The sequence below is a fragment of the Hetaerina americana genome, unplaced genomic scaffold (genome assembly GCF_022747635.1).
Source record: "Hetaerina americana unplaced genomic scaffold, ioHetAmer1.1.p SCAF_83, whole genome shotgun sequence".
NCBI lineage: Eukaryota > Metazoa > Arthropoda > Insecta > Odonata > Calopterygidae > Hetaerina > Hetaerina americana.
In genome coordinates, this window is record NW_027287461.1 from 83,557 (window position 1) to 227,735 (window position 144,179).

Below are 144,179 nucleotides of genomic sequence, written 5' to 3' on the forward strand. Positions count from 1 at the left end.
AACACTTATTTCGGCCATTTCCAACAATGCATCGTTTTGCTTATACTCTCCTTTGTCCAATTTTATTGATATAGCATGTCATTAGAATGAATTTAGGGCGCTGCGACGTGGCAGAATTCACTTGTATTTTGTTTGCTAAGTGCTCGGAGATTTTCCACACTTATATTGTAATACTTGATCAGTTTACACGTTTTCACAAAATTATCAAAAATATTGTTTACCTGTTCTTTAGTATAAAGAAGGTACTTGGTAGGAAAACTGAATTTTTAGAACGGTCAGGTGTTTTTTACTTGGCAAAAATTATCAAAAACAAACTGCTGAATGAAATTTTCCGGCATAAAGGACACATGAATGTACCTGTTGCCCATTGCCCATAGCCCACTTCTTCCTCCATGAATTTATCATGAGGGCTTTCGTTTTGCCTGATATCTTATCCACATGGAGTGCCCTAGCCCTTCATATTTCTCTCTTATCTCCTCCCTCTCCGGATTCTCTAATTTTTATCGGCTAAATAACTTGAACCCATTTGAGTGTTCACATTTTAATTTTGATAACGATTACAATAAATGTGCGTGGAAAATTACAATTTTTTTTCAACCAACTAGTAACCTATCATTAAATGAAGTTGCTAGTGGTAAAAGATACCATTATTCCTTGTGAATTGCGTTGAACTTATGCTGTAGTGATGGCATTAATCAATGTAACTACCATAATTGCCGCAGCAGTAACCTTAGGGGAGTTTACACCTTTGGTTTTACGCGAAGGTAATAATTTACCGCGTAAAAAATCACTCTCCTTGACCGGGATTCGAACCCGCATATCTCGATTTACCAATTCGACCGAGTGTGGTAGTCCGTCAAGCGAAAAATTTAGGGAAGCGGATTTTAATCCCGATCAAGATGTACGATTTTGGCCCTATGAAAATATCTATTTCGTAATTTTATGAAAAAAACCTCTCGATGAATCAAGTTAAAAAGTAATACAATGTTCGGAAAGCAATGAAGAATACAGTATATTTATTTAACACTGTTCCGGTCAATAGCAGAGCATGGATAATCCGGTTTTGAGCACAAATTTAAGTTTTTTTTTCCGAAACTCGATAATATCATCCGGGAAAACGTGGAAAGATTAATTTTATGTTTATAGGTGACGCTATAATTGCTACTTAGTCAAATGAGTTTACATTCAGTTATAGAGTCATAATTTACGCTTTTCTTTTATCATGCAAATTAAACTCGGGAGAAGATATTTCCTTAATACGAGGGCCATGACAACATGACATAATACAAATTTTGTGGAATAGAAGGTCCCGGAATCCCCGTCAATGCGAATGATCATTTTCAATACTGAATTTTCTAGCCTTGTGTACGGGTGACTAAAAGTAACTGCTACAGTAACTGTTGCGGAATTTCCCGTAGTTTCTTCGAAATTCCCTGAGGGGGAATTGTGTACTTTTGAGCTTCTGCTATAACCTCTCGGATTGTGCGCACGACAACGATTAATTCGAGACATAAGTACGGGTGGTAATTCGTATTTCTTCAGCACACCTTGTTCCTTTAAAAGTTCTTAGAAATTCACGATACAAGAAGAAACTTTGGTTGCTAAAGCACTCGGCCGTAAATCGAGGGATCCAGGTTTGAATTTCACCATTTGGCGAATAATTTCCCCTCTGCAATATTTGTCAAATTCACGTAAAAACTATGCATGCATGGATAAAGGCAAACCAGACAGAGATGCTGCTAATCCAATGAGCAGCCCTCTGGGGAAGAGTACAGTTCCAGATGAAATTCTTGGTACAAGTAAATTTCTCATGCACAGAATTACTTATTACTTGTGCGTACGTACTCGCATGTACATGTTAATTTCTTTCAGTGAGTAAAACGGGACTACTTCTAGGTTCACTGCGACTTTTCTAACCATATTATGAGAAATAATGCATGCATTACGAGGGTGGTCCCAGAAGTACCCCACCCAACAAAGAAAAAACAAACATTTTTGGAAAAAATATATTTATTTTTCAACATAATCTCCTTTCAGCTCTATTCACTTTTTCCAGCGATGTTAAATAAGTTCGATACCCTTTTTATAATAAGAACTGTCATGCTCCTCAAAATAGCCATTAACTGCCGACATCACTCCTTCACGGTTGGAAAATATTTGACCACCGAGCCATTTTTTTCAAGTTTGTGAACAGAAAATAATCTGAGGGAGCTAAATCTGGCGAATAGGGTGCATGAGGTAGCAATTCAAACTTTGATTCAAGAATTTTGGCAATTGTAATAACGGATTTGTCAGTTGGTGCATTGTCTTGATGAAACAACACTTTCTACTTAGCCAAATGCGGCCACTTTTGCTTGATTTCTTCGCTCAAACATTGCAATAAGTTCGCATAATATTCGCCATTCGCCGCTGATAGTTTTTCCTTTTTCAAGGTAGTCAATGAAAATGATCCCACGCGCATCCCAAAAAACCGACGCCATGACCTTGTCTGCAGATGAAACGGTCTTCGCCTTCTTTGGAGGCGGTTCTCCCTTTAGAATCCATTGTTTTGATGTTCTTTTGTCTCGGTGTGAAATGATCGACCCATGTTTCATCCATGATTATGAAATGGCGCAAAAATTCTGCTTTGTTGTTATTAAAATCTGCTAAACACTCAATTGAAACATTTTCACGACACTGATTTTGCTCGAGTGAGAGCAAACGCAGCACCCATCTTGCGCACAGCTTTCTTATGCCTAAATTTTCAGTTAGTATGCGATGTACCGCAATCTTTGAAATGCCTACTATGTCTGCTAGCTCGCGCACTTTCAGTCGACAATCATCCAGTACCACTTTGTGGATTTTCTTAACCGTTTCTGGAGTCGTCACCTAATTTGGTCGACTAATGCGATGCTCGTCTTGACAGCTCGTGCGGCCTCGTTTAAACTCTGCTGCCCAACATTTTACTGTTGAAAACGAAGGAGCAGACTCACCCAGAGTGGAATCCAGTTCAGCCTTTATATTGGTTGGGCTGAGGCCTTTCAAATAAAAGTATTGTATCTCATAGCGATGACCAATTTTCTCCATTTTCACAAATTCACTGAAAGCGTTCACAATTGATGGCTGTCAAACAAATACTAAACAACATAGCGTCTTCAAACTTGAAAAATATATTTTACTGATTGCATTCTTTCTAATCCAGTGATATCTTTCAAACAACTACCGTCATCTCTAGGTCGGGCCGGGTACAAATGGGACCATTCTCGTACAGTAGATTTCATGATATCTTTGTCTATTCTCAACTTATTCTAAAGACCGAATGTAATATGTGAAATTCGGTGCGATGGCATGCTATGTAAATATCATGACAAAGAGACTGACTGAATTGGAAAATAAACTTCGGTAGAAAGACGTTAGGTGCCAATACGTTGAGCTGAAAATTTGATTTTTCGAGTTATACTTAATTTAACTCGTTTATTCATTTTTCTGTCAATTTTTTAACGCACAAAGTTTGTGTACTATACAAGATTAACGTAAAAATTGACATGCTAAAAGTTAAACATTTTTCATTAAAATAACTTTAGGTTGGTTGGTACCCATACGAGACAAAAAGGTATGACTTCTGTCTTCCAGGAAATTTCCTGTGTTTAGGAAAATGTCAACTGTTCAATACCTCCATAAAGATTCATTTTATACTTGATAAACCGACTTATTTTTCACAATGATTTCGCTGAAGTGGAAATATTTTTGTTAAATAACTTGAGGATTACCTGTAATGATTATTTTTCTTGAACCTAGTGGAATAAACTTTATTATGATTTAACTTTTAAATAGGTAAAAAAATGTATTACATTTTATAACGTAACTGAGCTGACGAATATAATTTCCTTCCTCATATCTGACGAAAGCATGCAATTGTTGAAGGACGGGATGGAAATTTGTAGTGAATTATAATGTTGCAATGGTAGAATATCACGAAAAATTTTTTAAACATCACTGTGTCCCACCATAATTTAATCTCGCATTGCGATAAGCAATAATAGAAAATTTTAAGTTATTTAAATTTAAGAGGCTAGAAGATGGATGGTATATGCCTAGCTTAATTCAGCATCGGAGGCCTTCTCGTCATTCATTATCTATTGAGCTACACAATTTGGAAGTTTTCGCAAAAATTTGTTGTATATAGCATATTTTGCCAGTAATATTCAAACGATAATCGCTCTAGTACTTAGGAAATTTGAACGGTGTGGGGAAATAAGACTGCTGCGCTAGTCGGGGCCCGTGGGATGAGTGGTAAATTATGGTTAAGTAGGATTAGGGAGCGATTTTCAAGCGAATCCCTTTGGCGTTATTTGGGTCAGCCTCTCTGAACGAAATGCGTCAGTGGGTCAGCGCCAAACGTTCCGCGTGTAGGGCGAAGTTGTACAACTGAAAAACTCTCCAAAAGGCTCTCCTTAATATGGTTGGTAACGCTGCGGTGAAAGACACATCCTCCGTGTTTCGAACGCGAACCCTCGGTTTTGGGATCCAGTACGTTAGTGTCAGTTCGATAGCAGATGATTAAAAAAATATTTCCGTTCATTACGTTAAAGCCTTGAGAGAGCAAATGCTGAAACCCGCCTGCGCAGCGCCCTGCTGCATCCGTGATCGATAAACGCCTTCTGCCTGGGCGTCGTCTTCAATGGAATCTACTGCTATTTACCGTCAAGTTGTTTCATGGTTATCCCTGCACCGCGGCGAATGCCGCAGCGACTTCCAACGAGCTATGCGCTTTAACGTATGCATGAGTAAATTACTTACCATCGCCCCTGCTCTCCAGAGCATTGGAGATCAGCGCCAACACACCTATCTGGAGCCCATGTTATAAGTATCGTGGGATGCTGTTGCAAGGCCTTAGTTATCCTGTTTCACTGCGCGAGGTGCTTCATCCTTAATAATGGTTGTTATGGATTTGGGTTCATATCTAGTGTATCCGGATCAAATATAGGCACTCGACAATTTTTTCAGTAAAATATTTGGCTCTCCAAAACTTGAATTTGTTCACCAGTTAGTTTATGACTGCTTATTTCGTGGAACAGTTAAAAAATAATAACTGAGGAGGAAATTATAATGGAGCTTAAATTTTCACTTCCACTCGCATATACGCGTGTTAAAAAAATTAATGCAACTCATTATAATCGCATATGTATTACACACCACGGTACATATATAACCCAAAGATTAGCTTTGATATGCAGAAGTGAGTATGTAGAGCTGATCTGGTACAAGCCCACGACGCATGAAATTCACACATTCAGGCAAAATGGTTGGAGGGGGGGGTTGGAGTAATTACTGTAACTGGTGGGGGATGAGGGGAACTGTTTGCTTCGGGTGGCAATTTTAGTGTACGGGTACGAAAATGTAATTACTTTGCAGAATGTTGTTATTAATTATTTAATTTAATAAAATAACGGGGTGCCTCAAGTTTTTTTATTCTTAATTGCTTCGATTATTACGTATTGCGTTTTACTTTTGTGCGCAAAGTTTAAAAAACATTAGGGCCATTCCAGGGGGCTCTCGAGTTTTTGCAATGTAACACTGGCGAATTAATATACCTAATGTCAAAGATTGAAAATTGCAGCACTGTGGAATTCGGAAGTGGTTCTGCGGCCCATTTTGTCCAAGAACAAAGTAATATAATAACTCTAAAAGCCTAATATGCTCGTTAAATACATGGTACAACTTTTTTTGAGGCAAATTATAATTTGATGATTAAAACAGAAGAAAAACGCGAAGAGGGACGGCGAAATATGAGTTTGATCAACTTTTGTCGATCATGCGTGGTAACCTCTACGTTCGAAATCACTAAAGTTTCAATCTAAACAAATTAATCTATAATAATTGTGCCAGTCCTTGAATTATAATTAAATAACGATTCCTTCAAGAGATATTAATGCGTTAGTAAAAACTGTTATCACATCCCTCGGGTTATTAATTCTTATCGTGAGACTTCACACGCTCGTAAAAAAATATTTTTTTATTAGGGGGTTATAAATTGCATAAAAGTGTTCTAAGCAAAGTTGTTCTGTACCTACCGCATCACACCAGCAATGGTAACTTTCTAGTGAGGCTGGGAGAATACTATATGGGCATTTGACTGTCGCTGATGCATCACTAAATACTTGACGACAGACAAGGACAGTGTGCCAATTGCAGTGAGTAGAAAATCTCATATCCTGGATTTTATACATGACTGACAAAATTATCATTTTCTTAGGGACTCGAATCCGGGGCTTTCCCATCAGTAACCCAGTCTCTACATCTTGAGCTAAATTTTCGTCGCCTCGTAGAATTTGTAACTCAAAGGTCCTATATTCAATCGCTATTGGGAATGATACTCGGAAAATTTCAGATTTTGAATGCGCCAAAGGAGAAGGATACTTCGTCATTTTCATTTATGTACCTATACCTCACTGGCTGAAGCTATTTGGGAGTCCTGCTAACCAATGTGTGTCAAGCCGACCCAAGATTACCTAATACTTACTTAGTGTGTCTTGATCGTAGGTGCTGGGCGCACGTTCACTAAGAGAAATGAAAAGAGGATTTGAGAACCTTGCCGTTGACGTTAGCAATTGTTCGATCTGTTATCTTCTTTTTACGCCATTATTTGGTCAAGGTTGTTAAGCTAAATGTACGGTCCTTGAACTCATATATTCGCTTTTCTCTTGGGAAAAGTAGATGTATTAGCGAGCGAGGTAGATGCATATCGGCGGTATGGATCATTATTCAACCAGTGCAGTGTAACCCTCTGACACGAATTGCGAACTAACGTGACGTCTTGAAGCGAGGTCGACGCATGTAGGTGTAAAAAAGTAGTGTTACTATTTTTTTGGATAAAACTCAAGGATTCGAGTGCTTTTTTAGCATGATTTGTAATTGTACGTACTCACTTAAAAACCCTACAGATGATGTGTCTGTTGATTGTGTTAACCTACTTCCTTTTCTCCTAGGAATTAGAAATTGAAATATAAAAGACCTCATGAGTAAACAATTGAGAATATCATTGATGCAGTGCAGCGATACGGTTGCATTTTGGTTGCGTGCAGCTGCAGGTCTATCGGGAAGTTTATGCTATTAACTAAAATAACTGAACTGACATTTGTCACCTGCCCTGACAAATTCCTACAACGGATGCGTCAGTATTTCATAATTTCAGTCACAGTGAAAGACATTTGATACACAACCACTTTATACGCTATCCCGTCAAATTGTAAGACCGATCGTTTCCCAGGTTTTTGGACTAAAGAAAAAAAGGCGAATGAAACACCTTGAGACGCACCGCTAACCGCTTATGAAGCTCATTTTTTCCATCCAAAAGCCATTCTCAATCTTCTCTTTAGCGGATCGTGCGCGCCACGTGGTGGATAGTGAATTTGGAATATAGCTTCCATCATACTATACTGTCGTACCAGCCTGCTTCCGAAACCAAGCGTTGTATTCAGAGGGGCGCATGGAACACCTGGGTCCCGTTTCTCAAAGCTACAAGTCAGTTTAAGAGTCCTTATAATTTGCACCCAGGACGTCTGATGATGTTAATAAATAGGGCAGCACTTTTTACTTGTGTGCAGTACACAGTTTGGGAATTGGAAAGTTATGCATTGCATCAGAAGGTTGTATTCTACGCAAGAGATACAACATTTCTGAGGTTTTCGGGAAAGAAGAAAGTGAAGTTAAATGTTAAAATAGATTAGCGTAAGCTACAGCAAGTTGAGCATTTTAATTATCTTGGAAGTGTTTTGGATCGAGATGGTCAACTGTTAGGGATATATAGTATAAAAAAGAAATGCGTCACTCAAAGGAGAAATATAAAGAAAACACGTGAGATACAGAGGATTCGATTGACGATGGAGTCCTGAAGACTTTGATATTGGTGGGGATGTAAGGCAAGCAAGTTAGGGGTACGAAAAAGATAGCCATGTTGAGTGCAATGAAGGGAGGTCTAGTGTCACATTGTGTATTATACATATTCATCAAAAACCTACCTTAAACGGTAATCACCAAATATATTTATAGAAATAATACATTTAATAAAGTCTTAATAATAGATTTAGGAAAGCTTGCCCAGGAATTTGAAATAGACTTTTTACCTTGGAAAACTTCGATTTGGTCTTTATTTCGAAAAGCCGAGTACATATTGGTGTGTGAGTTTTTTTCGGGCGAGAGCGTACGGCTTAAACCTTTTTAAATCAAGTTTACGATGATGAAGAGGAGAAATTGCACGTATATCAAAGCTATCAATCGTGCCTTAGATTGGTGTTTAAGTCGGGACGAACCCATTATTCTTAGCATCTGAGGAAGAAAATTTGGAATTTAAAATGACCTCAACGGGAATGCCTATGTGTAGGAAGTCAAAAGTTTTTGTCTTTAAATGCATGTTACATTTTAGTAGATGGGTGCTGATATCGAAATACGGGAGCTGTTAAATGAAGAGTTGAATGAATTATGTTCGCAAATATTTTGGGAAAAAATCAAATTTTATGTTATATCTTTAGCTTAATGTGTATTGCATGCGGCACAAATATCATAGATTTGACTTGAGTTTTGCGTCAGCTGTAACCTTTGCAAGTTGAAACATCTTCAGTTCGCGTACTCGGTGAATGCATATTTCATACTACAACAATGGCGGAAACGCAAAGAGTAATACGCTGCATTGAAATTTTTATTTCTGCCGAATAAATAGTCATCTGAGTCCTTTATAACACTACAGAAAACTTATGGAGAGCTTTCATATATCACAGCTGGAAGATGGTTTAATCAATCAATTTCAAAGGAAGGTGAACCGAGTTCCTCCAGTAACCGTTCTTACAGAAGTAAGCGTCTACTCCGCTGCTGCCATTGTGAGAGAAGATCGTCAATTAACGTTAAAAGCACTATCAGGAATATTGCCAATTTCATTTGATACCGCCTAGTACCGTTTGGTTTAACTATATATTTCCCTTAACTTCTCATTGTGGTTTCTTCATCCAATACTCGTATACAAGTGTACTTTCGGTTTACAGAGCTTGTGACATTGACCATTTCCTGTTTTACTTTCTTTTTGATTTCCGTACCATTCGCTTCGAATATTAATGACTTGCGTACAGAATTGAATCGAAATCGTCTATTTCCCATAACTATACTCTGTGGTTTCGTCATTAGACTTTCGATTTAAAGGTCTTGTGGCACAGGACAAATTCCCCTACCACTTGCTTCGAATAGTGACTCGTACATAGAATTGCATCGGAATCTTATGAGAATCACGCGAGTAACTGTACAATCTAAACAAATACAAATAGCGACTCGTAAATAGAATTGTATCGTAATATTATGAGAATCACGCGAGTCATATTAAGGATTTAGCAAGAATACAATTTTCTCCTTAAAGATGAACGCGTCCGATACCAGTACCAATCGGGACGGAAGAGCATGTAGGCATATTGTCACCGACGAAACAGCACTGAAGCGAGAAATGGTAGTGAAAAGGTAACACCACCACGCGAATATAAATGGGATTCGGAATAATGGCGCTGCGAAAATTCCAACTCCCGAGTAGGAAGAGAATATTCATTGAATTCACAGCTCCAAAGATTAAAATTGTTACCAAGTAGCTACTTCAACGGTCCGTCCACGTCGTTTATTTGATGTTTTCCGAGGCCTATCATATGAGTTGACATTTCAACTTGAATATAATTCGTCTGAAATTTTTTCTCGGGTAAAACGTTATTCATTAACTTGGCCCGTATGACGCGGCTTAGCATCATTCCCTTCGCGTCAGCATTAGATTCGTGGGGTTCGCATTTACCCAGTGTGTCTCGTGATACATGCGACCATGTGAATTTCCTTCTAGGTTTTTCAACGTTCATTCCTGTGCATGACAGTTGCTAAGCTAGTCACGTGGCACTCCCTTACATTTTTCGATTGAAATATTAAATCATTTTACCATGGAATGACTCACTTCAACCAATTGGGGAATTTGAATGGAGTGAAGCACATGAAATGTCTCATCAAAAGTTTTTGGTGGATTTTCGACGTAAGACGACAATAATGGTGATTTATCTCCGTGAAAAACATAGAATAAAATCGTCATTCAGACATTACTATGAGTGAGTTCACACAGTATCGTAACGAAGACAAATTCTAATAAAAGAAATATCGTAAATTCTATAATGTTGGTATTCCGATGAATATTTTCGTAATGAGACAGAATCAAAAGGAAGTGGTTGGATTTTTTAGTATGTGAATTTGAATTTCAAAATAATTGCTTTCATCTTGAATAGTAAATCAATTTTTATCCAGGTCAAAAATAAACTTCGCGGTTCTACGTAGCGGTTCGTAAGTCACTAAGTTTTTGCTGATGTTTTCGTAGTTGGACTTTCACATCTCATGTGAGATTGTGGAATAACAATTACGCATCTTTGACTAAACGATGCGTAATTCTGATGACAAGGACTATTCAGGGACTCCAAATATCGAGGCTCGACAATGGCGAAATTTGGACGTCATTGCCTCGATGAAACCTCAATTGCCGTTAACAGGAACTGGGAGTTATCGAGGTGGTGACGTCAGTTCTCGGTTCTATCCAAGAGTGGCAGTTTCGAGACCTTTCTGGATAACCCTCAAATTTTGCGGGCAATTACACGTACCATTTTGAGTTTATAATCAAATTCATGCATGGAATATCAAGATTGTTGGCTGAAAAAAAACTCGGAAAGATGTATTGCGAGGAAAAAAAGCCAGCGATTCGTCATAAGGAAGTTAAAAAAAATATTCAAATTTCAAAAGCTTGGGAAATAAATCAAGTGTTGCTCAAGAGAAGTTTATTAACACCTTAAATATTTTTTTAATTTTCATAGTTATTTGTATTTTGTGCGACTGTGACCGTTCATTTTGCTCTCCGGACCTTTTTGGCGAACCATTGACCGCCGGATCCTGATAAGCCACTTCTGGCATGTCCCCATAGTCCCCAAGAGGGGGATCGCCAGAGTTCACAGCGCCCATGCCCGAGTAGGGACAAAAATATGCGATTTTTCGGTCTGCAGGTGAGCACGCTAACCACCTAACTAATTCAAATCGGCAAAATTTTTCAAAAATAGTATTTATATTGCTCACAAGGTCGCAGGTCTTTGATTTGGACCACCCTGAATCAACGCGCTTTTTTCTGATTAGTCTCTGGAAGACTTGAAGGAATACATCAGGAAAACCCTGTAACCATCGAGGACAAAATACAATGCGGTTTTGATGAACTGCGTTGTGCTGAAGTTGATCTAAGGATGGGAGGAACACTGAATAAATCGCTATTTTCATAATTTCTAGGAAAATATGTGAGTTTTTACATGCTGGCAATCAGTGGTAGGCAATGATAAAAAAAGCTTCCCGTTGATATTCAGACGATAGTCTTTTTGTGACTGACTGACCTTGGGCATTTCCGTTGGTATACTATATGGTGCTCCCTTATAATCTCGTGCACTGATGTATCTCGCCTCCTGCGGTTCCTCGAAAAGCTGGCCGATCGGTAGCACTGTCACATTAACTACTTCACTACCATGTGTTATGGACCAAACTTAGTCATCTCGATCAGCATGCGATTCAAGAACATGTACGTAAGATGTCCCTGCATAATTCTCCAGGATTACGATGATCTACCTCAAACCTGCTGGACGAAGTGCTGTAAGTTACACCAAAGGGGGAATTTTTTTTCTTGTCAGTACATGTATCAACCGCAAGGTATAGCGGGTTGCCAAAACAGAACGCGACGAGTGCCACTTTCGTTTTTCGTCGAATCGGCTTCCTGTTTGCTCATACCCACTTCGTTTCAGCAATAAACTTATTTTGAATCGGAAGTTTACTTTTGGTATCAGTAGGTTTTTGCACGGAAATGGAAGCTGGTTTCAGTTTTATATCCAGCTTATTAGTTGAATATGGCGAACTTTTAACACATAACTTGGAATTGAAGAAATCATATTTTTAATTAATAAATAATACTTATTCATTAATCATTTTTCTGCCTTTTTGAGCATAAAAATGCATGCAATGTATTGTTAACATGATTGATAATGGAGCGAAGTGATTTAAGGCCGAAATCAAAAGAGTCATCACCACTTCCGGCTACTTCCCTTTTCACTATCGCGCTATGATCTTTCATTAATCTTGTTTTCTCCACGCAGGGATCAACAGCACCTTTTGGAGAGAAATGACCGTGGCCATCGTCAATTGACCACTGTTGACGATCGTGAGTTATTGCGTGACACACTAATTTTCTGACATTTGATATGCACTCCGTGTGTGTGCCTGGTCTTGTACTTGATCACCGATATATTTCATTCAATGCAGAGATTGGCAGGTAATATGATAGTTTGGAGAGCCGCTGCAAACCAGTATGCGGATCGAGAGCCCACGATGATGACGATGATATTATTTTTTCTCTGCGGATGTGCCGTCGACTGTCACCTCCTTCATTTGCGTGTGAATAGCCCTGCGGTAGCGTGACGAAGAGAATCTTGAATTCTGCCAAATCGCGTGTTTCTTTTCGCTTGGGTGGGATTCTGGCCAAGTGAGCACGAAAAATGAGTCTTCACCGAAGGACATTTCAGATGAAGAGCGGTCTGAACTCCGGCCGTTATCGCAGTCTGTTATTGCCATTCGAAGTAGGTACTGACTTTCAAAACTGTCGTTCAATTTATATCGGGACTGATTGAACATTTTTTTTCATAAAAACTCACATCTATTTTTTTGACTACTCTAAGGAACAATGACTTATCTTCATCGACGAAAAATGTTTCAAACGACCGCACCATGAAATTGTTTCCTTCATCAGCTCTAGTCTTACCAATTTTTTGTTGGAAGGGAGTTTCTGGAACGATCTCTCTCGCGTGTGTGTGTGCAAATGATCAGGTATAAAACACCTCAGGTATCGCACACTCACGTATAGCATATCTGAGATGAGAGCGCTTACGGGTAATACCGTTCGTGTGATGTCAAAATCGAAACGAAATATGTTTTTCCCATCAATTCTCCTTAAATGCGGAAAAAGTCTTATTTATGATTTTAAGCAGGTCCAAAGTACAGATAATATGTAGCTGAAAATCAACAAAAATTACGATGTTCATAATCATAGGCGCTAATTTTTAAAAATTCTGCTACAGCATGCTCAGTGGCCTGCAGCTAAGGTAGTGCGTACGAAGCGTTCTTAATTCACGAGGGCGCGTAGTTCAAAATGCAACTCGTTGTACGGCCTTCACAATATATAGTATGTAACGAGTCAGAAAACATTGGGAGGTAACTTACGGACGATTCCTCAAGGCATTTGTTGCTTACGAATTTGTTTTGAAAATTTGTTCGGAAAACTTAAACGGCATGTTCGAGCGTGAGACCTTAAACACTCTATCTGCCGGGATGCGGAAAGATGGAGGGAAGTCGGTGACTCCTCCCATGTCTCCTTTTCACCTCCGAAGAATGAAAAATGCACGGCAGGGGATGTCCCCGGATGAGGATAAGGCGTTAATTCACCCAGAAGGCCGCCTCCCACAATCGTGTGGCGCCCAGGCGATGTGATTCCAAGGCGTTACTAGGGGTCGTAAAATGCGGACCGCGGAGAAGATACGGCAATCAGGTCGGGTAGTAATAACACCATTATTTCCTCATGATGGTCAGCCACCTGCAGACGTAGAGATCTTTATGGACACAAAATGCGAGATACGTACTAAACTTGAGGAAAGAAGTACTAAGCAGTCATAAAAAAGATTTCGCGACGTCATTTACTCATTGAGATGTGTTATCTGAGCTAGGGGAACATTTTCACTGTAGATTATGTTATAACTTAAGAGCGATTTCTTTCCTTAACGACTAAATAATTCACCGGTAAATGTAAATAGTTGTGCGTAATTGTTTCCATGGTATAAATGAATAATATTTTTTACAATATTGCAGGCCTAATTAACCATTTTTTATGCATTATTTTAGACATACATAAGTACTGCGGTATACACCGTGGTGGATATCCTTCTGTTGAAGGAATGAATAGTTTGTCTAGTTCTTCATTTTATCTTTTCGCTACGTTCATTTACTGAATTATATTCTACGACCTTACGGAGTACCCTGTAATTTTGCTTCAAAAATATTTCTCCGCTGTAATTTTAATATGCGGTCATTTTCAACAATTAAAATTAACATAATATAATTACGGATGGATATTATCACAACCACTAACAGTGTCATACATTTTGCTTTAATGTTGCTTTGCCAATGCTTCTGGGGATCCATCTATCCCTAGGACCCTTAAAAAACTTCGCTTGTCATTAAGCTCCATCAACACAAAGACAACTGATAATATTGTGTCGGTATTTTCTACATGAGAGCAGGAGCGGATGCAGAAAATCTCAAATAGGATAAGGAGGGGCATTTCAACGCATGAAATAAAATTTACGTTTTCCCTCCTAATAAACCTGAAAATCACGTTAAATTAAAAAATAATCGCACCAATTTAAAGAATTGCATCGTTCTCAGCAGAAGATAATTTTACTATCAGGGAATGGCAGGCATTAAAAATAAGTGTTGGGTAATGTATAATATTAACTTTGAATTTTATTTAATTATAATATTTCCCAAAGGGAGGAGGGAATGGGCCACATAGTGCACACCCCCTACCTTCGATCGCCCCATGCATGACTCACGCTTTATCAAGTTCAGAGTGGTATATGCAAAGCCCACTTGTTCCTAGGGTTGAGCAATGTGGTGCTGAATGGAAAAAGGCACCTCAAGATAAGATGGTTTTTACCATCTTTAATGCGAGAATGAGTAGGATAACGGATATCGCTTCTTTCGCTTCCCTCACTCCATCTCCACTTCGCTCCATCTCCCTGTCGACCTTCCGCGACGTGCGGGGGGAAGGGGGGGGAAGGAGGGAGAGGGTGTGGAGGACTTATCGAAAAGGCGCGAGCACGCGACTCCCGTCGCCCCCGCGGCCTTTAACACTCGCCGGCAGCGAGCCATGAACCGAGGCTCACGGCGTTTCGGGCGAAAGGTACTCGACGGGCTTCGGATTTCGTTGAGTAATGCCGCCGGCGTGCGTAGTCCCAAGGTTATAGGCTTTTTCTTCGACCCTAAAGGGTTCGACAGTAGAAGCGCACAATGTGACGCAAGCGCTAGAGGTGTTTTTTCACAATTTCTTTGGATCGCCTACGTATGGAGAGCGAGCGTCACAAAGACGGCCGGGAAGGGAGGAGAGAATCTCAATTGGCTTGCCGTGTGTGTGTGGCGACACCAGTTACTGCTTTGTCTTTGACTCGAAATAAAAGTCACCAAAGGTGCCGCGAAATCAACGTCCGAGTTGAAACTGTCGTGGGTGTGAATGACAGTGGATGCGGTTGTCGATGGCGGTTATTGTGGGCGGTCCGCAACTGCCGATGTCACGGTCAACATTTACGATGGGTGGGAAGGATTGTGTGGTGTGGGTTACCTTTTTTTAAAGAGTTTGAGGGAGGGTAAATATCCACCGAGAATGGCGGCCCTTTAGAAACACTTTAAGGAAAATTGCCAACTGGTCTCAACGTACAATCCGACGGCGACTGCACCTGACGTGGGTTCTCCACACGTTTTACTTATGGTTGGGCTCATTTCGAAACACCTCGGTATTTTCGAATTTCGAGTACGGGTTTTCGGACTAAGAAATCTTGGGGCAAGCGCGTCTATTTTCAAGCCAAAGGTCTGCGAACACAAAAAAGGAATGTGAACAAAAAAAGGGACTGCGTTGGAAATTTTTCATCTTCATAAGTAGAGTACACGCAATTGTTCAGGGTATTAAATGCAAGAAAATAAGAAGATTTATTACTTAATTCTCGGGAATATCTTGTTCTTTCCATCTCTTTGATGTCGAAGTAGGGGACCAGGATTTTTATGCCAAAATTGCCGAAGATGCGAAAATTTTTTCTTTTGTGCTAGAAGCGAATTCTCACATTATACCCGTCAGGGAAGCTAATAAGTAAAGGAAGAAATGCAAAAACGTTTAGAATCAAGAACCAAATTAGATGAAAGGGCGACTTTATTTTATTCACTATTTTTTCATCGTAACTGATTGTGATCTGCTACTTCTGAATTCGGCTGTGTGTATATGTTTCTCCCAATTAAATGGATACACAATTAATATTGAGCATAGGCGTAGAAACGTATGTATGTATTAAATAATTGGATACTACAGACTGATCTGTTTTTATACATATGTACATGCTGATCCACCACTTCAGGCCTAACACGGTTGGTTTAGCTCGAGTCCTGTCTGACGGCTTTGCGCTGGCGTTCATCTTAAAGAGTAAGAGTAAGTGAATAGCACGTTGGAACCAGCCAAATCCAACGAAAAGTGGGACGTGAAATTGTTAAAGATAATTTACATTCCATAGCTAGATTTGCAAATGATGCTGTTCAGATTTTGACATTCCGGAACCACTGCAATTGTGAATGTGAAATGGGGGGAGGGTCTTTTAAAAATCTGCTGCCTGTTATGGCTGTCAAGTTTCACCTGCTGGTTTTGGGGTGGGCGTGGGGGGGGGGAAGATGTTCTTATTTTTGTACCTGGCTCCAGCCACACTATTGTGTGGAGAACAGCTCGGTAAGAAATACGACACTCTTCACTTTGGGACATTGAACTAAGTCGTCGCCTGTTGGCGCTGTTCGTTAAGTGCCTGCCAACGCTGACGCTGGGTTTCTCTCCATTCAACTTCCCTTGGTCTCTGATATTTTAACAAAGGGTCGTATTCATACTGCGCCCTTATGGAATCAAGCCTGTTAATCTTAAAGTACTCGGTAATGGAACATAAATCTGCATGGAATCCACGGCAGTCCATCTTGCGTCTCTCAGTCATTTGTGTAATGTTCTGTGAAGATATTGCTGTAGTTTGAATTCCTACCCTATGTAAAATGAGTGCTTGGAGCGAAATTTCCCTCCTGTGTGCTCAACGAGAGGTGAATTCATCTATAAGTGCAAAGAATACTGTCTCTCATAGGTAGTGGCATTATTAAAAACCACGGGAAATTATTTTTAACGTTCTTAGAAACAGGAAATATGTATAAAAAAGTATATAAGACTTGAAGATTCAAAAACTTGTGATTATAACCTTTCACGTGTTTGATATGGTTAATTACAGTTTTTCTTTTAATCAATTATACTAAATATTGCTCTATTTTGTTGTGCAATCATTTTTTTCTCCCGTCTCGTTAGTTTACCTTCAAAAAGGTTATGATGATGTATCAGTAGAATGGGTTTCACTTCGTAATGGCTTATTGCACGATGTATGACCTTTTGTTCGGATCCAAAGGTTACTTTTATTGCTGCCATCGCATGGGATACTACACGCTCTGGTTAAGTATGATTCAACTGTCATATCGTAGAGTTTCCTAAACTTATAAAGTATTAGTCATATTCACTATTCAGCATTATCTTTGAATGCTGAGTTGACAATGTTTCTTTGTGCTCGTAGGGAAAAATATTGCATGTCACAAATACGATAAATTTATTAGCCTCAAAAGATTATGATCGCGAATTTGCAGAATCTTATTATGCATTTTGACCCCAATCAAATAAATCCTGTGTCCATTTTTTCTGGCTGCGAGCAGTGGATCTCAAGAACCGAAAGAAACGGAAAAATACAGCCGTGGAATTATTATTTGGCAGTCTTAACACTTTAGTTCCGAAATCTTGATCCTCTCAATGAAATATTTCAAACTATGAACAAATGAATTTTTGAAAAATCGCATTACGAAAATGAATCTAATGCGATGTTTATGCTAAATAGTAATTACAAACAGAATGGCATTATAAAATCATAGCTTCCACTTTTCTCTTGAAGACCTCGCTCCAAGATGATTCAGTCACAGAATGCTCTGCATGCATTAAAATATTACCACTATGTCAGCAAGTCACTGAAAAAGTGTGCGATCCACAATTTTCATAGGCATTACCTCCACAGTTGGATATATGGGAATATCAATTAATCACGGATAAAAGGTAATAGATGTGTGATGGCTAGCCTCCTTGAAAAGCAATTCATATTATGCGTAATTGAATCACGAGACCCATTTTCATCCCATCCCGTGCAGGAATATATTGCGTCAATATGACCTGGTTTGCATTTATTTCTTGGAAATTTTTCAATAGCCAATCAGGTATATTTTTAACGCTAAACAATAGCTTATATTTGTTTATTTCTTCCATAGCCTAAGGATGTAGTTAACTGACTTTGTCGATAGCAACTAATCACTCTTGGCAAGTCATAAAAAAGCTTCGCTGTTGAGCTATCTCGCCTTATTAAAGAACTGAATTAGGCTCTTTAACAGTTTTACTTATTTTATGAGATTAATTATTGGATATTATTTGCTATGAATTTCAGTAGGATGGACACAAAGCCGACCTTCTTAAGGAATGTCCCCCTCATATCATTTCATTCCATTATTGTTGCTAAAAATCTTCTGCCCAAGGCGATCGATGAATTTTGAATTTCCATGACCCATGAATCAAGGCCCTGGGTTCCCGTTATATGCACCAGCGTGATAAATTTTACGCGCTTACTGCGAAGACAAGTCAAAGGTTCACTGATAATCACGTCTCCTCCAATTCCTGTTCACTGTCTCAGCGCAAGCGGAGCGTGTTCCGCAGGCTCCTCGATGAATCTCGCAGTACGCACACCACCCTTAATGTCGTCTTTGTCAAAGGCGATTCGTTTTCGTGATTTGGAATAGCTGTCCTATGAAAATGCTACTCCAAGAATGCAAGGTGGATCGAAACTCGGCGTCAGCATTAGCCTAATATCGAAGTAAAGCATTAACCAAAGTAATGTCGCCCGAATTACGTCATCGTGCAACCATTGTCAGTAATTAATTAAATCGATTTATTTCGTTCAAGGATCTATAATGCCATTGCGACTTTTTTTACCGATATTTGGCAGTTTGGGGTAGAGTAACGTAGTGCCAGAGCATTCAGCTACTAAACCAGGGGCCTGGGTTCGATTACCGGTGTCTAAAGACATTCCCAGCTTTACCCTAGTCGTGTGACTTTTCGGGTACCAGATCTTTGGTATCAGATACCAGGGGCAGCTATCAGCCTTAAAACCAACCATTGAGTTTATTACTGTGAGGTTGGTCGCGGTTATCGGCAATTTTTTGCAATAATTTTCAAAATTTCAGAATAACATGCGCTTTTTATATGAAATATTCCGAAAATATGCTCGAAATTTCGTAACAAAGAATATTTGACATTTTGCGGAAAAACACGTGGAAGCACTGTACATTATTCAAGATATTTTTTATTTAAAAGTTTAATTAATTATTAAATTAAGAAAAAAGTATTATCAAGCCTTATAAAGAAATGGTGCGCTGGAAACATTGATGACAACTTGTAAATTTTCGTCTTTGTGAATCAAGGATGCAAATTGCGTTATATTAATATACCTTTTGGCCTAAATAATATTGCATTCTTGAAGGACAGAATTTTCCAAAAAAATACAAAAATATTTATTTTCTTTCGATTATATAAAGAAATAGTGTGGTATTCAATGAGTTTGTTGGGAAAATCTACTAACAAATGTTTATTAGAGTGGAATGGCGCTCACAAAAATCGTTTATAGAGAGGGCTGTACTAAGCATAGGTAAGATAACACAGCATTTATTTTGTCCTAATGGGTATATTCTCTACAAAATCGAAATTCCTCGCTCGCATTGAATTCAATGAATAACTAACTGATCGCAGCACTTTTCCACTTGATAAATTTATCAAGTGGAAAAGTGCTACGATCAGTTATTCATTATGTACGACTTTCACCACATTACGCCTGAAGCTACTCAATTTGTTCGCATTGAATTCAATATAAGATGAAGATAAAATTATATCTCAACGAAGGCAAAGGGAATTCACGGTTAATGACCCCACCAACTCTGCACTGTGGTGACTGTATGAACTGCGACCTATACACGGTGCGGGCTAATTTTGAAAAATAACCGGATGGATGGTTAATTAATTATTTATGAGTATAATAAATGATAAACCTGCTCTATTGTAGAAAATCGTCATTATTTATCATTTAGAAGATTTCAAAATATCACTAAAATCTTATTTATTTACATGTGACAGGATATAGTGATGATAGCGAAGAAAGATCGATTTTACTCAATTTACGTGTATTTTCATGAGGCCAATTTGTTTTTACACCAAAATCGAATAGTATGAGCAGACTTATTGAATTCCAGCTTTTCATAGTCGTTTTTCGTAGAAGCGCTGAAATGCATCGAATTACCTCATCACAACATTAACATATTAAATATTTTATGGTCGAAATTATAGATGAGGTTGCTACATAAATCGATGCGTCTATTAATTCGAATTCAAAAATTTACTTTGGTTTGTGACAAGTCACCGCGATTTATGTAGGATGAAGCTCGAGAGATCTAGACAAGAATTTTTTTCGGGCGCATTTGTTAATCGACGGAGGTCAACGGGGGGTGGACGGGAGGCATTGGAGACGCCCTTTCCACGAAATAGTCCCCGCGCAAATATTCCGATGCGCTACTGGGCCTTAATGCGAGAGGGGCGAGGAAGGTAGGCAGGGAGAGAGGAGAGTAGAGTGACGGAGAGATAGAGGAACGGAGAGAGAGAGAGAGAGGGAGGGAGGGGTAGAGCGAGGTCACACGAGTGTTTAAGCCCCTCGATTCGCTGAATTGCATCGGCTGACAATATGGCGCAGCCCTTCCCCTCTCCATCGTACTCCTCCTGAAAGGGGAAAAGACAAAAAAAAAGCAATGAAGAAAAGAAACACCAGAGCTCAGCCTCGTGGAAGGTGTTACATAAGAGATCGTCATGTTCAAGTCTGTGGGTGCAAATAAAGCTTTCTTCCTCCAAGAAACGTGGGAAAGGGGGTAGACAGACGAAATGTGTGCATTCCAAAAAGTTGCTCACTCGTTCCCTACCCTATTCAAACGATCACGGAACTTCACGTGTGGCAGTTTGAACGTCACGAAAATGACGTGGCACGGAATCACATTAATTACATACATGTATATCTCTCTTATCGGCTGGTGTCTTAATATACCACGACTCATGTCCTTGAGGAGTCTTGCGGGTTTTTAAGATGTAGATGAAACTTAATCATGTTTCCGCCGCATGGGTCTCGCACCCATCAACTTCCTTCCGTTTTAGTTTTGCAGGCGTCGCTCACGACGTGAGATCCTCCGAGCATGTTTTTTCACCGCGGACGGGTACTAATCGTTTCGTTTTATTTATGTTTTTTCGAGGAGCGATTTCCTGTATTTTCTCGCTCAGCAGTCGCATTACTTGGATAATTTCCATTCGGCGAAACGTCAAATTTAGTTGGGTATATGGCCCATTTGATGCCACCCGTTCTATATAACTTAATAGGATAGGAGACGGTCAGCTAACGTCATCTCCATCATTAGGGATAGTTATTTGAATAGTTAGGGGTAGTATTTTCAGGGAATATGTAAAGAATGGGTGGAGAAAACCCGATTTCCGGGGTGGCTTACTCTTAACCAAAGGCGGGCGCCAAGAGCCCTACAATTTTAAATTTTATTCGACGGACTGCTCCACTTGGAAGTGCTCGTAACATGGCACCCCAAGGAGGGACCTCGGGGTAGGAAGTCGGTACAGAAATCAACTTACCGACCCGATATCCTGTCGTTTTTTCATCACCTTGAGCCCATCTTATTAGTGGCGCGCCGGAATTTCCATCGTGTTTTTTATCCCATTCCTGAACGAGCACATTCGGCGTCAGCACTACGTCATAATTTTCGGGAGTGGGAATCGTTTCGAAACGGTTGGCGTTCGCCGCCAAATTTTCTAATATTTTTACCTCTCCTTCTCCCCATCCCTCTCTCTCTTCGTGGTACGTCGATTACCTTTGATAATTGCTTGAGGGAACTGATGCGTCCCGGACAACTATTGTCTTCACTTTCACTACCGTTGCAGAACGTGAAAATTAGTCCCTATCCACCAAAATTTGATTCGATATCTCACTTATGTGAGAGTAATGACGACAGGGGAGGTGGCCCAAGTCATATTATGTCATGGTGTGTGTGTGCGGGTGCAATATTTTATTGAAGTGAAAATGGGCAAGGAGCGGTTTCTCAAAGGTCATTAAAAACGTCAGCCACAAATTTTCCATCGGCACCTTGCGACTAATGGCTACCTACTCGTATACAAGAACAGAACCTTCTGTGTAAAGTACGTGTATAAAAATCAGCCCCTTTACTTGTTTCAGGGAATTTGATTTTTGGAAAATATTTACGTAATTGCTTTTAGAGACCTAATTTGGCCTATGACTTTGAGAATCGCAGAAAAAGGCGTGATTCTTTTTTTAAGGAGGACAAGTGGTGAAGTTTAGGCTCACGACCAGCAACGCTACATTATCAGAGTACAGAAAATTGGGTACATTGACATATTCTGCTCCTACATCGCGAATTACATTACATCCTTTAATCCGTTAGGTTTCGCTAAAGTTTGCATCCAAGTAAAAAATTTCATAAAACGAGTGGTATGCAACTCCCCCCCCTTTAAATTTCGCTTGACGTAGGTTACGCCGGTAGATTTATGTTTTCAAAATTTTACAGCTCTCTCAGCCTAGTTTTTACTTGTATCAACTTCCCTGGAATCAACTTTCTATTTCAAATTCATTTTGTACCCTTAAATACTTATGACGCTATAATATAAATCCTCTAAATGATCATTACAACGGTAATTAATTCTGAATTCATCCCGGAAAAATTACCATTCTTTTTTCCTTGTTCACGCATTTATTCCTTTGCTCTATAATTGCTTTGTCCTTTATACCCAATTCCGAAATTGTTGTATATTTTCTTCAAGCCATTTTGCATTATTTTCTGCTAATGCCATTCGTAATTTTTCCTTACTTTTTCATTGCAATTTTATATGTATTGTTTTTCTCTTTAAGAAGATCATTTTCTATTCTTAGAGCTTGTTCACCTTAAACTGCATTCATCCATTTATTAGCCTCTTTCTTTACACTTACGGAATCTTTCACTTCTTCATTCCACCAAGCATAAACTCAATATTCTCTCCCAACCACACTTTTTCTGCGTAAACTTTCAGCATAATAATTCAGCAATATTACCATTTGAAATTTCCGAAAGAATCGTTCACACTTCCGTTTTTCACGTATTCATTTAATTCCACTTATAATTCATATTCGGTTACCAGGATTCAGCAGTCATTTATACCGAATTTTAGAATTTATGTGAGAAGGAGTTGTGTGTCAGAACACTTATTCTACTTCCTGTAGGTGAAAAGCTGGCAAATGAATGCCAGCTCTCCAGGTAGCCCCTTCAAAATCGTTGATATCTCGTTTAGAATTGTGTAGGAAGGCCTGGGATATTTTTAGACTTTGATTTCTCTTGTGATTTTACTGGAGAAACTCCACCAAACTGAACAGTATAGTGTCGCAACCATATGGAGAGAGTGTTGCACGTGGCCAGGGGACTGCAAAACAGGACAGTGGAATTGGTGCATTGACTTCTGGCTCCGCTTCCTCTATTTTCGTACAATTATTTTTACTTGTACTAGTGTACCAGCTCAGGGTAGGTTTTTGATGTACCCTGTAACTACAAACTACTGCATTCATGAGCCCTAACTAACATGCCACAAAATATCCTTAAAAGTCATACTATTGCAAATATTACAATAACTCATCATTTAAATCTGCAGACTTTCTAAGCTCCTTTAATTTTGTTCAAAATGCCTTTTATTTTCCTCCTTTTTTGCTTTCCAAGTATTCCTTCTTTCCCTACCTGCTTTAGCATCCCATTGTCTCTTAGTATCCCCTGCATCCACTTGTCTTGCCTTCTTCGAAGTTCTCTTAACAGAACCTCCAATACCACGCCTATAGAACTTCATCATTCCCTTTCCGTCCATTTCATTTTCTCTATTCTTCTGCTCAAAATACCTTTTGTACTGATCGACTTCTTGAAAACGGAGTCTGAGTGATTACTTACATAAACGTAAAATATGTTAGGAAATGATTAATTAAGGAAACACGATCAATCTCTATTAAAAATATTTACGTTCTTAGGAATATATATATATATATATATATATATATATATATATATATATATATATATATATATATATATATATACCATAATATATCTCTTTTTGAGCGAATAACCTGACAAAAAATAATGCTGTCAAATGAAAATATACAATATACTATTGAAAAAGACAGTATTTTTGATAAATCTATGAAGAATCTGTCCTCTGTAAAGGAATAGCCCCAGTCAGATCCTCTTTAATGGGTGCCCTCAAACCTAACCCTGGAATCTAAGAGCGGAGTGCAACCTTTCAACTCTACCTCGGTTTCGAGGTAAATTACTAACCACGAAGACAATATGTCTGACAATTTAAGGGCATAAAGGAATGGATTCTCGTCGTCTTTGATTAATGAATTATTAAGTGTATACTGAGACAAGATTATAATAGATCTGTGAAAAAGTTTTTTTTTGAATCTATGACAGTCTGTAAATTTATATTGACTTCAATTCTAACTACATCCCAAATCGTTCAAACAGAGAGTCTGCTGCCCTTCTGCAAAGGCCAGTAACCCTTCTTACCGTATTTTCAATTACTTCTCATCGTCAACCATTCCTTAAGAACATGACGATAATTATGTTTTCAATGAGCATTAATGAGGATAATAGGATCAATAGTTGCGAGAACGAACACAAACATATTCCCGACCCAGTAGCTCCCCAAAACAATACTCAGCAGCCAATCGTCAACGTCACTAAAACCTCCGCTCGACGACAATTACCTCTATAAAATGCATGCGAGGGAAGAAAAAACGGGTTCCTTTCAAGCGAAATGGCACTGAACCCCGACCAACCAGATAGTTGAGGTCTCATAACGACTATGGACGTTTTACCTTTGGAAAAATGTCAGCCTCACCGTCGGAAATGGTGAAAATGGAATGCATGTGAATACAACCGCTCTTTCAAGTCGCATTCAACTGGAACCACATCCCGTGGGAGCAAGTTCCCTCCATAGCCGGTACGATTTCTTACCGAACACCCAACATGCCTTCGGTATTAAGCGAGTCGATCGACCATCTCAGGGTTGACATGCACAGAAACCAATGGATAATAGATTCTTTTCTTCCGATTCGAAAGAAAAATTTGGCCAACAGCACCATAATTCATTTAAGGACTCACTGCAAGATGAAGGGACCAATTGAAAGCTTTCATAAGTCTGCTGAATTATGTTAGTTAAATAAAGATTCCCCAGAAAAGAGTCAAATGGACAGGAAATTGAACCGTGGACCCTTCGCTTATCGCGTCATTATAGTGCAGGGTTCAACAAATGTATTTTCAAAGTGAAATTTGGCGGCCAACATACAAGTACGTAGTCCTTGTATCGTGTCAATCAGTTTACTTCGGTTATATAAGCATCGTTGTGCTATATATTCACTCATTTCATCATTGTCGTTTAGCACTTCCTAGGCTGTAATAAGAAACTTAGTGAACCGTGGTATTAATACTCTGCCCTAACTCTTGAGTATCCATTCATCAAGGGTCAAGGTTCATATCCCGGACCGAGTGACGTATTTTTAAGAGCGATTCGCTGTGAGAACCTTGTCGTAGTTCTTGTTGGAGGGAAACATTCGACGGCGACACTTCATCGAGTAATTGCCGACTCTCTTTTTCACGCCCTTGACTGGAGACTCTCGGTAAGGCACCGTCTCAAAGGATCGCCATATAAGATCAAAAGCAGCGTGCGATCCGTGGCTAGGCTAACTAAGAAAGCGCGTGGCGATAAATCACGTAAACACTACCGGGGGAAGAGGAGGGAGGGAAGTCTCCGGCCTTTCTTCTTCTTCCTCTAGTCTTTCTCGGCGGCTTTGCAGGTGCTTGCAGGTGTGGATGTAGGGCGTGCGACGCCTCAGGCTTATTCATGTGCAAAGCCGCACGATTCGTTAAGATCATTCGCGCACACGAAAGTGGAACCGCGCGGCTACCACGGTGGCCATGCCGCATGGTGGGCTCAAAATCCTTCGAAACAATCCGTGTTCGCAACTCCATTATTACCAGGGCAAATGCCTCAAATTCTAGTGCTCGGGTCCTCCTCCTCAGGTAATAATTTTGCGGCCTTCTTCTATAGTGTGCTCCAAGTCACATAATTATTAGTGCAATTATTGCAGTGTCAGATTGCACTTGGAGTGAAAATGCGCTAATCAAAGCGATCTCGAAGATATAGAGGTTCCGATGCGCTATAACAGTTCATCATTGTCTACATATACAGAACAGAACCCCCTGCCAGACACCTTTTTGGTGGCTTGCAGGGTATTGATGTAGATGTAGATGTAGAACACTCCGCAAGCTGTCCCAAGGGCGTGTGGCGGGGGGTGTTAGGGCACCAGCCACACATGAAGCAATAATAACATCCAAATGCTGAATCATTGTGATTCTTACAGCGTGGCCCTTCCGTTGTGTTTCGTTGTCATCTCAAATTTATATTTTCAATTTTGCAAACTTAAACATTTCCACGACTAAATTTTTATTAACGCCAAGATTTTCGTCGATGTTGTGTCATTTACAAGTACAGTGGGGGGAATGCCCTTGGCAATTGCAGATGCTATGTTAGAAATTCAAATATAGTGTCAGCAGATAAAAGTGTCATGAAGAGCAAACGATTGATTTTATTTGTAGAATGACGCTAGTGATCCACCGCGACTTCTGATACGGTTACTCATCTTTTAAGTGTTTGAACACGACGGTAGACATTCGCCCTCGGCTCTTTCCATGGTCGCTTTGGTTCCCAGGATTCATCAAGGTTCACGAAAATCATCCGTGGAAATTGCCCGAGGTCAAGGAGAATGGGATGTATCGCGGAATTTGAAACCGCTCAGATATAATCAGCCATGCGTGACGCATCCAGGCACCGCGTGCCATCCATTTCCTCTTCCGGTCCTTATGACAGCCAGGCCGTTAACCCAATAAACGCATCTTGCGATGATATCCACATTTAACCTGAGTACATTAGGAGTCGCAATAGTCATTCTCATTTTTAATTTTGGAGAGGAGTGATTGAATTATCACGTGATACCAATCCGGGGATTGAATTAATATAACTAAGGTATGTGTATGCCGCGACAATTACTTAAACGGAGTCATCCGCCAGATCTGGATTTTAATTCGAGGATTGGTTCCTAGCTCTTCGTACTATTCTGTTTCCTCCCAATCTCTAAATTTCCTTTTAAGTCCTCGTATCTAAATGTTCTATCAACCTGCTTCTCGTAGCTCATCCTTGACCTTCCCCATTAATTACCAGCCCTTCTTCATTTTTTATCCTATCTTACCCATTCTGTTTTCATTGTTCTTCCGTAGCCCCACATTGCCATCGCCTCCAATCTTCTTTCCTCTCCTGCTCCTACCTTCCAAGTCTTACATCCGCAGAAGAGTAATAATAATAATAATTAGGCCCGTTCGAGCACGATCGGGCATTTATTGTTTCAATTTGTTCTTTGGGGTGCCTTATGTTTAAACCCCCAATACAATTTCGTAAATTTTACAAAATACAAAATATGAGTTACATGCCATTCCTTTCCGTTACTCTCCCCGTTCTTACTTTATCTTTTGTTAATAAATATTTCCAATATTTTCCTAATCGGTTCCTCATGTAGGTATTGCCCAATTTGTTGGACGTTGTGCAAATACCCAAGGATAGCTTCCAGTTCGCGTCTTTCCTCGGCATAAATTGGGCAATAAAGGACTCTATGTATTGCTGTGTCCTCCTCCATCATGCATTCACACGTCCCCTCCTTTTTTTTCCCTATTTTCTTGAGGTATGATCTAAACTCCCCGTGGCCCGTTAAAATTTGCGTAATACCGTTGTAAGTTTTAAAGTTGATCTTCATTCTTTCCTTCACGCTAGGTAAAAATTGTCTGGTTGTTTTACCCTTTTCTAATGTTTCCCATTCCCGTTCCCACATATCCAGGAAATACGCTCTTATAAAATTCCTGTTCCTGCTCCATTTCTCAGTTGGAGACAAAGCTACATCTCCCAGAGTAGCCTCTTCCATCTGTTTCATCCGTACCTTGATTCTTCTTTCCTCTATTGAGAACGTTATCGGCTGTATCCCAGTTATTATTTGTAGAGCTTCATTACAGACCGTATTGTAGCTCCCGGATATTGCAATTAGGCAAGATCTTTGGGCCTCTTCCAGTTTTCTCCGGATTCTGCTGTAATTGAGTCTCTCTCCCCACACCTCACTGCCGTATGCCAATATTGGGATGGTGACTCCGTTGTATATAGTTCTTAAGCTATTAGTGGTGATGCCAAATCGGTTTCTGCACAGCCTTCTTAAGCAGTTAAATATTTTCTTGACCTTGCCTGCTGCGTAATTTGCGTGCTCTTGGAATGTTAGTCTCTCGTCGAATTCAATGCCCAGGTATCTGAATGTGGAGGATCTTTTGATGTTTTGACCATAGATTTTTATAGTTGGGTTTCGTGACAATTTTTTCCCGAATACGACGTATTTGTCTTATTCACAAGAGTAGACTCGATTTTCCAGTTTTTATGTTTGTATGTCTATGCTGGTATAATATAGTATGAGTCATTTTTTATGATAGAAATCCTTCTTCGCCATTCCATTCTGTTTACTATATCCTTCTTGCTTCGTCCATAACTAGTCCTGTTTAAATAGCAAAACTCATCCACGTGTTCTACCGTGTTTTTCCCTAGTTTATACTAAGATATTATCTTCTCTTCTTTATTGCACCGCACGGATTGCTTTTGTAATTTACCCACCAAAAAGCAAGAACTTTCCAATCACTTAAACTTAATAATTTTCCCCATCATCGGATTGAAGGACACCTGCCGTGGGTAAATGTGGCGGCGAGTGAAACCTTTATCTGAAAATTTTCTTGTTTTGTGCCAATTTTTAAAAACATGGCCGAGATGATTTAGATTGTAGCTCGCGACCAATTCTGAGATTTACACGAAAAAAAATTATTTGAACACAAAAAACGCCGCGTTTTTATTGTAATTATCTCTTGATTTAATGTAAATATTAATATATACGTTGACATAAACTAAAATAAATTTTATTATTTTTGGCTTATCGGACCTGTCTTGGATTGTAAAAATACGACGGATACGATTTTGGTTCAGAACCCCTATTCGATCATTGATCCCGCTTTGGTATGCATTGAATGGTGTTAACAGCGTGAAACCAAAGCAACAGTCTCGGCGGCAGCCAATACGTTCGGTTGTGGGATCGATGACTAGTGTGTTTTTCTCTAACTAATGCCTGGGAGTGCTTGAGTTCCTTCCCGAAATTCGTTTAATAAATACCTAATCAAATTATCACGCATTTAATTTAAGGATACCACATCCACAGTTGAAGTAAAGTACAATGGCTATTAACAATCATGTTTGCTGTCTATACACTTAAAAAAAGTCAAATGCCTATACAGTAATGAAGGATCTCAGGTTTTCCCGGCGTATGGTATTCAAGAAGTTCTCTCGAGTTTCCCACCGGGTCAGGTTGCAGTACACCGACGTTTCGATGGCTGACTCTGCCATCGTCTTCAGGGTGAAGTCTTCTTCACGAAGTCGACTTCACCCTGAAGACGATGGTAGAGACGCCATCGAAACGTCGGTGCAACCTGACCCGGTGGGAAAGCCGAAAGTACTTCTTGAATGTCTATACAGTGACTATAAGCATCCAGTAGCAAGGACTTTCTTAGTCGGTCATTGCGACACCTTTCCCGATTACGAACAGTTCTTTATTTTCCCTCATAAATCCATTAAAACTGATCACGAACATTTATAGGACAAAAAAACTCCGGGACCGAAATGATCAGGGCACAAGAGCACACACAGACCTGTTGAGAGAGTCGCCGTTGAGGTTTTTAGAAACTCGCTCTTCGCAAAAAGCTTCCACATGCAGGTCTAGAAAGGTCTGAATATTGCCTCTCCACCCATTCTTTCTCCCGTCCCATACCTCCCCCCTCCCCTTTCAAGGTTGTCCACCGTCCTTCATATATTTTCTCTAACACCACTTTGCCGCCGACGCCTAATACTTCCAGGAATTTGGAAATTTCGGGCACCAGGCATTCGGCGCCGTGCATTAGTCTCAGGTAGTGGAATTTGCTGTCACCGCTCATCCCTTTCGGCTCGCCCAACTCTGTTTTTTTTCATTTCTCCTAAGAAGACCCCGCTGATCGTGTTAGGTTAATTCAATACGTCGTAGTTAAGACGCATCACGTACATTAAAAAAATAGCAATGGAGGACGAAAGGAAACTAATTGAAATAAAAAGCACCGGAGTTGAGTGAGGTCCCCGTGATAAATATATAAAGAAGATATTCACTTCAATTTCAACGTCGATAGATCACGGGAACACCGTTAAAGTGAAATTTGGGAACATTGATTTTAGTAGAAATTTGATTCAGTGACGGAAAATTTGCCCAACTGAATTGAATATGCGCGCGAATTGCCATTACTCGAGATATATTCGTTCGCTGAATATTGTTCATTTTTAATTTAAGATCCTTCCACCTACGGTCCGAAGGAAATGCAAATAATTATTATGCGTGCGAGAATACCCTCTTGGTGTTAGAAATGGGATGTAGAAACGACTAGGTTTTTTTCTGAAATGATTAAACTTTGGTGTTCATGACAACTTTTTAGGCATGTATCACTGAATAACAAATATTCATTCAGCCTCTGATTTTGACTGAGAGTTTGAATAGGTAATTTTCTATCCTGAAGCTCCCCGGACGCAAATTAGCATAAATATCACTGTGAAAATGCAAACTATTTCCATGAAAGTGACAGGCTGTTTTTTATTAAATGCGTCTTAATATTAAATAAGCGAGTACTTGAAAAGTGTGTCTAAAGGTAAATCTGTAATGTTTTTTTATAGAATGTAAATGAATTGATTCTGAAGCCCAATTTTTTAATACTGTTTCTGGGAAATTTTAAAAGTTTTAGTTTAAAATTCTTCCTCTAAAAAGAAATTTTTTAACTCAAAATTGTCCATTAATGTTGCCAAATACTCTTTCAAACGAATGGTCTAAGGGATTTGAAATATGCTAAAGGTTCCGAAAAGGAAATTATTATTCAAAGAAAAATTTCATTTAAGTTCTACATTTTATAATATTTAAACATTGATTTTCTTTTAAGTTTTTCGAGTATTTATTTTAGTCATATGTATATGAGAATAAACCATTGGTCGGGTAAAATTTATATTTTCTATTTTGTATAATATTTTACAATATATATACCTACAATAAATCATTGTGTTTAATTCAATATGAATACAACCGGGAAATTCATTTATTATCATGATATTATTTTTAATTATCAGTTTGTAACACGGAATTTCTTACTGTTGTAATGCGTGAGAAAAATGTTACGCGTGATGGATGTGAAATATTGTTTTACATAAGAGAAATAGTTAGTGTTTACATGGTATTTTGCATAGTACGCTAGGAATCACAATATCTGTATTTATAAAGGTATAAGTTTGTAGAAACCGTGGAATATAATAATTTAGTAGGCAGAGCATTGGCATACTTACCAGAGGGGCCAGGGTTCGATTTCCCCTTTTCCGCTTCACCCAAGCTGTGTGATTTTTCGGGTGCCAGATCTTCGAGGGTAACCATAGGCGGCACAGGGAAAGAAACTCTATCCCTTACCCTGATGTGTGTATGTCACACTCCATTGAGCTTATTATTAGGTCAGCTCTACCCTCACCTATATAAAAACGACCGAAAGGGTTGATAACCGTGGATTTTTTGTAAAAACATTGAACATGGTCAAAGGCATTACGAAATTACCCGTAGAAGTCAAACATTCACAATTTCGTCATCGCATTTAATTTCATGCACGTTCCCATGCGAATAATCGAGAAACAATATCATGACCGCAAAGTATCATTTCATTTCCTTCGAATGGCGAGGGAATTGAAAGGACTGCATCCCCCAAACCAGTCTCCTGACTGGACTTACTTATCTTCCACGCCTGAGTACACACAGCCATTCCGTATCCGGCTCTGGAAGCCCACTACCCTTCTCTTTCAACCCTTCCATCCCTCCGTCCTCAGTTGCTCCCCCACCACCCCACAAGAAACCTCCGTTAGCGCGCGGTACCATGGAGAGTGACCAAAGAGCACGTGACCCGCTTCAACCCTCCCAATCTTAATCTGTCATCACTTCATCTATGCACGGCGATTAATAACTCAAGTCAGACAACCAGGTTCGATCTACTGCCCCTTGGGATATTTTTGATCGATATTTTCCTAGTTATTTTTTTTTAAAGGAATCGGACGACACAAGGCCTTCAGAATTCATTGCTGAATTTCCTGCGCACTTCACGGAGGAGAAAAACGAGTTTCTGTGGGTGAAGAGTTCTCCATGAGTTGAGTGTATATTTTTTGTCTCGCGTTCGTTTGAAAGAAAGAACTGACGGGCTTAGGAAAATTTAGGTTAAGGGGCTTTGCTGAAATTCGAAACGGGAGACTTGGAAGTGCGGGGAACAAAAATGCGTCTCAACAACCTTTCACTTTTCACTGTGATTTTTTTTCTGAACGCAAAGTATGCTCTCGGGTTTTGTTGAACAATTTCTTCATCTTTAAGATTATAAGTTAGCACTCCTCCGTAACTCCTCATTTATATTGGGAAACGACGATAAACATCTTATTATGGAATATATGAAAGGCATTGTTGGCGTTTCAATTCACCACTATTTAGCGTTGCGTGGACACAGAGGACCTAATCCTTCAAGAGCATACCAATATCCCTCTCGTAATAGAGCGAAAGATTTTTAAAATTTTGTGTTCTTGAGGGATATATGTAATTGTCATATTCAACAGTAGTTTTCCCATAACAAACATAACATTTTCAGGCTTAACTTTGTGGAATTCCTTCGTGATGTGGGTAGAGAAAGAAACTTTGCACTTCGCCATAAAGATTTATTACTTCACACGACCATGGTTTCGACCTGCCTATCATCGTCACCATCAGGTGATGATGATGCGCAGCATCGATACGATGGTCGTGTGAAGTGATAAATCTTTATGTGGAATTGCGAAGTTCCTTTCTCCGCCCTCATCAGTAGTTTTCCCCAATATTTACAACGTCAACCCTCAGGCATAATCACCTAATTAGATCGGCGTTTAGAGTTTGTTATATCTTCATTTTTTGCCAACTTTCTCCTCTATTTATTTATCTATTTAGTGAGAGACACTGTTCGTGCTGAGTAAATTTTGCTAGTGCGTGTTCAAGGGTAGATGTTTTTGCTAACAATAGTCCACCTGTAAAGGTAGATTTTTATAAACATTTACATCAATGCATTGCTGATCTTGTAAGCTCCACCTAAACAATTGACACCCTAAAACCGACAATTGCTATAAATCACTTTTGAATTCCACACATTTTCACCCCCTTAATTCCATCCATCATACCCAATATTTTCCTCCCACCTTCTCACTGTATTATATTCATCACTTCTTCCTTTGTTTTCCTTAAAGTTTTATTGTAACCATTGTTCCCCACACCGACTCGTCATAAGCTTTAATCAGCCTGCGCTTACCATTTTTCCTCGTCAACCAAGTTTTCGGGATCATGCAAAACTTATTTGCCTCATATATTTCATTTAAATCATTATTACTTAAGGCTCCTGTAAATAACTACCCACTCTTTGTAAAAATGTCTTATTTTAATCCAATTACTACTTTACTCATCTAGCCTAAATGACCTTTTATATTTATTTTTTTACGAGAGAAAATAACAATAGGAAATATGTCTGTATATTTATAATAATTTTTCGTATATTCCCTCTTTGAGCCAGACAGATTTCAGCAGTTTTTCGTACGGATCTTATCTTTCTTCCTAGACTACACTTAGTAAAACAAACCAGGGAGCTCGCAGTTTAATTTTTTATTCAAAGGGAGTTTTAGTATTCTTGGAGTGCTCTTAACGCATATTCGGATACTTCAGTATCCATATTGGCACAAAACACTTCAAGCCGCTGCAAAGAGGTGCAACAGAGGGTGTTTGGACACCAGATATTTATATGTAAATAACTTACTCATGGTGATGCAGTATTCTAGGGATAGAGCGTTGGACTACTGACCAACAAAGGACCTGGGTTGGGTTTCCGGGCACGCCTCTCGGGCATTCTTTGCTCAACCCAAGCTGTGTGATTTTTCGTGATCTTCCTGGGACAATATAGACAGCAGGGGAAAGGAACTGGCCCCAATACCCTAGTGTGTGACTTTCACACGCCGTCGGTATTAATATTGGGAGAACTCTACCATCACCTAGCAAACGACGTTTGGGCTGATTACAGTGTTTTATGGTTTTTTAACTAATATACATATATATATATATATATATATATATATATTACTCTTTGCAAACAGTTTTTGATTGATATTTGAGTACAGTTTTCAATTTTGATTTTTGAATAGAATAGCTAGACGTGCGGCCAAGGGTGTCAAAGAAGCTTGAGTTAAATCTTTACTTATTTAAACCAGAGTTTGGCATAATGCATACGTAGGCATCACGGGATTCGCAGCCCATGGTGGGAGATGCGGCGCGGAGAATACGGACTGCCTTCTGAATGGGTGGAGATGCATGTGGATGATCAACACAGCATTCGCATGGTCTCAGTCCGCACCGGTCAATGTGAAATGTTGTTTTTCGCAATAATCATGCCACAACCCCATCCGTAACTGAAATCCATAACACTAAATGATATTCTTTTTCAGACTCTTATTGGGGATATTAAAGTCGACACAAGGCAAATTATGTCGAGCTATACTTTTTAAAATCGAAATGAAATTGACTCAATTAGCTCTGTGCCGTCTTTATGCGCAAACGTTTTAAATCAGTCGTGCCAGGTTTTCTGCGGATATCCGCGTTTTTAGGCTCCATAGGCGTGCATAAATACATGCGTGCATGGACGCGCCTTTGCGATTCCTCATGTTCGATTTATTTCGCCCAGGGGGACAAGCGGGCAGTAAATGTTTGAGGGCGTGGGACTCGGGCAAGACTCGGATCACAGTCCGCCAACCCTCGGCCGCTCGACGACCCACCCCTTCCTTCGGTCGCCCCCTTGCGTCCTCCACACACACACGCCCTCCCCGTTCCTCCCTAGGCGGAGACTTCGCCTCCTCCGTCTCCTCCCTTAAAGACTCTCTCTCCCTCCCCCCCCCGCCTCACATCTCCCGCTCCCCCCACGTGCCCTTATCCTCCCTCTCCGGACGGAGGGAGAGGGAGGGAGAAGGAGAGATAGAGAGGTCTCGCGGGGTCCGGAGTGATCGCGGCGGCGGGAGAGAAAGATAGTCGACGGAGCGACGCGACCGGGGTGCGTTGTGTTGTTTTGTGCCCGTGAGCAGGGGCTCTTTCGCGGAGAGAGGGATACTTGGCAGTTTCACCGGGAACAGGAAGACGGGTTGAGGGCGGGAAGTGCTCGTTGCCCATCGGCCAGTGGAAGAGAGGAAAGAAGAGTCTCGCGCAAGGCAAAAAGGCGGAGGAGAGGACGGAGAGTGAGTGAGAGGTCAGTGTGACTGTCGCCTCCGGAGACGTTTCCGTCTCGCTGGATCGCCGCCAGGAGACGTTCGTCCAGTCTCGCCCTCGCGTCTTCTCCCGTCCGGTCCGCCCCCTCCCGCGGGGGATACGCCCGCTCTCCCCCGGAAGGCCTCACCGGTCCCGTGCGCGAGTGGGTGTCGTCCCGTTTACCGCGGGGCGAGAGGTGTTTAGCGTGCGCGCGCGATGGATCGCGCCGACGGCTGTTCTCGCCACGTTGTTGACGGGAAGCAAATGAAGGGAATATCTATCGTGCATGTTACTCTCGTGTAAGAATTTTGCGAGCCAAATTTTTCTCGCGCATACAACACTGAGCACTATCGGTCATCATCTCGGGGGTGACTCGATAACAAATCTTCCTCAATAATATCGGCGGGGATTCGAATTTTTTGTCGGAGATTTAGGTGGCAAATTCATTGGAAGAGGGGCGTGTTGATTAGGAATGTGTATATTGATACTTTTGTATGTAATATTGGAATACCCCAGCCAATAATCATCACCTCCACTTGACATATGAGTATGTAGTCGGCGTCACGAGGCCACATACGCTAGTTGTATTTTTTTCAGTGCTACTGACACAATTCATCTTTTCATGGAGTATATAATTTCTTTTTGCGATAGTTTCGCGACCCAGAGGAATTCATTTTTTGACTCTACTGCATTGATGACACGGTAGTAAAAAGAAACGTGAAGTGATGACTTCTGAAAAAAAATTGAATGGCAGTGTGCTTATTAATGTTTTTAAATTTTGCATTCGTTTATTAATAGTAGAATGCGATATTTCTTTTGCAAAACCTGATATTTCTTCAAGGTGCTCTTCTCTGCATCCTTTGAAAAATACGACCGTGGTTCTACTCTAATAATTATATTTTTCAAGTATCTTTCATTTTAGTCCACATTTAAGGCGCGGGGTTGAATTAAATAATTTTAAAAACAAAGCATCCTTTAATGAGTATCATATAGTGTGAGAAAAAACCATCTCACGTTCGAGGTCCATCAAAAAATGATTTTAGGCTCCGGAAAATTTCATTTCGGTCGCAGTAGTTGCCGGAGAGATCAAGAATGGGTGAAGTCGAGCGCGAAACTTCATGAGCAAACAAGATAATGGAAACGCGATTTGATCTGGGGAATCCCTCCCCAGTCTCCCTGCGATTCCGGTAAATAAACGTGGCGACCGCGTGGCTTCGAGGCGCCGTTCCTCCTCTCCCTGTTTGGAGGAATTCTATTAGCGGATGCGGATTAAATTCATTTGTTTCGTGTGGAAAAAGGGGTAGGATTCGGTTGTCGAGACGACGGAAGACTAAGTCGCCTCGTCTCCGCGGCGAGGGCCCAGAAATCGGCTCCCGTTGTGGTTTTACTGTCTCCATGCGCCCACACTCTGCGCGCATTTTCTAACCCAGTCACGCCCCTCACAATACCCCTAACTGTTTCAAATGTGCGCACCCGTCTAATGTCCACGGAATCTTCCTCGCCCCCTCTTCCCCACACTAACCATCCTCTTATAATTCACACGTATCTTATCGGGCAGCGCCTTGAGACATCCAATTAGCGCAAATAATACGTCTTTGGTATTAAAATAGGGCAAATGAATAATGGTAATGTAATTTTGCTCCTGAGAATCATAAATATTCAATCTCCGAGAAAGGTCTCCGATGATTTTTTTGCGTGGCAAGTACCAGGCCCTCATTTGGATGGCCTCAAGAATATCAATTTAAGAATTAAAGAAAGGAAAATTGGAAACAAAAAGAAATAGTTGAATTAAGAATAATTCCCCGTACTTCTCCGAAAAATAAGAGCTTCTCCAATTATAAAAATTTCCTCTTCGTATCTTGGTGCTTCTAAGGCAAAGATGTAATTCCATCATGCTCATTCATCCAACCTCAATGGAATGAATCCGAACACAATTGAAAATTTGGTAAAATTTTGAATTTCAAAAATGATAGTTTTCAATGTCCAAAATTTTTCTCTCGCAGTTCGATATTTCTCATTAATGAGAAATCCTTCCTTGTTGGTATATTACATCTTGTTGGTATGCTAAATCTTTTCCAGAAACTTATTTCATTGCTTTGTCTTCATGCTCGTGGAACACGTGAGTGTATTATTTTTTTTTGAATTTGCATGTATTTTTCCACGTCATGATTCCTCGGCCCACAGTTATTCGACCACCACCGGCTTTAATGGGGCGGGGCTCGCTCATTATTTTCGCTCAATTTTGAGTAAAACTTCCGATTTGTGCGAAACCACGCGGAACCACTGCGCGATCATGAAGCGCCCAGTAGCCGTTTAACTCGCAACAAACGCGCAACTTCCGCAGTCTAAGCACGTTGAGTCTAGTTCAGCAACCCTTCCCGCGTTGAGTCAAACTCGAGAGCCCTCGCTTGACTCGTGGCCATGTCCCCTCCGAGATGTCTCATTCATAAAATAGTATATTCGATTCCTTCCTTCCGCTCCCTCCGTCTCCCTTTTCCTATATCCCTTATCATTGGTTTTTTTTCTCCTAGTGTTTTACTCTTTGACCCTATTTAGTGGTCCCAACTCTTTTATTTCCCTCTCTTTAAGGGCTCGCTCTAAAAAGTCCAGGCCAACCTCTTGAAGTATTGCCTCCGCCGTCCCCGCCCAAACATTACTCGTTATGTTGTTTGTTTACAATATTCTAAGCATAGAGTTCACGAGTTCAAAAACTTTAAAGCACATCTAAAATTTTATTCGTCGTGATTTCTTTTGTCGAAAATGATTAAAATTAACAGAGCTAATTCGGCAAAAATGATCGACAGAATTCATAAACGGAATTAATTGGGCTCAATTATTGTTGAATTGTTTAATCATTAAAGCAATAGATTCCATTCAAGTCAAATTGATTTAATAATCGTAGGTTACAGTCTACATTGTTTTCACTGCCATTGTTTGTGAATGAAATATGCATGATTAACCAGTTTCTTTTAACTCAAATGCTGAAGTATTTGGAAAGAAAAAAGAAATCATTATCTTAAGATACATGATGTAATCGTAAACGTTCACACGTTTCGTGATACTTATGACCAAATGGGTTTTGAGTACGATCATGCTGTTGCGTTAACAGATGTTTAAATCTTGTCAATCCCAGCTGTGACGTTTGTGCGTTAACCTAAGTGTTTTTATGAGTAAAATAAGTTTGATTTCATTGACCTTTTTAAGACAGCATCAAATGGTTATCAAAGATTCTTTTTCCTGGTAATGTTGAATATGATATATCTTATTACATATTTAATGCTTATGTGTTTAGTTTGATTACTATTATATATATATATATATATATATATGTATATAAATATATATATATATATATATATATATATATATATATATATATATATATATATATATATATATATATATAATGCTCTGTGTTCGTCTTTTATAAATGTTCCTATCTTTTTCCTTATATCTACATCCATGTGAATGATTATTCGTTCGCCATCTCGCGGGTTTTTGTGTTAGAATGTGTGTGTGTGTACATATATAATGCGAGTGAAATAGTAGGTCGAGTTAAATAAAATTGTTAAGCGTCACGCAACTAGAAATAGATAGAACGCAAATATGAAATAAAATCTTAATGTTTTACCCGTCTCATTGAAGTTTGAGTAAGACCACTCAAAGGAAATCCCCAGTATGTAAACTATTACCTTGTGATTGCGTAATAAGGGGCGGTTGCAATAATGCTCACTTTTATCATACATTCGTGGTCGTGTTAACTCTTTGGTAATTATTGTTGCACAAGTGGCAACACTCAATTCCTCCAGTGCCTACACTTCCGCTCACCTCGTCTAACATACCCTCCTCCCAAGGATTCGAAAGAGAGTTGAAGGCCCTCAACTTGCCTAGTCTTGGGAGCTCAAATAGGAGTTGCAGAGACGTGACTGGAGTATGTAATCGATGTGTGGAAAACAGGGATGTTGAGTTTATAGGTGTAGAGTTAATATAAAAAGTAATCAGATATCGTGATTACTTCTTTTTCATCACGGGGACTCAGAGATCAGGTGATGATGACGTTGAGCGTCGAAACCCGCGTAATGTCTAAATAAAATATTAATGGGATTAGTAGTGTAACGCTTATTTTCTTCTTGTGGAGGAATAATTCAGGGGTTGTAAAGACACAGTTTGCGTAATTACTTTGAACATAAATCACTGTGAACAACTTCATCCGGCAGATTATTACTTTAAGACTTAAAATAATATATATACCTGTATATATATATATATATATATATATATATATATATATATATATATATATATATATATATATATATATATATATTATTGTTTGAAACAATTACGTGATAGATTTTATATTAGCGGAATTAAATTTTATTTTCTGTAAAATATAACTATAGTAACATATTATTTAAATACTTTATAATTTCCTTTCGAAATTAATTACTTCATTGTACTGAAAATATGTTTGTGAATTGATTAGAGAATTTCAAAAGTAATATAATCATTAATCAGGAGCTTTATATTTTACATCATTTATCTTTACAGCCCTGGTTGTAAAGAGAGTATATAGTTTTTGTTAATTTTTTTAATTGAAAATGCTCATCAAATTACATATATAGTTCACTCAAACAGAAATTTAACACTTGATTGTTTTAATGAGTGTAATTAAGATAACCCACTTAGGCATGTACTATCTTTCCATAAAACTATTTTTGGACAAGGTTATTAAAGGTCTTGTATATTTTCTTATAACTCGCTTGGTTTTCACAGTCTCAAAAAATTAATTCAAGGTGTTTAAATACAAAAAAAACATTATATCATCTTATTTTATTGTGTTGATAACTATCATTATGTTTACAGCAGCTTGAATCATTCATGGTGACAAACTGTTTCCTTGAGAATGCGTTGCGAACTAGACACAGCAAACACTTTTGACTTTATCACTCTGACTTCAGAAGCCTTAGGGCGCATCAATCGTGTAGCTCAAGGTCAACAATGAATCAAATTGCCGGAGAGTCCGACCGGCACTGCATATATTTCCCCGGCCTAGTATTATTACGAGTACAAAGCGAGGTGAAGCAGAAATACACATTCATTATCCTCAGTGGCGCCCACGAAATAATCATTTGAATATATTGGACTGGGACATATTGTTAAGCGAGGCTTGCGGGCAAAGCTTTCGCATCCTGACTGACGTAGTATTCTTTTTAAGTTGTAATCTGGCACCGAGAGTATAATTCAAGCTGATTGAGTGTTCCAGTGCAAGATTGATATACTTAAAGGAACAAGATGATAGTCAACAAAACATTTGCACCCGAAGAACATTTTCGCGTAAAAATTAACTGTATGATCACATGCTCAGTTATTCCTAACTCATAAATAGCTCTTAATTACTCAATACTATTCATATTTCTAACTCCATATTACGGACAACTCAATCCTATTTCCTTAAATATCACTGGAGTCTACCCTTTGGATTCTAACTTCCATTATTTGTGATTGTGAACATTATGAATTAAACCATTCACTCTTTTTCCAATACCCATACTTATTTGGTACTATATCTATTGTACCAACTTGTAGCGTGAGTTTGTGTCTATTCAAAAGCTACATTCGACGATAGACTACCAAGTAATAATAATAATACTAATGATATTTGTGTTGTACTCTGCGTTTCTTTCTTTCGCAGATTTGAGAAAGCGTTTGACTAGGTGATTTGAGTTGAATTAATGAATACATTACAGAAGACAGGAGGAGATTGAAGAGATGGCCGAATTATCCATAACTTGTACATGAGTCAAACTGATCCGGTGCGTGTGGGAGATGGAGAGTCCGGATGGACAGTTTTAGGAAGAAATGAAAGTCAATGATATCCATTATCATTTTTGATTTTCAACTTTATTGTAGAGGAAACGATAAAAATTGCATGGGAGGAACTGAAGATTGGAATGAAACAAAAAAGAGGAATTCGTGGTATCAGTTTGGTTTTCTGATGGACAATCTTTAATTTGTCCGCAAGCCAAGTGGTTGTGGTCAACGCTGAGCTAATTCAAAGGTTGATAAGAGGGAAGAAGCTAGAGCAAGTGGAACAATTTATATATCTTGGGAGAGATTTTGACCAAGATGGTAACAGTAGTAATGATACAAGAAAAATAATGCGTTACGCAAGAAGCTTTCACGAGGAGGGGAAAGATGATGGGCGTTAAGTAAGAAACGAACAATGAAAACTTTGGCATGGGATGTGGTTTTTTTACGGCTCGGAAACTTGGTCACTGAAGAAAGATGATAGGCGTATATTTGGAGACTACGGAGATGGAGAAGGATGAAAAGGTAAAATGTATGGATAGGAAATCAAAGGAAGAAGAACTACGTGGAAGAGGAGAGATCATTTTTATATTAAATCCAAAGAAGGCAGGAAATGTGAATACAGAGCATTTTGTTTTGAGATTAAATAATGAAGACTGTGATAAAGGGGAGGACGGTAGTCAAGCGATGCAGATATGCTGGGTGGAATGAAGGGAGATAAAATGTATGCGGAATTGAAGAACGGAGGATGTCTGGTTGTGTAGTTAGGTGGAGCTAAGAAATGTACCGTCGCTCAGTCTGTGTTAATCTAAAAATCTACCTTAAATACGGTTGACTGCCAAATAATAATGTTATGCTAACTTTTCTTTAACGACTGTTGACCTAATTCACCGCACCACATGACCTGCTGTGTTCTGTAGAGAAGCAAGTAGAGGTACAGAAGCATACTTGAAAGCAAGCACTTCTGAAGCTGGCGAATCTCATTTCTCTGCCCCCATTCCCTGTCTTTCCTGTTGAACCGCACTCCTCCTGACGTGTGCAGGCTAGAGTAGCCAGCTGTACCGGAAATCACGAGACAGTCACGGATTACGAACGAAATTCCCCGATGACCCGGATAACATCTGCGGGATATCTACATGTCCTGATTCCTTATCTCCGTTGAGAAAGGCACCGAAATTAGGTACCTTTTTTAATTAAATTAAATTTCTATCGTGAATACTATTTGAAAATTTTTCTCAAAGTGTTCAAAAATATTAAGGACAGCTTTGTTATTTTTTTAGAGAAAATATGCGTACTTTTTAATTTAGAAATCGCCGGAAGGGATATTATTATTATTTTAATACATAGGGTACAGCGAACACGTTTGGATCATTTTTCCGATTGCCTTTTCATGTGTGCGTATACAAGTATATGCACGTGTGTACATAATTGCGAGTATTTCATTTGGATATTGTGGGAACTAAGTGCGAGGAAATATTTACTATTTGGAGCAAAGCGTGATTTCATATTTAATTTTTTTACTAAGACTTGAACTGCTGATTATATTTTTTCTTAATCCATGCATAGAGTAATATTTTTACCGACTGTTCTTTTTGTTTTATCTATTGTCTAGACTTTTCTTCATAGTGAGTTGAAAAATAAAATTATGTGTTTATATTTTTTTGTAAAAAAATGGAGCATAATTCTTCGCGTAGAGTTTACAACTGCAATTCAGAGAACTCTCCCTTAGATCCAGACGTTCAAGATGAGGCCGGAAATTTTTAAGTTTCCCTGACTTCACAGGTTTTAAAAAGATTAAGTCTTAAAAATTATTGATGTCGTAAAACTATCATATTGGAAAATGAGACGTTAAAAGATTAGATAACATCCATCAAAGTTTTTAAGTTTGATAAACACGTTGGTACAATTTTTATCAGATGAAATGGGACCATAGTAATAATGGATTGGAGTTGGGATAGGTTGCGAATAGCATTTTCGTATATAATGCAATTTTCTACGATCTTTCTTAATCTAAAGTTTCTTTGAACACTCAAATTCTGAGATTTTCCAGCACCTAAAGCCCAAATATTATCCCGTCTGATATATCACTTTCGGAAAATCTGTCTATAAAACAATCCTTAAATCACGTCGATAAATGTGCGTGAAGAATTTCGCCAAACTTTTTATATAAAATAAAAATAAAACATGAATCCTATTATTAAATTTTTAAGTATACATAAAAAATAAACCATTTAACTCTAATTTAAATTCTTGACGACAGGCGTTATCTTCATTTTCGAACTGGCTGCTTAATATTAATTGGTTTGTAATCATGCCAATTGAATAGCATTCCTATCTGGGAAATATTCTCTCAAGCGTTTGGTAAGTTGGAAAAGATCCTGCAAGACAAAGTTAGAGAAACTTAATTTACACTTATAAAAGCATAACTGCAGGAGCAGATCTTCCCTTTCCACAAAATTATTCAGAAAATAGAATTTCACTCGCCATAGGACTTAGTACGAGATGAATTCTGCTCTCACCTAGAATACCTGTTTCGAGCTGAAAACGTTTGTACCGGCGGTAATTGATATTTTTTGTAACAACCTCTCATGAAATTGAGTCCTGGTTGGGAAGATTTTTCCGTGAAAAGTTGAACTTAGACATTGCATTTTTTGTGATCACGGTTCGTGCGGAAGAAAACAATTTTTTATATATTACGCTTCAAAAGCGTATAAATTTTATTTTCCTGGGTGATATAGTCCATCGGGAGAGTATGAGGTCTTCGTAATTCCTTCGCAGTCATTAGCAAACTCGGGGCCCTTCAATACATGTCTGATATCCATTCACTGATTCCTTCTTTGACTGAAGGGCCTCCCAAAATAGGGTCACCAACCATCTACGCATAATACTTCTGCAATTGCATAATAATCAGTGTACTTTTTCCCAAATAATATTAATTACTTCGAACTTCAGCAAATATCTTAATTGGCACATTTTTCGGTGTTACCCAAGTAAGCTTCTTTCCGAATATAAGGAATAGTATCAGGGGTTACTTAGTGGAAAATGTATAGTTTCATTACACTGAATTAAAATTAGTAGATAGTCGAGAAAACTGAGTACCTAGACCTTCGACCACCGGAGGCTCCCGGGTGGTAGGTAGTCCATATGTGTGTCACCACATCCAAAAATCGAAGCGGTGCGACTTGAAATCTTGGGAAATCGTTGGTAGCAGTTCAGGGGGAGACGCCCGGGCCCTTTACCCTGAATGTGTGAATTTCACACGCTGAACACCTTATCAAGAACGATCTGAGCTCCACTCCCTCACCTATAAAAAGCATCCTCCGGATCGATCGGTATGGTTGAATAAATGGATGGTCTCTAGGAATCCCCGTCCGTTAGGGTCGGAAAATAGGTGATAAAGGGGGTTGAGTAGGCGAGGGCTTCTGATGAATAAGGGACGCTGGCGGGAGGGGAGACGACGTTGGCAGGGAGTGAGGGAAGAGGGAGGGTCAACGAGCTAGAGGGAACGGAGTGCATTTCACGTGTGCATCTTGTTAGTTAGTAGCGTATGGGGCGCGGGAGGACAGCTGGAGGAGTGGGAAGTAATGCGCGTGATTGATGTTATCAAGATGAGAAAATGATGTCGGCGACGACACGGGTGCCATGGGGGAGCGCGCGCTTAAACGAGCGCGTCGGAGTGGTTGAAGGAGGGGGGAGGGGGAGTCAAATGCGTCACCAAGGGCGGGATTTAAAGGGCCAGTGAAAGTGAGGGGACGGCGGGAGAATAAATTATCTCCGATGACCTTGGGAGGAATCTGCGAAAAATAAAATAATGCGGGCGAGGACAAAGCGTCGATTGTTTTTTTTTCCTCGATCCGCGGGGAAAAAAATGCGAGCCCAGCCCCAGATTGGTTGTGGGCGAACCGAAGATTAGGGAGTAGCGAGATGCAGTGAATGGGGTGGGGTCTTTCGTCATCATGCTTTTTGTCTCCCGAATATTGGCGTCTTTTGGGTGGACCCCTTGTGGCCGAACCGGTTATTCTGCTCGATAACGTGCTCTTCGACTCACCCGAATGTTCCTGGTAATGATCGCATGGATTATATATTTTTACACATGAAGGATTTTTCCTTTGTTCTGAGATTACGTTGCTACATGACCTCAGCCGTCGTAACACCTCAACAAAGAGAATATAATGGCTCACTACTTCGCTCACTATTCAGGCTCTCGAGAACATAAAATGCATACCTACTAGGTGAAATTGAGTAAAATTAGGAAAATGTAGGATAATTTGCAATTTCAAGTTGGAAATTTAGAACGGTTGCATGAATGATGGTCGGTTCATTCTCAAATTACCGTATATTATATGATAAAGTATGTAGTATATAGTAATATGAGTATGATAAAAGACTTTAGCTTAGTCATAGAGTAAATCGTAGCGAGGAATGACGGAGTAAATTAATGACGTAAATTTAAATTGGGTGTCAATTTAACGATATTTAGTACTAAGAGAAAATATTATATGATTTTTTTATGATGTAAGACTTGTAGCAATCATGCTTTCGTAGCATTTTCCGAATAAATTACGCAAAAATATCATTGCTATTCCTCCTATGGATGTTTGTCGGTTAACCTGGGTCTTATCAGAAAAACGAAGCACTACCCATTTGTACTAAATTGTAGCATAGGAAAACATTAAAGTTTTCGACTAAAAAACCAGCGGAAGTGGAATTTATGGTTTGTAAATCCTGAAACCAACAAAAGGTTTTTCAGATCTCATTTTGACCACTATTTTATTAGAATTGATAGTAATTTAGCATAGTTTGAAGAGTAAAAAACCCCTTACTGGAGTTAAATTGCTATTACTGAAGTGATTAATGACCGTAAATAACTGTGAGGTATACTTATCAGGGAGATAAGAAACCAAACAGGAGGGATTTTGTTTCCATAGTCGCTTGGCTTGAATTACATTGTATTAAATGCTTTTTAAAGAAAATAAATCATATATTATATAAGTAGTATGGCTTAAGTTTTTATACCTCGATACTCTAAGTATATGTATATATTTAGCTAAGATTGGCTCTACAGATAAAAAGCTGAGGATTTCAGAGATTAATTCATGGATAAGTAGTTCTCGAAATCTACAGGTAGAATATCTCAATCCATCGCATAGGCAGGAACTAAAACTATCCAGTTCTTAATGTTGTTTCAGGCAAGATATTCGTTGGCTTATGTCAAAATGACGATGAGAATATTGCGAAAAATTGCTCAATATTTCGCACGGCGGCTCTTTTGCGGAAGCCAACCCTCATGGCATTTTTCCGCTGTCCTGCGCTCATGCAGGTGGAAGAATTTGCTCAATGCTCATTCGCATTGCTTTCGAGATTTCTTGGATAAAAAATCGAATAAGCTCATAAACCAGCTTATTTCTGTCAAGGAAGACCTACGTAGGGCAATCTTTCATTTTCCTGCGATATTTTTATGTCCTCTTCCTCATTATATCCCATTTGAACGTCATTATTTCAATGCCATTTGAACTCCGCATCTCATTTTAGATTTTCTTTCAAATAGCCCAGCAAAATTCTTTATGTGACATCTGAACAAGGAGAAGACACATACCACTTGGTTTAAAATTAATCAATTATATAAATAAAACTGATGCTCATTTAAGACCCCGTAGAAATGTTCACTACTCAATTCCCATCTCTTTTTTTTTTACTGTTACGAGGCATTAATTTCAAAAGTAAAACTTTCAGAACATTTCCATATTTCAATAAAAGTCTTTCACAAAGTGACTGTATGCAGTGGTATATTTCGGCTGCAGCGTTCGTGATGTAACAAGGCGACGTTGAGGTGCTTGGTAATAGAATTAGTATACCTGTAATGAGTATTTCGGATGGGAATTTTCTTTTAAATATCTGTACGATGAGGATATGCCATAATATACCGCGTAAGAATCTTTTATGGATCGTATTTTTACACAGTCAGGAGTGTTTAGGTTAGTTTTTGTCATCAGAAATACTTCCCAAAAGTCTCGTCAATATGTGGGTGCCAGGTTCATGGCAGAAAAAGTCACGGACATGTTCTTCTTAATAACCGAAATAACACCTCGGACTTTCTCCCACTACTTGGGGAAACGACTTCCCAAACTTTTCAGGTCTATTTTGCACTTACGTTAATATTCTGTTCTTGCAGAAATATAATAGATCATCCGGAATATTAGAAGGCGTGGGCGAAAATTTCATTTCTCATCCACGTTTATATCGTAAATTTAGAAGGAATTTCACGTAAGGCTAAATGAATTCGAGAAACGCGTTCTTTGAATGGAATTTATTGTGGAAAGTTGGTGATCATAACATCTATTCCTATACGCATGAAGCGTTGTTACCTTATTAATTCCTAATTACGTGAAATATAACCTTAATTTAAGCCCTCCCTTGGGATGATTATACGGACTGGAAAATGGAGATATTTAATGGCCAACATCTGCCGCTCGATTTCCTTACTGTGACATTTAAATAATTTCGACTCCTGATTCCACGTCTGTCTATTGGAACCGATTGGGGTAACAGCCCACTCGAAATCGAAATTTACGTGCATCATACCAGTTTCTATACGAAATTACTTTCAGCGAAGGTTAAATCCGATACCATAACTGTCATCCTGGAAGACATTAGAGTGAATTCGATTATTTCGACCGCATCACTCGGCTAAGACTTATTTTACAAATTACTGTTAGCCTTAATTTAAGCGCTGAAATAACGCAAGCGATAAATTCAAGTAGATGCAGTCAGATATTTTATTCGATTGAAATAAATTATTAAAGGGCCATCTTCTGTTTATTTTGGGCATTTATACGAGAAAAAAATTATATTTCAATAACGATATTTTCTTGATCTAAATGCAGAGTTCGTTGAATCGATAAAAATCCTTAAATCCCATAACAGTTTATCCACATTTCCATTCCCCAATTAGATGACTGAGGGTCTACTAAGTTTCATGGGTGACCAAATTGGTTTGGTATCAATTAGTGGTTGAGGTTAAGTACCTATTATAACTGTCGGAGAATGCACAAGAGGTGCATCGCCCGGAATCTGTTCGCCATATTTAAATTCAAATACCATGGTGGTTATTGTTCCGGGTGCACTATTTGCATCAGAAAAAAAGTACGGTTTGCGGTTGGAAATTACTAAAGGAAATGAAATAATCTGAGGAAAGGCGGAAAAATGAAAAGGAAAACGTTGGTGCTCAAAATTGAATGCGGTTATTCATTATTGTGACTTTTTTTAATGCTTTAGTAGAAGCCACATACGATAAAATCGTTGTCCATCTTCCCTTAGCGAATTCAGTTACCTATGATGGCTAAAGACTGGTACCTGTTTTGCGATGCTAAAATGCATTCCAGTCAAGAATGTTTTGATGAAACTGGTCATAAATCTCGTTTTTTCATTCTATTAAAGACGGGAATTTCTTCGGAGAAGGGTTGGAAAAAATAATTCGCTCCCTCTCTAATATTCGCCCCTCGTTGCTCTCTCTCCCTTCCTCCTCTCTTTTATGCGCACCCTTTTATATCGTCCACTTTTGGTGTAGGCAAAGGCTAAAAAAATCTGGTTTTAATTTATCTCGGGAGGTTTACGTACTCCATAAATTCCTTCATACTTTCCCGCACTTGTATACTCCTTTCGCCGCTTCACGTTCACGTAGCTTTCTTCTTCCTACCTTCCGTCATCGAAAATGCGCCAAATACGTCACGTGCTTCGTTAAGATTAGAAGAAATCGATAGCGCAAAATAATGCGTTCATTGCATAAAGAGTTCAGCTACGATAAGGAAGAGAGAAGCGTACTCATGGATTGGGAAAGAGATATCCCGAGGGGTGGTGAAACCCACTAGCAGGTGGGAGAGCAAAGGTGGCGTATGGGGGCAAGGATGAATAGGAAGCCGAGAGAGTGGAGATGATGATATAGTCCTCTGCATTTACGCAGAAACCTATTTTTTTACTGCTTCCAAGGTTCATGTGACTTGCTTATGATTCTCACATACGTGTAAGAGCGCGGCACGTGCGTGAGTCTGCCCTGGAATTTAAACTTGGTCGACTCAAATAACATAATGATTTCACGCATTCCGAGGAGTTCTGAAGCAGGAATTCATCCCATAAGCGGCCGCAACTTCGACGAGCCAGCAGGGAATATGATTTGGGATGACTTTGGCGAACGGATTCGTCATATTTCTGCTACGAAATTATGTTCGCCCCCTGATGTAAGCCCGAGAGAGTTGTGATTATTGTAACGATACGACCTAAATCTATTTCTTTGTGTGTGTATAGTGAATGTCACAGGGATATTACCATTGCCTGAGGAAAATGACCGCTCGGGGGTTGCGCGAACAAGTTCTTGTCAGGCGGTGATAAAAGTGATATATTGGCATGTCTATTGCCTGAATAGGTTTCGCGGAAGCATAACCATTCCAATTGAGGAGAAGATTTGCTGACCGGTTTCCATGGCATCGGTCGGAATGATTGTTTCGGTGGATGAGTTTATTTACGCGCTCTATATATAAAATATTTGTGTAAATGCCTTCCCTTCCTTGGATTTTCACGTCGGAGCAAATAAGATTTCACGTTTCCGTGGTATTCAATGCCGCAATTTGTCAGAACTCGAGGTTATTATTTCCACAATGATTTATTAGTCCTGATTTAAAGTCTTTGAGACCATAAAAGACTTTATGAAAACATCGAGGAAGTTCTCAATTTCCGGTGAGCCTCATATGATGAAGATTACGTTGCGGTGACCTCTTCAATCGACATGCCATAAAACTCAAGAAGTAAGTTTGAGGAAAATATAAAATATATAGAATCGTAAACACTGTCAAGAAAACATGACATTACTTGAATAAACTGCGTTCACTGTCAGTGGGGAAAGAATTAAATTCTGATGGACGGCCGATTGGTTGACTGTTATACCTCAGTGTCTCTCCATTACACTTAATCTTCCATAAAAATTTCTGGTGCAGTAAGCTTATTTGCTTTCTCCAGCGAAACGAATCAACGAAGAAGTGTCTTGGAACGCTAATTTAGGATAACCTATACCTAGGTAGTGCATTCAATATTTCCTTTGTCACGAACCTGACGTCATTTTCTTAAGTTTTCCTTAAAGTGACGACTTGGCCTGGATGTCGATGAAAGTCAAGGACACCATTTTAGAAAAAAACATGACGCTAATGGGAATGGAATAAATTTCACTTAATGGGGAAAAGAAACAGAATAATGGCTAAACCACGAGATCTCCCTCATCTAAGCTGTCGCTTCAAATTACGTGCGTGGCAGTTGCTATAATTGCCTCGGTTGACCATGGATAGTGTTGTGTCCTACCCGAAAACCTCTCCCTTCATCTTCGTTGATGCTTCGTCGAGCAGCGGAAGACAACGTCAGCAGCGAAATTGTAACGAACTCGCTTAATAGGGGCTAATTTTCCACAAGGGAACTGCTGGGCCCTTTTTATTCTCTTGTTGCACGGAAGTATTATCGCGCAATTCTCTCACGGTGTCCCAAAAGAACCGTAGTGTGCAGCTCCCTCTTCGCTTAAACATAATGTAAAACAGACTAAAACTCTAAACGTGATTTAACTCATGAAAAAACACCTTTTTTGTCTTTTGAATTTTGTTTTCATAAATATGGGGGAATGTATTCGTTTAAACCTGCTGAAGCTTAAAAGTAGTTCTGTATCGTCAGAGCTATTGTCTTCATATTTTTTAATCTATCGAAATGTTTTCCATTTTTATTGCCACATGAAAATTTCATAACAAAATATTCATTGGTTTACTCGTTGAACTGACGTTCCTGTCTGGGATATGAATATCTCATAGTACAAATTCCAAAGAAACTGCGGGAGATACCGCAACAGTAACTTTTTAACGGAGTCATCCGCTAATGTGCATTTCAATGCAACAATTTCAGAGTGTAAAAATCATTCGCCTTGACTGGGATTCGAACCCAGATCCCTCAATATCCGGTCGATCTCATAGTACCTTGAAGTGCCCACTCAGTAATGATAAATTGCAATCCATAGTAAAAAAATTGCTCACTCAAATAGAAACATAGAATGTGAAACTATGGTCTTATATAAATGTAATAACCCTTTCATTGTCATGACCAAACAGAGAGTTTAGCTTCATTCATTAAACAAGTTATCGAAATATATGGCAGTACAGGAACGCGGTGGCTCATTAGTTATTTCAATGTGCTTGAATGCTGAAGTGCCGTGTTAAAAATAAAAAAATAAAAACAGGAAATGGAAATTAGAGTAATAACGCCTCGGGTAGCCGAGGTATGTGCTACCTCAGTGTCAACTTAAAGGTCGCGGTTTCTACTCCAGAGCGGCGCGTGCATATGGTGAACGAAGAACGCCACGCGGTGAGCTAGCTTCGCGGCGGCAGTTGTGGGTTTTGAAAGAATCAAAATACGAAGGCCAATCATGGAATACTTGTTTTATTCTTATTAATAATAGCTTTAAACATATGCCGGAATTTCTAGACTTAGAACTATACCCTGATGACTCAGACTACCCTGATGAATGGTAGATTAGTGGTACATCACTATTCCACCATTGAGTGGTTATGTACCATTTGGTATCTCAATGGTGGTTTGCTGACACACCAACACTCTCCTATTATCCTCAACAGTCGCTACCCCTACCCGTCTGCCATTCTTCCCCGCAGCTCCCTTCCTAACCCTGCGTTGTAGCCGGAGTCCGTCTTGAGCGGGTCAGGGGAGCAGTTAAACTAGCCAGAATCCATTGATTCGTTAACGTACTATCCGATACCTTTCCAGTTAAATTGAACCAGCCGTTGATCAAATTTGTAAAATAAACTCTTATCGCGATAAACAGCTCCTAGGATTTTAATGTTACATATTGACCATAAAATGCGTATTTCGAATGACGATATTTCTTAATTATCTAGGGAATAGACTTTGAAAGTTTTTCTTTTTCAATTTATTTAAGAGTTATTAACTGATTAGATGATTTATTCGCCGTTCTCAGTCGAGTGATAAAAAAATGAATACAAAAAAGTGCTTCTCTGGAAAATAATTTCAATGGCAGCATGCGTCCTCGTGAACATGGTATTTGGGTCAGTCGCATTTTTTTATCCATTTTTATCAGCCATCCCCCTTTCCGTTAAGTGCTGCGAAAAAGGTCGCACCATAAGATTTCGGCGCCATGCAAATGAATAAAATTGGCGCTAATTTTTGTGAGATCTTGGTGAGCGATTACTCCAAGATGCTTCAAAAAAAACAAAATTTTTATTTTACCGTCCCGCTCTCATGTACGTGCGTAGTATCCATGTAGTCAAAATATTCAGTGTTATGGAAACTAAGGGTTTTAAAATTTTTGGGCGTCACTTGTTGAAAATATTTGACTTATTTTAAGATAAAAGGATCGCACAAGACCAAATATACACTTAATTTAGTAAAGCGACCGTTGCTTCAACACATTATCAAGATAATTATCTTGATCATGATAAACTGTGCTGAAAACATGCTCAGTGTATTAAGTTTAGTGAGAAAATTTACGTGTTATTTCTTTAAAATGATGGAAAATGTAAATGTAACTTTTCCTAACTATTATTATGCTCATAACGTTCAATTATTTTAAATCCTGAACTATATATATATATATATATATATATATATATATATATATATATATATATATATATATATGTATATATATCATACACACACATATTTAGGAACGATGGACATTATCATCCTTATTCTTAAAACATTATTTCAGTGTAGGATATTTTCATCAAATCGAGGAATGCTGTGACATGCCAGTGGGACATGCAATGCTAGTATTTCCTGAAGATTTCTCCAATGAGTAAGATCTTGCATCTCAGCCTTAGGGGTGTATTATCACCTCCGTCCCATCTTTATGGTGAAAGGCATTCCTGATCCGTCATAAAACTCGCATAGACTCAAATAAGAGTACCCACCCAAGGCGTAGAAAACACAGATTAATGGAAAGGGAGTGTATAAGAAAGACTTCGAATTAGGAAGGTGTTGTACCTACGTTAATGTGGCCAACATGAACCTCCCATTCTCCTTGCACCGCCCTTATAATCGAATTTCATTTTTTTCAGGTGCATCATGTTGTGCAAACGTAAACGTGCTGCTTATGCAATTATAAAGCCCTTACCATTAGCATAAGTTTCCTAATAGTATTGTTATATAACGATTATTACTATTTTATAATAATATTGTTATTATCCAAATATTTTTCCATTGAACATTAATGAAGTGGATCGGGATAGTGCGGTAGTTAATGTACTACCTCGAGGGCCCGGGTTAGAATCGAAATAGTTAAAGAGGTGGCTGGATTTTTCAGTAGTATCTCGATTCCTACTTGGCTTGTATGTGGGGAGCTCTTTCAGTGATGCCGTCCGTCGAATGGGACGTTAAACTGTGTGTTTTGGCGCCTTTCGTTAGTAGGAGGCTGTTTCCCACACTGGGTTTCCCTCTGGGCTTCCACTATTGCCTGAAGCATCCTATCCCAATCAGATTACCCACCTATCCTTTCTGGCGCAAATGACCGCTGCTGTCGGTCTCCTCACCTAATTTTTGCTACTATTTGAACATTACTGAAATGGGCAAATTGAGTAGCTTCAGGCGTGATGTGGTGGAAGTCGAACATAATGAATAACTGATCGTAGCACTTTTCCACTTGATAAAATTTTATTTTAAGACCCGGTTTCGATGTATTACACCTGATGATGATGTAATACATCGAAAACCGGTTGTAAAATAAAATTTTATCTAGTGGAAAAGTGCTACGATCAGTTATTCATTATTACCGAAATGATTCAGCTTTCTTTCCTTAAGTCAGTTTGCATTTCCAATGGAAAGATCGCTTCAGTGCAATACGATCCGTGGGGATCGAGTTCATTGCAGAGTTTTTCAGAAGTCTTCCGACCACTAATTAAGGTGCCGAGTGGAGATCACTGTAAGTGGAGCCCGTCGGATGCGGCTTTCGTAAACCCCCTCCACCCTTCTTCCATTCTCTGAACATCCTAACTACCAAATCCTGCACAAATTACCTCCCGATGTTGGTCGCCTCCCCGTATTAACTGCTAACACTACTAATACGATTCGTCACGGAGAACGAGCCTTTAATGCTCACGTGGTATTCTATTAAATGCCACGAAGGCGCAAAGCGAAATTAACGGTTAAAACGTTTGGCCCGGTGCTTAGCATTGTCTCCGGCTAACTATAGGACTGCAGGTTTGAATGTCTCTTCAGGTTGGAGCGTAGTACCTCGCGTGGGGCAAATTATGCGGATATGCCGCCGTGATTCGACGCTGTCAGTTGAGGGATTGAAAGCTAGGAAGCTAAGACCCGAGAAAATTGCTTTCAGAGAATGCGTCTCGCCGTGCGATTTGATCCCGCGTAGCGAAAAGGATCGTGGACGTCGGGCGTTGTGAAGCTCTCCGGCTTTCCAGCCCATCCCTGCCGGCGCTTTCCGCGCCCATTCAGCCTCCTTTATTGCAACATCATCATCATTAGCTCCCAATCTATAAATTGGTAACCGCAGGTTTCCATTCTCCCCTGCCCGATGCTAATCCTTTTAATCCTTTTGCCCTCCCCTTTCTCATAGACAATGGAAAATAAGTGGCGAGAGCCAGAAAGGCCTCCCTCGGGGCCAGGGCCCTCGAGAGAGAGAGAGAGACATGGGTCACCCTAATGTCCTCCCCCTTGCGTCATTTACTGTCAGTAAATGCGCCTAAGTACGAGGGTCACTAATCCACAAAAAATACCAGAACTTTCAAGATTCCAAAAGTTCCTAAACACATATTTGCGGATGTTCCATGAGGTGGTCGAATCTTCCAGACAGAGCTCATATCAAGCGCGTCATTGTCTTCCGGTCTCCGGAGATTTTCTTCCCAAAGGCAGACGAGATAGGCTGACTGATAAAACGTAAACAGACAGGTTTGGGGGACACGTGGTGGGCCCTCGGATACTTACGGGTCAAGCGACTGAGCTTGGTGGGTGGCGGGCATTCTCGCCGTTAACCGCTCTCGGTTCTTATCTGTATCTACTTGTTTGCCGTTTGATAAGTATGGAATTACTAGGGGTGCTAACTAAAATTTAGGTGGTCAGTGAGACGTGATTTTTATCCAACTCCATTAACTGACTAAATATTAAACACAACGCAAGGGATGTATTTTTGTGATGTACACTTGATGGCCAGCTATAAAAGAGTTGCATCTATATGCTGCGAACATCGATGTAACTTTGTATATGGCAACATTAATTACCGAGTGTTTAAGTATTTACATTAGTTGGCATTATTGTGAGTACTGTAAGTATAAATTATAAAGATGCCCACTTTATTAACGGATAAATTAGGGCCTTGAGGTCCTTTCGTAAACAAAAATTTATAATACGAAGCAATAATGACCGAAGGGCGAATAGAATCTTCGGAAGGCGAGCACACTGCCCGCAAGGCTAACCCAGTCGAAAAGTCAATTTATTTCCCAAATTATCTTGAAAATCGGAGCGCAATTCAAGAATTTAAAAATAAAAATTTACTGAGACGAATCGAAACCGATTACCTCTCTGTACAAAAGAACTACCGTCACAAGGATTACAACTCCAAAACCCTGGAATCACACTTGCCATTGAGAATTTAATAAAAACACCGTAAAATGTCACCAAATTTTGGATGCTTACCAAGGCATTGGGATTAGAAATTCGTGGCATCGATTCAACTCCCGGCTTTGCGGTTTGACGGCATTTAATGATAGGTCGCTTTACACCTATCTTTTTAATCCTCCTCTACTCCCGCCTCACGTCGACAGGGTATTTGGTTTGGTAGCCTGGCGGGCAGAGCGTTCGACTAGTGAATTGGGCGTACAAGTTTCAAACCCAAATAATCTCCATGGACAACTCCCAGATTTACCCAACATGCGTCGTTTTCTGGATGCAAGAACTTGATGCAAAACAGCAAGAGGCATCGGGAAGTCCCCCATCCCTCTTCCACACTCTCGCTTGCCCTGGATATCAACGTTCGTGGGGATATATGTAGGTACCGGGAGAACTTTCCCCATTGCCAATCGAACCGGTCCTCCGGTTTATTGCCCTGTTGGTGGATAAATAGTTGCAGTTCGCAATAACCTCTCCAAATTCCGATCCACTAGGAATATTAATTCCACATAGAATCCGGGCTAGGATGTTAGGATTTAAAACCAGGCATAAGAAATCAAAATTTAAATATACTTTACACTTTTAGGCTTCACTTCGGGAAATGTTTGATGTCCATATTACATGAGTTGGTAATTTTAGTGGAAACTTACAAACTCATGTAATATGAACGTCAAAATTTAGGTGTTTCTCAAATTTTAGTAGTTGCGTTATATGTGTAAAATAATTCAAATAATCTAGATCATGACAGCTACAGCTACTGGCATACTACATACATCTAAGTAGGGGCTAACGTACTGGCTTCCCACCCATAGGGCCCTAGTTCAAATCCCGGCGGTGTTGAATATTTTTTAGAGGGATCTCGATCCCTACTTGAGGTGCTTTGTGGAGGGCACTTTGAGTGAGTACGTCGTCCATCGGATGGGACGTTAAGCTGCGGACCCTTTGGCGCCTTTCGTAAAGAGTAGGCTAATGCCGACGCCGGGTTTCTCTCCAACCTTCATCCTTTCCTGTCCATCCCCTATGGCGCAAATGACCTCAGTTGTCGGTCACCTCCCTTAAATACTACTACTACTAATTTAGCTTTTCTATCTTTCTCTCTCTCTATGCATGTATATATTTATTCTCTATGCAAATGTAAGATGTATATAGCATAAGGCAGACGCTGTTAGTAAAAATGGCAATAAAACCGATCAATCATGACGAAATGATGAAAGAAGACACTGCTTTTCCACATAGATTTTTTAAATAACGGCCTAGGTTTCGTTACAGCGTAATATCTTCAACCTGAAGATGATCCGCTGTAACGAAACCTAGCTCGTAATAAATAAATTCTCTGTGGAAAAACAAAATGTCTTATTTCATAATGAAGGATTTCCATCATGTTACGCCTAAAACTGTGCCGACTACTATGATATTTGACATAAAAGTTAACTTTATGTCGTAGTAGTTGGATGGTGGACTTGAAATTTCACTGGGGCCTCGTCATCAATATAACGGGACCATAAGCCTCTATCCCACAAGACCAAAATCGCAGCTGAATTTCTGCACGTGAATCGTAGTCGATGCAGCGGGGCATCGCACAGCCCTGGTCGCCTGGGAAAGGCGGTGGGTAGTGAGAGGACCGGGAGAAACGTGAGTAGTGGCGGAGCTGGAGCCGAGGAGGGTGGGAGATGTGCCGGGTGCGATAAGGCGACTCACCGAAGGGCTTGCAGTGGCGGGGAGGTACGAGTAAGGTCTAGTAAGACCGACCGGCGCGGTGCCTACAAGCCTGTGCGTCACGCGGCTGACTCACCACCATGGTGAAGGAGGGTAATGTATTTTTTTTAATTGCCCTCCGATCACGATATTTATTTATGTAGCACATTCCGATTCAGGTGCGAGTTTGTTCCTCAACCACCCGTCTCCGTGCTCCTTTCTCCTCTGGGGCCGCCCACCAAGCGGTCGCCGATCGAAAATGAAAGTATGCCCGTCCCAAACCTGGACACGAGAGAAGAATGGTCCGATAATTTTTTTCCTTCCAGTAGTTGCTATTGCCTTTAAGATTTGATTGTGGAGAAGAGTGGTAAAAATAAAATCGGCGGAAGGGAAAAGAGACAATGAAGATCTAGGAATACTAAGTAAGGTAGGGAAGACGGCTGTCGGGAGAAATTCGAACGTGGGACGAGTGAATGCAGGAAGTACTGAAATGCAATGGGAAAAAAAGGCATTTTGGATTGCATTAAGGGAGATAGAAAGTGTGCAGTGGTAAATAATAAGTTAATGTAATATGCAGTATGATGCCTTGGTGTCTTTTGCCATGTTAGCTAGTGCGTTAGAGTACCGTTGTGCAAAATCCTAGGTTCCATCAAAAAAACTACCCAAAGCCGGTAGACTAATAACAAAAGTAGCTATCAGGAGAAGGGACCTTCAGCAAAATATAATTGGTGGGTAATTTGGTAGACATAGGATTTTCAGGGAATGGGGGAAGGGTGGAGAGAAACCCGGTCCGCTTAATTTACTAAGATATTACAATTAGATCTGCACCAGGTGGCAACGATTCCCACCGCACATAAATTCTATATCTTTAGTGTACTTGAGTTGACCTAATTGGTGAATTAGACTACTACTGTCTATTCAATATAGCCTACTCTAAACGGAAGCCACGGGGCGTTGCAATACAGTGATATGGCGCTAGGATACTGACAAGAGGGTCCGGGTTCGATTCTGAGTGACGCCTCTTGGTATGATAAACCTCGCCCAAATTACAATTACTCGAGTACCAGTTGTTTCTGGGAAACACCAGGCTGTACAGGGAAATGTACGAATTTCACTCGCCGTTGGGCTGGTTAGATATTAGTTGAGGTCTACCCTCACCGTATTAAACAAACATTCGGGTTGATAAGTATGGGAATAAAAAAGGCGCCTCCAATGTTCCCACAGTTTAACATTCTAGCCGCCGGACAAAATACTTCCCTAGAAGTGCACTTCACACAGCTCCGAAGTAGGGATCGAGACGCTACTGAAGAAAAGGTTGAGTAGAACTCGGGTTCTCGGGGCGGGAAGCAAGTACATTAGTCACTGTACCTTCCCAATCCCTCATAATTTTTTCTTTTTATCTCTACATCAAATTGAACACATTCCTTGGACATCTCTAGCGCGACGCCGCGTGACCGCAAAGTTTCCAAAAGAGACGGATGGAGGGAAATGGGAGATGTGAAGGGAGTCTTAGACCGCAAAACTGGGAAGTGATGAGTCAATCCGCGGAGGTATTTTAATTTGCTTCCCTTTTCTCGCATCAATGGTCGGACGGATACCAAGACGGCTGATTCATGACGGCATTTCTTTGATTTTTTCCTGTAAAATTTTCTATGTTGAGTTGCGCGATCAAGAACTGTATCGAAGGGGCGCACACGAATAGTGTGAGTTTCATCTGGAATTACAACAAAATCTTACAAATTACAAACGTAGACATGGACGTACCATTATTAACTGTTTAAAAGATTATGCTGAAAGTAAGATACTTGAAGTGATACAGAATTATTCCGTTTTGAAAAATACAAAAAAATGATTTTCCAAGAAGAAATATTGACATTTCAAAACGGTTAGTAGAAATATTCGATAAAAACCGTTCTGTCCCCGAAAAGTTGGATTTTCCAATAATTCGATTTGTTCTATTTCCAATATTTTGGGCCGAATGGCAACTGGAAGGTAATAAGCTACCACAAAAAAATCATTCTACCTTTATTTCACGAGGATAACATGTAATGAAGTAATTGATTCCAATGGCGTTGTACGGTTTATATTTCATATAGGTATATATACTTTACTATTAGTATATATTGTAACAATATATGGCGAGATTTATTCCACATAATGTTGGGTAAACGATCAATGAATTATTATTTTAAGAATAACAAGAAATAAGTCAACTTAGTTTTGTCGAGCCTGGGAATACTGTTAGAGAGGCATAGAACACTAGATTTTGACTCCAAGAAAATTATTGCCTCTCCGAATCATTTGATAGATTGGGCCAACAGATAAAATAATATGGATGATCACCGTCACTGATAATTTTGAGTCCTCGCTCTTCCCTCGCAAAGCATAAAATCATTACAAAATCGAACGCAAGCACAGGAATATTTTACTATTAAAAAATTAAGCTTAATGATTTAGCCGAAAACACCTACATTGCATGATGTGGATAGGCATATAAGTGTACGTTTATATGTGTATAAGAGCAAATATATGATCATATTCATGTATAAGCTCATATTTACGAATGAATAGCCGGTGTCTTAAAACCTCCCGTCACACGCCCTTGCGGAGGCCTGCGGGGAATTGAGTAGGTATAGATGACTCTATTAAAAATCACGCATTTATTAACTCGAAGGTTGGTTTGATAGGTGAGGTTAGAGCTCATCTCTTACTGCGGATGAAATTCTCACATGAGAGTAGGTGGAACAGTTCCTTTCCTTGTGCCACCTGCAGTTTCACCAGAAAGACACAGGCAGCAGGACAGCTGCCGCAAAGCAGAGGGAGTCCCAATTCACCCGTGTTTAAGCGTGGTCCCTTCGGTGAGTGGCCAAACACTCTACCCACTAGGCCATCACAACCCGAACTATTCAAAAAACCATATTAATGGAGTGTTTAAAATTCGAATATTCTGAAGCTCAACTGTTAATGTATCAAGGGATGCCGAATATAAAATATTTACTCCCTATTACACTTTTCCGCATTTTAAATTACGTTTTTTTTAATTCAGTTACTTCTTTAACAAACAGATTCCTACGCTGAGGAAAATGTTTTATTATAATAATTACATATCGACAAATTTCGTCAAACTTTTGGCTCATATTGAAATTCTTGATATTTTTCCTAACCGAGTTAAGTGGGAGCAGTTTGACATAAAAACAATCATGATGGTAAGATCAATTTAATGGAACAAATCAACATTTTTGGCCTACATTATAGATATCCTTGGGAGCTGACACGTACAAGGCTTATCAGTCGAAAGTGACTTGTTTTGTTTTACAACGGTGATTTCCTAATATTACGATGGGAATAAATGAAATAGAAATCAGAGTAAATGAGAATCTCGTTCGTATTTTCGTTTTGACGTGAATTATACCCATAGTAATGTCCATATGAAGATAATGTTGTAAATATATTTCTTACTCTATAACTTCCTTTCTCAAGTAAAACGAAGACGGATGATTTGAAAATTATAATATCTTAGAACTGCACAGTGCAAAAGCCACTCACTACGACTAGGATTCAACATTGAATGGCTTAAATTTCGGACTAATTTTTTAGCCAATTAAGCTAACGAAGCTCCCGCTTCTAATGCTAATTTCCTACGACTTTTGAGTAACAATACATTCTGATACGTACACCTACCATACTTTTAATACACGGGGTAAATGTTTTCTTAATTAGTATGCAACAACAGTCAAAAGGATAAAGAAAACATTTAAACACAAAAGGTGGCTGCCTTAAGTGAGAAACTTAAAACCAGAAGGGTCCCATCAAAACTACAATTTTACGTATGAGGACAAAATCTGGCCTATCGTTTTCATTGACTATGACTTAAAATAATTTTCAAATTTACACAAAAATCGACGCCCGATAGATCCTAAAGTCTTTGGTATTTATATCTATGAAATAAGTTTAACAGTAATCTAATTAAAATTTCACACCTAACAACACCTTCGATTTGGAGAATTCCCATGGCCAGTCGGGAATACATGCTCCTCTTCGGTGAAATCAATCGACTCGTTAATCGATGCACTCATGGCAAGAGTATGCATTAGTTCGATAGAATACACTAATCGCTATTGAATTCTGAATAGTACATTTTAGTCTTTTTCATATTTTTCACAAATCCTGCAAAGTATTTGACAACTCAGCCACCGCTTTGAAGAAAATAATCAAACTCATAAAAATATCGGATCGTTTCGCTGTTTTCTTTCTCAGATAAATAATACATTAAGTGTTTAGTAAGGTCTACCTGAACAGTTTAATACATTTTGTCAAAGTCTTAGTTTTTATATTGAATATTATGAATATACCTCTCATTTGAACAAAAAATCAATGCTATAAACAGGTCCAATTGTTTCCGCCGAACCGTATATGTTGTGGTACAAGTCCTAGGGCTTGACCCTCTACTTCGCCTCGTATCCAATATAGATGATCTCTTTCATATCTGCCGTGACTAGAGTACCTATAGTTCCACCGAAACAATCAGGTTTTCCGGGCGATAACGACGATTGTCATTTCGGGTGGCTCAAATGTTGATATTTCCAAGTTACAACTTTCAGCCTAAGGCCCTGGAAGTTCTTATTTCCCAAAATAATATTTGAACAAAGGGCAGCAAGAAGCCTCCATAGTTTGCGGACGAATATCTATTATTCGTCATCATTATCTCTTCCGTTTCCTGATATTATACTCTCTGAGATAGGGTCTGGCAATATGGTTATTATGTAAATTTAGATACTCTGAAAACTATAAGGTGTATATTTTATAAAGGTCGATTTTGAACGGTTCCTACCAACTATTGCACGTCTCTGTGTCGTTCGAGATCTTCATAGCAAGACATGAAGAGCAATTACTTTACATTATTCCCCTTATCAGCTATTCATGTATTGTATGCCTTACCAGACCGCCCAAAATGTCTGTTGATATCCTCACTTCGCTAACTTTTTCCCTCCATTAAGCACTTATATAATTATTACTTTTTTCAAAGAAATTGCGGGATATGCCGCAACAGTAACTTCTTGAGAGAGTCATCCGTTAATATGCATTTCAATGGAAGAATTTCAGAGAGTAAATATCATTGGCCTTGACTGGGATGATCCCGGTCAAGGTGAATGAATTTTACTCTCTGAAAATGTTGCAATTACATGATTGTGTACTCTTTTCTTCGCATTACTCCAGACTACCTTCTCCTCCCGAAAGATATTCAATATTTTTTGTCTTTGTCTCTTTCCTTCTTGCAAGTGTTTTCTCCATCCATCCTCATTCTGAGATCTAACAAGACGGTTGACGAGGCCGTTGTTCTGAAGTGTACGACGATACATTCAATGGTAAAAACGTAATTAATTATTTTTCTTTAATCTTTCCTTTGGGCGTCATTTATCAGTTATTGCCTTTGAACTCGTATTTTTCTGGGAAAATTCTTACCCTGATGGCATTACTGTCTTACAAATCTGAAAAAACGCTGCAAATGCCATAAATATTTTTGATGTGCTCTGGCAGATGACGGCTTACCACAATCAATAATTTATCGAGCGGCATATCGGCGAAAAATAGAAACTTTTCAATGTATCGACTTATTTTTTACGTATATCGACGTCGTCATAACCTGGTACGAAGAGAAAACTACTACAGTTCTGAATTTTCACATGGTTGTCGGTTATATTTGCAAAAGTTGGTTTCGCTGCCATCGAAGTTACTTAAAATTCTAGTTTTAAGTACTCTGTAAAGGGGACAGAAAAATACTCTTTCAGCTCCATATCGTAATTTTGTCTGTGAGTCTATGAATTCGGATGATGCGACGGGGTTCCGAAATGCCTTTTTCTTATCCAGAACGGTCGAATTATTCGGATTAGTCTGGTTTTTGTGGCGGACTCGCGCCTAGGGAGCCCTTCAATCACCCTGAGAGAGTCAGAAGAGCTTCGTAGCGATAGATCTGCTCTCCCCGCCTCAGTTTTCGGGAATGGTAACGGTATCCGATTCGCTCGATTTGCATAACGACATTTCGGCATATCTGTACTAAAAACTACCCCAAAAAAATTATGAGAGCCTCTGATTAAATACGCGGCAGGCTAACTGACAAAAATCGAAAATATGTGGAGATGAAATAATAACTTTAGTCTCTTCATAAAGAAATTGTTCAACTTCGTAAAAGATATAATTTCTACGTAATTGTAGAAGAGTATAATCGAACAACACGTGAACTAAACCAGGGGCACGTGAATAATTCGTGATAACACGACATTCTGTTTTTCAAAAATAATTTCGATAATATGGCACTTGATAAGCATACACCGATTAGGTGAATAATAGATAGATAGACACGAGTAGATATTCGTCTTTATTTTGCGGCGAGATTGAGACTATGGAGTCTCTTCTACCAACTAACCCCTCGTCACACATTTGCAATATATAACTTAAAGATTAATTACACGAATTGTATTTAAATATTAATGAAATTAATACTTACGAGGTATGTCCAAAAAGTATTGCGAATTTTGAATTCCCGCGGGTTATGTATATTTGATTTTTTTGTGGCGATATGTATGGTACGTATGTCTCTCCCTCATGCCTAAACGTTCGGCCATTTTGAATGTTCAGTCAATTTTTTACAGCTGTTTGGCTGGGACGTGTTTTGGCTTGTCTTCGATTTTTGCCTGTTCCAAAAACTGGATCAAAAATCTGTATCATGTTGAAAAACGAAATTAAGTGCGCGGACACATTCCGAATATTGACTGTGGCATATGGAGGAGCTACTTTGGACCGAAGCAACGTTCATCGGTGGTACAAAATGTTCTCAGAGGGCCGAGAAGATGTGAACGACGGAGGGCGTGGCGGACGCCCGAGCACAACAACCGACCAATGATTTGGGCATAACACGGGTCGCGAAATTCGTGCCAAAATTGCTCAATTTCGACCAAAAACAGCAACGCATTATTATTGCTAATGACTCTGTCCGCGACAACCCAAATTTGGTCCGCAGGGTCATAACTGGTGAAGAATCATGAATTTATGGTCATGACTTGTAAACTAAAGCTCAATCATCCCAAAGAAAGCTGCAGTACGAGCCAAGACCGAAAAAAGAGCGCCAAGTTCGGTCAAATGTGAAAGTTTTGCTTACAGTTTTCTTCGATTGCAGGGGCGTGGTGCATCGTAAGTTCTTGCCACAGGGTTTAACGGTGAATAATAAATATTACCTGCAAGTTATGCGCAATTTACGCGAAGCAATCCGCCACAAACGCCCGGCTTTGTGGAAGAACAAAAATTGGCTTTTGCACCATGATAACGCCCCTGCTCACACATCGTTACTTGTGCGCGAATATTTGGCCAAAAACAACAAACCAATGATGCCGCAGCCACTGTATTCCCCAGACCTGGCCCCCAGTGATTTTTTCTTGTTCCTGAAAGTGAAGAGGCCCATGAAAGGATGACGCTACGCTACGATTGACGAGATAAATACTGCATCGGAGGAGAAGCTGAACAAGGTGACAAAAAATGGTTTTTTGAAGTGCTTCGAGGATTGGAAAAAACGTTGGCACAAGTGTATAATATCTAATAGGGATTACTTTGAAAAGGACAAAATAGATATTCATAGATAAATAAGTAATTTTTGAAAAAAACACAAAAGTGATATTTTTGAACAGACCTCGTATAATATCTTATGACTAATACACAGTAACACAACACATTCGTGGCTTAGTTAATCATTAACTATAACACAAAATATACAACATTCAAACATAAAATATATATAAATACTATACATAGACGTGTCAATTCAGATAATAAAATAGAGAATTAAAGCAAAAAATTGCTGGATATGAAGTAAATTATATGGAACAAAAAAATTAAAACTGCAAAAGTACAATTGAAAGAAATTATTGACCAATAAAAATAGTCTATCATATTATCAATCATTTAGTCAGTCAGTCATCATTTAATGACAGCTTCAGAACAATTTGCACGGGTACTCTAAAACGATTAAAAATTGATAGTAATTTGTGGGTTTCCCAGAAGCAAACTTTGAATGACAATATTCATTTAAATTTTGAAAAATACAAACGGCCTCCCTATCACCACCATTTCATTTGAGTTATCTAGAGTATCTCTGAATCTGCATGAGTTGCGGACGATGAAATTTTCCCCCAAGAGAAGTTCAGAGATAGGTAGCGACGCTTGTCTTATGACACGCAAGTGACCTAAGAAGAATAACATTTGTTAACGGAGGGAATGGTGTGGTTGATAATTTGATTGATGCCGATGGGATATAAATAAACTCAAGGCAATTGGATGCCAGATTTAGTTATCGTTGTGACAGAGGGTTTCGGCTAAATCAATGAGACGATTGAACAGTCCGGCTGTGCCGGCTATCCTAATTCCTTTATTTCGTGCGTATATGATTTCTATTGATGTTTCCGTTTGCTTGTGTCGCCATAGAAAGGCGTCACAGCGTATATCCCCACAGAGGTCCTCCATCATCTTGGCTATTTGCACATATCCATTGGCACTAACGTACTTTTAGCAATTGAGGAAAAATGAATTTCAATCCAAATTTTTTATCCACTGACCGAGTTCAGTATCTAGATATTCACGTTGCCCTGCTCAACTGACTAAAACAATTACCGTATTTACTCCATTTCGCATTCATCCTGCTTCACTGGTTCTCAGCAGCCACAAGAACAGCTCAACGGCCAATATAAATTTATTTCACGGCGTTGGTCGTATATTTTATTAGAAACTGTAGGTAACTTCTAATTTCAGGTCTGGTTAAGCTCGGGATTGATTCGAGCCACCTCAAAAATAGTGCACATTTCTAAAAGCCGAATCTTAGTCCCTAGATCTTTGGTGTCATTTTGTTTATTTTTGGATGTCAATGATTATCCTCATGCTCATAGAATGACGTTAAATTATAAATTTCTTTTAATTGGGGTTAGACTGGACTAAACCACCGGGTATAGACAGGAAACACATTCCCAAAACAGGAATCAAAACCTAAACCTGGGATTAGAATTAGTTACTTGGGGAGGCGACCGATAACTGAGGTTAATTGCACCGTTAGGGATACGTGGGTAATTCGGCAGGAGTAGAATGCTTCAGGGAATGGAGAAAGGGTAGAGATAAACCCGGCGTCGGCATTAACCTACTCTAAACGAATGGCGCCAATGGGTCCAACACTTGAATGCTGAAGTTTGTGGAGGACGGATTTGAGACTCTCCCGTCGACAAATCCAAGCGCGAATAAAAGATGTTCTATAGTGTATTGTTGAACCTAGCACCTAAATTAATTGATTTGTCCATTAATATTGCAAACCATAAAACTTCGTTTAAGCACATTATCTGAGGCTCCCAGTCGCGGCAGTTAATATTTTTCATTGGTGTAAGAAAAATGTACCCATTTTTCCATAATAAACGTTGCTAATTATACTAAAGAAGTAAGAGTTCAAATTATGCTCCCAAAACTAATTATCTTTATCCTTTTTTACGCGCAAAAGTTTAAATCACTTGACCGCAACTCAATTTTTAAATAATTCAGAAGTTATTTCCTAATTCCCATTTATGAGCCCATATGTTACATGAGCCATGGGATAACTTTGATTAAAATACATCAGTGACTTCATTTATGTTGAATCATGACGTTTAGAGGCTGGCTTTCATTTTTAAAATAATAATATTTAGAGAATAAATACTTGGCATCGGGACAAGACCGTCGAAACCCTGGATGTGACTCTGAAATGCAGAGCCGTCAAATATTCACATAAGGGCGATCAGTTATCTACATTTTTTCTCCCTCTTTCAGTAAAGCGTCTAGAAATCAATAGTGGTCTCATATTCAGGTAGGTCACGGCCTAAAAAAAAGAGAGAATAATGGAACGAAGAGGTGCGAAATTTACCGATAAAACTACCGTTAACCTTGTTTCTTTTTCACTTGCTGTAATGAGGTGGCCAAATATCCTCCAAGACGGAAACGCTCAAGTTCATTGTAGTCTTGTCAATAGTCGGAATTGTTCTTTAATCGTTTCCGCTTATTGACGTGGCCTCATTGCATGATTTGCAGGCCATTGTGCTATCATTGTTGCTCTCATGATGCCCCCACATGAGTCCCAGCTGTGAGATCTCTGCCATGGTGTCTGCCAACACATCAGCAAAGCCACTGTCTGGACTCGTCCCCTGTGAGTCATACAAGTACGCAGAAAATAATCCAAAGTTTACAGAGGATTAGAACTAGACAAATTATGAGTTGATAAATCCTACGCAAGATATAGATTCCTACTCCGTTTTTTGTTTAGAACATATTTTCTCGTTGAATCGAATTAATACGGACCGTTCCAAATATGATAAGATTAATTTCCAATACGTAAATTATTTCAGTTTTTTGCTAAACGTGGCATTCCTACACCGCAAATCCGGAAAACTTAATATTGAGTGTTGCTATTACCTGAATAATAGACCTACGCTGCCACAGGGAGAATCGTTTGAATAATGATTTGAAAAATGAGGAAATTGTAAAAATGAAATTTGACCTTTTTCGCATATTCGCGCTGGAAATGCAATGGGTGATGATTATGCGAGAAAGTACCATATTTTAGTAAAGGAGCATTCGTTGCATTCTAATCAACAAACCTCAAGTAATTGTTAAGGGTAATATAGATGAAAGCCTATGAGACCTGAATCAAAGTTAAAGTATAATTTACGTATCGGCATTTCATCCGTTCATTCAAAATTAATGTTAAGTAATGTTTTTCTTATTGACATTTTATTTCACGCTGTGTGTTTGGCCATTAAAAACTTAAGCAGCTTGCTAATTGCAAGTATCATTTAGCGTTGTTATTATCAATAAACCTGTCGACTCATTTGTTCACTGATTAACAAAATATCGTTGGTACTTTTACTCTAGCTAAGAACATAAAATATTCATGGAAGAATTGTATTCTTCCTTTTGCTATGGAAAACATCGACATGGCCCGGGTTCGAAACCATTAGCGATTATTTTTGCGAAACGTAATGCATAAAGCGAAATTTTCCCATGGCCAGTTTCCTCTCTCGAAAAATCTTTATCTGTTAAAAAATTGATGCCATCCTGAAATGAATTTATGGAATTTTGCTGTATATTTAGTATGTAATTATCAGTGTCGCCGTTTACGAATACACCCTTGCTAAAGCGATGCTTGCTTTTCATAGTTCTACCTCGTTTTAATCAAGTGATATTAACATCTAATTAATGATGGCTTCACTTCATATTTCACTCTACATTCCCTGCACAAAGTTGTCTTTTTCGGTACAGAGATACACATTTAATTATCAATACGAATTCCCGAATTCGCATCGATCCCTATGACTCTTACTTATGATTTGATTCATTACCAGTCTTGAGCATGGATTTCATACATTAATATTAAATAAGTACCGACATGGTGTTTTAACTTGCAGTAATCGCTTGCTAATGCAAGAATAATGTTTGCACTCGTGTTACGTAATCTACATGTACCACGCGAGATCTTTTTAAGTTTTCAATAGAAAAATATACCTGTATTTTCATAGAATGAAATATCAAGTACCCAATACAGGCAGAAAATTTGCAAATACGTCTGGTTTTCAAGGTTGGCCAAAAATTAATCTTTATTCATTATAATATTTCACCCTGGATGCCATTCAAAGGCCATAATATATATTCGTTCAGTTTCATCATTCATCTGTGTTAAGAACAATTGATTTGATATCTTCATAAGGCCAGCGAGATAGTGAAAGGCCTTTATTACGATTTTCACTGTTGTATCAAATAATACCTTTGGCGTAACCTTTTTGTATATTAACCTTGTACTTTAATTACGTCTGATCGCAACGTTGAGAGATAATAAATAGATAAAATTTCTCAAGACTTGAAAATAAATGAGTGGCAAAGTACACTCACATGTTTAGGCAACCCTGGGAATTGATCATTGACGCTTGGGTAATGTGCGACATATTGCGAAAGATGTTTTCCAAATAATCTTCCTGCTAAATCTTGGTTTAGAAATCATTCATTTTCAAGTTTTATGTCGGGAAATATCTTTCCTCGGCAATTCCGGAGCATTCAATAATGTAGCAAAGAAAGCAAAGGCTAATGTAGTGTAGATGCTATTTTACAGACAAGGAGAGGGGTTTTGTATACAGTTGGCCGTGAATCATCTGTGGAGCCAAGGTTTACGCATGGTTCTTCTTAACAGCCAAACAGAAAATGAAAACTTAACTTCCGCATGGTATACACTCACATGACGATTTACGTCCGTGGGTATAGTCGAATTTTAAGGTTAACGGAATTGAAAGTATAAATCTTCAAAGTATAACTCTAATATATAATCTCGAACAATACAAAATAGTAAACTATAAAATTTCCGGATGTTCATTATGCTATGATTTATCAATTAGATTCCAATATAGAATATGAGGTACTTCCGCCGTCAAAGTATTTGGAGATTACACCAAAGGTAATGGCACTGTATTGGTGTTTATTCGATCTATTGGATGAATATTTTTTATCCAAACAAACAGTGGCATTGCGATGGGAAGACAGTTGTCATCTACAACTAAATTTACAAGGAACCCTGTAAGCTAACACTGGGGTTAGGGGAAAGGATGGTTTAACACCAGACATGCAACATGAAAATTAAGTTTTTCTTTATTTTTTTGCGACAGTGTATTTGTAATAATTCAAATAATGAATATGATGAAAAATACAGGTACATGCACTACGGCATCTATTGAGACCCATTGGAGAGGAGCTGTTAGTAGTAATAAGGACAATAACTAAGGCTGGATGAAAGAACGACAACATGCTAGACTACTTAGAATGAAAGAAGAAAAATACTTTTCTCCTCTAGCGCGGTCGGATAAAGTTATGCCAGAAAGAGAACATGTTGATTATACCCAGATCTACCGTTTATGGATACATTTTGAACGGCTTAATGAAAACTTGGGGCTAGGACACAAGTCATATATTATTATTATTCTACCGGGTTAGGTCAAATTTTGAAGAGCACAGACTATTCAACGGTACAACGATGTATTTCCCTGCCCCTTCGAACAAAACAACCTAGAATTCGATGGGAAGAGAGCCCCTCTTCGATTCCGCACACTTCCTTCCTCCCTTCATTCCGTCCAACTTTCTGGCCTGGCTACTGTTCATTCGTAGTAGTTTTTAGGGGAGGCGACCGACAGGTCACATCATTTGCGCCATTAGGGATGGATGGGGAAGGAGGAATGGTGGAGAGAAACCCGGCGTCGGCAATAGCCTACTCTTAACGAAAGGTGCCAAGGGGTCAGCAGTTGAACGTCCCGGCTGACGGACGGCGTACCCAAAGTGATCTCTGCAAAGCAATTCAAGTAGGGATGGGGATATCACTGAATAATATCTACCGTCCCCAGGATTCGAACCCAGAGTATGTTAGCCACCGCACCATCCTGATCCCCCTCCTTATTCGTTTGCCTAAGGTTCTACCCTCCAGTAATTCCGTTCTCTCCACCACCAAGCCTAGTACATCCTCTCTTGTTTTAATTTTTGAATATTTCACTTTTTCCATTCTTCTCCTCACCCACAAAGCCTCTAATGTATACCAATCACCTTGCTTCAACAACTATGTTTCCGCGCCGCACCAAACCATGTGCCATGATAAAAGATTTATCGAGTCTTTTCCCTTTCCTCAACATTCCCGCCATCAATTTCACCCTCATTGTCAAAGCTTCTTACCTAATGTAATTCTTCTCATGTCAATATTTCTTTCCCCATTGTGGTCCAAAACCTGTCTAAATAGATAAACTGTTCCACCTGCTCTAGTTTATGAATATCTGTATTCATATTTAAGTTAGCTTTTCTATCTTTCTCTCTCTCTATGCATGTATATATTTATTCTCTATGCATATGTATACATGAAAACGTTAATTTCCGATCACAATGCTTCATTTTCTGCTTCCTTAACCTTTACCGTTTTCTCTTCCCAAATCATCTTCCTAGATGTAAACATATCATTAATAGACAAAACTCCTTTATATATATATATATATATATATATATATATATATATATATATATAACCGACCAACAAACAGCAATGCACTATAATAGTTGCCACCCGTATCACACCAAATGCTTCATTCATTATCCCTTTCCATGCGAGGGCTCAATCTGCAATCATGCTGACTTCCTGGATAAATTCCTCTCAAACCTACACAATTCCCTCCTCCAACGAGGTTATCCAGAATCCCTCCTTAACAAAAGAATCCGATGGCATGCCTAAACTTCTTCCAAACCTTCCTCCACTGTAGACCACATACATTGTACTACATACTTCCATGGCATAGATTCCCTGAGATCCATATAATATCTTTACCTTATCCTCTAGAACCGCACTTCAACCACCAACCTTTTTCCCAAATGTCCCTCCGTTACTTTCAAACGCCCCAACAACTTATTAGATCTCCTCAAATCAACCAAGCCACTCATTGCATCCCCATCTCAAAAATCTTCAAACTCAGGTCATCCTCATTTCCCTGAGCGATTAGTTTTTGACCCTTGGATGGATATGTTCCGTATTCGAAAAATGTCAATGTTTTCTTATCTTCTTTATCAGACTTCCGGTCATCAATTTATTCCTATACTACTTACACACTGCTTTTGCTAACGCAATCCCACTCCTGTCAGCAAATCATACTGTTTTAGAAGGGTTTGAGCGTTTCGTTGACCTCTAGAACTGAACTGACAGGAGCAATGATTGCTCTCGGAAGGGTCACCCGTGCCAGATAGATCGAAGCATAGAATCCAAACGAAAAATCGTCCACGACGCGTCTCTCCCTCTGTGAAGCGGACCACAAAGGCTTCTGACCGCAGTGAGTTTACTGTTCAAATTGGAATCACGTTAAAAATGCTTTGAGGGAAACCACCAGGATGTCAGTCAGTCAGTGAAAACAATTAATGGTAATTATATAAGAAAACGAGTAATTACTCCAGTAATTATTTGCTCATTGGCATTAGTGCAACGTTATATAGTTTACGTGTTGCTAGAGACGTTAATAAAAGTACTTAAACCGAATATGGTATGATAACTTTGTGTAGTTTTTTTATTATTCAGAGTAATTAATAATTCAAATCAAATGCTGTATGACCGTATGAGACTCATCAGAAATGGAGTCTAATTTGGAGTTAGATTGGATTCGGCCGCAATCGCTGTATTCGATAGACGAGAGATTTTATAGCACATTAAATATTGCACATTTATTCTAAAACAAAGACCAGAAATTCCTCCAATCACGGAAAAAATCTGAACACTTCTAAATCGTAAGATTTCGTCACCGTTGAAATTTATAATTAATAAATTGTAAGACTCATTGAATTAAAAAGTGATACCTACAGATTACAACACTGTTGAATACAAAATGTACCATTGTAAGAAGAGTTATGTGATAAATGGTTCAGATTTCTTCAGTTTACCATTTCACCATCACATGAAACATTGATAGCCACCATAAAAAAAACTATAAACACAGTAATCAACCCGAAGGTCGGTTTGGTGGGTGATGGTAGAGTTCACCCAGTACTAAGCCCGACGGTGTATGAAATTCACACATCAGGGTAGGGGGGCCAGTTTCTTTCCCTGTGCCGGTTACGGTTTCCCAGAAAGACCTGTTACCCGAAAAATCACATAGCTTGGGTGGAGCTTTATGTGCCCAGAGTGGCTTGCCTGGAAAACGAACCCGGGCCCTCCGGTCAGTAGTCCAACGCTCTACCCCCTGGATTTACCGCGACCCACTCATTGCCCATTGATAGCCACATGGATGGTTAAACATGACAACTAAGGTTCGCGAAAGATTAAGTGGACATTCTTTATAACTCTTCGGGAAATGAATTTTCCCAATTCATTTAAAGATCCGTCAGTGTTTCAGTTTATATTTAGAAAACGATACGTTTTTTTTATGCTATGTTTGCATGAGTGTTGGATGAAGGGATTTTTGCATGAATGTGTGCGCTGCTGTGGGTGTAATTTTCCGTGTTGTTGTTTTGCATGTGGTATTGTTCCTTTTTACGGTTGATGACCAAACACCCCCCGCCACACGCCCTTGAGGCGGCTTTCGGGGTATTATGTAGATGTAGAGATGTTATTTGCTGGCCATTTTTGCGCGACATTTGAATCAATTCCCCGCAGGAATCCCTTCCAGCAGCGCCCGAGTGTGGAAACGTGCCATTCATTTTTTCCCCAGCATATCCCGATGCAGAGGTGCCTCCACCACTTATTTGCAATGTACATACACGTGTAAACGTTGGTGCGAGTAATAAATCCTCCAGAGTGATATATACCTAGAATCATTTCACGACCTAAGCTTCCACGTTATCAGCAATCTTAGATTATTTGCAGACGACACAGCGATTAACAGAGAAATTACACCGGCAGATAACGTGATACTCTCTAACAATTTAGGGAATATATCGGAGTGGTGTAAAGAATACGGTTTTAAATCGAATATCAGAAACTATAAGACACTAAATGTTTAGAAAAATGGAAAAAATAAACAAGAGGTAAATTATAAATTCGATGGAATCGAGTTTAGCATTTCGGAACAGGTAAAATACTCGGGTGTTACACCGGCATCAAACCATGGTCTGCACACATTAAAGGAATATGCAGTCGGTCAGCCATTTTTAGCAGTCAGCTTAGGCGGTTTTCAGGAAAATGTAATAAAAAGAAAGAGAGATGTGCTACTTTGTATTCATTGGCCACATTTGAAATACGCGGTAAGTATCAGTGATTAATGGGAAAAAACGTTAATTAGAGAATGAGATAAGGTTCAGAGAAAATCCACTAGCTTTGTTAAAATTTACTACAAGAATGGAATAAGCGTCACGGGTATTCTGGTTGATTTAGGCTTGGAGCCTCTTGATCCTCGAAGAGAGTAGGCAAGGCTTGAACTTTAGGAGAGGTACAGGAAACATGAGCTTTCTTGAGACATACGAGGGAATCATTATGGCATCAAATTATATCGGTAGAATCGACCATCGGGATAATATAGGGGAGATAGGCACCATCACAGACACATTAAAATTCTCATTATTTCCTCTCACGACACGTAATCATTACAAAATCGAGCTAAAGTGCTAAAAAATTTAAATTAATTTCAATACTAGAATATAATGAATTCTTCAAATGCAACAGTTATATACAGGAGCATGTATGTGCCCGAGCGTTTTTACGGGAGCTGTATTCTAATGAATGCATACATTAATAATTCTGCGTCTACGGCTGGTGCCTTTACACCTCCCACCAAACGCCCTTGCGACGACTTACGAGGTATTTCGTATATGTAGATGAATCTTAGCTGAATCTTGGATTACAAAAGCGATAATACCAATCGCTAAGTACTCTCAACGTCTATCCCATAGGAATAAGGTCGAATCTCACCTCGACCATCGCTCTCATCCATTAGCCGTGACCGTCGAACCTTATTTCGTCAAGTCTTATATGCTGAAAAATTGCGTTATTTCAGGTGTGATATGGTGGAATTAATTCAGGTCTCCTACAGTTGAAGCAGTACGTTGAAATCGGTCGCGTGATGAATCAATATCTAGTGGAAAAGTTTTGTCATTTGTTCATCATGATATTTGTTGCGTTGAAATTTTTACAAGCCAAAGAAATAACTTTAACAGGATTCTTGGTTAGACGCTTCATGTCTCTCTTCCACTCGCCTCTTCTCGTCTGACCTTCTCTGGGATAGGGATCACTTGGAAGTGATTCCCAACGAGTTATAGATTATTGGCAGGCTGCCTCCTATAGAATTTAGCGACACAAAATTCTCGTGCATTTCAGCATGTGGCTGCTTATCAGCTTTTTCCCCGAAAACAATGCATATCTGTTTTATTGCGCTTTATACTGCTATAGATTTTCACGCCACGTGAATTCATTCCGCGTTAAAACCCATTCAACCCGTGCAACCGCGTGTGGTTTAAATTGCTCGATTTTATGATTTACCCAAACGATGACCTTTGAATTGTCGAAACCCAGACGGTGTTTAAGTGATAATACCGAGTGTCGTCTCCCAGATGTTAATTTGGAGCAAAATTGTAGAGCAAAAAATACTGCAAAATGTAACTCTGCGATGTTTTCGAAAGGCTAGTATGTGTACTATCGACACGCGAGTCAACTCGCTGGAAGGCCAACCCCGACGGTAATAAACCCATTCACCACCTAGGCAATCGAGTCGCTCTCTGTTCGATCCCCTAGCCTCTAGCTCTCCGTCACACGCCAAACTCGGACGTGATTTCGAACAAATGGATGCGTTTCCCGTGCGTGGATGCAAACGACCGATGGCTCGACGGAATCGTGTCAAGGCTCGGGGGAGATCTCTCCCTCCGCGCCGCCTCCGCCGAGTCCCGGCAATAGGGAGAGGGAGAATTCCCCCCGTTCTGCGGGCGGGAATGGGGGGTAGAGGGAAGGAAGAAAGGAAGAAGGAGACCCCGGAGTGGGGGGACAACAGGACCAGGTGGGAGCGCGGCGGGAGCAGAGGGAGGGCGCAGAGGGTCGCGGTGCGGCTGTCCTAGATAAATGGAGAATCATTAGGTCGTGAGGGGGATGGGAGAGGGCACAGATGCAGAGGGTGGGGGCGGGTGGGATGGAACCATTGCCGAGGGGGAGGACGCTCATGCATACGCGGGGCGCGATGAGGGTGGTGGGAGGAGAGAAGGGGGTTGTTGTTCGGGTCCGTGAGAGGGGGAGTGGTGGTGTGGCGGGGACGCAGGGTAGGGACTCGGGGAACGACTGCGAGGAACCCTGTGGGGGTGATGGGGTCGGGTGGGGGGGATGAACGGGAGGGTTTGGAGGTGTGGTGGTGGCGGGGGAGGCTGGAAAAGGAGGACCGTCAATACATTGGCAATGCACGTGGCGTATCGCGAGTGGCGGCGGAGGCGGTTGCGATTCGCTGATTGTTTGCGTCTCGCCATTTGAAAGGGTCAAATGTTTGGCCATCACGGGATGTCGTCCTTCAGCTTGCCGCTCCGCCTCCCACCATCGCCCGCCGCCTGATGTCTGTGCCGTATCGGGGGAAACGGGAAGAGGAGGCTGCCGCGGTGGCGGCGGAATCTTCATTTTGGGGTTGAATGCAAGCGTTTGATGAATCAACGAGAACCGTCGCTATAAGAACATCGTCGCCTTATGTCGCCTCTAAACACGGAGCGAATTCAGATACTTCATTAGGGAGAGTTCACCTCATAGAGTTGGGGTTCGGAGAGTCCCCGAAGACGGTTAAGGAATTTTCTTAGAATTCTGAAGCACCTCTGCACGGAACGAACACCTCTTACCCTGCAATTTTATCTCTTTTGAATTCCTCAGACTTTTCTTCTCCTTCATCCTTCCCCAGAGTCCTTTGCCTTATCTCCCGTGTGCCTATTATACTTACCTCCCCTTACGCCGCAACATTCGATATTCCACTGCCGTTGTCTCCGTTCCCTCTTTAGCCTTTTCATGTTTTACCTTTATCTCCGTCTCTTCCTGCCTCCACTTCTCATCTCATCACATTTTCCTCTCTTTCCTACATCATCACTCCTTTCACTGGTTAGGCCTCATTTAAAGTATGCTTCTAGTATATGGGATCCTCACGAAGTCGGATTGATTGCCGAATCGCAGCGTAGAGGTGTTAGATTTGCAAAACGTTGCTATGATAAACTTTGTAGCGTATCGAAAATATTGGAGCAGCTAGGCCAGAAATCACTCACGGAGCGAAGGTTAAATTACAATTTAAATCCCTTGCATAAATTAGAAGGAGGTCTATTTAGCAGTGATGTTGAAAATGTATTATTATTATCCCCATCGTACTACGGTAGGTGAGATGATTATGCCAGTAAAATTAGAGATATTAAGTGTAGAACAGATAGATTTAAGTTGTCATTTTTTCCACGAACAATAAGGGATCGTAATAACATCGTTCGACTGGGGTATGGTCATATTTGGGTTATAATTACTCGAGTGTGCATTCACCCCGTCACACATCCTAGCGGTGGATTGCAGGGTACTAAAATATATCACTGGATGATAATCATTCTCTTAGCGATTCGATCAACGGATAAATATCAGTAAATGGACAGACTATATCCAAATATGATGTTTAGTGATGAGAAATTGATACCTATTTAAAAGTACATTTAAATAATAACCGTGTACCTACATAGCCTCCGTGGTGACCGATTTCTAATAATGTAGGACTTGTGAACCAGCACTGCAGTGCAGAAAGCAACAATTGAAAGAATATTTATCATAAAAATGACTGCGTCAACACTCAATCAAATATGAGTGCATAATATTTATATGGAATGTGCCAAAAACATGTCTGTTTTTATATTTAAAAGTGGTAATGTAAATTAATACTCTAGAGTATAAACATTTTTAATTTCAAAATTTTTCTCAAGGCAAGGAACATTAGAAGCCCTTTGAACAGGAGAAGACGAAATAAGTTGTTATGTGGCATAGGTGGAAGACGTCTGCAAATGAAATCAATTAGTGAAAGAGAGAAAGTTTCCTGAAATAACTTAATACCAAGTGCTTTACTTGGCAATGCCTCCCCGGCAGAGGGCAATATGAAGAGCTGTTCATGTCATTTAAGACCCACAGGTTTTTGTCAAAAATAGATATACAAAAAATAAATGTTTGGTGGCCTCTGCGTATGTTGAATTCCGAATTAATTTCAAGAAGAGCTCAGTAAAAATTAGAAGTCTCTCCAATTTAAAATTTCAAATGAAATGAAATAAGGACAATTTGCACTTTTCCACAGTTTATTTAACGTACGACGCGTTTCAACTCACAGAGTCATCATCAGGTACAAGACAAACTAAATAGTAAGGAGACCTTATTTATATGTACAGAAGATGTGGTTGGGGAGGGAGAGTCGTGTAGGGGAGAGGAGGAGGGGGGGGGGAGGAGAGGCGGAGAGGTTATTAAGAGCGAAAAATGGGGGGTTAATGACAGGAAAAACCGCGAAGTGGGGGACAAGGGGCTGGAGTATCGGGAGCGGGTTGTTGTATAGCAGGGGGTTAAAGGCTTAAGGACATAGGGAAGGAATTATCAGTAGGAGATAGTGGGGGGGGGGGAAGATGGGTTAAACAGGTCACTTTCTGGGAAGCAGGTCTCCTTACTATTTAGTTTGTCTTGTACCTGATGATGACTCTGTGAGTTGAAACGCGTCGTACGTTAAATAAACTGTGGAAAAGTGCAAATTGTCCTTATTTCATTATGATGAACTTCCACGACCTCAAGCCTGAATCTGTTGAACTTAAAATTTCAAAATTAACATAAATGATCAAAATCATGAAAAATCTCGACTATTTTACTGATATATACTTTTAAAAATATGATATTAAACTTTATATTTTCAACAATTCATCCAAAATATCCACTCTCGGCACCTGAACAATTGTCGAGCTGGTAAAAGTTAAAATACTGGAAAATTCCGTCAATTCGCTGACTTAATATAAATGGGATGAATTTTAATGTCTCTGATTTATATTTCTATACTCTTATTCCTCTGCTGATGATCAGTTTTCCTCTCACAGCGATGTTAATTTTGGAGGCTCGCGAAACACTGGATTCTCCATGGCTAATTTAACATTTCCCACCTTCACCATTCATCTTTGATCACTTGCCTTTTTTGGTTGCCAGTCCGTTATTCTGTGCCACGTTAATTACCTTATTGGCTCGTTCTTCCCTTTCCCCGTCATTCATAATTTTCCGTACGTATTTTTCTCTTGTAGTAGTCGCAGCCCTTCGAATAAACAATTGCACTTAACTTTGAGACCGCGGCCGTGGGAACTATCTGCCGAGGTGGGTAAGATTCATTTGTTGTTTCCCATTCCAAATATATTAAAATTTAATTATTATTATATTTACAGTTTTTTTATTGTTATTATTTCCCTCTCCCTTAAAAGAGCCGACATGTAAATATTAGAAGGTAGTCCTTTCCATCCGTGCCTATCGTTATTTAATTCCTCAAGGGAACTTAAGTTAGATTTTTGAATTATATAACTAAAATCTGACGAAGTTCCCCTTCTCTTTATTACTTTCCAGCATTTTCCTTTCTATAGCATCTTTCAAAATAGAATTCTCTTCTCTTCTTATTATTTATCAGAACAGCCTTCTCGTCCTATCTAGTTTGCATTCCGTCTTCACGACAGCACAAGAACTTCTTTCTTTTCGGCATTTTTTAAACTACCTTCTACCTCATTCGTCGCTCCATCCGTCCTTCCATTTCCTTTCGAGAATCATCCATCATCACATATACGTATAAATGCTCCAAATATTTACGGTCTCACCACCTCATAGCTCATCTTCTGTACCTTAAAACGCATACCTTCGTACATTTTATAGGCGTCTTCCTTAACTCAGTTTTCATTTTATTTACTGGAATAGTCATCTTCTTATTGAAAACACCCTGTGCGATGGCTATGATAACTCATTTTAGCACACGGAATTTCCTTTACATATTAATATTTACGGCGGTATTCCCTCAAATTACAGTACTTATTTCCTGTTCTACAATATTTTAACCCTGTAGTCATGCCATTGTTGTTCAACACGGACCTGAATTTATGTTCCAATGAACCTGAATATTGAAACTTAAGTCTGAGCCATTAATCAGTATCACAATTCTTTGAAAACAAATACTTCTCTTCGTGCTTTAAACATGAACTTCTTGCGGAACTAGTTTTATACTTGAGTTCTGGCAGAAACTTAGGTTTCTACAAGCGCAATTAGGGAGATAAGACAGGAATAATAAATATAAATTTCTAAAAATCAACATTTTAAATTTATTGTTTTGCCACCGTTCTTCTCACTCCAAAGTAGGAAATTCATTTAAATTAAAATCAGACATCTGTGGCCAAATATCTAACTCGACAGAGATCATTAAAATCCAAGATTTCTGCTCTTTTATTAGGGTTTTTATTTGTCGAAGGTATCAGATTCAGAGTACTATTGAAAGCAACGAATGAGGCTTGACTCAAAATATTCCATCACGATTTTTGCTCTCGTAGGCATAGCGGTTGGGAATATTTTATTCTCTCCATGCCTTATTGATATTTGGTACCTTCTGTGGTTCGTGACCGAAGGCAATAATACATTTTGACTGAATTCGAAATATATCGAAAGGGACTGACAAATTCCATCCACTTCAAATTCTTCACGAGTAAAGGGCAAACATCCCCCATGTTTAGCGTGGAAGATACACCCCTCACTTTTGATGGTTAATAGTCCAGTAATTGAAATGGGCCGTAATAAATAGTCCCTTGGACAAAGACGCGAGAAATTCATGTATTTCTTTCGTGTCTTCTCTAAGCCTTTCGCAGGTGAACTCAAACGCTGGCGAAATCGAATAAATCTCAATTAATTTTTATTGTCATTTCTCCACCAGCTTCATGTGATCTGTAACCTTAAGAATCCGCCGAAATAGAATCTCCAAGTCGCACATTTCGTTGAGAAATGATTCGTTTTCAGTTGGAAATCGCTTCTTTAAATTTTATTACAAATTTTCACACGATTTTGATCGCGAGGAATTCCTAACTGGTTCCATGTCTGATCATGAGTCGTTGAGAGTTAAGATTGTTGGTTAAAGATGTGGATTATCAATCCTGAACTATTTACAGCAAAATAGTGCATAAATGTTAACAATGATGCTTTGTTAAAGGAGTGTTCTCTCTTTGAATCCTTCCTGGTGAACTTAATAACTAATCAAAATGCGTCGATTGACATCTAGTAACAATTTGTCCAATAAGTATTACTATTCCATCTTTTCCGATCCATTTTTGGGAATCACTTATTCTTAGTTATCATTCGATATCTATTTCTGTTGCTGTTTTGCTTTGTGTGCAATAAGTTTATTATTATTTACTCACCCAGTTCCAAATCGGGTTAATGATTCTAATTGATTTCAACTTCATAATTTCGAGAAATGCCGTGCATGTCATGGTACGCGATCACACGCAATGGTGTGACTCGTTACATCATTTCGTGAGCATTGATTTTGAAAACATTACGTATTAAGTTGGCTAAGGTAAAATCGGAAAAATAATAGTATGCCAGAAGCGCTGCTGGATGGACCGTGTTCAAATTCAGGTCAAGTCTATAAATTTCTTCAATTCCAATATACATACGTTCCCGTATTAATTTCTTTCTGTCATCCCTAAACTTCCTCCAAGAGGAATTTATTAGTCTTCTCTTGAATTTTAAGACTCCGGTCACAGTCTGCGGCCGACTGTGATTGATTACTTGAATAATCCAGTGTAAAAAAAAATCTCGAGTAATTTATCGACAAGGTCTCTGCTCTTTGAGCTCAATAAAGTCTTCACATCGAGAGCTTAATGCACAGAAATCCAAAGATTAATGCATAGCAACAGTACCCGTTCAAGGAAGTTGCGCTCAGGGGAAACTATTTTCATATTAGAAGGTCATTTGCACGAGGCGTTTAGGGTTGACGAAGATGAAAAAAGGTATGAGAAACCTTATGTCAAAAGTATTTAAATAACGTTTATCCCCAATCATCCCTTCAGAGAAGTTTATGGCATCGGCGCAGTATAAGTAATGGGAATATAATGAAAAGTAAGCCTGGAAACAGGTACGTGAAAAATGCGATTTTACGGGGTCATACGATTTTAATGGGTCATATACACCAAATACGAGTATACATACATCTGCTATAAGGGTCCTTTGAGGGATGATCACCAGCTTAAATGTTAGTTTTGCAGTTAAAATTCAAAGTGCGAGAAGGAGTCCCTATTAATACAAAGGATAGGGCTGTTAAATTCAGGCAAATGAAACTTTTGTTCAAAAGTAAATGTATAAAAAAATACAATTGAAAATGGAAATCCTAGTACACAGAAGTAGTGGTATCTGCCAAGAGTAACATTATTCAATGTAACCCCCTTCAGCTACGATGACCGCTTCCAATCTTGTCCTAAAGCGATCGCACGCACTCTTTAAAACAGCGCTGTCCATATTCGCGAATGCTAGTTGTGGGTAGAGATGCGACATTAGGGCGCCTCGTCTTATTGGTAACTCTTTTGACTACGCTGTAAACATAATAGTCGAGGGGGTTCAAGTCCGGGCTATTCGGGGGCCAGAACTCCTTTGACCAGAATATGCCAATGTTATCTGAGACCCAGTGTAGGACTAAATGCCTCGTATGAGCTGGCTCACCGTCCTGTTGAAAGACATATAGTATTGTCTCCCCGAGGCCAAAGTTACCATCCACGGTTTCACGACATTCTTCAAAATTTGCAAATACGCACACATTTGAAAAAATCCTCTGAAATCAGCACCTGTACGATTCATCCGATGAGGTTTCCTCGCCGGGTTAGCGAAACCTTCCCCATACTTCTCTGAAGCATTATGCTTAGCCACAATATCGTAAACAGTTGATCTGGGGTACCCAAATAATCTAACTATTTCGCTGGGCGAACGCCCAGCGCGTACTTTTTCGATTGTACTCCGCACTTGTACGTAACATCTCGGTCACTTTGAGGTTATGGTTTATTACTAGATGCCTATCGCTTTCAAGAATGACCTATATTATATATTCTGTATCAATTTTAATTTACGAATATAAGTGAACGCTGTATCACTCTAATGGTGGAACATAATGGACTCCGCGATGAAGGATGTCACAAAATATGTAACCGGCTGTTTTCGATTGTGGTGGAAAGATTTCTCTGTCTTCATCGGCATGTAAAAGTCAAGTAAAATTGTGTACTTATTTATGAGTTCTGACTTAGGGGAAGAAGGGACAGTATTAATAGGCAATATAGGCAAATTTATAAATTACATATCAACATAGCAAAATCCGAACGATCCCATCCTTCCCCGGTGGTTTAATTCTATTGATGTGGGGTCGATTTCAGAAACAGGGTTCCTTTCTCTCGCCAATAAATGAAAAACCACGCTCCCTGAATCTACGTTTGGTAAGTGCCTAATGCTCCTAGTGTAGTGTGAACAGTTTCTGACCTATAAGCTGGAAAGATCGACCCGGTTGTTGAGGTATTAGCCGGCTGACTCCGAGGTCGCAGCTTCGAATCGTGCAGTGCGAACGTATGTTTCATGGTTTGAGCTCTTGGTTTACACGGATCAGTCACTGAACAAAACCTGGTCTCATTTCCGTAATAGTGTTGACTATATTCGTTTCCTTTTATGTTTATTTCGGTATTGCAGTAGCTGCAATATCTCAAAATGAAATCTTTCTGCAATTTCTTCCGAGCGAACCAGCTAATCGCTTTCGCTGGTAATTAGGTTAACAGATTTTATGGAATTTTTATTGATTAATTGAATATTTCTACGATGAAAATGCATCTACATCTACACAATAATCTACAAACTATCGCGACAGCTTGTAGCGGGGGGGGTGCATGGAAAACATCCATTAATGCACAATTATAGGTTCATACATGCATGCATTTGAATATGCATTTACTTATGTGCACACACACGTAAACATCCGCGCATACATCCCAGAATAACAATATGTCGGTATCATTTAAAAAAATAACTGGGATATGATTCCGTGACATTCTTCTCTAACCTGATCACGGAATTGTAATAAAATACGCACCCAGCAGTGAAATATTAAAAAAAAATTAATTTAATTACCAATGTTAAGTCTTACCTTGAAATATAAGGGTCGTCCAGAAAGTAATTTACGTTTTGGACTAGCGTGACGATGATAGGGCTAGAGGCCCCATCTTGATGTCTATACGTCCCTATACTCAGTACGCATCCTGCTGTGTTAGTGTACTGCCTATGGTTATTCTACTTTGCTCACTGCGAACTTTTAAAAGGTGCGCTGTAATAGTAAATCCCGCGAGCTGTGAAGTGCGATCTGTGACTAGTTTTTAACTGGGAAAAAATCTCAAACGAATTAAAAGTCATAGGCAACTTTGTGAAGTTCGCGGAGACGGAATAATGAAGGCAGAGTGAGGCAGTGGTGCATTCAGTTTAAAAATGGCCGCACCAATGATCACGACGCGGACCGCAGTGGTCACCTTAGCCTTGTGACAGATGAACTAAGGGATGGCCAGTTCTTGGACAACATGGACATTCGTCCATTCACTCTTAAAATAACAACACCACATATGCAAAACACTGTTCACTCATCACTTAGTCGGTTCACAGCAAAACTTTCCCAATGAATGTTTTGAAGTTTTTTGCCAGTTAAAACCTTATTACTAAACAGGTTTTACATTTGGTGGCATTTTTAATTGTGTTGTTCATGTTGAAGTTACTTTCTGGACAGCCCACTTATTCCAGATTATTGACTCTGTTGTCCACATGAGCGTTATTAAACGTATACAACTTGATGAGAGTCACTCGTCGATCGAAAACCTCTCATTCTTCCGTTTTTATCGCACGCAGTGTTGCAAAAGATGAAATAATAGTGATTTAATCGGAATGATGTTAGCACTGGGAAGAGCTGAACCATCCATTCCTGGAACGCTTGCATGGATCAAGGACATACTCGACCGGGGAAATGACCATGGGATAAACGATTGATTTCATTGCTGCGAGAACCCCAACCCACCCCGCAGCATCAGCATTGGGCAAGTGATAAGATAAGAAGCAACTCAAGTCCATAACTGAATGATTTCCTCTCCTAATCTTTATCGCAAACGTCTCTTACTGGGATATATCTCTATTCAATAAATTTTCTGGAATGAGCTAAAAGGTTTTCTTATTCAAAAGAAGAGGAAAGAGGTGAGGTAATTGATATAAGACCTCAGGCATTGTGCGATACATTAAAAGACTCCTAGCCCGAGCGATCCTAGTTACGTAAAAGAAAACCTCAGAAAATTCATTATTTATTTTATTCAAATGCAATTAATTCATGCCATGCAGTTTGCTTTCTATCGAAGTATCAAAGGTTCCGTCTTTCAAAGGTGACTTACGACTTACTTCTTAAATAACTTGATCATTACGGTTAACGATTCCGAACTTTCTGGATATGAGGAGATATTTCCGTCATAAGCAAGTCTACCCGTAGCTTTACCTTTCATTTTACCTTTCATTTACCTTTCATTTTACTAAATGCTGCGCGATCAAACTTCAAGGAGTAGCCCTGAGACACAAAGACTACTGCCACCAGTAGATAGCGGCTAAGCAGTGAAGGCGTAGACCTTCCAGCGGGTTTTATAACGGAGGGATATGTGAGTTTTCTACTATTTTACAGGCATAACTAACTTTCGCGAGATTTACAATGAATTATTTTTATTTGACTCAATTATTATTTCTGTTAAAGCCCTAGTCTTCGCAATTTTTTAGCTGATTACTAACTGTCGAGATTAGGTTTTAAATGAACCCCGGGAACTAATACACAATTCCTTGGTCTTCTAATATACGCAACACTTCTAAACAACGTTTAGCACATAACCTGTTTCCATTAAATAAGCCATTCTTCGTATCAATATAATGTCTTAATTTTAATGTACGTTTATATATGATTTGTAGCAAACCAATCAAGTTGGGAAATTCTTAATCATCGATCATTATTTAAAGGGGGGGATCGAGATGGTGCGGGGGCTAACGTACTGGCTTCCCACCCTGAGGGCGCGGGTTCAAATCCTGGCGGTGTTGAATATTTTTCAGAGGTATCTCGATCCCTTCTTGAGGTGCTTCGTGGAGGGCACTTTGAGTGAGTTCGCCGTCCGTCGGATGGGACGTTAAGCCGCGGACCCCTTGGCGCCTTTCGTAAAGAGTAGGCTAATGCCGACGCCGGGTTTCTCTCCACCCTTCATCCTTTCCTGTCCATCCCCTATGGCGCAAATGACCTCAGTTGTCGGTCGCCTCCCCTCAAAACTACTACTACTTATTTAAAGGTAGAATTGTATCATTCATTACATAGAAAATATTCGAATGAAACACATCATATTTGGAGTGACTGTATAGTTTGTTTCTTTCCATTCGTCAAATTGTATCCAAATATATTTATTTTAAGAAATGTGTTACATTCCCTGGCACCTGCTTTTTGCTGTCGTGTGCAATGTGAAAGTAAGAGGGGAACGGGTTGGTGTGGTTGCTGCCGTTAACTCCGATCGTCCGGTTTCGAATCCCGGCGGCGGTAGAATTATTTAGAGGAGTCTAGATATTATTTTGGGGTGATATGTGGTGAGTACTTCAGGTGAAGCACGCCGTCCGTCAGATGGGACATAAGAATGAGGACCCCTTAAGCTAAGATTAGGCCAAACTCCGACTCTTCGAGTTTCTCTTCACCCTTCCTACATTTCCTGAACATCTTACCGCCTCCAAGTTACCCACGCATCCCAAAATGGCACATTTGACCTATGAGCTATCGGTCGCCTTCAAATATAATTGCTACTACTCAAAAAGGATTAATAAAATAAAATTAAGAGTTTACCTCTCTTTTTCCAAATGCTTGTTTGTAAAGAGGGGTTGGATAGGTTTTCCAATTTGTATCATTTAAGTACAGAACTTTTTTCACTGACAGTTAGTGTTCTTTCCTGCACCTACACTGCCTTGGAGAAGCACGTAAGTGCGTACGTGAGTGCGGAAATTCCTTCGGGGAGAGAGCTCGAGTTACCAAAACTAAGATGCGTTATCATATGATGACACAATCCCAAGGTGGAGTGTTTACCGAGGCTCTCCACGTTTTATCGTCTCCTCTTCGAACGCCAAGTTTCCAATGTTGACGCGCTGCACATGCCGCCAGTCTTGGAGATATCTGGGAGCGGTGCTGATATAATTTCCAGTAAAGGAATTTCCCTCAAGAAGTTCTACTAGTTTGTCATTTTAATTTCCTGCATTGATTTTTTTCGACAACGATGCTCTCTTTTACTGGTAATTTAGAAATTCGCCCGAAATACCTCTTGAACCGCGCACCGCGTAAAATAACTCCTAATGTATTAGTGGAAATATAACTGGGTAAACATTTTGCAATTAATTAATGAAAACGATTTGTGTGTCGTTTTAATAAATTAATTGTGACATGTTTACTCAGCATATGTATTTCTTCCCGCCTATAGGTGGAATTTGCACAAGTTAAGGCTTCCAAGGTAAACTTTGCGTCATATGCAAATTCATTTACATTGTTCTTCTCGAATTATATGTCTAGCGAGGGGATAGTGAGCACCGCAAGCCTAGTCGACGTTACGTTATCTTACGCTAAACTCACTTATTTCTCTACGAAATCCGTCACGAAGGGTGTGTGGTCGAGAATTGAAGGCGAAGTTGACAATTTATCGCCGATCCAAGCACTTAGTGCTGGAAATATTTTTCCCTCGTAATGAAAAGGCAGCAATGGGAAATTGGTGCATTGATGGTGATTACATTAGTTAAATGGCCAATTATCTATCTGGTACTAGCGATGATGCCTATCGGTGAAAGTATTCGTATTACTCTCATCTCATGCTCACAACGCAGAATACAAGAAACATTCATTCATAGCACTATATGAAACGAAACTCTTATTTTTAGAAATTGATCTTACTTTTACCCTCTCTTCTTAGCCTCATTTTGTTACAATTTCAAGGAATATTAAGCATATTATAAGAGTTATATATGAGAGCTTCGCGTGGCCACTAAATGTGATATTCTATATTTTCTCACGTTACTTCAACATTATTTCTTTGAAGAAATTTACGTAGATATAAAAGGTACTTAGTGGGGTTCGATCCCGGGGCAATCAGGTCTAACACCAGATCATCTGGGATGGCTTAATGTGCTGATTAGCCCGACCTAATATTTGACCTTGAACAAAGCCTCCTCCGGTCGACTTTTTCTAATCGACCGATTTAGAAATATCAATTAATATGAAACACTCGCATAAGATTTTCATTTTGAACGAGCGCGTTTTTGACTTATTATGCTTCCGTGTATGTATTTATTACAAAATGATAACTCTGTAGAGCGAATCTTGTGTCGTCGACGCGGGAAAAAAGTGTTTCAACATCAACCTTTCCACCTATTTACACCAAACACCACCAAATGTCATAACATGTATATCTCATAAATCTTTTGGAATTAATCGGATGACTTCCATTCGACTTTCAATTTACACATCTAACTCTTCTAAAACTTCATAACCATCGTATGGAGCTGTGGCTGCCAATAAAGAAACACCAATGACAAATAGTGTGGCTGTTCAGAGTTATGAATATTTAAGCGTTACGCAATAAATCAGGCATATGACAGTGGTGTATTTGAAAGAAAATTATAAAGTAGATTCTTTGATGTTACAGTGTAGCGAAATTAGTTGACAACAATCTTTCCGGTTAAAACGCAAAGACTTTGACCCTTTCCTCTTGCTTTACAGCTTTTTATAATTTGCAGTATCAGTTGGAGTCTGGTTAGGAGAGACTGAGAAATGTTGGCGTGTTCTGTCTGTGTCCATACAAACCCTTCCTTAAACGGTAGACTACTACTGCTGCTAGTAAAAATTTAAAATGCCAGTGTCCCAAGATTTCTCCGAAGACGTACACGAGAAAAAAACATGGCTTTTCATGTAGATTTCAGTCGAGTCCTAATTTTTACTAACAATTACGATTAAAAAATACGATATTTTACATATAAAAAAAACTTTAAAAATAAGCATCCCATCTCTGGGTTCCATGACTTTGGCCTCATTCTTTCCCACGTCTCATTGCCCGAGCACACGGTGCACCGTCGCATTGTTTCTGTCCTCGCTTATTCACTTGCGCCCACGACTTTCATAGCGGCCCCCCACCATCAATCCCATCGACTTATTCCTGTCGCTGAAGAGTCCGCAGTAAGTTCGGTCACCCTCCTCTGGACGATCGCCGTTCACGGCGACATCCAGAAGACCCGCACGCATGGTCGTCAGAACGGCCTCAACCATCGGGGCCCGGGCGACCGCAGCCAGCCAACGTGGTGAAGAAACACTATCTATACCCACACAAAGCGCTCGCCCTCGGGCCGCCCGACACGCACCAAGTCACACCCGCTAGCCTCGCCCACGGAAAATAGGAAGGAAAAAAAATAAAACGAAAGACCGCGCCAAGCCCCGCGTTTCAGGGCCTTCCTTTAGTGAATGGTTGGGAGGGGGTGAAGAAGTTTTCGTGCAGGGGTGATGAGTTGAACGAAAATCAGTCATTCATTCTCTTCTAACAATGACCCCGACGAGGGGAAAATGTAGAATTATCAAGTTCCTATTCATCCCGATGTATGTATTATTTGAGACTGCGTGGTGTTCTATGAGGGTGAATGGTGGCGTATAAACCACGACCTGCTACTCCTTTTACGCGGTCCCGGTACAGCGGTGCTATTTTTTTTAATTTAACGATATTTGTAATTTAGCATTATTGGTCGAAAATGATAAAACAATTTGTTTGGTTATTAAATTCAATAAAAATTCATTTTTTAACAATTACGAGGTTACTTCGTGTACCCACTAATACAATAAAACAATTTTAATAAACGATCAAACTAACTTCTACATCTGCTTCAGTGTTTTAAAATTCGGCCCGGAAGCTAAGAGAGTGAGTTGTACGACCTGTTGACAGACAAAGTTTGTGTATCACCGAAGAATGTATGTATGGTATTTGAAATTTCAAAAACATTTTTTGCATAAAATAAATAGGGCATATAATTTTTTTGTCAAATTTAATGAAGATATTTGTTTCCAACACTTTGTAGTAGTGTGCTTGATGTAATAGAACAACTTAAATTCGCGATGTAATTTTCACCTATAATTTTCCTAGCACGAATGCTAAGAACGTATTTGTTGTGCGGCCCATTATTAGAAATAAGTTCTGCATTAAATTAAGTTAAACGTTCGGCGACTGAAGGATGACTGCAGGATCAATACCAAGACCTTTGGTCATTCCCGTCCGGAACTCGAGATGTGTGATTTTATGGGTGTCAGAACTTTCTAGAAAACCGCAGGCGACACGAGGATAAAGGACGAGCTCCCATCCTCCCCTAGCCTGTGTGAATTCCTCACGCCGGGAGGCTTATGCAAGGTGTGGCTAACCCTCACATATCTAGCAGTCTCTCGGGTTGAAGACTTTTGCAGATTCCATTTTGCTCCTGGCACCGATCTGTCAATATCGTCAGCCCTCCCTCAGAAGTCCACCCGAATAAAATCATTCTCAGATATCAACCCGGGAAAAATATGATGAAATTATACTACATAGAGAAACTCAATATTTTATTTGAAATTCACCCTTTAATGAATTCATAAAAAAACCATAAACACAGTAATCAACCCGAAGGTCGGCTTGGTAATTGATGGTAGAGTTCACCCAGTACTAAGCCCTATACGGCGTGTGAAATTCACACATCAGGGTAGGGGGGCCAGTTCCTTTCCCTGTGCCGGTTATGGTTTCCCAGGAAGACCTGGTACCCGAAAAATCACTTTAGCTTGGGTGGAGCTGCAGGTGCCCTGAGTGCCTCGCCCGGGAATCGAACCCGAATGAATTTATATTGTATCAAAAATCGAACGCTTAAGTGTAAGAATATGTTTGAACGGACTCATATTTGTGCATGAATTGCTGGGGCCCCTATACCCCCCGCCACAGCCCCTCACGTGGTTTTTTTCGTGTAGATGTTGGCGGAGAAAGGATGAAAAATACCTGCATCTTAGAGCAATTTTTCGAGGACTGAATCTGAGGTATTGATATGAGTCCAACAAAGACCTTTGAATGCCATATGCATCTACACAATACTCTGCAAGGACCTGTGGCACGGGGTGTAAAGGCACTGGGCTTTAAGCTGTAAGTTCCTACTTTTGCATAAATAAGACCTTCATATTTGCATAGGCATAAAAACATGTACGACTGCTCATATACATGCTCAATGCATGCTCATGCCACCATTAATTTTAAAACTTATTCATTTCGATTATGTCTTCTGTTGAGGACAGAAATGTGAGCAGTATAAGTTCGTTTGGCTGAGTAGGGAGAATATCTGGCAATTAAATAGTTGACGTAACGGGGAGAATCATCTATTTCCTTAAAATTAACATGCAATAATATCAGTTTTATGGAAAATTAATTATCGTGCATTAATAGAAATATAAGTTCAAAAATCTTAGTATTCAGGCACAGCAATTAATTCACCAATTGCTTCGCTTGCTTTAAGGAGTGTGTATGCCTCCCGTAAAATCCAAAACCATCGGTGTACTATCTTTTTTTCTTCCTTACTCTACATTTATGGAAGCAGTTCCCGAGATCCATCCCCTCCTCTTTCGCAGTTCACCCATTACACGGAGTGAAAATTAATAAGAATTCGTCTTGTATTTAAATGAAAAAATAAAATTCGATGTTACACCAATGTGATAAAGTTTTCAAGCAGGCAATTAAAGATGACATACTCCTTCCGAAGGGAATGTTATTCGCTAACAGTGGAAGGCCGGCGGTCGAAAAAAGAAACCATTTGGAGTCAGTTGCCCCTCCCCATCGTATCACATCGCATTAGGTTAAGGTGGTCTCCTGTGGGAAATGAGGAAATGGAGCGGCCTTGTTACGGAGTGTGACCCTTCGACACATTTTGTAACCGAACACCAATCCCTAAGTTCCATGCATGGGTCTGTCACCCCCACTGACGACCCTCAATCGGCATCGTGGTTGAGTAAGCGTGAGTTTTTTAAAATTTTCCCAAAATACGTCCTTCTGATATTTAAAGCAGGAGGGTAAAATGATATTATTTTTAGTGAACATTTATGGTCGGTATAAACGGTAGGCTATACTATATACCTTGAAATTTTAGACTGGAGCCCAATTTCAAACGGTGTTTTTAATACGTTGCTTCGAATTTCTTTCTCACATCATGATACATGCGCGATGACGTGTTCCCCCTTAAGTCTAATGAAATTTATCCGAAATATTTCCGTAAGGTGACATTGAAAGTTCCAGTAAAAGGTCAGTGTGAACTTAGATCGCATCTGCAACGCTGCATGTGCCTCTTGAGCTCGTCATTTCCAGGGAGATCAATATCTTTAGAATTTTCAAGACCGAGAGGAAGGAGGATTTGAACGAAATAAGGTCAGACGCCAAAGAGTGCGAGTGCTATTTTTATTATTCGTATATACTACGTAAGAATTCAACCTCACAAATATGTATTCTTATGAGCAATTCAAGCAGAAAATATAAATCAATACAATGTTTCAAACAATGGAGAATAAATAATGCGAGCATGAACATACGTGCGTGTGTGTGAGTGTGTTTATATATATATATATATATATATATATATATATATATATATATATATATATATATATATATATATAAACACAGATTAGATTTTTAAAACATAGAAACACATAATAAAACATAGATTATATATGTATATATATGTATTTATATATTTTTAAACCATTAACATAGTAATCAACAAAAAGGTCCGTTTAGTAGATGATGGTAGAGTTCACCTAGTACTGAGTCCAATAGCGTGTGAAATTCGCACATTATGGTAGGGGAGCCGGTTCATATTCCTGTGTATGGTATCCCAGAAAAATATGGTACCCGAAAAATCACATATACGTAGCTTGGGTGGAGCTAAGGGTGCCCCAAGAGGCTTCCCAGGGAATCGAACCCGGGCTCCGGTCAGCAGTCCAACGTTCTACCCCTGGACTACCGCGACCCCCCAACACACACATATTACACACACACACACACACACACACACACACACACACACATATATATATATATATATATATATATATATATATATATATATATATATATATATATATATGTATCATAAACAATACATAAGTACATACGTATAATTATGCATAATATGCACGCATTCAATTCTTATTTCTTGAATATCATAATTTTTTTCCAAATCGCCTCAATTATTCAGGAATCGTTCATTTTAGAGCCCTGTAGGGCCCTAAAATAAAAGGTATATAGCCTTTAGCCCTTGGGCCTTAGAGCCAATTTTGGCCCGCCTATTGGGAGCAACGTGAGTCTCCTCCCACCCATCATCTTTCCCAGTGAATCAACGTCAAGTCCTTGTAACTCCTCGCCATGAGGTCCTTTCTGACATGCTCTTTTGATATTCTCCAATTGACCTCGTCGCCGGGATGCGAATACAGAACACGATAACTCCTAATTGGAATAATTGCAAAGCCATAATGATTTGCTTGATATTTCGGCATTCTGAACCACTGTGCTGCGTAGTGGGCAGCAAGGTGTTGCAGGAACACGAGACTGAAATAATAATCGTAATTGTTTCCTACTTAAACTGCCGATATCTGTAATTCGAAGGTAATTTTTTGATTCAAGATTTTTCCCAAGCGTTGCGAATATTCGAGAAGTTTTTTTATAATTTTAATGCTTATCCTGCTCCGGAGGTCCAAAGAAGAAAGATTATGAAACTGTGTGATCATCATAAAGTTTAGCGATATCAAGATTATCTACCCATGATTGTGACCACTCTTCGCCACTCTAAGTTAAGTTCTTTGCCCTCTGACAACTCGCTTTTGCGCCCGTTCTTCTCTATTAGAACTTGATTCACTTGGCCCCCAACGAGGTCCTGGATATCCAGGAAGAGGCGAAAGGAAACGACGTTATTTTGCCAAGGATATACGTATTTGAGTAAACGGCGATGAGATTTTGTCATTTCTCTCGGTAATGCGTAAAATCGTTAATTATAATTAGAAAATAGTTACTTTGTGAAAAAGAAGATCCGTCGTTTTTATTTGAACGCATTATCAGGTGACTTATACAACGAAAAAGAAGAAGTATTGATCGGTACAAGTTGCGGAGATGAGATTTATGAGGAACATGTTTGGCAAGACTCATGGTGATCGATTTAGGAATGGGAAATAGAAGAAGACTAGGTGAAGAAACTATGCGAGATAGAATTGAGGAGTCGTGATAGAAATAATACAGCGCCGTAAAGAGAAGACCAGAGGGCGTCATGTTAATGGAGATGTTACAGATGAGAGCACAGGGAAGAAGACAAAGAGGGAGGTCGAAAATAGGAGGGCAGGTATGTTAAAGAATGGAATCGAAGCGAAAGGAGAGGATTGAGACAAGAAAGAGGAGAAAAAATTAATGGGCAGGAAGTGGTGGAGAGGCTTTTCGATGCGACGACCAGTTAGATAGATGGAAAACGCCCAGATATACGCATATGCGAATTCTTTCCGAAGAACTTCATCGAATGGATGGGTTGAAATGAGGAAGGCAGCATCACAGTGCCTCCACAAGATGTGAAAAGAACTTATCTCATTGAGAAACTAAATCAATGTCGAATCCGGTCAGGTTGGTCATACGGATGAACTAGTCGGGCTTCTGATCCAAAGCTCTTGGGAGGTCAGTCGCAGGGATGGATGGATGTCTTTTAAACTTCTATGTTGGACCGCAGGTGAGCCTGACAAGAAGCGAAGGCTCATGGAGATACGAAGGCTATGTGTGTCACCAGGAGCGTCCGGCAGAAAAAATTGTATACATAAACAAAAGGAATGGTGTAGATGCTTGATGTTGCATTATGACGGTCGTCTGGAATACATGCAACACTAACATGGGAAGTTAAGTTAGCACGTACGGGGATTCAAAGGAAAAAAAAATTCCAAATATGAGTGTAGGAAAAAATTGTCAGAAATGGGCTGAAAGGGTGATGCATGATAAGACGGGAAGGGTGAACTTGAGAACAATCAAATGTAGAGAAAAAAAGTGTAAAATTGAAAGGCTTGAATTGCCATTTCGTGCGTTCCAGGAAGTCTAATGTTGAGGACTAAGAACTCGACAGGCTAAGTTCTTACATGAGAAATAGCACCGGGAATTATTTGCGAGCATGTTTCACCTTCAATGCGATGAATAAAAATTACTCGGCGAATTTCCACGCTTTATAGTTCCACGTTCTATAGTTGGTAACGACATACAGTGCCAAAACCATTGCCGCCTAAATAATTCAGTATGAAAACTACTCATTTTCCTTTATCAAGAAAAAATCCATATGATTTATCGAAATACTTCGAAGTAGCACTCAAATATATTTGCAATGGACTAGGACAATTAAATTCCACTCAGGGATTATTGTCAGCGTTAGGTAAATTTTCCTTAAAATCTTCCCGTTTTCTCTTCATTTACTTGGATGCGTGTAACAAGATGGTAAGGAATATGAGGATCCGAGCATGATTATAGGATGTCCATTTGATGTTCACATTTGTCCAATAACTCGGACGAATCAGGTTGCTGGTATAATGTCCATTACTCTGCCGATTGTGCTTTTCACAAAGAACCATAATTATAATTGCTCTTTTGGGTATTTGAATCGAGAATAGACGCTCTCTTCACAAGTATATGTATTAACTTTGATTATATATAGAATATGTGTGTGTGTGAATATTAATGAATATGTGTATATATATATATATATATATATATATATATATATATATATATATATATATATATATATATATATATATATATACATATATATAAATTTCTTCGAAATGGAACGCTCTTCGGCGACGCACAAATATAGAAAACACAGATGTAGATTTTTTTAAAAATAGAAACACAAAGAAAGGACACTCAGATATGTAGTTTTGACGTTTCGACGGCTCGACCGTCGTCATCAGATATGCATATATATATATATATATATATATATATATATATATATATATATATATATGCATATCTGATGACGACGGTTTAATATATATATATATATATACGGTTTAATCGGTTTAATATATATATACGGAGAGAAGTCTCTGTCGGAGGAAGGTGACATGATCGCTGAAACGTTAAGCAAATCCCCAGTAAAGAGTCCTTTTATTGTGTTTTCTATTTTTAAACATTTCATCCCTGAACGAAAAAATCAGAAATCCAAAGAAAATGGGCGGAGGAAATATTGAAAGGTAGTGGGGATGTTAAAGGCCATGTTTGAAGGGAGAATGTTGTATAAACGGTGTAGACGAAGGAAGTGAGAAGGCTTTTTGGACAGCATGAGGAGAGGTTAAAGATACGAAGGAAGGAAGAATGGAATAAATTTTGGACAAACAAAAGGAAATTCTCGAAGGTGACACTTGTTAACAGTTCAAATAGTCCAGATTGGAATGGTTAATAAAAACCTATCTTGAATAGGAAGGATACCTTGAATGAAAAAACAAATCTATACAACTGTGAAGTACCGTATAATACTTAGCTTTTAACTTCATTGATTACAGAGAAAATTTGACAATTTTAATGCGTCCGTTTTTTCGCGCCTAAGATAACCCATTTCTCATCATGCTAATATAACGGGCTATTTAAATTTATTATAGCTATTCTGCAGTATTGCAATTTTGTCGAAACTAGCGAAAGGCTGATTGGTATTTTCGGCCTCTTAACAAAATTTCTCTTGCATTCCAATGGAAATATTGTATTTTTATCCCCAAGAGTTATAACAATACAGTTTGCAAACCTGTGCTAAGATTGACCTTCAGTCAATCTTTCATTAATTAATTTCTGGATCACAGGATCACAAGACCGAGATCTGGGATGAGATTCTTTCTGGGATCGGTATAGGAAAAATTGCAATTCTCTCGGATTCTCTTCTTTTGACCCTATGCCAAAAAAAGCATAGACATCCATTCCTCGGAAAAGGAATAATAATTTGTAATTATTCCTTTAATGAATATTCATAAAACTGTTTATCCTATTTTGGTCATAGCTCTTTCCTACACAGTTTTAATTTCAGTAAATTTTTATTCGACGCGTTTCCCTCCAAGATGATACTACAGGAACTGCTATAAAACCGTTCGCCACTTGATAAGCGGAAGTTAGAGCTTCAGTCGTCGAATCATGGTATACCCTCCTATATATACTATTGTATGTACTATCCTACATAATATACTATTATCCATCCGTATTTCAAATGTTAACTTTGAATAAATTATGGTAAAAATTAATTGAAAAACGTTCAAATTTTCATTAACATTTCACTCAACGCGTTGATAAGATACATTTTAAATTCTAACTTGACGTGGTAATGTTGCAGGCAAATATGCTTTATTGCAATGATTTAAATATAACTAGGATAATATAACAATGCATGAAAAACTGGATAATTTGCTAAACTAGAGTACTGTGACAGCTATTTTTATTATTTTTCACATTCCAGTAGTAATGGCTAGACAACTTTATTTATAAAACAGGCATTTTATTCTATTGTTAATTTTTTTAATAGATTCAAGGAGTGGGTCGCGGTAGTCCAGGGGGTAGGGCGTTGGACTACTGATCGGTGGGCCTGGGTTCGATTTCCGGGCAAGCCACTCTGGGTACATACAGCTCCACCCAAGCTATGTGATTTTTCGGGTACCAGATCTTCCTGGGAAACCATAACCGGCATAGGGAAAGGAATTGACCCCCCTACACTAATGTGTGAATTTCACACGCCGTCGAGCTTAGTGCTGGGTGAACTCTTCCATCACCTACCAAGCCGACCTTCAGGTTGATTACTGTGTTTATGGTTTAGATACTAGGAAGCATTGCTGCCATGAAGGAATTCAGTTTTTCAAAAAGAAACTTGAAATTAGCAACGCGTGAATAAGCTGATTATTAGAATAGTCCAAACACTTAGTAATGCATGGTTTCAAAATATCGAAACAAAACTAGTAAGCTAACGGCTTAAAATTCTTTTTCGTAAAATAATAAATTTCTTTCGACTGTTAGTTAAAGGAAGTCATTCTTTTAAACTAATTTAAAATAAACTTCAAACTTAATTTTAAAAGTTTTAAGTTTTAATTAATACATGAAGAATAAAAGTTCCCGCAGCAATTCACAAAAATGGATCATGAACTGAGTTAAGTTTAAATTATCTAAGTCTGCTGAGCAGAGCAAGCACTCTATTTTAGTGGCGTTTACTCTCACCATAAGGATATACAAAAAGGTATCTACAGTTCAAGAATGGCGTGTGAATCAATGTTTGTTAAGAATAAACGAGTGGACACTATCTGATATCACGGAAACGGGTTAGTTTGGAGATGATGTTACATTTTGTGTCATTATCTCCGGACTCATACATGATGAAAGATCCATTTTGTGAAATCACCAGGCTAAAACGTTCCCTGAGTTGTATAGAGGAGGCGGTAAGCTAACTGAAGGCTGAAATGAATGTAAAAAATATTCGGTAGGTACAAGAATAAAATCGTAATTCGCATGGCCAGGTTAGGGCTGAATGAATTGGAAGTTGTGGAGGAAAGTTGATATTTTGACTGTCATCAATCGGTGATCAATGGTCCTCTAATATTATTTAAATAAGGTCATACGCAATCCACCGAGAAATTGGCCTCTGTTCTGCCAATTGAGAAGTGAAAAAGTGGAAGCAAGGGAATTCCTTGCACACTTACAAAAGGTACTCAGTTATAAATACCGTGGAATCTGAGGCGCTGACCACTTTCTTCAAGGTCAATATTTCCTTCCCCCCAACACCCGCTTTTCCCCTCCTTAGCTTCTCCCCTGAATGCGCTGAATCACACCGTCCGTCTGCTCAGATCATTCCTGGCTTGTTTTGAAGTGAATTATCGCAACTTTCAACGACTACACAGAAAAAAACATTTGAAACAGCGCACGTCATATTATTTTTAGTTCAATTACCATGTCTTATTCTATCAGTTAGGTTAACCGCGGAAAAATTGTAATTACATTATGATTTTAAAAACATTAATGCGGCAAATCATTCAATAATTTTAGTAGCAAAAATTTAGTTACCATAAAAATAAGTGGAACATAAAGACACTTTAAGTTAGCTGATACTGTTACTAGCAGCATAGCTATATTGCAACACAACACGGTCTGCGTCTCTGCCCATGCTCTCAGCTAAACTCTAACAGTGCGTGTATAGAATAAATAATTGAGGTAAGAATAACGAAGAATAAAATTGCCTTTAGATTTATGAAAATGGCAGATAAAATTAATGACCAGGTTTCGTGAAATACTTTTGAACAATTTATTCTTTTAATTTTTCTCGGATTTGGACCAATGTTCAATTTTCTCCTACATTCTCTTTTCGGTGGTTACTTACATCTTAAAATGTTTCATTGTAAAGAAAAGGATTAATCTCTTTGAATGAAAGAGATACTTCCAGTTCAAATTATTGCCATTGACAGTTGCTCTCTCTCAGAGCGCAATTCTTTGCGCGATGCAGTCGTGATGAATTTTATGAATTTCCCACCAATTTAAATGTAAAAGTCTGGCTCTAGTATTTTAACTTGGGATAGTGTTTCGCGACCTCTGACCGCGAATATTAAAAGGCTAAAGGCATTAATGTAAGCGTCTTCCTACTTTAAAATTACTAATTTACGCCAGCAATCGGACCGGAGTTGCATCTTACTTAGATTATTGCGGGAGTTGTTTCTGTAAGCCTTGTCAAGACACTGCATTAGAACGAAGTCCACGAGAACTTATTGATGCTTACCATAATGAAAAATACTCATAACATTCGTGGGATTCAACTCTTCTCAAGTTTCAAAATCTCTATATATGAAGCCAGTTTGGTCGGTAAATGAATATGCCGTACCTGTTTAAGAAAATGAGATGAGGAAGAGCAATCAGTACCTTAATGTATCCTTCCTAGTCCTTTGCTCCCCAATGTGAAGTTAGTGGTGTCTTTCGCGGTGGTCCTGGAAATTCAGATGTTCCGTTGCACTTGGTACGTGGCCATAGTAATTGTTGTCACGGGATTTACGCATTTGTACATGCTTCCTCCTTACTTTGTGTTGGCTTCTCCTTCGAAGTTACCGAAATGTCCACCTCATTCCATGGGGACAGCACGTCCTATCCTCTCTATCTATCCATTCTCCGATTTCCTCTCACGTTTTCCTTTGTTCTTCGCAGTGTAAGTTCCCGTTCGCCGGGCAAGATGGCACTACGCTCCGAGAACCTGGCGGCGCCACCTTCAAACCGACTCCGACTTCATATGATGGCGGCGGCCTACGGGCTGCTCCTGCTCCTTCTCTACGCCTCGGAAATACAAGGGGCCGCCATTAGGAAGGCCGCCGGCGGGCCGCCGACGACACCTGCACACCCGAACGAGGTCGGGGGCCAACAGGTTGACGGGGGGTTGAGGCGGCCGGAGGAGATGGGGACTAGACCCTTGAGGCGGGTGGCCAGGGATCTGTCGGATGAAGAGTACGACGAAGACTATTGGAACAGTTCCGATGAGGGGGAGGACGAGGCGACTAGCGTCGCCCCGGAGGACTCACCAAACACCAAGGACCCCGCGGAGGGGAGTGAGGAAGAGACGTCGGCGGGGAATACCGAAGAGGGAGAGGAGGAGGAGGCGTCTGAGGGCTCAGAGGGAAAAGTTGACACGGAAGACGCCGCCTCCGCGACGGCAGGTGACGACGACGCCTCAGTGGAGACGGGAAGTGCGGAAGGAGGGACCGCGAAGGAGGAGGACGATGACGATTGGCTGAATTACAACTGGTCCAATGAAAGCGGAGAAGAGGGAGGCGAGGGACACTCTTGGGAGAGCATTACCGAGAAACATGACGAAGATGGGGCGGGAGACAACGCTTCCTTCAAGGGAGCGGCCGAAGGATCCGCGGAAGGAGAGGAAAACGTGAAAACTGAGGAGTCCGAAGATGACGCGGGAGACGACGATGACCCCATCGCGAACGAAATATCGACCGAGAAATGGAAGTCCAAATCGGAAGTCAACGGAAAGGCCTCGTCTCACGAAACGGAGGAGAGCTCTTATGAAGACGTCGAGGAGAACTCTGGTGTCAGCGAGGGGACGTATTCGGAACCGGAACACGAGACGGAACAGGAGACGGAAGCAGACTCGGATCCGGAATTGGTGGCAATTGTGCCTGCAAATTCGAGCGGACAAGCCCATAACGACACGGAAGAAACCAAAGAGAGCGGGGAGGAAGCCGGCAGTGGAACAATGGAAGGGGTTGGAGAGGACTGGGAAGGGGACAAAGACGAAGCGGCTGAGGCGGAGGAAGATGATGGAGAGAAAGCCGAAGATGAGGACGTAGGCGACAAGGGGCTGGACAAGAGCGGGGAGGAGAACGAATCCTGGGAGGAAGATGAGGAGGCCAGTTGGGAGGCGGGCCACGGAACTGCTGTGGACACGGGAATGGTGGCGGGTGGCAAGAGATGCAAGGAAGGCGTGGGCAAAGAGGTGGGTGAGGAGGGTGGAGAGGATGAATGGAGTGAGGAGGACTGTCAAAATACATTGGCGAAAGGCAAGGCACTGGGGACCGAGGAGGTAGAAGGGATGGGCGTAGGAGGAGAAGGGTCTGGGGAACCTCCAGATGAGGGAATCGTGAAGGAAGGATCTCTGGAAGACCAGAGCGAAGAGTGGGATGATGAGGATGAAGAGGGAAGCGGGGAAGAAGAGAAAACGGAAGGGATTGGCGTAAACTTAAGCGATGGCGATGAAGATAAGGGGAAAGACAGTGTTGAGGATGGAGAGGAACACGATGGAGAACATGCTGAGGGACATGAGGGGAAAGGTGATGAAGATCATTCTGGGAAACATGATGGAGGGGTGGTGATTGGGGAGCATGATGAAGAAAAAGAAGATGAACGTGAAAGTGAAGAGTTAGGGGTGGAAGAGGGGAGAAGTATCACGACCGAAAGTGAAGAAGAGGGAGAGGAGCCGGAAGGAAGCGGCGGAGGTGAGGGCGATGACCACGGAAGCGGCGAAGGCGGGATTAAGGGATCGCAGCTGGACGTCGGGATTAAGGGCGAGGGCAGCGGAAGCATCGAAGAAGAGGGAGGAGAAGGCGAGACAGACGATTCAGAGTCGGAGGAGGAGGTGACCGAACCCGTCCCCGCCGTGGTGCGCGTGGTGCACCAGGAGCACCAAAGCCCGCCCTTCCACTCGGGAGCAGAGGAAACAGGAGGCGAGGAGGGGGAAGAATCGGAGACAGAAGAGACGGATGATAACGGGCCACACTTGGGGGTTGATGAAAAGGGCGCAGAAGAAGGCCCACACTCAGGAGAGGAGGACACGACGGAGGAGAACGAGGTAACGGTGGTGCACGGTTCAGTCTCCGGCGAGGGCGGGGAGGACGAGGGCCTACACTCTGGGGAGGCTGATACGGAAGAGGGCAGCGTAACCGATCCTCCGGGAGAAAGTGAGGCTGATGACGATGATGAGTGGCCGGAGTCGGAGGAGGAAGAGGCGGACCATCGCGTGCCATATTCCGGGGTCGACGAGGTTGGGAACGGTGCGGAAGAAGGGGAAGGCGCTATCGCCAACATCTCCAGTAACGTTTACGAAGGTATCGACGGGGAGGCCCAGCCCGAGTCGACCACCACCGAGGAGGAAGGTGATGTCGCGGTGGTCCACGTTCCACACTCCGCCGACGGCGGGGAAGAGGAAGACGAAAGCAGGCCAAAAGCGGGTGAGGAGTCAGGAATGAGTAGTGGTGTCCAACCGGGAGAGGGAGGCGAGAAAGACGAAGACGAGTGGCCGGAGTCGGAGGAGGACAGGAAGGACGTCCACGGGCCGCACTCAGAGGGATCTGAGAAGGAAGAAGAAGCTCCGCATACGGACGGGGTGGAGGAGGAGGACGCCGGGGCGACGGAAGTTATCTCTGCGGAGGCAGGACAGGGGGAGGATGAGGACGACGTCTCCGATAGCGAGGACAAATGGTACCTCCGCTCCGAGTACGACGACCTGGACTTCGGGGACGAGGACGAGACGGTGACCCCGAGGAAGAAGACGGAGAGCGAGGAGGACCCCTTCGGCTTAAAAATGATCCCAGGCCTCATTGCCAACATCTCCGGTAACGTGTACAAAGGTATCCTCGGGGAGGCCAAGCCTGGGTCAACCACCACCCAGAAGGTCCCGCCGAACACCTCGGAAGGCCGGAAGACCCAGAACGCTGTCGAGAATCAGGGCAAGGCCGGCATTTCTGTTCGCAAGATGAAGGTAGTGGCGGATCTGGGTGCAGCACCCTTCCCGGCAAACGCGGAGGGAGGAAACCCGGAGACCCCGGTCCAGGGAGAGGCGTCCTCGGAGAAGGGCGACGACGGTAGCGGCGGAGACGACAAAGTCAGCGACACACTTATTACGTGGGTTGCCCTGGGTGTGGTAGCGGCCGTGTTCTTCGGCGTCCTGGGCTACGTGTACGTCCGGGGGAAGAAGACAAGCGGCAAGGGTGTGGTAAAGAACGGTCGGGGACCGGGGGTGGACGAGGAGAAGGCGACCGTGGCCAAGGACGTAGAAATGTCCCTGCTGGGTGATAAGGCCTTCCCGCCAGCCAATTACTATGGAGACGGGGACTACCAGAGCGTCCCCCTGGAACCGGAGGAGAAGGACGAGGAGGTGGGTGACGATGGGGGTCATGAGGAAGAGAAAAAACCTTCGGAGGTGGACTGTGTCGCACCCTCGCAGTCTGAGCCCCTATCGGCCGAGCCTCCGCCGCCCGTAGAGGAGGCCCCGCCTATGGTCAAGGTCGTGGCGACGTTCACCGAGACTCCCAAGCCGATGACACCGGTGTACCTGAACGGGAGGGGCATCACGTCGACCCCCAAGGGCCGCGACGGGGTCTCCAACTCCCGATGACCGGAAGGCAGGGGCGGCTATTCTCCGCCAAATCGAACAAATGGTCCTCACTATGTCTGAGGTTCTCGAAGTGTTGGTCTTCGCGACCGGAAAAAGTGGACGGATTCGCCAAAGGATATTTTGTTTTTTTATGCATTCCCGTTTTGCATGATTGATAGAAATCGTTCGACACGGGAGTATTAAAAGTGGATCGACGTGGTTCCTTTGTTTTCGTGATACGGATTCTACGTAGTAGTTTTAAGTGTTGCACTATACTACCCCCCGCCAATTCCCCTTGCGCTGTTTTTTGTGGATTTATGTTCTAATGTGTATTTTTGAGTGTTGGGTTTTTTTATTGTTGCGGCTTGATTAACAACAATTGTTATGGTATTTTAGAGTGCTGTGAGATTCGGGACGGACTCCTTGATAATTTAGTTGCTGATGTATTTCTTGGCTCAAAAGACGAGCGAAACGAAGTCTCCCGCGTCTGGATGTTGGCTAATCAAACGGTCAAGACCGAAGTATTAATAGATGACATTCATCCACCGAACTTCGGAATATTTGTGTAAAGAATCCACTCTGTCGCTCAGCGCGTTGAAGGCAAACTGATCATAATGCAATACCATGGTAAACATTGCTCACGTGAAGGCGAGTTTTCATTCTATGACACTGGAAACTCGACAGTTTTAATCGCTTTGAAATGGGAAAAGGTTTGATTTGAGAAGCTGCCAGCTCTCTAAATTTTTTTTACAGCAAAAAGCCAAGTGAATGGCTATTATTATGCCTATGCTTGATGCTTACATTTGCACAAATTTGGGTGTCATTAGTGTGATTTTTTTTACTTAGTTGTATAAGGATGAACGTTTGAAAAGCATATCGAAAATTGCTATCAGAACAATACCCTTGTTCTCAAAAGAATCATCATGAAGATGAGTGCAAATCTCCTCTTTCCACTCCACAATGTGAATTCGTATTTTTTACGAAAACTTCCCTGAAGGCGAATATTTCAAATTTGAATAAAATCGAGGGAAGATGGGCCAAGCAATGAAAGGGAAATTGTCATGTTTTAAGTTTGCGGTACATGTACGAGGCTGTTTTGAGGGATTTTAAAAGCTATCAGCATATGATTTGAGTTCCTTAATAGCCTAAACACTTTCATAAGAGCGCAACATGCCTCGATAAAATGGTAAAAAAAACGGTATAAGCGTCTGTCATAATAATGCAAAGGACCGAAAATCAGTTGCGATTATTTAATATTGTTTTTTATCCTGAAACTTCAATTTCTATCGTTTTATCAATAGAAATGGCTGCTTTATAAGCATTATTTTTTACAAGTGCTTACCGTATCAAGGTTTCCGTAGAGTAAAAAATTATGCATAAATATGCAGATAAGGTTTCTTCTCCATCCTCATTGATGTAAAGCAGATCTTGAAAATGAATTTTTATATTCCTGTGTAGATAACAGGATGTGTTTGATTTGAGGTTTATGGGAAACTAAAATACAAATTTGCCTATCTTAATAGGGGCGCGGTTTTGTGAATACAGTAAATTTTTTTCAAGCAAACAAATTTGGTAATCGAACATTTAATCCTTATTCTATATCGAAAATATTATGTCTATTACTAAACTAAAGAAACTGTGGTAGTCACTCCTTTTACGATAGCCTCTGCAAATGTATTTCCACCGTTCCTTGTAGTAACTTTGACCAACTATAAGTGAAGCATTTTATGATTCAACACGTGGTGCAACTGTTCTGTTTCAATTAATTTCCAATTTGAGATAATGTAATCCAAAAACGTAGCATCTCAATCCTTTTAATTCTGTGATATCCACCTAAAGGAGAGTGCTATAGTCACCTCTTCCATGCAACATCACCACTGTGTTAATATAATTTCCTGAGTTCGCTGTTGGCAGAAGCAGCCCTCCTGCATTCCCTATCCCATCATCTCAATTAGCAATTGGATTTTCCCTTTCTCGGTGAAGTGTTTGGCTCCCAACGTTGTGGACTAAAAACCCATAGATGTACATATATATATATTTTTTTTTCTTGGTAGTGATAAAAGAGAGGAATCCTATTCCTATTCCCTCATCACCGTTTGGAGGCGAAGAAGGTAGGCATTGTACGTGTTTTGGACACGGTAGTCATATCATAATGTTAAAATATTTTTTTGCCAATGTAAATGTATTTTTATGACTTTAATATGAAATATTTTTGTGTTTTAAGTGTTTTGTGCGTTTAGCATGATTTTTGGAATGACTGAAATTGTTTAATGACTGATAATTTGTTAAATAAAGTTCGAAATAATTTTAGGTACATTTCTGGAGTGCTTAAGTTATTTTTTACATCCCTATGCCTTTACTTACATAATAATGTGTCCATGGGGCATAAGATCAATTCATACTGGAGACACGCTTCTATAAGCTACATCTAAATTTTTGAACCCATATAATACACTAATGCAGTGACTTCTAATGTCAGTAAGTCTCTTCTGTCACTTATCATGCCTGATTTCCTCCAAGTTTTCTGCATGCAATGATTAATATTGCTTTAAGGGGACTCATTAATTGACTTTTAGCTGTTATAAAATTGGATCTGCTATCAGACAGGTTTTTACCATAAATAATCAGCCAATAATTTTACTACAATTATACGTTGGCATTATTGTAGTAAAATTAATGGATGATAAAGAGAATGAAACATTTCATTGCTTTGACCTACCTAATATGTGATTTTTGTCTATCTAGACCTCCAGGTCAAGAATTTGAAACGCATAATGAAAATTGGATATAAACTTTATATGCGTATATAGATGTGTACATCATTAATGTGCATATTTTATAATGCATATTTTATAAAATATAGAGATTATTTTATCATGTAGTGCTTACCAAATTGAATACCTCACTTTGAGTCTGCTTACTGAACGAAGTTTAAAACAATTTGCGAACGAATTTGCCTATTTTACCCTGAAACATTGTTTCAAAATTGGGTTGCTGATTATATTAAATTGTTTAATGATGGGGAAAAAAGGATTCAAAATAAATCTGTGAAATCGTCTAGGTTCCTCCACCAGGTTTTGTCTCAGTCATACCCCAAACATAGGTGCATGTAAGTACATAAGCCAACTTAGAAACCTATTTATAGTAAAGCAGCAAGAGTTCATTAAAAGAAGAACTATTCAACTGAAAGCACTCAAGCATAATCCTCTGCTTCTCACCAATGTTGCTTTTCCCACATATGTAATAAATTCTTGCAAAAACCAGTGCAAGTTCTTAATCAGTGAATAATCTCCCCATGGCAGCATGGTTGCACCCTGCAAAAAATATAATAATTATTAAATTACAGATCATCTAGCTCTTAATGTTGGAAGCGGAATTTATCTATTACTTCTTACTTACCTTTTGGGGATGGGATATTTATACTTCAATCATGTAGAGCTATCAAATGGAAGCCACCATATGATAGCCAACTTAAGAATACCAGAAACTTGATTGGTGTAAACTTCAATACATCACTAATGATGAGAGGTTATTTGCTATGGGAAATTACTGGTCTACCAAATACTAATATCATTTGCTGCCTAACTTCATGACCAGAAATACAAATGTGATTTATAGCTCTTTTGCACTACTATATGAACACAAATAAGACAAGTTCCATCACACATCTATAAAGTGATGAGCTTAGAAAAAACAAAACCATAATGTAGATGTGGGAGCTAAAGAAAATACGCAAAAATGTATCATCAAGGGGGCAAATTAAATCATTTCTTTTGACGAACCCTTCAGGAAGGAGTGAGGTCTTCTTAGCCACATTGGATGATTTGGTTTTGGTTGACCAGGCAGAACTAGAGGTGACCAGATAACTTTTCCTTCAGGCAAAGAGCCTGTTTAGTAGATTATGATAGAACAGCCCGTGAGACAATTTTCTGTTCATAAATGGAATGAATATATAATACCTTGGGTAGTAGTCTGGCTGTAACCTACCCAGGGAGCAAGGCCACATTCAAGGAAATCCTGTAGCGGTTGGTTTAGTGTCAGTCATCAGCACCAAGGAAGAGTCTCCTAGGAACACACTCCATGTATGATTTTATCAGGAATAGCCTAATGACTTCTCTCATCCATAACCTCACTTATTTTTATTTTATAGTCCCTCCTATCCTCTACATTAATTACATTCCCCAGCAACCACATAGTTTTCCTGGTGCTTATAATTCTGAAATGGCAACTAAAATTGGGCTTCTCACAAAGACAAATTTCAATTGAGACATAAATTCACATTATCCTAGGTATTCTAGGTAATCTATTTGCATGCCTGCTGCTTTAATTTGTCTAAGTGTGTCAGTAATGTAATTTTTTATTTTTATATAAATAAAATTACAAAACAGAAAATTAAATGGACCAAATAACAGTTAAAATGTGTTCACCCCATGTGCCTTTAAAAAATCCTATTGGTATATGCATTTACCTAGACTGTCTTTGTACATGGTTTCTTTTAATCCTCCCTGCTCATTTTCACAGTTTTTGCCAATTTCTATACATGAATTCATTTTTTTACTTATAATGCTAATTTTTTTTATAGAATATAAATGCCTCTCAAAGAGGACAAAGTAGAATATTTTCACTTTTGCAGACAAATTGATACTTTTTAACAAAACAATTGTGTAATACAACCAATCTTTAAGAAATTCATTTCAGTCTGAAGGGTATTGTACATGGTATTATATTGCAACCCTTAGGGGAAGTACTAATGAGGTAAGCTGATAACTGTCAAGGCCATCTTAGCCAGATTTCTGAACTAAAGGTACTTATGAATTTGTGGTTTTTTAAAAGAATTAGTTTAAAAAATGGCATGGATACCTGCTGGCCTTAATGAGGGATGTTTAGAGAACTCCACATTTTAATATTCAATCCAGCAATTAGGTTGGAAGCCTCCCTCATTGGAGAAGATGTTCCCACTCAGCCCTTGAGTGCAAAGGATACCTTAGCAATTGAAGCTTAAATATGGTATTAATAAAATTGTCTCACTCGGCATGAGGATATTAAATCAGTAATTCTTCATTAACCATGAATTGATTACTTCTTGGTTTTAACAGGTAAACTGGAAAAAAATAGCAACAACCTTCTAAAAATTAACTCTTAAATATTTGAAACTTAAATCTTTCAGATCTAGGAGGAAAGAAAGAAAATCACCCAAATTTTATAATCATGATGAAAACTTCATTTGGTAATATGTACTGTTATGCAATGATCATTGCTAGTGGGACAGGGCAAAACCATTTTATTTTTCTTGATTTACATGAAATAATATCATATTTCCATTGGTATTATTATTCAGTCATCATGGGCAAATTAGAGAACTCAAAATTTTCACTCATGTGGCTGGATAACTCACTTACGAATTAGTAGACTATGGCTCCTACAGAACCAGAGAGACGTTTAAACTATTGTTCCATTTGAATGGCATGAGATAACAGAAGGTCCCTGTAGTAGGAGTGTGGTGTACAGGAAGATGAGGGAAGAGGGAGCAATAAAATATGTATAACAAAAGAATTTAAGGAGAGAGAAAAAGAGGAAGCACAACACCATTTAGATGGTAAAACCATGGTCGTCAGGGAAGGTATGATTGCAAAATAAATGCTTTACTGATAGTGGGGAGTAAGGACCAAGACAATTTTGTGGTTTGAGGGGAATGGGAGATAGGTTAGGAGATGGAAGGAGGTGGTTTAGAGCAGGTTAAATACATGAGGATAATCAGAAGAGGGGAGAGACAATGGAGCCCAGGTCAGAATTTAAACTACTCATATTGACATTTCTGCAGATACAGTCATGTTCATAGGGATTAAGGAGGTGTTGTTGGGGGATCTGTTAAAAATTTTCTATGTGAGATTCTGCTGCTGTGCATTTTTTTTTATTAAAAGGTTTGGGTAAATGTTGATGGATCTTGGGCTGTGGAGTGAGCAACTGGTATGTTGAGTTTGTGACCTATACATTTCCATCATTCCTCTCCTCTAGATCCCCACTTCATAATGAATAGCCATTTAAAACCCACCTATTTAATCATATATGGGCATACTTATCTATTTAATCTATATGCATTCCTCTGTGCGAATCAAATTCTAACACATTCTCTCATGATGAATATCAATGTCCTTTCACAACTTTGACTACTTTTTCCTGGCAAGTTGCTCTAAAAATGTATGGCAATAACTGCTGGATGTCAGGCCTAATACAGTAATCGAAAGAATTTTAATAGGACATCATTGAAGTAAAATATTTACCATGCTCCACTTGTTGCTGTGTACTAAAAAAATACCATGTATTTGCTCAGAATGGAGTTTCTCCTCTCTTTCTACAACAGTTCTATAGAAACATGTGAAAATTTGAAGCTAAATTTAGCGTGATGCCAGAATTAAGCTTGCATCTTCATTTTGTGATTCTAAAAGTAAATTAGTGAGGGCAATCCCAGAGAAAAGGTAGTCTTATCATTTTTAATTTAAGTTTGTTGTAAATGGGGAAATCTTATTTTAAAACTTCCGCTCAGTTCACTAATTAGGTTTTACGTGGAGTAGATTGTGTAATGGATATATTTGTAGTGTATCCTATAGTAGTAATTAAGCCTTTAGAAGTTCAAACTTTATGCCATTCATGACCATACATAAATCTACAATAATAATGAGAGGATTTGTAGCTTTGACTATTTTAAATGGACTAATTACTTGTTATATCTGCTTGCTCATTAATTTGATAGGAAAATACCAGTATGTCTTTATATTTGATAATACCTTACAATAGGGTCACTCAAGGATGAGATTCTTCTCCAATTAACTAAGGTATGCAAATGTTCATCATTGCTTACAATATACAAGCTCAACTGTATTAATTATCTCTACAGACTGCTTAAAATACAGAAATTAGAATTGGAAGATATTTTATTGCTAGGACATAAAGTGGCAAATAAATGGAAAAATATTGCTGAGTAAAATGTAAAATTGTCTAGGTTGATGATTTTCAGCTCAGCATGATATTGCATGGTAATTTGGTTTGTCCTGAGTAGCATGAGCTACAGGTGCACATTCTCTTATAAACTTCTGTTTGAAGAGATAGATTAGAATCTTTCACAGATGATGGAAGATCTTTTAATTTTCCTTGCTGTATCAATATAGGATATGACAGAATTGTAAGTGACTGGTCTACAGGTAAAAAGAATATTTTGGTGATCAAAGAACAAATAACTAAAATTCTTCAAAATAACACCCTTATGAATTGACACACCGATTCCAGCACCTCTGTCCTGGAAGGCATCAACCGGAACCTTATTCAGGTACCTCTTCACAGCCTCTTTGACATTGTCCAGTATTCCAAAATGATTGCCTTTCAGGATCCTTTTTATTCTTAGGAACAAAAAGAAGTCCTGCAGTGCCTCATCAGGGCTGGGTGATTTTGCCATCTTGTGCTTGGCTGGGTGTATGGTCTTGACGAAGGTAGTGAGGGATGGCAAGTTGTCATGGTTCAGCCTCCAGTTGGCAAAGAGCTCCTTCCTGGTGTGTTGCACTCTTTTCCACAGCATTTTGAGGACTACCACATCAAACTTACTGTTCATCCTACACTCACACCATTCACTATCTGTCCCTAATGGATGGAAATCATTTTCCATCTGGAATCATCATTCCTGAGGGCAAAAATTATTCTACTGCCAAATTTTTTACAAATTTATGACACCCGTTTGGAGGCAATAGGTTTTGTCTTATATTTTTGGTCATTGTCCTCTCTTTTTGCATTTAAAGCTCTGTTTAAGATTGAGAGAAGGTAACCATTCCTTTCAAAATTAAAAGAAGATGCTCCTCTTACTTTTTAATGCCTCATTATCATTTACTTCATTGGCTTGATAATGTAGTGTGTAAATAGCACCAGTTCTGACACGAGTGAAGATGGGAAGCCAAAGGTATAGGTCATGCACTAGTTCCAGGTGGTTTCTCATGAAAAAATGCCCAAAGATCTGGTGTTGCCTTCTCCTGACTAGCATGTCTAAGAAATGTAAAGAACAATATTCTTTGACTTATTGTGAGAACATAACAAAAAAGGTGGTTTCATTAGCATTCGTGAATGCTACTAAGGTGTTAAGGAAATTTTTCACGTTTATTTTCTGTAAGGCAATGAAGCTATTATCTATATACTAAAGGCAGCCAGCCAGGTTATAAAATTTTGGATGCTTAAATATTTTTTCACATTTCTCTATGTCATTAACTCTTCCTTCTATTACCACCTCTAGAATCCAATAGCCTCTTATTATCTCCTGCATCCACTTGTCCTGCCTTCTTTGAATACCTGTATTTCCAACACCTATCTTTCTTCCCCTGCCATACCTAGAACTTCATTATTTGCTGTCCTATTCATTAAATTTTTTCTAGTCTACTCCACCCATCTATCTCAAAAGCCTCCATCCTATATTTATCCTCCTGCCTCAAACTTGAGGTTTCCAAAACATATAAAACTACACTCCATATTAAAGTCTCCAATAATATTTTCCTTATATTTTTCATTAAGATGTCAGTCATCAACTCCCAACTCTTTGTAAAAGTTTGTTCACCTTTTTCACTTGCTCTTTTAATTCCTTAATAATTTTCCTACATTCTCCTGGCACATTTCATAAATAAGTCAGCTGTTCTACCTGTTCTAGGACATGTCCCAAATTTTAATGCTTATCTTAGTCTTCTTATTTATTGAGTAACCCATCACCTTTGTTTTCTTATGATTAATTCTCACCCCACACTGAGTCTGCAATGCATTAATTAGTGACTATAACCCTGTGGCTAAAAGGCTAACTAAAGGTCTACCATCTGCAAATCTAATTGTTTTGGATGGATATTTTGATTGGAGACAAGACTTATCAATGGAGAGGAAGTAAGGGTGGGATCCTTGTATCAGAAGGTTTCAGTAACTGAAAACTTGCATATATGTATTATAAAAAGGGTTATCTTAAGGTTGTCAACCATGGAAAAGATTAACAATTAATGCAAAAATATCCTGGACTATGCAAAGACTGTAGTCAATAACCTGGACACTGAGTATTGGGGCTCCAATGTAGCCCATTAAAATGCATCTGCATGGGAAATAAAAGCTTGATTGTGAAGTTTTCCAATCGTTAATATAATAATTGCATAAAATATTTAACACCATGGCTGAGTTTAACACTAGCTGAGTTCCCCAGAAATTTTAAGTTATTTGAAAATATGCTCACAGATTAATTCAAATCTGAACTTACCAGATGTACATTGTAATTTGATTAATGTTGAAATCAGGGAACCATAATATGGAATCTGTTCCTCAGTGAGGTGGCTGCAAAGGTGTGTTACCCCAGCGAGGTGGCCATTTGAGTGATGTTGTCACATAAAACACTCTATTGAGGAAGGCAGCAGGACTCCACATAAATGATTTATGCAAGGTCTGTTATAATGGACATCATAATTACAATTGAGTCCTGGCAACTATGGGACTTGGCCCAATCAACCTGTGTCATACTTGGCAATGGGGGTGGACAAGGCTTCTATGGTTGTCATCTTGCAAAATCCTTGCAAAGTGGAAGCAACAGTAGCAGCATAGAAGACACAGAATGGGACCAAACTGGTTAGAATAGGGGCTTGGAATATTATTATTATTTATTATTATTTACACAATTACGTTGCAATTAGGCGAATTTCCTTGTGGCAACCTGGCATTATGACGATGTTGAGTACAGAAAAATTAGAAAATATGAAGAAAGAGATGGAGGGAGGAAATGTGGATATTTTGGGGCTGTGTGAGGTGAAATGGAAGGACAGCAGGGTTTAATTGAGCAATAGTTATGGGGTATCATACAGAGTACAGGAAGAGAGCCAGGAAGGGGTGGCAATAATATTGAACAAAAAGGTAGAAAAAGCATACTAAACAGGACAAATGAGTAACAGCATGTTATTAGTAGAAGTAAAGGCTGAATCAACAAATTTGGCCATTGTTCAGGCCATCAAGCAATCATAGGACGGGAGGAGTTGACAGGTTATATGATCAATTAAAAAACATGATTATGGGTTTGCCGGGAAGGAAAATTTTGAAAGTAATGGGGAATTGGAGTACAATGTTAGGTGAAGGAAGAAATGGTACGATTGGGACAACAGTTTAGGAACAAGAAATGAACAGGGGAAGAAAGCAATATATGTAGTTCTGCAGGAGATATGGGTTAATCATAACAAACTCTTGGTTTAGATACCACAAAGGCATAGTTATACATACCTAGGGATTGAGGAAGATATCATTTAGATTATATTATGATCAGGCATAGTTTTAAGAACAGGTTGATTAATTCACACAGCTTCCTGGGAGCGGATATTAGTTCATATCGCGATTTAGGATCAGGGAATGCAATGTCAGATTCAAAATTATAAATTAGGGAAGATGATTAAGGAAATGGATTATAGAAGCATTAAATTGAATGACAAGGAAGGAGCATTAGCAGGCTGTAGAGAAAATCATGAATGAGGAAAGGGAACAAGGTACTACAGAAGAAAAATGCAAGCATCTCAAAAAAGGGATATTGAAAGCTGCCCATGGAACTGTAGGAACAGTATATAGGGTAAAGACAAGGAAATCATGGTAAATGGACAGGATTATTGGAAAGAAAGATGAGGAAAAGGAAGGCTTTAACCCAGTGGTAGGTAGAAGGAAGTTTTAAGACTTAAATAAATATTGAGGTTATAAATAAAAAGAGGAAAAGAAACATGGTGGAGGATGCAGTGCAAGGATGTGAAAAGTTTACAAAGGAAGTGTGAAATTGATTCACTATATGGGAAGGTGAAAGCACTGTTCGGGATTAAAAAGGAAACAATGTGCAAAAAATCAAAGATAAGTCAGGAAAATTGTTTATTGAACCAAGGAAGATTCAAATGAGAGAGATAGGGCATAAAGGGAATTGATATAAAAAAGGCTGTTGGTGTTGACAAAATTCCCACAGAACTACTTGAAGGTTTAGAAAACATGGGACAAAGAGGTTTTTTTTTGGACTAAGTGGTATTTCATTCATCATAGCATTTAATGAGGAAGGAATTAGGTCAAAATATTTCATCGTAGTAGTGTTAATTCCTATTCTAAAAAAGGGAAAGTCAGTGAGTAATATGTGAGGATTTTAAAACAGCAAGTTTGAATCTGCATGCTGCTAAAGTGGTTGTTAGGATCATCAATTATAGGATGGAGGCCAGGAAATATGATTGCTTAGGGGATGATCAGTTTGGTGTAAGAGTAACTTGGATTACAATCAGAATGTGTCAAAGATATGGTACAAGAGACATGGGAAGAACTGGAGAAAGGAATGAAAGTTGGTGGACAATTCATTAAAATCAGTTAGGTTTCTGGATGATCAAGGTTTATTGGAAAAATCAGCCAATGGTTTGCAGGCATCGCTGAGTGCATTGGAAAGTCGGTGCAATAGATATGGGATCAATGTGAATGAAACAAAGGTTATGAAGTTTTCTTTGAAAGAGATCCAAAGGAGGCAGGAAAGATGGATGCAGAGCATTTATATTGGCAATCGGATGTTAAAATCTATGATAGAGGAGTAGGGGTAGAAATAGGATAGGCATGTTGGATTGAACCAAGGGAGGGAGGAAGTATGTACAAGTGAAGAGAGGCTTATTGTAATATTGGATGTCAGGTTGTGTTTCATTAGGAGAAGCAAGTAAATGTAACTATATACGATTGTTTAGTCTGTGTTCATCCAAAACTTAATTTAATCAGCAGAATACCAACAATAACAATATCCAGTTGCTTCTAAGAGTGCCTGTACACAAAGAAAGAAATAAGTTATGAGGTTTTCTATGCTCATTTTCTCACAGAAAAATTTGTGATGTGCATGATATATGAGCAAAAAGCCGTGATTAGCATCACTGCTAGTGACAGAACAGAATACGATCTTTGAATAATTATGCAAAAATGAAGCATCCTCAAATTCAAAATCCAGTAAAATTCAGGCAAAGAAAAAATTGAAATTAATGATAATATGCAATCAAACATTCTTTGTCATTTTTTAATGATAAACCAATTGAAACAGCACAGTACCTATTTAGACAGGTTTAACATACAAACTTTGATTTGCCTAATCTACCCACCACTTACCAGGTGAGTTTCCTCTCCAAAAGAGTAAGGAGCAGTAATGACAGCAATTGAGAAGGGTCTTCAATCAGCTGATAAGTATCACATATTATGTCTTGCTATTTTGAAACATATGCATCATGCTATAAAGAAATGCACAGTTTTTCAGTTATTAAGAAATAATTCTCCAGTTTGAGGGATTGCCAGTATGTCCAATGATAAAGTTGTGGAGGAAAATTGACTATAATTTTACCTACTTAAAGTAAATTTGAGCCATATTTGTTTGCATAGCATGTAAAGTGAGCCAAAGACAAAAGAAAACAGGCCACGGGTATGTTCTCAGATGAAAGTATGAGAAATGTTGCAAAACTCACACTCTCAAAAGAGAAACCACTTTGTACGTTAAGTTCATTGGTGACAGGAGTAAATCTCCATATACAGGCTTGGTGAGTTTACATTTAAGCTAAGGATAATATATTGAATAATTATTTTTTATTTAAAACTATATAAAATTTAAAATTCCTCCTTTTATCCGCGAGAGTGCGCAATGTATCTATTGTTTTTTTCTTTTATCTCAAGAGGCACAGGAAAACAGCATCCTCTATGGCAATTTTTTGATCTTAAAGAAAAAAAAAATGATTTTAGAGTACCTGAGATGAAAAATCTTGCAATTTTCCATTCAACATTGAGTGGAAAGTTGTGAGATTTTTTGCCTCTGTTATTATGGAACAATTGAGGGATACAATGAGGGAGTTGGCCTATGAAGTAACTCAAATAAATGGACTTCATGTCCTAATAGCTGGCATGATAGTATATCAGCTGGATTGACTGGATTACCTTTTTGAAAAAATAAGGAATTGAGCATTAGTCACCTGTAGAGTTGCTCTCTTCCAAGTTACAAATCATTCAATAAGTAGAAGATTGACATGTTTAATGACATTTTGAATGAAATTTTGAATTTTGTTTTGTGAAGGTGATGAGGAATTCTAAGGTTCCTGCTTTGATATTTCCTAGTGCATATTTTCACCAACTCATACTCCAGGTTCCCTTGGCCTGGCTGGCCCTACTGGTTGGATGGTTGTGGATCTGTTCCCCATAATTAAGCATTCTCCTAGTAAATGTACAAATCTCTCTCAAGTAAAATCAGTCGTATTAATGTATGATAGTCCTATCATATAAATAATGCTAATAAAAAAAGGCTAATAAATGTTCCCTGCAGATACTCATAATGGGAAAAGAATGTAGTGAGGTAATTCTCACTTGACCACCTTACAAAATCTAACCACTCAATGTCAGCTAATATGTATCCTTTAAAAAAATGCTATGCCACAGTAATTGACCCTGAAAAAAAACAGCCTCCATGATATGTGTAAAGAATTTGCGAGAGAGCAAGCTGTGTAGGCATGGCACATACCACAATAAAACAACAATAATAATAAACAATAAAAAAACGATAAAAACAACAATAAAAACCAACAATAAAAAACAACAATAAAAAACAACTTTCAGAGATGTGGTATATTTTCATTTGCCTAAAAAATTTTTGTCCAGTTAGACTTCATGATGGGTGCAGTAACATATATATACTATCCTCTAGACTCAAATTTGACTTCACATATTCAAGAAATCATTCCATTATTGCCAAAACATTTGAACCGGATTCTCCGTTACAAGAGAATATTAATGCTGAAAATTTGCAGAGTTGTGTGAGGGCTACATTTTGTTTGTAGTTCTGCAGAACCACTTCAACCTTAGGCATCATTAGGCATCCTATGTGATATATTTATCAGTATTTTGTTCTTTTCAGTGCAAAACAATAATAAATCAAAAGCCAATGGTAACATGTGTAATCTCTACAATAATTGGTTGTCCACAACGTGACATGACATATGGCAGAGCCAAATGAAGAGATCTACAATGATATTTGTAAACTTGAGTCTCTTTGATAAAATAAAACTGTGATTTACTTGTGAGCTGGTACCTGTTATCACCATCAATTCATCCTAACCTGTTCATTAAACTGTATGAACAAATAAACACTGTCTATTCTGATAAAAACATTATTCACCTGGGTGAAATATCATTTCTCAGCTAACAGAGATATTCTGTTAAATTGTAATATCAAGCCTATGTTTGCTGAAATTATCTTCCAACAAATCAGATTGAAATTTTTAAAATAAATTTACAATCTGTAAAAGTAGAATAAGAATAAATAATGGCAAAGTATATTTCATATGGCTTCTCCCTCTGCTATTCTCTGCCCATTACTGCTCCAAAAAAATGCATTTCATTCTATTTAATGGCTTCTAATTTACCTCTTTATAGTTGCTAGCTTTATTAAAAAAATCATAATTAAACTACTGTTTTTAAACAGCCTCTCAGGAATACTATATGTTTACTTCTATAATAGTTAAATATGAGCAACTGTTGTTGAGTGGATGTGCCTGAGATATAGTGAAAATGGTCAAGGTGACTGTAATGGACCCAGGTGTAAAATGTGACTGATACACTGTAGTATAATGATTGGTATTCATCAACAAACTTCAAATCCCAACAAAGAAATTATCACCAAATCAATAATCATGAAAAGAGTTTTGCTGTTAGCTTTCAAATATTGTTGAATGCTGACACCAGGCTCACTGTCATCCAGTAATGGTAGGTGATTGGAGCATCAACCTCTTTGCGAATTTGTGCTTAATGCTAAGCTACAGTATATGAAGCATGTATGGTTTGACTGCTAGCACCATGAGTATAGAGTAACAAAGACAAATTTGAATGTTCTATTCCGAAATTTTTACCACTCCAAGCATTCGGAATGCTTCACCATTGTCATTGCAATTACAATCCATGTATCACCGCCATAATAGCTACCAATGCCAATTTCATCATCAGTGCAGGCATCATGCCAATTTTTCCTGGCAGGACAAAAAGTAGGGAGCAAAATTTTAGGGAAGACCGTTATAAATTATATTGCCCTAGGGATTGCCACATCTTGTTAAAGAAGCCAATTGATGAGTTACTCTTGAATCCCTCAATGCAAGAGTGTGACTCCTGCCCTTGAATTCTTCCCACACCATTTGGGTCTGTTGGCTGATAGATTTGTTTGGTATGGATGAGAAGATCTTTTAAACAGTTTTGATATAGTCTTTGTGTTGGAAAAATCTCTCTTTTTTGGGATGAGATATATCAGGACCTCAGGCAGCTAAGTTAGTACGTCCACTCACACTGAGAAAAGATAAGAAGATTATGATAAGGTGTTTATTGGTGGAAATTAGTATCTTACGCCAGAAGTGATTCACCCTGTCCATTCTGGGAACTGAGAAATTCTTATACCTTCACATTATCCTTTGTGACTGAAATGGGTCTATCCATTTCATTTATGTGGCAGACTCAGTTTTTGTTCGAAATGAAATGCATATGGAGCATTTCCATTGAATGTCTTTAAGATCTCATCGATGGATAGCCCGTCGCTAACTCTTGACCTATGTTTCAGATGGTGGGGGCTTGACAACAGGCAGGGCTGTATGGGAAAGGCAGGGTGGCTGTAGCAAGAAGCCAGAAATCTTTCCTCATGGCCGCAGTATTTTCAGCTAGCTTCTCCTGATCCAAGCACTTCTGTTCAAAGGAAGCTTGCCATGTGCTTGGATTCCCAGAATGGTCTCGCGCTAACGTCAGATAATGTGGGTGGTCTCTTTTGAATTTCAGTTTGGTGGAGTGTTTTTTCTTACAAGTTTTATTGTAGTCTTGCAGATTTTGTTGTAGGTGTTGTTTGGATTCACCTCATACCCACAAAGAGTACATATTCGTACTGCGACCAGGCTCAGTAACAGCAGGATCCCCAGTTTATGGCCTCCCTAAACTTCATGAAGAGTCCCTTTTTATGTGCAATTCCTGGCAGATTTTCCACATGAAATCTAATCTTTAAGAACTCCCATCTGATAGGGGACTTGTTTTGGGTGGTTTTACTTTATCTGTGTTGAATCAAGTAAACTCTTTCCTAAGACATCCTAACTATATATACTTAGGTAAATAATCAGTTATACGTTCATGTCCACCATTTAAGGCTAAAACTGCAATCATGTGTATCACAAGGAAGCTGATGGTTTGCATTTCCTCACTCCTACTCCTTACCATTTGCTTCCCCAAAAAAGTACAATATGTCTGTAAGGAAGGATTCATATTATTCATTTTATCTCATTAAAGACTGATTGATGATAAAATACACATGAGAATTGCATATGTGAGTTGTTGACAATTCAGATAGGATTAAACCATTGGTTTTTATCTTAATTGATGATGTAAACAACTAGATTTACCGGTGCCAGGTATTGCGTTTGGAGGAATTTGGAGATGGGTAGGTGGGGATTATAATTTGCTATTTTATCAAGGCTTGAATGAAACAAAATAACTCTTCTGTCATCTAAAATTTCACCACAACTGCATAATCAAGAAGAATAAAGATTATATCTCTCACACTTTACAGAGGAGTAGACAGAGAGCAAAAAGGATAAAAAGAGTTGGGAAGGGGAGGCGTACGTTTAGAATCAAATTTAAGCAGTATGATATGTATATACACAAGGCCAAGAATTTCTGATAAATATAATTCACGCATAAATACCGCTAAAAAACAAATTTTGGGATAAGAAATGGAAAGAGCATCAACTTTTATTAAATAAAACCACATTTTCAACAATAAGGATGATTATTATTTTTAGGTAATCTACCTGTTAAGGAAGTTTTTGGATGGGCACAACTACCAAATAAATATTTTGTTTCTCCTAACAAAACAACCCAACATCCTACTCTACAACAAGCCCCTATTTTTCTTTGTGCACTTCCTTCTTCCCTTCATCCCATCCAACATCCCTTCTATTCCTGCCCCTTCCTCCTTTATCGTTCCTCGTTTGCCTAACATTTCCCCCCCCCCCATGACAGTCTTCAACATTCCACTCCCGATCAATATCCTTTTCAAGTAAGAACAATATTATTCCATAATATTCACTTTTATAGAGTAAAAATTCAAAATTAAACTATTGAAAGAAAAAATAAAAGATTTTTTAAAGAAAACAACATACAATAGTGGCCTGAACATATGACGTATTTTTACAATTGAAAGGTGGGATATAGCAAAAGTTTTCGCGAACGTATTTTATAGCAACGCAACCCGCCCTACTCCAATATGTTTAATTCATTTATTAATAACGTAGAACATGTATTACTATGTATATACAGGTATAGTATGTGTGTGTGTGTGTATATATATATACAGGGTTCGTCCGGAAAATAAGTGTACTGAGCTCAGGAAAAAAAATGTATTACACTTTTACATATCTTAAGCTAATATTCCTCAAAATAGGACCCTTGTGAGTCGATACACTTGTTCCAGCGGCGTTCCCATTCCTGGAACGCTCCCGCGAAGGCATCATCGGGAACCTCTCGAATACACGTCGTCACGGCCTCTTTGACGGCGTCCAAAGTTCCGTATCGCGTTCCTTTCAAACTCCTCTTTATCTTCGGGAACAGAAAGAAGTCCGGTGGTGCCAAGTCCGGGCTGTAGGGCGGGTGCGGCAGCGTTGCCACGCCGTGCTTGGCCAAGAAGTCCGACACGACAAGCGCGGTGTGAGACGGCGCATTGTCGTGATGCAGCCGCCAGATGTTTCTGATCGCTGGCCGGACGCGGGCGACTCGTTTTCGAAGCCTGTCGAGCACTTGGACGTAAAATGCAGCATTTACAGTTTGTCGTTCAGGTACAAATTCGTCAAAAAAGCTTTTGTCAAAAAAGACAATGAGCATCGCCTTGATCCGAGATTTGCTCATGCGAACTTTCTTTTGACGGGGTGATGATGGGGTGTGCCACTCCGCACTTTGTCTCTTCGACTCCGGGTCGTACTCAAAGATCCACGTCTCGTCACCTGAAACAACGTTCTCTAAAAAATGTGGATCATTTTTGCAGTGATCCGCAAGTTGTGTCGCGATTTCCAAACGATTGAGTCTTTGATCATCACTGAGCACTTTCGGCACCAACTTTGCACAAATTTTTCGCATCTGTAATTGCTCCCTAATAATCTCGTGCACTATTGTTTTTGGCACATTACACTGCTCTGCTATCATCCGAACACTAAGACGACGATCAGAGTTCAGTACATCGCGAACTCTTCGCACATTTTCGTCGGTGAGTGTCGTTGATAGGCGTCCAGGCCGTGGTTCGTCGTCGACCTCTTCTCTGCCCTCCACGAACATCTTGTGCCACCGAAAGATCATGTTTCTGGACATGGCTGACTCCCCGTAAGCCTGGTTAATCATACCGACAGTTTCGGTAGACGATTTCCCAAGCTTTACCGCAAATTTGATGGAAAAGCGCTGCTCCAAAAACTTCGGCATCGCGTTCCGTGGCGTGGGTCGAGCGTGGAGGTTCGCGTTAACAGAGCTCCTCACTACATCACAGCTCAGAGCCGACTGCCTTTTTCAGCGTCGCTTGCCAACATACCCCCCTCCAATCGCAGCAGCGGTGCTGGGCGCGCCTGAAGCGGCGGGAAAAAATCAGTACACTTATTTTCCGGACGAACCCTGTACACACACACACACACACACACACGCACGCACGCACGCACACACGCACACACGCACACACGCGCGCGCACACACACACACACACACACATATATATATATACATATATATTTTTTTTTTTTAGGTAATCTACCGGTCAAGGTAGGTTTTTCGATGGACACAACTACCAAACAAATATTTTATTACTCCTAACAAAACACAAAATCCATCATCCTACTCTATATCAGGTCCCTCTTCATCTCTGAGTACTTTCTTCCTCCCTTCATCCCGTATACATATATATATATATATATATATATATATATATATATATATATATATATATATATATATATATATATATATATATATATATATATATATATATATATATATATATATGCTTGTTTTAGGCAAGAATCGGGACGACCCTTGTAATCTAAAACAGACAATCAAATTTAGAAAAGCAAAGGAGTTAAAGCGGCGGCAGCATTTAAAGAATTAAGATTTGTCAAAAATTAACGTGAAAACTATTAATAATCTGACATTTTTACATTTATAAAAATCACTGATTTTGCAAATACACTAATAAGATGCTCCATAATCTGATCATCATTTACGATTGAGAACGGTTTCTTAATCCTAACTTAATACGTTACTAAGCTCATCGTGATGGGAAATTCTTGGATTGAGATCAAACTGGCCACTAATGCGCATTGCACTTCAAGCTTTTTTATTTCCTTCAAAGGGATCCACAAAAGAAAAGGTATGGAAACACTAGGTAACAAGATAGGCACAATCTATTGTTAATAAGCCAGCCTGAGTCTGCTAAACCGCATGTTGGCGTAATTTGAATTTATCTTATACTCGTACATCATGGATGTTACGTTTTCCTCTGAAAGATTTTTCACGGTTTAATTTTTAATGAACTCTGTTGCAAGAGGGCCTAAAAAAATCGAATTGCGTTTTCTTAATAATTACATCATATGGTAGGCTATTGTGAAGGCTACTGGCAGTATGTTTATAGTTTTAAATCTGGTTGGTGCTTCCTTAGATAAATGCACAATGCCTTTTTTTATGGGCATAAAAACCATCTGGGTTGTCTTAGGTGGCACAAGGGTATTCTTAACCCCTTAATCTGATTGTGTGAAGTTCATGCGCTTAAAAAGTTAGTACCAGGTAAACTCCACCCTTACCTAAAATACCTACCTTAAGATTGTTTATTACCGTTTATACCCCATCTTTAATAACCAAGAGAAACGTAGATGTTTATGATGCAATTTTAGTATGAGTTTGCAAGATTTGCATAAGTGAATACTACCCCATTAATGGGAAACATACCTTCCAATAAACTTTAACTTCCCTCATATTTCGTGCTGGGCTTAGGTGGAAACGGCTTTTGTTTTTTTCTGTACGGTGTGCTTACTATGCATGGAAACCCGCTCGTGTAATATTAACTTGAAGATTTAGGAGCATGCAAAACGTGCGAGAAGTCTTCCTAAGTCCTCAATCAGGCGGAAATCCTTGATATTGTGTTTGGCTCCAAGTTTCCGGATGAGTGATCGAGATCGATCGTATGAAGGTTTTGAGGAGAGGGAGAGAAAGAAGGAGAGAGAGAGAAAGAAGGAGAGAGAGAGAGAAAGAAGGAGAGAGAGAGAGGAGGGTCGAATGCAGTTAAGAAAGGGCAGATAAATGGAGAGTAGGGAGGGAGATAAGTGGAATTATGGAGAGATGGGAGAAGTTAGACTGGGGTGATGAGAGGGGGCTGACGAAAGAGATGGGGAAAGGGCAAGGCGAGTTTGAGAGAGAAAGAGATAATCTTCCTTACGACCAGGTTTTTTGGCCATAAATAGTAAAGCGGAAGTATCCAAGTAGGGTAAAAGGGGGAACTACGGTACGAGGGACAATGTGGAATGCTCAGGAGTGTGGTTAGATGAATGGTGGAAGGAGAGTGCTCGAGGCAAAAGCAAGAGGAAGCTGGAAGTGGTGAGACAGTAAGAGTCAAGAGGAATGAGATAAAGGTAGAGGAGGGAAGATGGCGAGGTTGAATGTGAAAGGGATAAAGGGTCAAATAGACAAAGGAACAGAATTCGGAGCCGTTTGAACAAGGATGTGTTGAGGATGGTTGAGATAAATGATTAGATTTGAATAAATAGAATTATGTGAATGGCTTGAGTAATGCTTAATAAACTGGGATAGAAAATCTCTTGTCCTGGGGTCGGTCGGCTTTGATCCTTTTGCAGAAAGGGGAATATTCGATTTATATAATACACTCAGGGAAGTCCAATTCCAAAGAATTAGCAGCAATTTGTCCTTAAAACGATCAATCAGTTAGTAACATACCAGAACTCAATTTCCACCCCGGAGAATACAATAAATGACAGTGTTAACTTCATTGGGACGAGATGCCTACTGGTGTCTGTCTGCGAAGGCATAAGCCATGCGAATAATCTCCGTCTCTACGCAGAAACTTCTGATTCCGTCGATTATTGAACAGCAATGGTAATCTTCGTAAAGTTTCTTTGGGGTCGATGACCTCTGAAACATTCTTGTGAACATTAAGAAATTTTATGTAAATGGAAAATTTTGAGAACTCATTGACTATTAACTCAAACCTATTGAGGAGGAGGTGCTCAGCTAAGTGCCATCCAGCGTCTTACAGAGGTGGAAAACGTTAAAAAGGTCAGCTTGAATATAATACTAAACGGAGAGAAAGAGTATTCACTAGTTAAAAGATAAAGTTAATAAAACAATAATTTGGTTACTTTCTTACTCTAGCAACTGTACTTAGTGTCTTTCCTTGTTAACGATGCCTTCTTGATGGGCTCCTTGAAGAGCTTATTTGCTGAAGGATTTAGGATCGTGACTGCACATGTCAATGTGCTTGGTTCCTTGGTTCATGTATTAACGACTAATAATGACAATAGACGTAACACTCACTCGTGCGTCGTTTTAAAATGGATATGATGTGAATACGCAGTTTTTGAGCACTCTTAGGAGTTTTTATAAATTTTTGAAACGGACTCTAATACATAATCTGGACTACTTCTGAGGTGCCAATTTGAGGAAATATGCGATTTCGGCTCTTTCCTGCACATCAATTAACGTTATTGAAATAAATTTGGAGTAGGTGCTATGTTTACCCAATTAAAACTCTTATATAATTCTGCTCATAACATTAAATTTTCAGAGAACGACATTAATTTCTGCAGCATTAATCCATAATTCTTGTGGTGGTAGCCGTTCATTGTCATAGGATCATAAAATCTTGAATTTTTGAACGTCAGTTTCTATGAAAACTTACAAAGAAAAATCCTATTTTTTCATTGTTATTTGATAAACTGCTTTCAGGGCTGCATACACAGAAAATTTTATCAAAACGGCACAACCTGACAACTAGATGCAACCTTCTTCACTTCAAACTTCAAAACATAAAATGTAAATTTGTATGAGAATTACTTAAATAAATGTCCGCGTTAGGATTCAATACGCCATAATTTCAGCTGTCATATGAATGGCGCTATCTAGAACGTGCAGCTTTTAATTTCTTTTATTTTCGCTGGCATACCAATTTGTAATATAATAAGGACAATTTTTACCGAGAGTCGTTTATAATGTTTATCATACTTTCCAAAACGTTTGGATTTCCACCCGCTAAAACAACTATTTTAGATTGTAACAATTATCCCAAAGGAGATAATTTTTACAGTCGTTTATGGTTTGATGAGAAAGGATAGACTTATTTGACCTAGTTCGCCTTGTTTAAGTTTGTAATAGAATGGCGCAACGGTAATAAAGTTGTCGTTTAGACAAGGATTAAGGCCGACGGTGGATCGTATACTTGACTTCAGTGTTTCAAATCAAAATAAATATTAGGGTGGTCATGAGATCAATTGCTATAGATTATATTTGGAGAAGCAATTGCAAATTTACGTTTTGAGTTTTGAAGTTTGAATAAATGTATGCGCAACTTTATGATGGTCGTAAATCATTTGTGTTCACGTGTCCCAGGACTCAGAACGAGGAGGTGGTGCTTACTAGTACAGTTCTCACACAGCCAAACCCTCCGTACAAACATACGATTTTATTACCGTTTAGTATTACTATAATTAATTCTTTATACCATGTAGTGGTGTTGACAAGGCATTCCTGCCATAATGCCGCCATCACTTTAATCGAGACAATGCAGCTTTGTAAAAGCTTCCGTCATAAGTTTTGTTTAATCTTCTAGAAGAGGTATACACAGTAAGGAATCCGCGGGTCATGCTTAATAGTACTGAAATTCTACGTTGAAATTCTGCGTTCTCTGAAATATTAAGTTTCTTGTTGGAATATTTTTTTCAGTGTCAAATGCTCTGTTATATCTTATACATTTCTAATCATACGTGTTAAAGTAAACTCCTCCATAAAAGTAAAGCTTGGAATGTCAATCTGTCGCATTTATTTCAGTATGCATTTCTCGTCTCCTTGATTTTTTTGAAACAGAGAGTGCTCTTAAATGGTTTTGTCCAATAGTCCTCTCATTCAAATTACACCAAAAGTTATCTGTCCACCCAAACATTACATTTCATTATGGAACAGCATAAAACTCTAACTTTCCACTCCATGCATATAGAGGGATATCTGAAAACGATGTAACTTCGAAGACCTAATTATGTTAACTATGCTGCTGTGTTAAAGAGATATGTCCCTTCCTTTTGCTCAATGCTTTTAAGCCCTTTTGATTGAAATTCAGCAAATTTGACTGAAAATGGTTGTTAACTTCTTGCAGAAAAGTCAAGAAAGTCTTAATGCAATAAATATTAACTGAACGTACCTACGGTCGTGAAGCTATGAAAAACGGAATAGCCGAGACCGTAAACTTGATTGGTACTAGGTTTGTAAAGGGGGGAGGTAAAGACAAAGTTACAAGTAAGGGGAAATACAGGAAACACACACTAAGTCACCAGAGTGTGTTTGGGAAACAGTGACCCACGTATACTTCAATCACACACAAAAAAGCAAAATTAATAAATAATACAGTAAAACAAACTTACAACCACTCGATCATTAGGGTGTGTGAAGGAATAACGGTCTTTCTCGTGAATCGCATTCACACTCACACTCAGGATTTTCAAGGATATCTCTTATGCCAGGGATCCGCTGTACTCACACTGCAATGAAAAAAAATGAAATAGAAATAAAAATGAAAGGCCCTAGTTCAAGTTCGCAATCACTCGGGTGTGTTAGACCTTTGTGAATCGCACTGACTCACTCGTTCAGGGTTTACAAGGAATCCTCTTCTGCCAGTGACCCGTCAATCATACGGATGAATAAAAAAATATAAAACGGGTGTACATACGTTTCCGCTCATTTACACAACCACTCGGGTGTGTTCGGAAACAGGGTCCTTTGCGATTCACAAGTACTCACTTGTCCAGGATTTACAAGGATTCAACCTATGCCAGGGACCCGTATATCACACAAAAACAAGTAAAACGGATGGACATAAGTTCTCGCTCATTCACTCAATCAGCGGGGTGTGTTCAGACACAGGGACCTTTGCGGATCACACTTATGGGTTTACAATGATTTCTCCTATGCCCATTGACCCGTCAATTGCACAGAAAAAGCAAAAAGAAACCGTGAGGACTTTCGTTAACGCGCAATTACTCGGGTGTATTAGACCTTTATCAATCGCACACACTCACTCGTTCAGGGTTTGTAAGGATTCTTTCTATATCGGGGACCCGTCAACCACACAAATACAAACAAAAAACAAGGGAATAAGTAGCAGGGGTAGGTAGGTGCCTAGGGAAAATCTGATACCAAGTGTTGCCGAACACACCCGAGTGAATGAGCAGAACGTGTTTACATCCTTCGGTGTACGTCAGTAGGTCCCACGAATGGCTTTAACAATAATTAAATACAAAGGCAAAGATTGGATTTAAGAAATCTTCTAAACAAATACATCCTTGGTGTAAAATAGGGAAGGTAGAAAGTGTGCCTTTCCCTCTAGTGGAATAATTTACAGTATGCTAATTTGAAGATCTTGATAAGTAGAATGCAAAGTTATATATAATAAATTAATAGTTTCAAATTGATTTTAGTTACCATTAAAAAATTACGTTCTACGTATATTGCAAAAAGAGCATGGTGTTTGCCCACCTCCAAGATATGCTATGAAGATGTTAAAAAGTGCTGACTTGACACACTAGCCCATTCCGTGAACCAAGTCTTGGGTGTTTTCAATGACAATGGAATCAAATGTGACAAGAGTGGCTTACCTCTAATCAATTATTATTCAAATATTTTACATATTTACTTAATATATCGTTTCATTGTTCGAGAGAGAAGGAATCATTGTTTCAAAGGGGACGTTGAGTGGATGCGTTGACTTACGTTGAATAAAACTAACAACGTTTAGGGATAATTCATTTTACGAATGTTAGACAATTTTTCTGCGCTCTCTATTGGCAATGAACACTCCTTGAAATTGCCGGAAATCCTCAAACTGAGAGAAATAGTGACTGTTGGTTGGATAAAAGTTGATTGTTTTTCTCTTTAAGAATTTCGTTGCAGAGCGGTTGGGATATAGAAAGTACTTAATGCTGTACACTTTTTGTTATTAACCCGCCTTTACGGTCTTCTTTCGACGACAATTCGGTTTTAATTTTCAGTTTGAAGTCAATCATAGGATGATGAAAATACAACTAAGGAACTACATTGCCATAAGGTTTACACGTCGACAGGCAATCCCAGGGAAGCAAATATAGATGGTTCATACGATTAGCTAAAGGGAATGATTGTAGGTGCTCCTGAAAGGACACGCTTGATTATGATGGGTGATTGCAATGCAGTGATAGATGGAATGTACGTAGGAGTGGGATGGGGGAGTAAAGGAACAAACAATGACAGTTGGGAGAAAATAGTGTGCTTTGCCAGATGAACAGCTTAACTGAAACTTAATTCTTGTTTAAACACCACAATAGATGTAGTTACACGTGGAAATACGAGGAGATTTCAATTACGTTGGATTAGTAGACAACGTACGCAGTGAAACACCAAAAGCCCAGAAGCTTCAAACAACGAAACACCGTGCCAAAGTACACCTGAATGTGAATTCATTGAAAGAGAAAACTTTGTAGGAAAGACCTTTGTCGTAGAATATGAGCACATTTTGTCAATTAAGCTCCGCACCTATTATACTCCTGAATGAAAGCATTTCATTAGTAACTTGTCGTAGCAAAGCGAAACCTTTGGACTACCCTCGCTTATAATAAAATGAATGACAAATAATAGTCGGATAAATATGCATAAAGGTTTTTAGATAATATTACTTCAATAATGCTGTACCTATTACATTTGGGTAGTTAAAATCCTGTACAAATTAAAATTCAGGTCATCAAATCCTTCCAAAGGTGTACGGATATTACTGCTGTGAAAATATGTCGTTCCATAATATGTCATAGAGACGCTTATGTGAAAAAAAACGGCAAAATAAAATCCTTCTTTCACCTTGGTTCGCGTATGGCTTTTTAATTCATTTGGACCTTCGGGATTTGGGTGTCGCGTGGGTTTCCCACTCGTTAAAAATAGCAAAAATTCGCGAGGCCTCGTGAATGTAATCCTATTACGACGTTAAAAAAGTTAGTATGCTAAGTAAATGCAGTTACGATTACAATCAGATATATGAAAGCTACCACACATAACCAGTTGCGATTATTTTATTCAAGTAAGTAAAGTTCCCACTGACAGTTTTTTCTGACGCTTTTGACTGATTATCGCCAAAATTTAGATGCTCACAAGCTTTGCTGTAGTATGAGACAAGGTCTAAATTTGATGAGACGTGTCACGATCTACCAAAATCACGAAGCCAATCTCACCCGCGAAGAACGTTAGCTAGTGACCCGCCATAATGCTGATGATCAGCGACGGACGTATAGTCTACGGTCAACTCCTACTTTAGGTTCAAAGGAAACCACATTAGATGAGGAGAGATCGATGCGCAGAGAAAACTTTCTTCAACAATAACAAACTCCTCTCTCGCCAAGTCACCTTGAGTCAACTTTGGCAGGCGCCTCGTAGCGACACAAAGTGACTGGAGAACACACAAGTCGCTTGGAGTTTTCTCTCGGATGGAGTTGGTCGATTGTTGTGAGAGGCATGTAATGACAACCTTCATTCGTAGAGGCGAATACTCAACTCTTAGGATATCTGGCGGGAGGAGAGGACGTGAGTCCCGTCTTTTATTGCTTGACCTAGTTACTATATCATGATTATGATGCTACACTTAGGAGGGAAGCTTGCGGTGTACCCCGGGTCACAGTTTCTTCAAAAACGTCCCTGCTCATTCTCACTCTCTTGATTAGGAGACTGATAAGTGAGGGAGATGGGAAAGGATCAATCAAACCTCAGACAGGGTTATATATTAGAAAATGAACCAAATCGGTCGAATGATAGGGAAATTCTATCTGAATTGCCTAGACACGAGTTGAGAATTAATACCGTGGGAAAACACCACCAAGGAATAAAAATGAGCCATAAGCGCAAACTTGACAGATAAACCACTGACCACCACACCATTCATATCCCAAATATTGATGCTTTTATAAGATAATGAACGAAATCACTTGCGTAATTTTTCAAACCTATAATAGGCAAAAAGTTGCACAGGTTAAAATTTTACTCATGGAGAAGCAGAATCAGTAGCTTTGAAAAAGAAGATAGAAACCATTGGTGAAATGAGTTAAACATAAGTTGTGCTTCCAAGGAAGCCCAAGAAAGAATTTTATAGATTATTTTTAATTGCTATGGGAGTGGCAACGTATAAGGAACTGAAGGGAGCGCCAATGAAGGGAGACCAATGGCTGCAACATCAAGGCTCCGCCTTTAGAAGATGATGATGTGCATCCAAAAATAAATACAAGTTTGAAAGTGGGGAAATATTTCATATTTTAATATTTATGGAGCATTGGTTTATGATAGTGAGGCATGGAAAATGAATACAATGGAAATTAAAAGATTGGAAGCATTAAACATACGGTGCTATACAGGCGAATAAAAAAATCAAATGTACTGATCGAACAACCAGCGTAGTTTGATACAAAGAGGAGGAGAAAACAAGGACTGGTAATTTTTATTTGCGGAGGCGACGGACAGTTGAGGTCATTTGCGTCTGTAGGGATAGGCAGGTGATTTTGCAGTGGAAGGATGCTCATAGAAGAAGGTTAGAGAGAAACCCGGTGTCAGCATTAGCCAAATCTTAACGAAAGGTGCCAAGGGGTTTACAGTTTAATGTTCCTTCTGACGAACAGCATAGCCTCCGCTTGAAGCGCTCTCGACACGGTACCTCGAGTAGGGATCTGGCATTCGCTGAAAAATCCGGCAACCATCGGGATTCAAACCCGTAGCCTTAAGTCGGGATTCCAGTACACTAGCCTCCGCACCAACGAAATTCCCAAGGGTTTTTTAATATTATATTGATAGTTCCCTAGGAAATCCAATCTGAATCCAGAAAAGAAAACTAAATCATTTCAGTAGTGTTCAATGGAAAACCATTAAGATTCTACGCTAATAAGGGTTTTGTAATTGGAAAGGCAGCATGCCTAAGTTAACACAGCATACAATTCCTGAGAAAAAAGAGCTTCGATTGTAATGGCGGTGTAAGGCAAAGGCGCAAGGGCAGTACAAGTGTTGGCCATATTTACGTAGGTGCACCAACTCCCTGCTTCTTAGTAAACACCATTTTAATTATCCTGTGCTATCTTCGCCTTGGATGAGGACTTGTTGGATATTATGGAAGAAAAATGTGGAAAGAAATGTACCTAGTCTACTCTCAACAATAGATACAAAGGGATCCACATTTAACGTCCCAACCAGCGGACGGCGAACTCAACTTTCAGTGCTATCCACATAGCACTCCAAGTAGGGATCGGGTAAGCACAGAAAAATCATGCAGTTACTGAGATTTAAAACCAGGGCATTGGTATGAAAGGTCATTACTATAGCCAACGATCCAATCCGGCCCTCCAAAACGAGAATTTTAATGAAAACTGATAATGAGAAAATGGTTTTTCAGACACTTGAGATGCGATGAAGAGACTTGGGGCCCGTTTCTCAAAGTTATTAGTCGTATTACAAGTCCTCTTTTGAATGCACTCTTAATTGCAGCATACATTTTTCAAAAAATGCTTGCCGTATAATAGAGAAAAGAAGCAGGAGGAAAAGGATTAATCATTAGGTGTACATCTTATGTGTAACTTGCGATACGAAATGACTGATCGAAACGAGATGAAATATGAAAGCGTGGAAAAAAAGAGCCGATAGAAGAGAAATTAGTATAGAGATGCCTTAAATCTTTTTTAAAATCGATTGACAGGGATGATGATCTGAGGTAATATTATAATGCAGAATATGATTTTTAATCACTTCAAGTCACAGAATAAATAAAAAATGAAAGTTTCACTCAAGCTCGATTTGTTTGCGATGGTTGAATGGAAATGGTCGAATGAAATATCGACCGAAGTCTACATCATTCTTAAAATAAATCGTTCTTGGTTGAAGCGAGGCGAGTGAATTGAAAATAAATTTATTTTTCCCGAAGAAGGATAAGTTGCTCTGTGGCGGGATGATTTTCAAGTATTTGAAACGGTCGTCTTTTCGCAAAATAGATTATGATGTCCTAAAAAATCCTTTCACCAAATGCGAGTAGGTTTTAATAGTTTTCCTCCAAAAAGCCTTATTTTAATCTCACGTCCTTGTTCGGAAGCAGCGGTGAAGTATTTGCGAGGTGGTTACTTATAGAGAAAGCGGCGGAAGTATATTTTACCGGGTGTGAAAGATCTGATGACTGAGCTTCCAAGAACTTTACGAAGACTATGCCCTAAAAAATAAACTCCGTTTTATTCGTTTTAAAAAATTCCGCCCGCCACTTTACAGGAGCATAGCAGAGCGGTATCAAAGTAGCTGCGCAGATAAGGTGGCAGAGACTACTCACTGGTGGGCAGAGCGAATGGGAATTTATAGCCATTTTGGAAGGAGAATGAAGAATGGCTTGTGACGAGACTCCTAACTTGTGGATGAAATATTTCGAGGGAAAATGTCCCTAACTATTGGAAAAAAACTTGAAGTTTTCGTAGAGTGTAAGCGCTTATTTTATCATTGTGCGCAAAGGAGAACGTAAGATAGTTATCTAAGTTCTTTCTTGAGGTCATTATCTTACTTAAAGTCTTTTATATTAAGGGAATTTATTAGGGGGGGCAATTGTGAAAAAATACCGATTTATCGACTATCCACTCATTTTAACTATCGTTTTATCCCATAGGTGTATCGTAGGAAAAGACCCAGATGTCGATATAGCATGAGACTTCTTGCGCGGCCAAAATTGATACATTGATCACTTTACAAAAGTTTGATTAATTTGAAGTATTAGCTCGGTTGAAGACAGACGAAATTCAGTAACTTACCCCAACAAACGCATCGAAAAAAATTGTTTCAACTCAAATATACGGAACCATATTTTATGAATGTTTAAGGCACTTTTGGCATGGCTTGAATTGTATGTTTTCAAATCACGGAAAATATCCCACAGTAATTGTGTAACAAAGTCGCTGAAGCTAACGATAATTTTTACTCTAGGAGAAAAAAATTGTGTACATAAAATATTTTTCCCATTCATAAATTTGTTTAACCAATGGCTACACACACACACACACACACACATATGAATAACATTTAACAATATGATGACAAAAGCAAATAAAAAACAGCGCAGAAAATAAAGAAATTTACACGAGTGTTGATTGACCACCTTTCGGCGGCACAAATAATGAATTTCGGACAGGACACTTAACAGGGACACGGTAAAAAACAGCGCGAATATAGCATAGGTATACAATTTCGATGTTTGAACTCTTTTTCATGGTTATTCAGAAATCAATTTGAAGAAGGGCTAGAGGCCTGAAAGTTTATATAAGTAAATTTGTTCCACGTTCTTTTTTCTATGTGCTCCTGCTAAGTGCCCTGCCCGCAAGTCATTACACAAACACATTCGCCCGCATACGTTCGCACATACACGACCATACTTATAATCAGGATGTATTGAAATCATAAGACTAACGAAGCGCAGCTCTCCATTCTTTATTCGGTGTTAATTCCATCACCCCTTGATACACGTAGCTTTTTATGTTTTACGTCCGTCTTAATTTGTCCTGAATAGTTGTCTGTTGAACTTGGTCCACGCGGGATCTTGCCTGAAAATTTCCCTTCACTTACATTTCTAATTAATCTGTTGTAACTCAAGGTATGTTCAATCCATTTGGTTCCTCTTTGCCGTATTAAAGATCTGTCCCAAAAGTAGTAGGACGAAGTCGATTAAAAAAAATTACTACCAGAATTGAAAAATTCACTCAAAAGTCTTCGAAGTAGCATCCTTGTGCGTCCACATTTCGATGCCAGTGGGTTTTCGACGGTGTACACTTTCTGGAAGGCGGCGCCCGCAATACTGCTAAGCTCCCTCGTCAGGACCTATTGTGAGAAATTTGGATCCTCGCTCACATGGTCGGGAGGCTCTTGGCAGATCGCACTCATGCATATGCATGCACATTTAAATATATATATATATATATATATATATATATATATATATATATATATATATATATATATACATATACACACATATATATACTATATATATATATATATATATATATATATATATATATATTATTATTAGGTAATCTACCGGTTAAGGTAGGTTTTTGGATGGACATAATTACTAACTAAATAATTTGTGACCCCTAGCAAAACACAACATCCTACTTTATATCAGATCCCTCTTCAGCTCAGAGTACTTTCTTCCTCCCTTCATCCAGTCTAACATCCCTATCCTGTTTCTTCCCTTTACTCGTTTGCCTAACATTCTCACCTCAATTACAGTCTTCAACATCCCGCTGTCGGTCAATACCCCCTTCATCCACTTTTCCTGCCTCCATAGGATTTCTCCCATCAAACCCCTATCTTCGCTCACCATACCAAGTACTTCCTCATTTGTTTTCTTCTCTGTCCATTTCACCTTCTCCATTCTTCTCCACACCCATATTTCAAAAGCCTCCAGTCTACGTCTATCCTCCTGCTTCAATGACCACGTTTCCGCGCCGTACATAGCTACGCTCCATATCAAAGTTTTTACGAGTCTTTTCTTAAAATCCTTACTCAACGTCCCCGTCATCAACTCCCTCCTCCTTGTGAAAGTCTCTTTGCCTAGCGCAATTCTTCTCCTTACGTCCCTACTACCTTTACCCTGTTGGTCCAAAACACTACCGAGATACGTAAACTGTTCCACCTGCTCTAGTTTTTGCCCTCCTATTCTAATGTTAAGGTTAGCCTTTTTCTTTCTAGAAAATCGCATAACCTTTGTTTTATTAATATTGATTCTCATCCCATACCTGTCGCACTGAATTTCCAATTCACTTAGCAATGCTTGCAGCCCCTTGGCTGACTGACAAACTAAAGCATGGTCATCAGCAAACCTAACTGATTTTACGAATTCCCCGCCCACCTTCATTCCTACCTCCAATTCTTCCCATGTCTCTTTAATGTTTTCCTCCACATATACGTTGAACAGCAACGGTGACAATGGACAGCCCTGCCTTACGCCTCTTCCTTACAATGCGCATCCGGACTGTCCGTTCCCCACTCTCACCTGAGCAGTCTGAGACATGTACAGATTGCGGATTAGCCTCCTGTCCCGCCAATACATTCCTATTTGGCACAAGATTCTCATTAGTTTTTCCCAATTCCCTCCATCAAACGCCTTTTCGAAATCTACGAAACAGGCAAATACATCCTGACTGTATTCCATATTCCTCTCAATTGGTGATCTCACTACTGCAATGGCATCGGGCGTGCCACTCCCCTTTCTAAATCCAAACTGATCATCCCCTAAGTAAACATTTGCCCTACTCTCTATCCTTTTGTTTATGATCCTGAGAACAACTTTAGCTGCGTGGGATATCAAACTTATTGTCCTTTAGTCCTCATATGATGTAAACTTTACCTTTTTCGGAATAGGAACTAAAACTGATCTCACAAAGTCTTCCGGCCAGATTCCTTCCTCATAAATACTGCGAATGAGCGCATATAGCCTCTTCCTCCCACATTTTCCTAAACATTTCAATAGTTCCGCGGGAATGTTATCCACCCCCACGGCCTTATTTAGTTTCATCTCCCTTAATGCCCTTTCCATCTCATCATCGAGTACGCCTGGACGTAAGCTATCTTCCTCTAAATCATGTTCCTTTTCTATGTCTAACTTTGCTGGTCTACAGGTAAGTTCTTTACTATACAGTTCTTCTATATATTCCTTCCATCTCTCTTGGATCTTTCCTGTATCAACTATTATCTTACCCGCTTTATCTCTAACTGTTAGCATAGATCTCCCTTTATTACTTCACGATAAAGATAAAAAATAACAATCAAAACAATGGATTCAAAAGGGAGAACCGGCTCAAAAGAAGGCGAAGACCGTTTCATCTGCAGGCAAGGTCATGGCGTCGGTTTTTAGGGATACGCGTGGGATAATTTTCATTGACTATCTCGAAAAAGGAAAAAAATCAACAGCGAGTATTATGCGAACTTATTGCAACGTTTGAACGAAGAAATAAAGCTAAAGCGGCCGCATTTGGCAAAGAATAAAGCATTGTTTCCTCAAGACAATGCACCAGCTCACAAATCTGTTGTTACAATGGACAAAATTCATGAATTGAAGTTTGAATTTCTACCTCATGCACCCTATTTGGTAGATTTAGCCTCCTCGGATTATTTTCTGTCCGCAAACTTAAAAAAATGGCTCGGTGGTCAAAGATTGTCCAACCGTGAAGATGTGATGTCGGCAGTTACTGGCTAGTTTGAGTAGTTTCACAGTTCTTATTATAAAAACGGCATCGAGCTTATTGAACATCGCTAGGAAAAGTGTACAGGGCTGAAAGGAGATTATGCTGAAAAATAAATCCATTTTTTTTCACAATATTTGTTTTCTTTATTGGGTCGGGTATTCTGGGACCACCCTCTTATGTAAGGTGGGTTACTGGATTGTGTTTTGCTAGGAGTCACAAAATATTTATTTGATAGTTGTGTCCATCCAAAACCTACATTAACGTGTAGATTACGTAATGATAATAATATATGCATGTGTTTATATATAAATAAATATGAATATAAATGTTTATAAATATATATCAATAAATAAATAAATGTACATGTATATTATTACGTCTGACGTCTATAATATATATATGTATATATATATATATATATATATATATATATATATATATATATATATATATATATATATATATACATATATATATTATATATGCCAGAAATTTGTATATATAGTTAAACAAGAAAAAAAGAAATTCCGAGTGACTGGCAAAACAACATTTTTCATCAACAAGGTCTATTGATCTGGGTTTGACGGATTGAAAAATTCTAATTTATGGCATTTACCTTTGAATGCACATTTTTTGCTTTTGAAAAACTATTTTAGCAGCTCATGATTTATAGTTATTCAGTCACCATAGTTTGAGGTTCACTTTTCTCTAAAAAGTACTCAAAATAATTTAAATTATAAATGAATGGAATATTCACCCTCTTTTGCATTTTAAAAACCCTCCTAAATTTTGGTATTCTTTAATTCCAATCAAAACTGGAATGAACTGGGGCTTTAATGAAAAGTAGGACTATGTAACAATTTAAATTACATACCTATTCATAACTTCGGGGACTTTAGTGACTATTAATGTGTATCGCCAAATATTCTTTATTTTTTTGGATTTAATAATTCTGAATGCGAATGTTTCGGTAATTTTGTTAATATGAATCGACTGAATATATTCACTCAATAAAAAATCCACAGATATCCAATATTAATTGTATAAAGTGGCCGTTTCGATGGAAATACAAATCTATTTAGTCAAAAATTGTATATTTTCGATACGTTACAAAACCGCGCTATCATCCGCGTGTTATCGCCCGTAAAAATAGCGTGTCTCGTCAATATATTCTCCCATTTGTACATTAGTCTTCCAGGGACGAGGAGGCAAGAAGAAAGCGGCCTTGACTTAGCATAAAACGTCGGTGAAAGTTATATTTCTTGCTCTTAAAAAATAATGGAAAAAAGCAAGTGCCACTACGTACGGCACACTTTTATTTCAGATGAAGCGAGGCCAAGGCTATGATTCAATTTTTCTTCTTTGTTCCTCCCACCGAAAAACGTATATTGAATTCTTCTGCCTTGGTAGATAGGTGGGGGTAATTTTCTTACCCCGTCCTCAAATTGCGGAGGATATCTGAGAGTTTGAAGAAGAGTCATTACCTTCTTCTGGTTGTGACACTTCTCGGAGGTCTCAGTCACTTTTTCTGCACATCTCACTCAGTTCCTTTCTTTCCTTGTTTTTTTCTCCGAAGTCTCCTCCCCCCCCTCCTCTCCAGAGTCCCTTTCGAACTCACAAAGTTTCTTTTACGTCATTCTTTCACTTATTTCCCCTCGCCACTCGTAAAAGTTGATGCAACTGAGCGTGGCGAGGCCACTGTCGCGGTCAATTGCCCCTCTTCAGCTCTTGCGAGCAATTCTATCCTAGAAGGATAATGTTGCTTTCGGTTTTCTCATTTTTTTTACCGTCCTTCTGACCATCTCTGCCTCGTTGGGTTGCCTGCGTGATGCGTTTAAGTTCGAAGGCTTCTCAAATTTTTTTTGAAACTTGGAGTAGATGGAAAGATTAGGATTAGCTTAAAATACTCGTACGCCCTTTATAAACACAAGAAATAGGTACTTGCACCATACTTTTCATAGTATGCTAATAGCTCTCACAAGAATGTGCAGCGTATTAAATACTCAAAATGGCGTTATTTAGTGCACAAAAATAGCGTTCAATTATCCTTTTACTTCACATGCGTGCTTTAAAACCCATCAAAATTCGTCGCTCATTGAGTTGGACTTGTGGTCAAGGTGTTTTAGACGTGAAAAAATTATATTATTTAGTCAGAGAGTCTAAATGTGGAACGTCGTGTGATAAAAGAACTCAAGAAACCTCTGGTGCGAACTACGGTATTCCTAGTGGAAATAAGAGACCCCTACAGTAGCGTTCTCGATTGCCATCGAATCATGGTTTTTACGCGGTGAAAAATATGTATGACTACAAAGAGATTATTAACGGAAATTTTGATTCTCTGGTTAAAGCAGTTTATCAGAACAAAATTAGAAGATTTCCGAAATCGAAGACTCCTCGGTACTTTATTCATAAACTGAGTGTTTCAGGTAAATGATCTGATTATTTTATTTTTCTCCTCACTCTTACTCAATTTACTGCCCAAATGCCACGTCACGCGCTCTTCGTTCGCCACATCTTTGCCTCCACCTACCGGTTCATGCATTCTTGGTGAGATTCTCATTATCTAACATCACACATGCTTGTCCATTATACCCCAGGCGATTTTAATAAGTTTAATCTGCGATCCATGTGCTAAAATGAGTGTTGTTTCACCGTGAAATAATAATTGACCCGAGCTAACCGGGATCACCCATTCGGGGGCCAAGTACGTTAAGTCTTTCAATGCAACAATTTCAGTATAAAAATCGTTCGCCGTGATCGGGATCCGAACCCTGATCACCAGATGTCCGGCCGAAAGCTTTAACGTCGAGACTTCCTCATCGATAGCTTAACTGGCTAAAGTACTCGGCCAGACATCAAGGGATCTGGGTTCGAATTCCGTTCAAGGCGAATGATTTTTATACTCTGAAATTGTTGCATTGAAATGCATATTAGCGGATTACTCTGTTAAAGTGACTTTTGCAGTATCTTTAGCAGTTTCTTGGAATTTACGTTCAGTCTTTGACTAACGCTCGGCTAACACAGCATCTTAGTCACCAAGTCATCTTAGTTAAAAGTGAATGTACGAAGGTATACTTAAGCGAAATCCTTCTGGTTACAACCCGTATCATACACGTATTACGTTTATATAAATTGTAGTTGCTAAGCAACGGTGGAGATAGTAAATCCGTACTTCGTCGAATGAAGAACGATGATATACCAACGAACAATATCTATTAAACCAGTTACAGACAGGAGTTGTGAAATTGTCAAGTTTTATGAAATCGAATATCAATCTGACCCAGCTCCGTTGGAGAATCCCTTTTACTCATTCAAAACGGCATACATACGGTTTTAGCAGTGCTAACAGCAGCTTATGCAATTATGGAGTAATAAATGAATTAATGATAATTGAATAAGAGAAAATAATATAGTCCATTTACGAAGCAAAAATATAAAGACAGAAACCTTTAAACTGTGTACTCACCCGATCCGGGCGATTTGATACGGACAATCGAACTCATTCCGACGGAGTCTACTAGGGTAGCTACTCCAAGTGTCGAAAATGGTTGCGATCGATAACGAACTTGTATGAGAATGGCCATCACACGCGTTCGACTCGTTCTACGCGAGTGAGCTCCCACGTGTAATCAACGCTTTAGAGAAATGCTACCAAGAGCATTGACCGGAATTTAATATCAATTGCTGGATCAAATCCCGCTCCAGTAGAATAATGTCAAGCTTCCTTTATCTCCTCTCTTTTGACATGCCACGCTTTTTCGGATCCTCTTTGTATACCATCCCGATGTGATGGCGTTTTAATTTTTTAGTGATCCTTCTTTATATGGAAGATGACACAAGAAATTATATGGTATTCGCATTTGTTCGAAAGAAATGGACGGTTTTGACGATAGGACTGCATTGGTTTTTAAATGAATGCATCACCGAATCTATTAGAAGTCTATGGGAAGGAGTCCATGGAATAGAATATATAACTCGACAGAAATCTGTAACACAGTTACTGTTTGAATAAGAAACGCATGAGAAGAAAATAGTAAGAACTTTAAATTTATCTAGAAAAATGTGGTCGAAGCTGAGAATGTGTTATTATTTCTTTACCTGTTGTAAATAAAAGTATCACTTTAGTATGTTAACTTTGAAAAATGACACAATTACGTAACTTAATTGTGTCAGAACATCCTGGATCATTTTGAGTACAGCTCTTCCGGTTGAATTATCACCGTAGCATATGAGTAGCGGTAGGCTGTAAAATAAATTGTTCCTTTTCAATGAAGTATACCCTGTCATAATATGTTAGCACCTCAATACTATAAATACACAAATTCTTCATTTTACAAAAAATGTACAAAAATGATTTAAAAAATTATTTGAACCTTTCTGCAGAATAATAACTCGAGAATACAGCAAGTTGAACGTAGAAATTCAAGTGAAACCACTCAATCTTCATCATGACATTAATCACTCATCGGAGAAATGGCCAAGCCTTACAGAATTCCTTTCCATTTTTGTAGTTATCCGAAAATTAAGGCCGTCAGAGACCAAAGCTTATGGGGATCGAGCGCTTTTTCGTTCCCTCTTTCTCTGGAGCGCCCCCAGCCATCATGATAAAAGGATGATAAGTCAATATATTTTCGTTTATAAGCGGCTGTTAGCTTCGGACACTTGGGATGGGAGGAGTTCTGAGGGAAAGGGTTCGGGAAATCGGGAAAAATAAAAAAATATCCCCAGACTCTTTCTCCATCGGTCCATCGTTCCGTCAAATCGCAGCTTGGCAAATCCTTCGCAAAAGCGAATCAATCACAAGATAAAATGTTCCGTAGGCAAATACCTCGTGCAGTCAATTTTGCATTTAGATATTATGGCATCCTCGAAAAACATTAAGTCACGACACGTCAAAATGTTTTTCCGCCTTTCAGAAACAAAATTTGAGAAATCTATGGGACTATTCCTTAATACAAGTAGACGTTACAGAAATACGATCAAATAAATTTGGAACAATGACGTGCAATGATTTTGAAAATTCAGGCCCATGAAAATAGGCAAACGAAAGATTTCATTTTCATATCCACAATAGAGATTACTAAAATTTGAGCTCCTATGGTACATTCCAAACAAAAATGCTATGCTTTAATAATTCACTCGAAAAATGTGTTCATCGTTGAAGAAAAAGAAAATTACTCTGAACTAATTACTAGAAAAAATGAAAATTCCTTACGTGACTTACTTTTAGGCATGTGACTTACAGTATGTAACTCCTGGACGTTTGAATACCAATCGTTTCTACAGTTTCGACTTTATTTAACATATCTATAGGTAGAAAATATTTAATTTTGATGTTGTGTTACTAGTTTGAATTAATAAATTGCCAAAAAACATATAGGTGGCTGATGGGGAATATATAGGTGTATTTTTTTACACCTAACCTTTCACGTGACACCCATACATAAGAATAATTTACGTATCAGCCTTTAAGAATCTAGGTTTCTTAGAAGGGTTACAGAAAAACGTAATGACAATAAGTTGGGCTAAATTCGAAATACGCGGCAAAAACTTGAGATACATGGGATAAAACGTTAATTAAGAAATTGGAAAATAGCCGGGGAATATCCTCCAGATTTATGAATAATTGAGTAAGCGTGACAGTTAGGTTGGAGGAATGAGATTGAGTCCCCTCATTCACAACTGGAGCAAAGAAGATAAAGCATTTTAGAAAGATGGGGCATCGGAGTATGCTCATGAGACGGGCAATCACTATGCCCCCAGGATAAAATAAAAGAGGTAGATTCCGTCACAGTCAGGTTCGAATATTCATTCTTCCCTCAGAAGATACAGGTTTATAACAATATCGAACCGAAACCCGCGATGGTTTTTATTTGAAAAAGCAAAATTTAATCATTAAGTCAAACACATCCCCTATTGCATTATGAACATGAATGACCAGTGTCCTAACAACCCCCCCGCCACACACCCTCTCGGAGGGTTGTGGGATATAATGTAGATGTACGAGATTTGGCTTAAGTATCCTATATATACTTCCTATAACTATTACTCCTACCGTAATTCACAGAATTTCCGATATGTTTCAATTATACCACCAGATTAGTTAACTAAAAATCTGTGTTTCTCATTTAAGGGTATAGTTCCAATCGGACTGAGGCGTTAGGGGTTCGATATTCACATATTCAACGTAATTAAGGGGTGTTTACTCCCACTAATTAACCTAAAACATTTAGTGGCAAAAATATTACAAGGCTTGAGTTTTATTGCAAGGGCGTCGGAAGCCCAGATTTGAACACGAAAAGTCCGCAGACGAATGCTCTACCCACTAGTCTAATCTCCAAGCCCATACACAATACAAAACATTGCTCGTAATAATTA

General features: G+C 39.2%; 1 protein-coding gene across 1 annotated transcript; it reads left to right on the plus strand.

The window, feature by feature from the left end:
• Nucleotides 1-35,358: 35,358 nt before the first annotated feature.
• Nucleotides 35,359-106,567, plus strand: LOC139698342 (dentin sialophosphoprotein-like). The gene is made up of 2 exons (XM_071597251.1): nt 35,359-35,568; nt 100,584-106,567. The coding sequence occupies exon 2, from the start codon at nt 100,609-100,611 to the stop codon at nt 104,272-104,274; it is 3,666 nt and encodes a 1,221-aa protein (XP_071453352.1). The 5' UTR covers nt 35,359-35,568; nt 100,584-100,608; the 3' UTR covers nt 104,275-106,567.
• The last annotated feature ends 37,612 nt before the right edge of the window (nt 106,568-144,179 follow it).

Excerpts from the sequence above, each read along its gene's own strand:
- LOC139698342 (XM_071597251.1), top strand. The coding sequence starts at position 100,609 with ATGGCACTACGCTCCGAGAACCTGGCGGCGCCACCTTCAAACCGACTC.